Source organism: Zea mays, chromosome 3, assembly GCF_902167145.1.
Source record: "Zea mays cultivar B73 chromosome 3, Zm-B73-REFERENCE-NAM-5.0, whole genome shotgun sequence".
Classification (NCBI taxonomy): Eukaryota; Viridiplantae; Streptophyta; class Magnoliopsida; order Poales; family Poaceae; genus Zea; species Zea mays.
In genome coordinates, this window is record NC_050098.1 from 208,757,495 (window position 1) to 208,901,673 (window position 144,179).

Consider the following 144,179-nt stretch of genomic DNA (forward strand, 5'->3'; position numbering starts at 1 on the left):
CCCTCTCCTCCCTCTGCCCGGCTGGTCCCACCTACCGGTGGCTCGACCGTGCACCCGCTTCATAGGAGTAGCAAGCGTGCCCCGTGGGCCCACCCGTCATTCCCCCCTCTGCCCAGCAGGTCCCACCTATCATCTCCCTCAACCCCGCGTAATCGACCTGCCCCGCTCCTCCTGCACGCATGCCGAGGGGAGCGCGCACGACGCGCATGGCTTGCCAACCACCCCGCCCACCCTTTGAAAAACCCCTCATGTCGCACTCGCCTGCCCCCCCAACCCTGACACCCACGTAGCCGAGCTGAACTCGCACAACTGCCACCCACCGACATGCAGTCGGCGAGCTCGTCGTCGCCGCTCGCGCGTCCGCCGTGCCCCGGAGGACTGCCTCGATCCAGAACTTGGTGTCGCTCGCTCGCACGCCCACCGCATCCCAAAGCACCATCGAAGTGTCCTCGGTCGAGCTCCACCATGGGTGAGAAACCATCGCCCCCTCCTCCTCTCTTCTCTCATCTGCCTCCCCCTCTCCCTCTCCGGCCTTGCCGGTGGACGCCCATGGCAGTACCACGATGAAGGGACGAGCCCATTGAGCAACTATCGCCCGCCCAACGTCCCCCTTCCCAGGAACACCGTCGTCCACGGCCATGGCGCCCCGCGCCATGCACGGGCGGGAAGGAGACGAGGACCCTAACACCCGGGGGCTCCCTGTTAGCCTCCCCCGCGTCGACCCCCTCTCCCCTCCACTCTGGGTCGCCAACCGATGGGCCCCACCCACCAGCACGGCCCCGTGCTTCACCACACCCACATCCACCCTGTACCGCTGACCGGTGGGCCCGGCCGCGCCAAGGCTCCCTGTCAGCCACCACCCGCTCATCGCCTGCCCGAGCCGCTGGCCCGTGGGCCCCGCGCGCCAACCGTCGCGTGCGCCGCGTCACTGTCCTGGTTGGGCCACATGTCGAGCGTCGTGGAGTGTCCCCACGCACGCCCGCACGCGCTTTGGGTCATATAGGATCGTCCCCCGGTCACACTGGATCTTGCGGATCCCGTGCGCCCCACTTCCCGTGTCCACCGTTTGGCCGGCCTCGGCCGATGGCCAGCCGCCACATGTCCCAGACGCGTCGGCACCCACACATTTTTGTGCTAAGGCCCCTGATCTTATTTAAAATTGCATGCATGTAGCCTGAGTCTAGGAAAAATAATTTGCTAGCCCTGGGATCTATAGTTAATTGCATAATAGCCCCTAGAACTTATAAACCTTATAACTTTTGCATAAGAATTCTGATTTAAGTGATTCAAATTGCATATTGTTCATGGTAATGTTGCCTACCTGTTAATAGTGTGTTCTTTCACTATCTTAAAGTTTCATTTAAATAAATAATCCATGGTTTGAATTAGAGAGACTAGGTTCTTAATTAATAAAATTTGAGAATAAGAAGGACCTAACACATGCTCTAATCTTGGGACCTAGCAACACCTAGAGACTAATACCATCACTAAGTTAACCCTAATTGAACAATGTTACAATAATATAGATTTGGTTAGTGAATAGTGCACCGATTTGTATAGTGATCTACCCTAGGCTTAGGGAACACCTCACTGCCTATCCCTTTTTGTTCAACCTATTATTACTCTGCTACATATGTTTGGTGTATTATTCCTTTGTTATTCCCCAAGTGTGTTGAATGGATGATTGCTTTGCGTAGAAAACGATCAATATGTGTTTCTCGAGGGAGTTGCAGGAGAAGTCCCTGAGTAGCAGCTTGGCGAAGGCAAGTGTCCTCTGACCCATTATGTCCTACTTACTTTATAATTCATTGTTCCACATACCATGATCAACCGAAGGATTGACTAGTTTTCCGTTTATCCTGTTCTTGATTACCCTTTTTGGGATTTAGCTATTATGATTAATATCATGCTAGTGTTTTGCCTTAATCAATGAACATGATGAGAATACTTTGTGATACGATGATGTTATTCTGGATATGATGATGAACTTGTGGTAGTAAAGGAAACTCGGGATGTTTCCCAAGTACCTCTCCATAAGGACCTGTTCATTGGATAACCATAGGTGAAAAACAATACAACATTGATGGTGGTATGGAACGCCCTTAGCTAATTAATTAGAAGAACTTGAGGTGTAGTCGGCTTCGTCGTTGTGCCATCAATAGGGTCCGGGCAGAGTATTTGCTCTGCTGAGGCTGGGTGTTGAGGTTCGTTCGTTTTGCTTTTGTTAGTGACCCCTCTTGCGGGGAGAGGTACCGTGTTTATCAAACTGGAGAAACCTAACGGGCGGCTATGACCTCTGGGGAATCTTTGTAAAGGCTACATAGTGAAACCTTGCCAACTCACCTTGGGAGTGTTTAAGGGTCTGTACAACCCGAGGCAAAAAGGGATCATGGCTCATGGGTAAAGTGTGTGACCTCTGCAGAGGGTTAGAAACTGGTATATCAGTCGTGCTCAAGGTTATGAGCAGCCTTGGGAGCTCCTTTGATTATAGATACTCTAGATTCATTTAATATGGTAGTTTAATGATGATAATTATAATTATGGATCCTTTTGCATTTCCTCTCTGAGGGAGTACTCTTTTGGGATAATAACTTAGGGTTATTGCTAAAACATGGCTTCTACTAATAATAAATACCTGACGAACTAAAAGCAACTAATTGAGCTTCACCCCACATACAGCTAGTCCACTTTAGCCAAACATGACATTTGCTGAGTATGTTGATGTGTAGTCACCCTTGCTTAAACACCAAACACTTGGTTGTCCCCATTGCAACCATTGCTTAGGAGAAGATAAATCCAACGTGGAGGACTTTCAGGAGTTTTAGGACTTCGAGGAGTTCTAAACTAGATTAGCGGCAAACCCTCAGTCAACTGCCTGTGAAGGCCTTATCTTACTACGTTTCGTTTATCACTTTGATTTCTGTTTAAGTTAATGACTATATGGATGTTTCAGACATCATGATGTAATAAAGTACTAGTTCTTTATGCTATTATTCGAGCACTGTGCGATGATGTTTAGTTATGTAATCGCTGTGTACGTTTTTTTTCTGATCCTAACACATACGTGGTTCGCATTCGGTTTGCCTTCCAAAACCGGGTGTGACACCTGAACATAATTGATTGCATAATAATCTATACATAATTGATGCAAAAGCTTACCTGGTTGGAACTCAAAGTGTTCACAATTCATTGTCATCTTCTTTGAGAAGGATCCCTTGTCTATTTTGGAACTTATCCAAGTCCTCATTAACATCCCTATATTCCTTATCATCATTACCATGATAAAAGGTCTCCACACATTGCATGAATTTTTCCACTACATTTGAATCAGAGAAGATTGATGGATTGCTTTAACTATAGTATGGATTCAACATATATGCAGCCACACACAATGGAGAATCAAGTCTATCTTTCATCTTCTTGTCAACAACAACCATCACTTTTCTGTATTGCTTTTGTGAGAATCTCTTTGATAAAAATTGTCCAAAAATCAATGTAAACACACATCATGTTTTGTTTGGCTTTAATCCGTACTGGCTTCTATTGCTTCTATAGTGTTTTGTCTCTCTGAATTGCACCTGCAATAGTCTAAACAACTGGCTTTAATCTGAAGCGAACAACCTAACAAAATCGATCGAGTCACCACGAAAGTAGGAATCTGTCGGTTTCTAGATCCTAAATGCTATAGACCCCTTTATCTTTCTGTCCATGTAATTCCCATAACTAGATTCTCCTTAGTGGGTTCGATATAGGAGTATAGCCATAGCAGCATCGATTTTCTAATTTGTCACGCTCGTCTCCTCTGTTGAAGGGGCATTCGATTTTTGCCACTTTATTGTAGAAGTCATTTAATATGTGTCACTGATACAAGAGTAACTGACACTACAAATTATTTGCCACTCGCGTCTAAATAGTGGCAATTAGTTAATTTTTCTCTATGGAAAGACAATTTTTCTATAGACCCATCCAAAATGATGACACACAGCCTAACTGTCAGCTAGTTGGCCCCAGTGACCACGACTAGTCCATCCACCTCGCTGCTGTCCCACTGTCCAATCGGCCACTCTATCACACTTTACACCTTAATCTACATGTTTTGTGGTGGAATGAGGTGTAGATTTGGACACTATCGTATTCACTTCACCTCAATTCATATATACTAAGGTGGACTGAGATGTAAATTAATTCTCGAACAATAAAAACTTTTGAAAGTTAATATCGCGACGCATGGGCAATCAACTAATCTTTAACTAAAAAATCATCTAAGAACACGACATTCCCTCGCTCCCAGTTCCAAACCCATCACTGCCTTTTTTCCTTTTCCCCATCATCGTCGCACTCACCTTAGATCCCCTCCATGTTTCTACCGGATCGCCACCCCCATAGCCCCACCCCCATTCCCCAACTTTCTCCGTGCCCTTTGCTTTTGGAGGAGTCGCGTACGTGCAGCTGCGCCACGGAGATTTTTGGTATTATGGAAAGGCACACGCTGGGTTTCATCAAAATGAAAGGGAAGGCGAGGCAATTGTCAAAAGAGAAAGGAATTGTGTCTCCTCGTCGTCGGAATAAAAAACTTCCATCAATTGTCGCCATTAGCCTTCGTTAAGGACATCCAGTCCTTGTCCATGGATGGAAAACACTACGACATCATTCTGTTGCCTCCTCGACGTCGAGAGCATGCTCCTTTCCCCTCCTGCCCTCCCCTCACTGTTGAAACCTAGCTGTTGTCGTCTCCATACCGGATCCCGCGCCCGAGCTTGCCCTCACCGTCGTCGACGCAACAATCGAGCCTGCACCCGTCGACGTCGTCGTTGTGGTGGGGGTGCACCCACCGGTCTTGCTGCTTAGGGATTCCAGGTAAACACACATGGTGTCACAGGACTCGATGCATCGCCATGTCAGGTATTCTAGAGTAACCTTATCCAATCCAGTAGCATTAGGACGAGATCTCCATTAGGACTGCTTGAATAGCTTGTGGTAAATAGATCTCCTCTCTAGCTTTTGTGGGAGTAAAGGAATGGGTATCCAATGTGCTGTCATTTATTGTAGACCAGTAAATAACATAATTGCCATTGCATTTTGTTGCAACATAGCGTGGATTACCCTACTCATGTGAACATTAGGAATTCTCTGTGGTATGTCATACAATAGATGAGGCGTTAGAAATCACTCTTACAAAGTGTGTCAAGATTGTGCTCCATGCCTGATAAAGTGAATGGTCCAAAGGCGAAAAATGTTGTGGATCATCTTGACCATGTCTTTGAAATGCTTGAGAAAAACTGCTTTAGTTTGTCAACAAGATTTAGACACAAGCACTTCTTTGGTGAACTTCGATTCAACAGATCCTCGCACCGTAGTAGGTTACACAAAAGATGGTTACACTCTGGATGACTGCACCGAAGATGATTACAATGATGATAATGATGAATTTGAGTTGAAGATTTTGTGGGAAATGGTTTTTGAAGAATTTAAATATTGGGAGAACCCAGGGGCGGCCCTAGGGTCATTTAAGGCCCAACACAAACGTTGAAACACATAGAGCACAACCTAGACAGCCCAGCCGCTAGTCCACCATGCGAATATACGATCACCGATCTAGGCACCAGACGCTAGGCACCTAGGTGTTCTACTGTTTGCAATGTCGGTGCCTGAGATTTTGAAGTTTGTTATGGATGCAGATTGCTATTTGTCGAACTCTCTTAATTGTACTTGTGACTGTAGCTTCGGCTGAAAGAAGTTTCTCAAAATTGAAGTTGTTAAAGAACTATCTAAGATCAACTATATCTTGGATAGTACAGATTTCAGTACCATCTTAATGATTTTGTATCAATAAATGGCAAAAAATGTATGTTTTCATGAGAAGCAATGAATGTGATGGGGTTCTATTCTTCATTAAGATAATCATATTAGCTTCAATATACAAATATATTGTTCTTTTGATCGATTTTATTCCTCAATAATTATTTGACATGTTAAATTTAATATATCAATGTGTTTGTTTTTGTTTTGCAAGTAAAATTAATGCATATATATATCATAAAGTTTTTTATATAGTCTAGAGGGCCCATCGCTATGAGTTCGCTTAGGCCCCTCAAAATCATAGGACGGGACTTGGAGAACCGTGAAGCTATTAGCATGGCACAACATTGTGAGGATATGGGTTGGTGTAAGAATATGAAAGTGACTGATTGTATTGCATAGAGTGGGGTACATATATATAGAGAATCAACCCTAACCCTAATGGGCCGGCAGCCCAACAGTGGTGCCGGCCCACACACACTCACACACACACAGTCTAACATCCCCCTGCAGTCGCAACGGGGGCACCACACACGATGAGACTAGAGTAGAGGCCGAAGGTAGGAGCCGATGGGTTGAAATCTCCCCGCAGTAGCAGTGTCGTGATGGTGCCAATGTTGTGGCTGGAATAGAGACCAGTCTGTGCTCCAAGAAGACGATAGCCCCTAGATGTCGAGGTAGCCAAAGTCGAGGTGGTCGCGGTCGGGAGCTGCGCAGCAGAAGCCTGATCTTTGGGAGGGGTCGACGTTCGAGCGTCAACGATCGGCAGGGCGACACTGGAACATACAATCTCTGCGTCCCCTTAGGAACAATCAGAACCTCTTTGCCGTTTATTTTTCGGCTTCACCGCTTATTTTTCGGTGTAAGTTCTGCATCCCCTTAGGAACGTCTTTTGAACTTCTTCGCCTTCTATTTCGGCGGTATCACCGTTGACTTTTCGGTGTAAGTTCTGAATTCCCTTAGGAACGTCTTTTGAACTTCTTCGCCTTATATTTCAGTGGTATTTGGCTCTGCATTCCCTTTGGAACGACTTTTGAGCAGAAAACTTACACTGCGCTCCTTTAGGAACGACTTTTTTGTAGCTTCGTCAAAACTTACGCTGCGCTCCCTTAGGAACGTCTTTTTTTATAGCTTCGGTATTTATCTAGCTCTGTATTCCCTTAGGAACGACTTTTGAGCTTCGACAATTTTTAGCTTCGTAAATCTGTGAAGAAGATATATTTCATTTTAATAGAAACGAAACTATTACAAGGAATTAAAACTAAATTTACATTACTTGTTCCTTATTGAAAAACAAAATGACATAGAATGTAATTTTTTTCAGAGGTAGGATATCTCTCAATAAATGTGCTTTGATTCCGGCACAGTACTGTTGACTGTGCGAGCTTCGGATTCCTCCCTGAATTCCCGTTGCTGCTGGGAGTGCTGGTGCCCTTCTAGCTACTGGCTTCGGGAATAGGTTGGTTGTAGTGGTGGTGGGGGTGGGAGTTGTGGCCAGGAAGCCTGTGAATGGCTAGCCGAAGCAACAGAAGCTGCAGGATGATTGCCCACATACTCTGGTATGTAGGGAGAATGACACGAAGCAGTGTGCAAGACCTGCTTCGGCTGATTCTGCCGAGCTTCGGCTTCTGCTATCTCCTTTTGCTTCTGAATGGTGATTTGGCACATTCTTGTAGTATGGCCCTTGTCCTCACCATAGAATAACAGTATATCTTTCTAGGCTAATCCCCAAATCTTCCCCCGAAGCCCCTGGCGCCTCTGCCTCTTGGAGCTGGTGGCCTGAAAGAGCTTTGCTGTTGCCCCGAAGATTGTGAGGTGTATTGCGACCTCTGAGGCTGACTTCCTTTGTCGTCACTCCGAGTGGAATTATGGATTGACCTGACATGCCTCGGGTGGATTCTTCCTCCGAAGCCCCTGGTCATTTTCGAGAATCTGTAAGCTTCCTCCCTTCTTTGGCGGAAGTCGTTGTAAGCCCGGATGTACTCGTCCATCTTCTGAAGCAGCTTCTCTAGAGTTTGTGGGGGCTTCCTGGTGAAGTACTGAGCCGTAGGTCCTAGCCGAAGGCCCTTAGTCATGGCATCAATGACAATTTCATTGGGCACTGTGGGCGCTTGTGCCCTCAATTGCAGGAACCTTCGGACATACGCCTGGAGATATTCCTCATGGTCTTGCGTGCATTGGAACATGCCCGAGCTGTGACTGGCTTCGTCTGAAAGCCTTGGAAACTGGTCACCAGCATGTCCTTAAGCTTCTGCCACGACGTGATAGTCCCTGGCCGAAGAGAAGAATACCATGTTTGGGCTACATTCCGGACTGCCATGACGAAGGACTTTGCCATAACTACAGTATTGCCCCCATATGAAGATATAGTTGCTTCGTAGCTCATCGGAAACTGCTTTGGGTCCAACTGCCCATCATACATGGGAAGCTGAGGTGGCTTGTATGACGGGGGCCATGGGGTAGCCTGCAGTTCTGCTGCCAAGGGAGAAGCATCATCAAAAGTAAAGGTATCATGATTAAAATCATCATACCATCTATCTTCGTTGAATAAGCCTTCTTGACGAAGCTCCCTGTGTTCGGGCCTTCGGTCTTGTTCATCTTGAGCAAGATGGCGCACTTCTTCAGTAGCTTCGTCGATCTTCCTTTGAAGATCAGCCAGCCGCACCATCTTCTCCTTCTTCCTTTGTACTTGCTGATGGATGATTTCCATGTCCCTGATCTCTTGGTCCAATTCCTCCTCCTAGAGTGTTGGACTGGTGGCCTTCCTCTTCTGGCTTCGAGCTTCTCGGAGGGAAAGAGTTTCCTGGTTTGGGTCCAGTGGCTGCAATGCAGCAGTCCCTGGCGTTGAAGCTTTCTTTGGCGGCATGACGAAGGTCAGTGCTTGCCGAAGGTGGTTGAAAGAGTTCATCGGAGGTGGGCGCCAATGTTGGGGACTTGTTCTCAAATGCTATGAGTTAAGAACAAGGCAACACAAAATGTTAAATGTTAATGCCCTTCGTCCTTCGAAGCATTATTTCCTTTAGGATATAATGATCTTCAGACGAAGGTTATGAAGAACATGCCTTCACAAACGTGATATATGTTAATGAAAGAGGAAGCATATGAAATATAAGAGACATCATAAATAATCATATAACATTATTAATTCATTCTCATCATATTATCCTGGAAAGACATAAACAATATTGAATTACAAATGTACCTTCGACTTGATAGAAGGTAAAAGTACAAGCGTGACGCACAGGCGAATACAAGTCAGCGTGAACAGTACGGGGTTACTGTTCACCTATTTATAGGCACAGGACGCAGTCTGTGAGAAATTACATTCATGCCCTTTATATTTACTATTGATTTATAGACAAATCTATGAGGACTAGATAGCCTTTTCCCCTTAAAGTCGGTTCCTTTTTTTCGCTATTTAGCCGAAGCTCCCTTGCGCGTAGCTTCGGAGCAACTCCAACCTTCGTCACGATCATGCTTTTTACATCGTACATGCTTTTAACCCGAGTCCGAAGGTACCTGTTCATATGTCACACTTAGAAGATATTGTTAAATCACGTTTTTGAGGACCTTCGGAGGACGAAGGCCCCCAACATAACCCACAACCTTCTTCAACTAAGTCAGAAACCACTTCCAATTGTCAACTGTCTCAAATTGGAAAAAAATCAAATGCAATAGGAAACACCCAATTATGGCCATCAACACAAGTGGTTGAAGCTAGACGGTTGTTCCATCGATCGTTGAGTGTTGTTGAGTCAACACTAAGATACGATCTGCATCCTTCACGGAACCCTGAGATGCAGGAGCCTATGTCACAAAAACCGACTAAAATAGTACTTTCCATCCTTTAGGATCACATCAATCTCCAACGCTACCAGGACATTTTGCTAGGATGGCCTCACGCCAAGAGAACCATAGCTGGAAACTCTCTTCCCAAGAGCCAAACAGGTCCTTGAGAGCCTTCTCTTTTCCCTTCCAAACAACGTCATGTGATATTGTCACATTATGAGTGTCTTGTAGTGTAACTTGTAGCTCTTTAGCTTCCATGTGAGGTTTCTTCATAAGAAGAGGTAGTGCGTGGAAAGCAACCCAACCACTAGTAGGTGTGGTAGTCTTTCTTCGACCACTAGAAGTGCAAGTATGCTTATCATCCAATACAACCACCTACACGAATATGTACACCAATACATCAACATTAACCATACTAGTAACACAAAATTATGAAAGAAAAATTAACATAAAGCAAAGTAATGTACCACAATAGTAGGCAACCCTTCTTTTTCTCTCTTGCATATATCCTCCAAGGGTAGTCACTAGGGATGAAAACGGGACGGATACAACTGGATATAGGGTCATCTCGTATCCTATTCTAATGTATATTTCTCTCGGATACGAGATCAGATACGGGTAGTTAAGATTCGGAACAGATACAAGACGAGGCCGGGTAATAATCCGGGCAGCTAAGAATCGGATAACAGATACTACTCGGGTAGGTACCAGATAATTGTCGGGTAGTTCGTACCGATGATATTAATTTCCCAACCATCTAACAAACACATAAATTAAGCAACACATAATCATGTATATGATAGATCAAATTTAGGAAAAGGAAACCGATAAAATTGGTATCATGCAGTTCAAAGTAACTAATCATATGGACATTGTAGAACCAACACCACAATATTAAAAATTCATAAAATAATCTAGTTTCACTCAAAAATTACAAATAAGTTATAAAACTAATAAACATTTTATACAAAGATAACTCAAGTCCTCATATGAAAATGATAAAATAAAGTACTGATTATGTTGAAACTTGGATACTTACAGTGATTTGACATGTAACCCATACAAATAAGTGAAAGTGGAATGGAAGAAACACGAGCATCTTTTAGATCTTATAATGCAAACATTTTTTATGGTTATATATCGACATATGTTGTGCCTCCGTAAAAGTTCACATTTTTTTGATGCTATTTATGTATTATTAATTTCTTGTCGTAGAAAATCATCAAAATACAATTAAATCCATAAAATATTGTAGCCTCGACCGAAAATTACAAATAAGTTACCAATACTAATAAATAATCTATAAAAAGATAACCGTAATTTTCCACATGGAGATAAGCTTAAGCCCCCCACATAAAAATGATAAAGTATATTAATTTGATATAAATTTGGACATTATTTCAATGATTTTGGCCTAAAGATGCGTTTAAACAAAAAATTGATGTACTACAAAGTTATAGATCTCTTCGAGCTCTACAATTTTCAAATAAACTTTATCTTCATCCGATTTTATATGTAAAAGTTATGATTTTATAACTATTTTATGCAGAAAAAGAAAAAACGGGTACCCGAATATCCGGGTATTTACCGGGTAGTACTCGTTCCGTATCCGACTCGAATCCGAAGCTGCAGTATCCGGGTATTACCCGTATCCATCCCGAATATAAAAATACCCAAATCCGTATCCGAAAAAACGGGTATTTGCACTATCCGTATCCGATACCCGACGGTTATACCCGACCCGTTTTCACCCCTAGTAGTCACCACCTTTTCAGTAACCAATGTATCTAGTTGTAGAGTAATCTCAGTTCCTAGCTCGAACTCATGCATTATAAATTCCCTAACATTAGGAAACAAACTGCCTGGCTTCATTGAAGGATTCAATTTATCATACACTCTCTTCCTCTCATCTGGTAGATAGTCTTCACAAGGCTGGTCTGCAATGTGATCACTATTGTCATTTCCACATTGTCTTCAACACTGATAAAGCCACCTCTACAAGCTTCCTCCCTTCTATTTCTCTCAACCTCGTCCTCATTCAACAATCCGAGTTGGCAATACATTTCATTTTCACATGGCACTTCATGCCTTCCTTCATTGTCCCACCCATCCGAGATAATCATGGTGTCCCAATCAACTCGTGGCGTTGGTTGTACTAAATCAATGTCCTACAATAACAAATCAATACACAATCTTGTGAACTATGTCCATCTCTGCATTCCTGAATAACTGGACTTGGAACAAACTAGTACAAGCCGAAATGGAACAAAATGGCACAAGCTAAAAAAAAATTCTCACCACCATTGAATGCAAGCTGTTTAAAGGTACTAAGCCCAAGGAAGACCGTGTTGCCGGTGCCTGCACGTTGTCCAGTACGTCGCCATTGGCGGGTGTAGGCTCCAGCATGTCGCCATCGCCGTTTACCTGGAAGCCCTGAGAAGCAACGACGACGCCGGTGGGTACAGGCTCGGTTGCTGCGTCGGCGCTGGTAGGCTCGGGCGCGGGATCCGGCATGGAGACCACGGCAGCTAGGGTTCAACAGCAAGTGGAGGGTGCGAGGGAAAAGGAGCGCGCTCTCGACGCCGAGGAGGCAACGTAATGACATCGTGGTATTCTCCGTGGACAGAGACTGAATGTCCTTAACGAAGGCTAATGACGATAATTGATGAAAGTTTTCTATTCTAACGACGAGGAGACACAATTCTTTTTTCTTTGACAATTGTCTCGTCTTCTATTTCATTTTGATGAAACCCATAGTGTGTCTTTTCATAATAGTTCTTAAATATTTATCACCGGCTAGTTTTTATTTTTAAACTAAGATACGATAATAAAAGAGAAACGGAGTAGCGACTAGCGAAAATCTCCGCGCCGCGCTGGTGCGCTCGTGGTGAGAACCCGATCGCACGTTGGCGCGAGCGGGCGGCGCAGATTATTCCCCATTTTTTTCTAATTGCGTTACATGACAGTCGCGCCCGGCTGGCTTCGCCTGGCCGTGGCACCCCTCACCTCTCTCTCTCTCTCTCTCTCTCTCTCTCCCCTGTCCGCGGTCGCGTCGCCTTCCACCACCACCCCACCAGCCCACCCGCATCCGCGTCGCTGCTGCTGCTGCCACCGTCGTGCGTCTCCGCGCCACGCGTGCGCGTACCCGTGGCGGATCGCGCTGCAGCAGAGGCGATCGGCGAGCGATCCAGGGGAGGAGATCGCTTGTCGGCGCCGCCGCTGCCGCCGCCGATCGAGCCGCGACTCCTCCCGTTCGGTCCCCTCGCAGCTCCCGTCCGGGCCCGTCCCTCGAGGCAGGGCGGGGTGGCTCGATCGCCCGCAGATGAAACATGGTGCGTCGCTGGCCCTCATGTTTCTGTTTGTTTGTTGTGATGCTGATGTGTCTGAGTGCGAGTTTGTCTTCTTCCGTTGGCGTCTGTTTTTGGCTGGGCTTGGAGGAGTATTCTGTGGTTTTGCAACTCGTGTTTGGGGGAAAGTGAAGTGAGATTGGAGTTGGCTTTTTTCGGAATTTGAAGCTTTCAATTCAATTTATTGAAGCCACGAACTGGTTCGATTTCTCTGGTACATATCTTGGATAAGCTGAATTCTAGTTTCCCGTGCAAAAGCAGAACCTAGCCACCACAAGTAGCTCATTTGTGCAGGTAGTTCGGATCATGTCAGAATAATTGAGTTTTGAACGGAGTAGCATGCTATGTCACTAGCTCAACTTACTGGGTATATATAGGAGCTGAATGGAGTAACGTTAACTCTGGGGGATTGGATGAACTGTATAAGGCCCTAATTTGCTCCTGGTTTAGTTTCAGGATAGAAATGGACATTGCTGTATCAGCTATACAATTACATGTGACAATTATATAAGAAACCTGAAGAGTAGTCGATATGCATGTTGTGCTCTGTGAAACCCACTTACCTTTTGCAGTCCATTGAGGTGCAATAATTTGATACTCATGTATACTAATCTGTTGATCCACCTAAAATGCAATTTCACATGTTAAATTGTTGCTGCTCACATTTTGCAGGCTTCGACGTTAAACATTGTAATAGGTTCTCATGTATGGGTGGAAGATAAAGATTTGTCCTGGGTTGATGGCGAGGTATCCCGGATTGATGGTAAAAAAGCCCATGTTCGCACAACCAAGGGGAAGACGGTATGTGTTGTCCTGCTGCTGAATTCTGTCACATCCCTATTTAGTTTGCTTTTGAGTTCTTCATAATTTCAGAATTTAGTTTCTAGCCCAGAGTTTTTACAATGTACTTTACTGTATAGTAGTGACCTATGTTGGAAAAAAAAACCAGTAGCACCCTATGTATTGCCAGTGATTTTTTGAAAATATTGATGAATAATCTAAACTGTCGATACTTCTGACTATTTTTTTTGTCTAACTAGCTAGCAATTCCTGCTTACGGCTGCGTAACAACATAAAGTCTTGAACAACATTAACTGATACCTCTCCGATTTAGGTTGTGCTGCACCCACCTTTTAGGAAGAAAAGAGGGGTGAAGCTGTGATGGGGTTGGGGGCAGGGTTGTCAGGTCTTTGTCCATTGAGCCCCAAATGATGAGCATTCCAATATTCCATTATGAATGCTTCTGGGAAAAGATGCCAGGTTTTCTGGAGGTAGTGACTGCTTCCTGGACTCAGCCACTTCAGGCTGTGTGTCCTTTGGAAAGGCTGTCCCTAAAGCTAAAAAGATTGGCCAGAAAGTTGCAATCTTTGGGGCACAAGAAGGTCGGCAATATCAGAACCTAGTTGAGTTTGGCTAGAGAGATTTGCATAGGCTGGAAATGGCTCAGGACAGCAGATTGTTATCTTGGGAAGAGTCTTGGTTAGTGCGAAAACTGAAACAACACTGCCTGGTTCTCGCTTATTTGGAAAGAACTAATGCACGGTTGAGATCCCGGGTCCATTATTTGAAGGAGGGTGATGCCTACACTTCTTTCTTTCATATGCAAGCTCGTTATCGAAGTAAGAGGAAATTCATCTCTAACCTGTTGGATGGTGAACGGTTGGTATCCTCTCACGAGCAGATGGAGGAGGTGTTACATGGGTATTTCTCTAATCTTCTGGGGACGGATCTCCAAAGGCAAATGGTGGACCTGGGTGAGAGCCGGAACAAACTGACTCAAGATATGCGCAACATACGAAATGTCAGGATGAGTGACATAGAGATAAACAAGACTCCCTCCAATACGGCGATAACGAGTAGGGTCATCAAGAGACACCATCATTGACACTAAGATGAAAATTAAGCTCATGGGAGTCTCAGTAGTCTGGTGATCAATAATAGAAGCTCGATGAATAATAGAACCTTGGCATCCAGGGGCTATCATCTACATGGAGTGCACACCGGTCTCTATTTCAGCCGCAACATTCGTACCCTCACGACGCTGCGACTGCGGGGGGATTTCAACTCGTTGGCTCCTACCTTCGGCTTCCGCTTCAGTCTTATCGTGTGCGGTGCCCCCGTTGCGATTCCGGTGGATGTTAGAGTGTGTGTTCCTATATGTAGGTGGGCTGGCACCACTGTTGGGCTACCGGTCCATTAGGGTTAGCGTTTCCTGTGTCTCTATATATTGTAAACCTCCTCTATGCAATACAAGCAAGGCGTTCCATTTTTCTACATCTCTGCGCAGAGAGGAAGATTAGGCTAGAGGCGTGCTCGTGGAAGATCGCGCAGCCGCCCTTTCGCGCAAGAGGAAGGTCGTTTGATCCTCACAAACAAAGGAAAGGAACACCCGTACGGGGAAGAAAAACTAACCACACGCCCACTCGCCCGCGCGCGCCCATGCTCGCGGCCATGAAGAGTACAAATATATAGAAAGCCCCTTATAAAAGGTTAAAATACAAGTGAGACCCCTATATATCTAACATATCCTTGCCCACCACCTACTTTGTTCTTTTATGTGTCATTATTGAAACTTCTTTTTCCCTATGTAGAATGAGAAACCCCACACAGTTAGACATCCATGTGACCTATCCTTAGGTGTAAACAAAATTCTTGAAAGCGGTTAGTCTCTACTGCACTGCATACCTTGGCTCCTCTTCCAGAACAGTGAACACTGATTATTGTTGTATATATTGTCTTTGTCTGGGCGACAGGGCGAGACATGTTAAAAAATTTAGTAACTTCAGTTCATTGCTAAGAAAAAAAACATAAAAGAGAATAAGAACACTACCATATGTACACTGGGGCATTTCAATGTGTTACACCCTCCATTTCTTTTTACAAGGAATATTAGGATTTGAGAAGTGTTTCAAGGTATATTTTGTTTATTAATCTCTTACAATATATCATCAATTACAAACCAATGTCTTGCTAAACACATGTGAATGTTTGACTTCTTAAAGTTCTAGTATGCCCTACAATTTAAAATGGAACTAGTATTCAGTTTATGAGTTAATACTACATTGATACCAATGACATGCCAGTTTCCTTATACCATTGCTGCTATACTGAAATTCTTTTCTTTTGTCTCATGAAGCTGGTTATGCATTTGCTTGTGTAATTAGGTCATTGCAAATATATCGGATATCCACCCTAAAGACACAGAAGCACCGCCTGATGGGGTGGATGACATGACAAGGTTATCATACTTGCATGAGCCTGGTGTTTTAGATAACCTGGCTGTCAGATATGCGAAAAATATCATTTATGTGAGTGATGCTTTATTCCTATATGGGAAGCACAACTATTATGTGAGTCAGTTTTCTCTAATGCTCTTCTCTTGACTTCCCAGACCTATACTGGTAACATTCTGATTGCAATAAATCCATTCCAAAGGCTACCTAATCTGGTTGATGCCCGTACTATGGAAAAATACAAAGGTGCAAATCTTGGTGACCTAGATCCTCATGTATTTGCAATAGCTGACGTCTCTTACAGGTGAATGTTTATACTACTACCATTTAATGTACTGATCAACTGCCAAGTTGGGGTGCCCCTATATTGATGGTACCATTTTGCGTTCATTTGAATAAGGAAACAGGCAAATGATAAATGAAGGAAAGAGTAACTCCATTTTGGTCAGTGGTGAAAGTGGTGCTGGTAAGACTGAAACTACGAAGTTGTTGATGGGATATCTTGCATATCTGGGTGGGCGATCTGGAACAGGAGAGAGGACAGTTGAACAGCAAGTATTAGAAGTAAGTTAAAAATTGTCTCAACATCTCTTGCTGATGAAAGCAAATGATCCATTTGTCAAGACAATATGAAGGTCTTGTAAACTAGTAATTCCATTTGTAGATATTGTTTCCACTACTTACTTATCTTTTGGATCCAGTCTAATCCAGTTCTTGAAGCCTTTGGGAATGCGAAAACTGTTCGGAACAACAACTCAAGGTAATTTCTCTTTCATGGATATCACAAATGGAACATGTTTGGTTGTCGACTTAAAGTGCAAAACCTTAGTGGTAATACCAATAAGATAAAAATACTAAACCCTGGTGGTACCTATTGTCTTGCATAACTGAGATTTTAATGAGATCACAATTTGTGTAGTAACTTAATCTTACGGGTGAGTTTTCTTGGGTGCATGAAACTAGATGTTATCCGAACCAAAGATCTTATGCTAGAGACAGTTCTAATGAAACCAAGATCTTATGCTAGAGACAGTTCTAATGAAACCAATTTGCGGTCCCTTTGTTTGTTGAAGACATGGTGTATTATACAACGAAAATTATGACAAGGTGGCATTATTTCAATGTTAGACCTCAATTTGAAAGCTTGAAGTTTGTAGCAACTGTTTAGTTTGGTGGCTGACATGATATCTAACTCAGAGCAATTGCAGCAAGTCGACATTTGATCGAAAATGCTCATGTTGAATTATTGATAGCATTTCAGGAAATCTTATAGCAGCTCTGGTGAAAGTTATGTGGCATACTTAACCCTTTTTTGGTCACCATAGTCACTAGTTAAACAAGCCCGTTGATTGAAGTAACTGTGGTAATTTTAGACAACTCCATTCGAAATTATAAGTCACTCTACTTTTGTCCTAAGTGAAACTTTTCTAGCTTTGATCAAGTTTTTAGAGAAGTACATTAACTTAATGAAACTAATTTGACGTTGTAGATGTTGAATTTTTCCATAGACTTGGTCATGTTGGAGGGTAAAACCCTAACCCTAATTGGGGGCTGGGGATATATTAATATACAAGTATGGATCACACAGAAATACATAATACGCTACCCCTCCCGTCGCAACTCTATCCTATACAGATGTTGAGACTGGATCGGAACTCTGAGAATACCATGGAAGGGAGCAGGGGTGAAGACAGTGTCACTTTCACCATGGTGCACACATTAAAGAATATACACAAGATCTTAGAAATACGTGGTCAAAAAATATTTAGCTAATGGAAAATATTATTTTACCCTAGTGCCAGTGCACCAGCAAAGTGTATGTGGTGTCGCCCCTGGAAGGGAGCCCCTTGATGAAGATGTTGTCGAATTGCGAAGTGGTCGGGACGCGGAGAACACATACATTGCTGACAGCGACATGCTTCGTGTGCTGATGCTACACGAAATTGGTGGAGAGGTAGGCTATACTGACGTTGTTGCAGTAGACGAGGATGGCACACGCGAGGGGCTGTGAAAGTCATGGAGAAGCTAACAGAGCCAGGATGCCTCGGTAACGCTATTGGCCACAGTGCGATACTCGGCCTTAGCGCTGGAGCGTGAGACGACATGCTGCTGCTTCGAGGACAAGCAGACGAGGTTGGCACCCAGGAACATGGCGTAGCCAGAGGTGGATCGCGTGTGTTGGGGCAGCCAACCCAATCAACATCGGTGTAGACGACCAGCTCAGAAGTTGCAGAGGAACAAAGAAGGCCTTAGTCGAGGTGCCGCGGAGGAAGCGAAGAATTTTCTTGGCAGCGACGAGGTGGGGCTCACGCGGGGTGTGCATGTGAAGGCGCACCTGCTGGACCGCGTAGGTGATGTCGAGCCGGTGAAGGTGAGGTACTGGAGAGCCCTAGCGAGGCTTTGATAGGCCATCAATGTCGTTGACCGGGGCACCGTTGTCGTCGGAGACCTTAGCCTGAGTGTCAACAGGCGTAGAGCAAGGGTGTAGTCAGACATGCCAGCCTGCTCCAGAATGTCGATGGTGTAGTGGCGCTGGTGAAGGAAGAGGCTCTAGGCGCCATGCTTCACGCCACGGTGACCTCGATAAAGTGGTGAAGAGGGTCCAAGTCCTTCATCGCTAACTTGCGTTGCAGGGCCGCGATCCTGCGGTGAAGGAGTACGACACTGGAGGCTGTGAGCACAACGTTGTCGACGTAGAGAAGGTAGACGGTGTCGTCGCCGCACCAAAGGATAAACATGGACACGTTAGAGTTGGCCTTGACGAAGCCGAGGGAGACAAATTAGGTGGCGAAGGGATTGTACCAGGCTCGCAGAGCCTGCTTGAGGCCATACAAAGAGCGCTTAAGTTTACACACCATACCCGGCGAGTGGAGTCGACGAAGCTGGCGGGTTGGCTGTAGTATAGTGTTTTGGCCAGAGTGTCATGAATGAAGGCATTCTTGACGTCTAGCTGGTGGACCAGAGGGCGAGGCAGAGGACGGTCCGAATAGTGGCTGGCTTGACGGCGGGGCTGAGGTCTCATCGTAGTCCACTCCGGGATGCAGCGGATGCTGAGTGAAGCCTCGAAGGACACAATAGGCCCTGTACTGATCCAGAGTACCATCTGCCTTGAGCTTGTGACGAAAGATCCACTTGCCGGTGATCATGTTGGTGTCAGGAGGACACTGCACCAAGTCCCAGGTGTGGTTGGCCAGCAGGGCCGCATACTCCTTCATAGCATGGTGCTAGTGGGGATCGGTTAGCGTGGTACAGACGGAGGAGGGTACAGACGAGGGAGCCGTAGTAGTGGTGATCATGAGCACCAGCTGGTCAACATGTTGGATAACACTGACGGATTGGCTTGTGACCATCGGGTGGACGTGGCGGGGGTCATGATGGATGGTGACATGATGGTGAACCGACGGCTCTCACGAGATTGGGTTGGGGCACGAGGTGACGCGTCAGAGGAGGGGACCGGTGGACTGCGCGGGCGGGATCATCGCAGCGAACTGAAGGTGGCTAGGGCGATGGGGCCACTCATGGAGCAGGTAGAGACGACGGGGCCACGCACGGTGCAGAAGAGGTCGCCGAGACTGAGGTTTGGGGAAGAGGAGGGATGTCGACTGTATTGGCATAAAGGAGGGATGATGATGCGGTGGGTGAGTACCCCTCAATGATTTCAAGTTGCGCGACTTGCTAGTCGATACACCTGGGCGACCAGGCGACTAATCACGATTAGGACGACGACTAGGTTGACTAATCGGGTCCTAGTCGACCTGGTCGTCCCTACAGCGCTCCTGCATATTTGCAGGACCTATGTGTATAATATTGATATATATAACAATATAGCATATAGAAGGCAACACCAAACATAAGTACATAACAAATATGAATACTGGAACTGGACAATTCAGATTTCAGAACATGAACATCAGTCACTAACTCAATTATATAGCAATATAGCATATAGGAAGCAATACCAATTACCAAACATAGCAAATATGAATACTGGAAGACAGAATTCAGATTGCAGGTTTCAGAACATGAACAATTGAACATCCGTTACTACTCAGTGGTCACTAACTCACTAATTCATATGATGCAGAGTTAATAGTTACTACATAAATGCCAAGTACAGACTTACTATTGACCTAAACTAGGAGTCCAGGGCAACTAATCGCCCCCACCCAAATTGGACGACTAATCGCATTTAGTCGACGACTAATCAGAAGACCGGACGATTAGTCGAGCAAATCGGGTCGGCCTCCCTAGTCGTGCTAACAGAACCGACTAGCTCGACTAATCGCGATTAGTCGGACGACTTGAAATCACTGGTACTGATAGTCGCCTAGAGGGGGGGGGTGAATAGGGCGAAACTGAAATTTACAAAAATAATCACAACTACAAGCCGGGGTTAGCGTTAGTAATAATAAATGAGTCCGCAAGAGAGGGCGCAAAACAAATCGCAAGCAAATAAGGAGAGTGACACGTGGATTTGTTTTACCGAGGTTCGGTTCTTGCAAACCTACTCCCCGTTGAGGAGGCCACAAAGGCCGGGTCTCTTTCAACCCTTCCCTCTCTCAAACGGTCCCTCGGACCGAGTGAGCTTTCCTTCTTCTCAATCAACCGGGAACAAAACTTCCCCGCAAGGGCCACCACACAATCGGTGCCTCTTGCCTTGGTTACAATTGAGTGTTGATCACAAGAGCAAAAGAGAAAGAAAGAATGCGATCCAAGCGCAAGAGCTCAAAAGAACACGGCAAATCACTCTCTCTAGTCACTAGGGTTTTGTGTGGAATTGGAGAGGATTTGATCTCTTTGAATGTGTCTAGAATTGAATGCCTAGCTCTTGTAAGTGGTTGAGAAGTGGAAAACTTGGATGGCAATGAATGTGGGGTGGTTGGGGTATTTATAGCCCCAACCACCAAATGTGGCCGTTGGGGAGCCAGTCTGCTCGATGGCGCACCGGACAGTCCGGTGCACACCGGACATGTCCGGTGCCCCTGCCACGTCATCAGTGCCGTTGGAATCTGACCGTTGGAGTTCTGACTTGTGGGCCACCCTTGATGTCCGGTGGCGCACCGGACAGCTCCTGTTCATTGTCCGGTGCGCCAGTATGGGCAAACCTGACGTCTGCGCGCGCTGCGGCGCATTTAATGCCTCTGCAGGTAGCCGTTGGCGCGGGATAGCCGTTGCGCTGGAGTCACACCGGACAGTCCGGTGCACACCGGACATGTCCGGTGAATTATAGCGGACGAGCCGTTGGCTTTTCCCGAAGCGGAAGAGTTCCTGAGGCCGCTTCTCCATGGCGCACCGGACACTGTCCGGTGTACACCGGACAGTCCGGTGAATTATAGCGCGAGAGCCCCTGGAAATTCCCGAAGGTGGCGAGTTCGAGCTGGAGTCCCCTGGTGTACCGGACACTGTCCGGTGGTGCACCGGACACTGTCCGGTGGCACACCGGACAGTCCGGTGCGCCCAGACCAGAGGGCCTACGGTTGGCTCTTTGCCCTTTTGTTGAACCCAACACTTGGTCATTTTATTGGCTATGTTGTGAACCTTTGACACCTGTATAACTTAGACACTAGAACAAACTAGTTAGTCCAAAGATTTGTGTTGGGCAATTCAACCACCAAAATTATATAGGAACTAGGTGTAAGCCTAATTCCCTTTCAATCTCCCCCTTTTTGGTGATTGATGCCAACACAAACCAAAGCAAATATAGAAGTGCATAATTGAACTAGTTTGCACAAAATAAGTGCAAAGGTTGCTTGGAATTTAGCCAATGTAACTACTTACAAGATATGCAAGGAATGTTTCTTTCTTATATAACATTTTGGACCACGTTTGCACCACATGTTTTGTTTTTGCAAATTCTTTTTGTAAATCCATTTCAAAAGATCTTTTGCAAATAGTCAAAGGTACATAAATAAGAGTTTGCAAAAGCATTTTCAAGATTTGAAATTTTTCTCCCCCTGTTTCAAATGCTTTTCCTTTGACTAAACAAAACTCCCCCTAAAAGAGATCCACCTCTTAGTGTTCAAGAGGGTTTTGATATACCATTTTTGAAATACTACTTTCTCCCCCTTTTGAACACAATAGGATACCAAATGATAAAGACTTTTGGAAAGCACTAAGTTTTTGAATTTGGTGGTGGTGGTGCGGTCCTTTTGCTTTGGGCTCATTTCTCCCCCTTTTTGGCATAAATCGCCAAAAACGGAGTCATTAGAGCCCTCGGTGTGCAATCTTCCCCTTTGGTCATAAATAAGTGAGTTAAGATTATACCAAAGACGAAGTCCTTTTGCGTTTGAGCTTTTACTCTCTCCCCCAAGGATGAAGTCCTTTTCCTTGATGCTCATTTCTCCCCTGAAGAAGAGAGAGTTGCTCGGAGTGATGGCGAAGCATGAGTTACGGAGTGGAAGCCTTTGTCTTCGCCGAAGACTCCAATTCCCTTTCAATATACCTATGACTTGGTTTGAAATCGACTTGAAAACATATTAGTCATAGCATATAAAAGAGATATGATCAAAGGTATTTAAATGAGCTATGTGTGCAAGCTAGCAAAAGAAATTTCTAGAATCAAGAATATTGAGCTCATGCCTAAGTCTGGTAAAAGATTGTTCATCAAGTGGCTTGGTAAAGATATCGGCTAATTGATCTTTAGTATTAATGTAAGAAATCTCGATATCCCCCTTTTGTTGGTGATCCCTAAGAAAATGATACCGAATGGCTATGTGCTTAGTGCGGCTATGCTCGACGGGATTGTCGGCCATTTTAATTGCACTCTCATTATCACATAGCAAAGGGACTTTGGTTAATTTGTAACCGTAGTCCCGCAGGGTTTGTCTCATCCAAAGCAATTGCGCGCAACAATGTCCTGCGGCAATGTACTCGGCTTCGGCGGTGGAAAGAGCGACCGAATTTTGCTTCTTTGAAGCCCAAGACACCAAGGATCTTCCCAAGAACTGGCAAGTCCCCGATGTGCTCTTCCTATTGATTTTGCACCCCGCCCAATCGGCATCCGAATAACCAATTAAATCAAATGTGGATCCCCGAGGGTACCAAAGCCCAAACTTAGGTGTATAAGCCAAATATCTCAAGATTCGTTTTACGGCCGTAAGGTGGGATTCCTTAGGGTCGGATTGGAATCTTGCACACATGCAAACGGAAAGCATAATGTCCGGTCGAGATGCACATAAATAAAGCAATGAACCAATCATCGACCGGTATACCTTTTAATCCACGGACTTACCTCCCGTGTCGAGGTCGAGATGCCCATTAGTTCCCATGGGTGTCTTGATGGGTTTGGCATCCTTCATCCCAAACTTAGCAAGAATGTCTTGAGTGTACTTCGTTTGGCTAATGAAGGTGCCCTCTTGGAGTTGCTTGACTTGGAATCCTAGAAAATACTTCAACTCCCCCATCATTGACATCTCGAATTTCTGTGTCATGATCCTACTAAACTCTTCACATGTAGACTCGTTAGTAGACCCAAATATAATATCATCAACATAAATTTGGCATACAAACAAGTCATTTTCAAGAGTTTTAGTAAAGAGTGTAGGATCGGCCTTGCCAACTTTGAAGCCATTAGCAATAAGGAAATCTCTAAGGCATTCATACCATGCTCTTGGGGCTTGCTTGAGCCCATAAAGCGCCTTAGAGAGCCTATAGACATGGTTAGGATACTCACTGTCTTCAAAGCCGGGAGGTTGCTCAACATAGACCTCTTCCTTGATTGGTCCATTGAGGAAGGCACTTTTCACGTCCATTTGATAGAGCTTAAAGCCATGGTAAGTAGCATAGGCCAATAATATGCGAATTGACTCAAGCCTAGCTACGGGTGCATAGGTTTCACCAAAATCCAAACCTTCGACTTGTGAATACCCTTTGGCCACGAGTCGAGCTTTGTTCCTTGTCACCACACCATGCTCATCTTGCTTGTTGCGGAAGACCCATTTGGTTCCTACAACATTTTGGTTAGGACGTGGAACTAAATGCCATACCTCGTTCCTCGTGAAATTGTTGAGCTCCTCTTGCATCGCCACCACCCAATCCGAATCTTGGAGAGCTTCCTCTACCCTGTGTGGCTCAATAGAGGAAACAAACGAGTAATGTTCACAAAAATGTGCAACCCGAGATCGAGTAGTTACCCCCTTATGAATGTCGCCGAGGATGGTGTCGACGGGGTGATCTCGTTGGATTGCTTGGTGGACTCTTGGGTGTGGCGGTCTTGGTTCTTCCTCATCCTCCTTTTCTTGATCATTTGCATCTCCCCCTTGATCATTGCCGTCATCTTGAGGTGGCTCATTTTCTTGACTTTGCCCTTCATCAACTTGAGCCTCATCCTCATTTTGAGTTGGTGGAGATGCTTGCGTGGAGGAGGATGGTTGATCTTGTGCATTTGGAGGCTCTTCGGATTCCCTAGGACACACATCCCCAATGGACATGTTCCTAAGCGCTATGCATGGAGCCTGTTCTTCACCTACTTCATCATGATCAACTTGCTCTACTTGAGAGCCGTTAGTTTCATCAAACACAACGTCACATGAGACTTCAACTAGTCCAGTGGACTTGTTAAAGACCCTATATGCCCTTGTGTTTGAGTCATAACCAAGTAAAAAGCCTTCTACAGTTTTAGGAGCAAATTTTGATTTTCTACCTCTTTTAATAAGAATGAAGCATTTGCTACCAAAAACTCTAAAATATGAAATATTGGGCTTTTTACCGGTTAGGAGTTCATATGATGTCTTCTTGAGGATTCGGTGAAGATATAACCGGTTGATGGCGTAGCAGGCGGTGTTGACCGCTTCGGCCCAAAACCGGTCCGGTGTCTTGTACTCATCAAGCATGGTTCTTGCCATGTCCAATAGAGTTCGATTCTTCCTCTCCACTACACCGTTTTGTTGTGGCGTGTAGGGAGAAGAGAACTCATGCTTGATGCCCTCCTCCTCAAGGAAGCTTTCAATTTGAGAGTTCTTGAACTCCGTCCCGTTGTCGCTTCTTATTTTCTTGATCCTTAAGCCGAACTCATTTTGAGCCCGTCTCAAGAATCCTTTTAAAGTCTCTTGGGTTTGAGATTTTTCCTGTAAAAAGAATACCCAAGTGAAGCGAGAATAATCATCCACAATAACTAGACAGTACTTACTCCCGCCGATGCTTATGTAAGCGATCGGGCCGAATAGATCCATGTGTAGGAGCTCCAGTGGCCTGTCAGTCGTCATTATGTTCTTGTGTGGATGATGAGTGCCAACTTGCTTCCCTGCTTGGCATGCGCTACAAATCCTGTCTTTCTCAAAATGAACATTGGTTAGTCCTAAAATGTGCTCTCCCTTTAGAAGCTTATGAAGATTCTTCATCCCAACATGGGCTAGTCGGCGGTGCCAGAGCCAACCCATGTTAGTCTTAGCAATTAAACATGTGTCGAGCTCAGCTCTATCAAAATCTACTAAGTATAGCTGACCCTCTAACACACCCTTAAATGCTATTGAATCATCACTTCTTCTAAAGACAGTGACACCTATATCAGTAAAAAGACAGTTGTAGCCCATTTGACATAATTGGGAAACAGAAAGCAAGTTGTAATCTAAAGAATCTACAAGAAAAACATTGGAAATAGTATGGTCAGGTGATATAGCAATTTTACCCAAACCTTTGACCAAACCTTGATTTCCATCCCCGAATGTGATAGCTCGTTGGGGATCTTGGTTTTTCTCATATGAGGAGAACATCTTTTTCTCCCCTGTCATATGGTTTGTGCACCCGCTGTCGAGTATCCAACTTGAGCCCCCGGATGCATAAACCTACAAAACAAATTTAGTTCTTGACTTTAGGTACCCAAACTGTTTTGGGTCCTTTGGCATTAGATACAAGAACTTTGGGTACCCAAACACAAGTCTTGGAGCCCTTGTGTTTGCCCCCAACAAATTTGGCAACTACTTTGCCGGATTTGCTAGTAAGCACATAAGATGCATCAAAAGTTTTAAATGAAATGGCATGATCATTTGATGCATTAGGAATTTTCTTCTTAGGCAACTTGGCACGGGTTGGTTGCCTAGAACTAGATGTCTCACCCTTATACATGAAAGCATGGTTAGGGCCAGAGTGAGACTTCCTAGAATGAATCTTCCTAATTTTGCTCTCAGGATAGCCTGCAGGGTATAAAATGTAACCCTCGTTATCCTGAGGCATGAGAGCTTTGCCCTTAACAAAGTTAGACAAGTTCTTAGGAGGGGCATTAAGTTTGACATTGTCTCCCCTTTGGAAGCCAATGCCATCCTTGATGCCAGGGCGTCTCCCATTATAAAGCATGCTACGAGCAAATTTAAATTTCTCATTTTCTAAGTTGTGCTCGGCAATTTTAGCATCTAGTTTAGCTATATGATCATTTTGTTTTTTAATTAAGGCTAGGTGATCATGGATAGCATCAACATTAATATCTCTACATCTAGTGCAAATAGAAACATGCTCAACATTAGATGTAGAGGGTTTGCAAGATTTAAGTTCTACAACCTTAGCATGCAACATTTCATTCTTAGTTCTAAGGTCGGAAATAGTAGCATTGCAAACATTAAAATCTTTAGCCTTAGCAATTAAATTTTCATTCTCTAATCTAAGGCTAGCAAGAGATGCATTCAATTCATCAATCTTAGCAAGCAAGTCAACGTTATCATCTCTAAGATTGGTAATTGAAACATTACAAACATGTGAATCAACCTTAGCATTTAAAGTAGCATTTTCATTTCTAAGGTTGTCAATCACCTCACGGCAAGTGCTTAGCTCACTAGACAGTTTTTCACATTTTTCAACTTGTAGAGCGTAAGCATTTTTAACCTTAACATGTTTCTTATTCTCCTTGATTAGGAAGTCCTCTTGGGAGTCCAAGAGATCATCCTTTTCATGGATGGCACTAATTAGTTCATTTAATTTTTCCTTTTGTTCCATGTTAAGGTTAGCAAAAAGAATGCGCAAGTTATCCTCCTCATTTTTATCATCATCCTCATCACTAGATGTTTCATATTTAGTGGAGGACCTTGATTTTACCTTCTTTTTGCCGTCCTTGGCCATGAGACACTTGTGGCCGACGTTGGGGAAGAGAAGGCCTTTGGTGACGGCGATGTTGGCGGCATCCTCGTCGTCGGAGGAGTCGCTTGAGCTTTCGTCGGAGTCCCACTCCCGACAAACATGGGCATCGCCGCCCTTCTTCTTGTAATACTTCTTCTTCTCCTTTCTTCTTCCCTTCTTGTCGTCGCCCCTGTCACTGTCACTAGACATAGGACATTTTGCAATAAAGTGACCGGGCTTACCACACTTGTAGCAAACCTTCTTGGAACGGGGTTTGTAGTCCTTCCCCTTCCGTTGCTTGAGAATTTGCCGAAAGCTTTTGATGATTAGGGCCATCTCCTCGTTGTCGAGCTTGGAGGCGTCAATTGGTTGTCTACTTGTAGACTCCTCCTTCTTCTCCTCCGTTGCCTTGAAGGCCACCGGTTGCGCCTCGGAGGTGGAAGGCTCGTCAAGCTCGTTGATCTTCTTGGAGCCCTTAATCATGCATTCAAAACTCACAAAATTCCCGATGACTTCCTCGGGGGTCATTAGTGGATATCTAGGATTCCCACGAATTAATTGTACTTGAGTGGGGTTAAGGAAAATAAGAGCTCTTAGAATAACCTTAACCACTTCGTGGTCATCCCATTTTGTGCTCCCGAGGTTGCGCACTTGGTTCACCAAGGTCTTGAGCCGGTTGTACATGTCTTGTGGCTCCTCCCCTTGGCGAAGACGGAAGCGACCGAGCTCCCCCTCGATTGTTTCCCGCTTGGTGATCTTGGTGAGTTCATCACCCTCGTGCGCCGTCTTGAGTAGGTCCCAAATCTCCTTGGCGTTCTTCAATCCTTGTACTTTGTTGTATTCCTCCTTGCTTAGGGAGGCAAGGAGGATAGTTGCGGCTTGGGAGTTGAAGTGCTCGATTTGGGCCACTTCGTCCGTGTCATAGTCCTCATCCCCTATTGATGGTACCTGTACACCATACTCAACAACATCCCATATTCTTTTGTGGAGAGAGGTTAGATGAAAACGCATCAAATTACTCCACATAGCATAATCTTCACCATTAAAAGTTGGTGGTTTGCCTAATGGGACGGAAAGTAAAGGTGTATGTTTTGGAATGCGAGGGTAGCGTAGGGGGATCTTACTATACTTCTTGCGCTCTTGGCGCTTAGAAGTGACGGAGGGCGCATCGGAGTCGGAGGTCGATGTTGATGAAGTGTCGGTCTCGTAGTAGACCACCTTCCTCATCCTTTTATGCTTGTCGCCTTTCCGATGCGGCTTGTGGGAAGAAGATTTTTCCTTCTTCTCTTTGTGGTGAGAGGAAGATTTCTTCTCCTTCCCTTTGTTGGAGGAGCTTTTCTTCTTCTCCCCCCTTTTGGTGCGGGACTCTTCCGATGAAGTGCTCCCGTAGCTTGTAGTGGGCTTTTCGCCGGTCTCCATCTCCTTCTTGGCGTGATCTCCCGACATCACTTCGAGCGGTTAGGCTCTAATGAAGCACCGGGCTCCGATACCAATTGATAGTCGCCTAGAGGGGGGGGGTGAATAGGGCGAAACTGAAATTTACAAAAATAATCACAACTACAAGCCGGGGTTAGCGTTAGTAATAATAAATGAGTCCGCAAGAGAGGGCGCAAAACAAATCGCAAGCAAATAAGGAGAGTGACACGTGGATTTGTTTTACCGAGGTTCGGTTCTTGCAAACCTACTCCCCGTTGAGGAGGCCACAAAGGCCGGGTCTCTTTCAACCCTTCCCTCTCTCAAACGGTCCCTCGGACCGAGTGAGCTTTCCTTCTTCTCAATCAACCGGGAACAAAACTTCCCCGCAAGGGCCACCACACAATCGGTGCCTCTTGCCTTGGTTACAATTGAGTGTTGATCACAAGAGCAAAAGAGAAAGAAAGAATGCGATCCAAGCGCAAGAGCTCAAAAGAACACGGCAAATCACTCTCTCTAGTCACTAGGGTTTTGTGTGGAATTGGAGAGGATTTGATCTCTTTGAATGTGTCTAGAATTGAATGCCTAGCTCTTGTAAGTGGTTGAGAAGTGGAAAACTTGGATGGCAATGAATGTGGGGTGGTTGGGGTATTTATAGCCCCAACCACCAAATGTGGCCGTTGGGGAGCCAGTCTGCTCGATGGCGCACCGGACAGTCCGGTGCACACCGGACATGTCCGGTGCCCCTGCCACGTCATCAGTGCCGTTGGAATCTGACCGTTGGAGTTCTGACTTGTGGGCCACCCTTGATGTCCGGTGGCGCACCGGACAGCTCCTGTTCATTGTCCGGTGCGCCAGTATGGGCAAACCTGACGTCTGCGCGCGCTGCGGCGCATTTAATGCCTCTGCAGGTAGCCGTTGGCGCGGGATAGCCGTTGCGCTGGAGTCACACCGGACAGTCCGGTGCACACCGGACATGTCCGGTGAATTATAGCGGACGAGCCGTTGGCTTTTCCCGAAGCGGAAGAGTTCCTGAGGCCGCTTCTCCATGGCGCACCGGACACTGTCCGGTGTACACCGGACAGTCCGGTGAATTATAGCGCGAGAGCCCCTGGAAATTCCCGAAGGTGGCGAGTTCGAGCTGGAGTCCCCTGGTGTACCGGACACTGTCCGGTGGTGCACCGGACACTGTCCGGTGGCACACCGGACAGTCCGGTGCGCCCAGACCAGAGGGCCTACGGTTGGCTCTTTGCCCTTTTGTTGAACCCAACACTTGGTCATTTTATTGGCTATGTTGTGAACCTTTGACACCTGTATAACTTAGACACTAGAACAAACTAGTTAGTCCAAAGATTTGTGTTGGGCAATTCAACCACCAAAATTATATAGGAACTAGGTGTAAGCCTAATTCCCTTTCAGGTACCCCTTATGATTTGAGGAGTAACTGAGGAAAAGACAACGAGTGAAGTGGGGCGCAAGTTTGTGGGAAGCAGTGGTGGGAGTGTTGGGATAGCAGGCACAATCAAACACTTGAAGGTGTGTATAGGATAGTGTGGTGCCAAAGAGGGCAAATAAGGGAGTGGGATGATTGACCGCCTTAGAGGGGAGGAAGTTGAGATGGGTATCAGTATTCAGCTTCACCCTATAGTTGGCGGGAAGAGACGCCTGAAAAAGAAGGCAACATAGCATGTTAGTGGGGGTGCGAATCATGTGTTTGGCCCGACCGTTCTGAGGGGAGGTGTAGGGGTACGACGTGCGAGAGCCGTAGTTGAACCCCGTGAGAAAGGAAGAAAGAGCAGGAGACAGAGTGGTTGAACTTGTGACCATTGTCACACTAGAGAGCACGAATCGAGTTGCTGAACTGGGTGGAGACCCAAGCAAAGAAGTGCGAAAGAGTAGTGGAAGTATCAAACTTCAATCATAAAGTTGAAGTCGATGGATGTTGTTGAGGCGGGGATCCCCCGGAGCGGGAGAGGCAAAGCCAGCGATGGATGTGGACGATGTCCTGAAGCTCGATAGTGAGCGTGCCAAGGAGCCACGAGAGGACCACACTGTCCATCCGGTGCTAGGATGGGAGCAACTAGGAGATGGCATCGACGAGGATGTGGTCGTCGAGGGCGTAGGGCTGAAGGGTGAGGAACGCCTGGTCGTGCCAGCAAGCGTAGTGGGTGGACGTAGGGTTGAGGACAACGAAGACGAGCAACCGGATTCTCTGGATACCAACCACTTAAGTGTGGAGGTTAGCGATGACCGCGACCTCGTACTCCGTGGGAGGGGTAGCACTGGGGCCACCGGAGAGGGTTCAGCGGCGGAGTAGCCTTGGAGGAGGTGTTCGGCCTTAGCCAGGTGTGGGACGAGAGCATCCGCCGCGGTGGCCGCCCATGTGGTGGCCGCATGGCGGAAGACGGCGCATCCGCGACACAGGCTATGGTGGCGCAGACGCGCCCAACGGGGCCGTGCAACGGCGAGGGCTGCCCAGGTGGTGCTGTCCATGGTGGGGAAGGGGGGAGGAGGTGACGGGCGCCGACAGTGAGCAGGGAGAGCCGGAGAGGCTTGATACCCTGTTGGAGGATAAAACCCTAACTCTAATTGGGGATAGGGGATATATTAAAATACTAGTACATGGGCCAAGGCCTGTTACAGATATGGAACACATAAATACATAATACGCTAACAGTCAAAGTTAGAGGCTTTGACTAAGGAGAAAACTAAAGTAACATATAATTTGGAAAGAGTGAGTACAGCTGTTACATATTCTGTGTGAGGTCAAAATATTCCTAGATCATCTGTTCTGTATTTTATATAGAAGGATTTATATATAAACTATCAGTTTTTCGTCCGGTACTTTCACACACGATTTTACTGACTTGTTAACCTTTTCTGTCCATGTGGTGAAGTCGATTTGGTAAATTTGTTGAAATCCAATTTGACAAGAGCGGTAAGATATCTGGTGCTGCCATTAGAACTTACTTGCTCGAGAGATCTCGAGTTTGCCAAATTAATAGTCCAGAGAGGAACTACCATTGCTTTTACTTCCTATGTGCAGCACCATCAGAGGTATATTTTTTCCCGACCTTGGTGTAATTATTTGTTTCAAATCTTCTACCCAAGCTTGTTACATGTGTCATTTTTCTATGGAAAATGTGTGTCTGCAGGATCTCAAGAAGTATAAGCTCGGGGACCCATCGTTGTTTCACTATCTCAACCAGTCAGCTTGTATTAAAGTTGATGGAATCAATGATGCTGAAGAATACCTTGCAACAAGAAAAGCAATGGATACTGTTGGCATTACTGATCAAGAACAGGTTTAAAAATTCCTTCTATTTCAGTTCAGTAAGGAATTCCTTCTATTTCAATTCAGTAATTCATTTTTCTTAAATGACATGACTGTTTACAGGAAGCTATATTCCGGGTTGTTGCTGCTGTGCTTCATCTTGGAAACATAAATTTTACAAAAGGGAGAGAAGCAGATTCATCCATAATAAAGGATGACAAATCTAGATTCCATCTTAATACAGCAGGAGAGCTCTTAATGTATGACTAGTATTTCCCGTCCTCCACTTCTCTTCACAACTTTGATGTTATAGTACAAATCTATAATCCATGTTACACTTGAATGTCGATTACAGGTGTGATTGTGAGAAGTTGGAGAATGCCTTGATAAAGAGGGAAATTAATACACCAGAAGGAGTGATTACCACAACAGTTGGTCCGAATTCTGCTACTATTAGCCGGGATGGTTTAGCAAAGCAGATATACTCTCGATTGTTTGACTGGTAATAGATTTAGCAATGTATTCCTTACTAATTATGTAATTGTTTTCTAAGTACATACACGTATACTATCGCAGGCTTGTAAACAGAATAAATGCATCGATAGGACAAGACCCAAACTCTAACAAACTGATTGGGGTACTTGATATATATGGTTTTGAAAGTTTTAAAACCAACAGGTAATTGATTAGTTCTAAAAAGAGAAGCAAATCTATAATATTAAAGACCTTTCTGAGGGAGTGCTTACTCTTACTCTTATATGACTGTAACGACAGTTTTGAACAACTGTGCATCAATTTTACCAATGAAAAACTCCAGCAACATTTTAATCAGGTATTGTGGAACTCATATTTTTGGTGGAACCTTTCTTTTCATTGCTTGCATGAGTCAATTAACACCTGGTGCTTGTTATGTAGAATGTCTTCAAAATGGAACAAGAGGAATACACAAGGGAGCAAATTAATTGGAGTTACATAGAGTTTGTTGACAATCAAGATGTACTTGACCTGATTGAAAGGGTATGATTTTGTTACTATATAAAACACATTGCATTGAACCTCATCTATCCCAGCCTAGCTGTATTGCATAGGGCTACAATGCCCTACACATGACAGTGATCAACACACTGGTTTTCTTGACTTCTTGCTTTTCATTCTTATCTATTTCCACCTATTATCTTTTATATTCTCATGTTCAGTTATCGTTTTCTGTGTCCAGAAACCAGGTGGCATTATTGCGCTTCTTGATGAAGCCTGGTGAGTTTACATGTTTCATGTTTTCATCTGACCAAGCTATTGCTATGCTTATGTATGCCTGGTGGTGAGAACTGAAATTGTTTAGAACTTTAGATGCTTCCAGTAGGACTGTTTGTAGCTGGTGCATTTCCAGACCCTCCTTTCCGAATTTTACTGAATTGAACATCCAGTGTTCACTTCCAAATTAATTGTTTCACATATCAGTCAAGGATTTTCATTCTTGCATCAGTTTTGTGAATACAAGCATCTAACAACAGCTACCTTCTTTTTGTGCTGAAATACGTCCATCAGCATGTTTCCAAAGTCCACACACGAGACATTGTCTCAGAAGCTGTACGAAAAGTTCAAGAACCACAAAAGATTTACCAAACCAAAGCTTTCTCGTACTGCATTTACAATTCAACATTATGCTGGAGATGTAAGTGTTTCCCCCTCGTGTTTGAGAAAAACATATTTCCCACTATAATACAAGACTTTTCTTGTTGTTTAGTGCTCATGTTTTTGCCTGAGTCCGATCATTTTACTTCTTTATTCCCTAGGTAACATATCAATCTGATCAATTCCTGGACAAGAACAAGGACTATGTGGTAGCAGAGCATCAGGAATTACTTAATGCTTCTAAGTGCTCTTTTGTATCAGGGTTATTTCCACAAGCAACAGAAGAGAACACAAAATCATCAAAATCCTCAATTGCAACTCGCTTTAAGGTAACATTTCTACAATATTTAGTTTGTGCTGTATAAACCATTGCCATCTTCATACTATTGATAATCTTTTTCTAATATCTATAATTTGGGAACAGTAGACTTTTTTGCATTAAGCCTCATGTGCTGATTATATACAGTACATAGGACTAACACCCTACATTGGTAGGCAATATATGGTACTACAACTCAATCTACAGATGTGGTGGGCTGGTTGGCTGTGCAGCCCAACTCATGCCCACATACATATATACGTCTAACATTCTATGATCTTTTTAACACAAAAAATTGTAGAACAATGAAGTCCTTGATGTATTGCATAGAGGAGGACTACAATATATAGAGACACAAGAAACCCTAACCCTAATGGGCCGGCAACCCAACAGTGGTGCCGGCCCACACACACTCACACACACATAGTCTAACATCCCCCCGCAGTCGCAACGGGGGCACCACACACGATGAGACTGGAGTAGAGTCCGAAGGTACGAGCCGACGGGTTGAAATCCCCCCGCAGTCGCAACGTCGTGATGGTGCGAATGTTGCGGCTGGAGTAGAGACCGGTGTGTGCTCCAAGAAGACGATAGCCTGTAGACGCCGAGGTAGCCGAAGTCGAGGTGGTCGCGGTCGGGAGACATGTAGCAGAAGCTTGTTCTTCGGGAGGGGTCGACGTTCGAGCGTCAACGATCGGCAAGGCGACACAACAAAAGGACACCGGCAGGCCGACCTTCCTGCTTCTTCGATCGTCCAGACGTCAAGGAGCCCCGCCAGAGAGGCCGACGGCAACGCACGCGTCTGCGCCGGTCATGGTGTCCGCGCCCGCGGCAGAATAGAAGGGGAAACGACAGATCCGGCCGGGAAGGCCACGGCAACGACGGATCCAGCCGGGAAGACGCGATCCAGCCAAAAGGACGACAGATCGAGCCGGAAAGGTCGCAGCAACGTGGATCCGGCCGGGAAGGCCGCGACAGCGACGGATCCAACGAAGGAGATGAAGGGGGTGGGCGGTGGGGCGGGTCCAGCCGGGCAGGGGCCTGCGCCGGACCAGGCAAGGGATGATGACGGCGCTGGCGACGGGAGAAGCTCGAAAGTTTGGCGCTACTTGGTGTCAGCGCGGTCAGTTAGGTGGCCAGCACGATGAGGAGAGCGGCGCGCGCAGGGCGCACGGGAAGGCCGGGGGCATTGCGCATGGGGGGCAGCGGCGCGCAGGATGCGTAGGAAGGCTGGGGGGCACTGCGCGTGGCGGCGGCGCGCAGGAAAGCAGGGGGCGCTGCGCGTGGGGTGCGCAGACGCCGAGGAGGGGCCATCGGGCGTGCCCGAGAGTAGAGGGGAGGGGCTTGTGGCGGGGAAGAGCTCGGCCTGCCTCGGCGGTGGAGCGCTGCGGCGCTGGAGCGCGGACGAGGGCCGTAGGCAGGCGAGGGGCCGCCGGTGCCTGATCCGGTGGGGCAGCGCCGGTGGGGAGGAAGGCAGCAGTCGCGAGGAGGGGCAGAGGCCCGGCGCGGCGGCGTGTGGATCCCACGACTGTGGCGGCCGCGCCCGCGCCCTGGACGCCGACGAGGAGGGGCAGAGGCCCTGCGCGGCGACGTGCAGGGAGGCCTGGGGCGACGGATGGAGAGAGACGGAGGAAGGGAGAACAGGAAGGAGAAGGCCAGCACCGGCTCACCGGCATCCGCGCCGGCCATGGTGCCGGGCGTGACGTCTGGTGGGGCCTCGGGTTCCTGCGCGGGCGTTGGTCTTGGAGTCGCGGCGCGCGCTCCTGGCGCGGGTAGGGTGGCCGACTCGGTCCGGCGCCTGCTCGGGGCTTCGTCCTGGCGGCGCGGTCGGCAGCTGGAGCGGGCGGTTGGGCGCGGGCGCTGCGTGCCTGGGCGCCGTTGGCTTCGGGTGCTCCTGGCGGCGCCTGGGAGAGAGGGAAGGAGAGGTGCCCGTGCACAGCCGCGCCAGTGGAAGGGGCCGCCCCGGGAGGGAGGAGGAGCCTCCCGGGGTCGGCGGCGGCTCAGGTGGGAGGCGACTGCTGGGTGGGAGAGAGCCGCCGGCGGCTGCAGTGGGAAGGGAGGAGGAAAAACCCTAAACCTAGGCTGATACCATGTAGAACAATGAAGTCCTTGATGTATTGCATAGAGGAGGACTACAATATATAGAGACACAGGAAACCCTAACCCTAATGGCCGGCAGCCCAACAGTGGTGCAGGCCCACACACACTCACACACACATAGTCTAACAAAAATAAATCTGTTTGGTGGACTTATTAACATGTACTTTGGACTCTGTTGCTTTGATACTTAATTGAACTTTAGGAGACTATTTGACCAAATCAAAACAACAGGCACATTGTATGCTTTGTGTTCTTTTTTAATGCGATGATATACAGCTCTCCTGCATATTTGAGAAAAAAATGGGGACCTCATGACATTTGCTTTGCTATATTCTTATGAAATCTTCGGTGTGGTGTCATTGTTTCGGTGTATTTGATTCTGGTTATTGAATGTAATTTGCAGATACAACTTCATGAACTCATGGAGACTTTGAGCTCTACAGAGCCACATTACATAAGATGTATAAAACCAAATAGTGTCCTTAAGCCTGGCATTTTTGAGAATACCAATGTTCTGCAGCAGCTTCGATGTTCTGTAAGGAAAATATCCCATACATCTTTGCCAAATTTCTAGATGCTTGTTTTATGATGCAGTTCACTAATGATGCCATCCTAATAGGGTGTTCTTGAAGCCATTAGAATCAGCTGTGCTGGTTATCCCACAAGGAAACTATTTCATGATTTTCTACATCGTTTTCGTGTTCTTGCTCCTGAAATTTTGAAAGAGAAGTAAGCATCATTGTTCTACAACGGAATGCTTGCCCCCTCTCTTTCTGTTCTGTAATTAAGACCATGTTCTTTTCTGATAGAAATGATGAAAAAGTCTCCTGTCAAAAGGTTTTGGACAAAATGGGACTACAGGGTTATCAGGTGAAAAACACTTTACTTACCAATCTCTTCAGCATGTACCAACATGGACAGGTTTCTCCTCTTCACAACTTTTAAAAAATGACAACTTAACTATGTTTTATAACAGGGCGAGTAAACCCTTATCTGAAATGGGTGTAACCATGTTTCCATGAGAATAAATGACCATATCATGAGGTGGACTGGCCTATACTGAAAATTTGGTGGCCTTGTTTTGGGGTGGGGTGGGGCGTGGGTTTGTGTGTGTTTTTTTTTTTCTCGAAAGCGCAGGAGAACTGCGCCTCATAATATATTAAGAAGAGGTAAAAAGGGGGCCAAGAAAGGCCAGTACAAAACAAAACCACCTCCTTACGGAGGCCAGTAAGAAGCATACAAAAAAGAATCCATTAGACTCTACTTATCTCTCAGCTAACGGAACAGCTAGCTGGTAGAGCCCCTTGGCACAAGCAATCTCCCATTGCATCCTTTCCTCATTAGCAGCTCTAAGACTCATGACAACACTCGGGCTGCAGCCATCAAAAACACATTTGTTTCTGTGCTTCCACAAGGTCCAGGCTCCCAGAATTATAAGGGAATCAAGCCCTTTTCTAGTGAGCCCAGCAGCAATATTCCCCACCGACTCCCACTAGCCTAGATATGAGCCAACATCAGGTTGAGGAGCCAAAGAATGCAGGCCAAAATTCCGTAACAACCGGTACCAGAAATCCCTGGAGAAGGAACAAGTAACAAGGAGATGATCAATAGTTTCATCTTCTTGATCACAAAAGGGGCACTTCTTAGGATGACTCAGCCCTCTTTTAGCAAGTCTATCCGCTGTCCAGAGACGATTTTGTGCAACCAGCCAAATGAAGAAACGACATTTTGGCAAGGCCCAAGTTTTCCAAATTTTCTTGTAATGAGGGAAAATTACAGACCCCAAAAAGAAGCCCTCGTAAGCAATCTTTGCTGAGTAGATGCCATTAGGGGCAATACTGAAAACATGTTTATCCTCAACCTCAGGCTGCAGCTGCCAATCTGAAATCATGTCCCATAACTGAAGATACTCTGTTAAGACTCCCACTGTCAGAGGACCTTTAATATCAGAGATCCATTTTCTGTCTGTAATTGCCTCATAGACTGTCCTGCTATTGATAATCCTCTTGGATATAATATTATATAAACTTGGAGTAAGATATTTAATTCGCTTACCATATAACCACTTATCCTTCCAAAACTTTGTATTTGTGCCATCCCCCACCTCAGTAATGACCACCTCCATGAAGAAAGCTCTAGCTTTTCCAGGTACTTTTATGTGGAGATCAGACCAAGGTCGAGTAGGATTAGTCTTCTGCAGCCAGAGCCAACGCATTCGAAGGGCCCAACATAATTCTTGAAAACTAGATATGCCAAGACTTCCAAGCTGCAGTGGTCGGCAAACACGACCCCAGTCTACAAGACAATGACCTCCTCGTAAAGAAAGAGAACTGAAGGAATATTCTATAGATTAATGATTAACTAGGATACAAGCTATATAGGTCATTTGTAGGGTTTCCTCTAACTCTAGTGGGCTAATACATGGCTGGGCTGTAGAGCCCAATACACACATAGGAGCCACAATGTGCCATAATAAAGTAAAAAAGTTTTGAGATGGACGCCTCGGCTCCCTGCCCTGGCAGGTCGTCTCCCTCCTCGGTCCCCCACCCCGCCCGGACGCTTCCCCTCCCCACTCCCCTCTCCACCAGCCCCTCGCCGGTCACCACCCCGGTACCGGCGACCACCTCCTCGTCTTCCACCCCCTCGGCGACTGGGTCCAGTCTGTCACGACGGCTGCTCTCCTAGGATGGGCGGTCCAAGGCCCAGAGATGGTGCAGCGACTCCTCGGCTGGAGGCTCCTCTTCATCTCCACGTTCCTTTAAAGATGCTGTCCTCTCCAGCTCGGTTTGCGCCGCCAGCCCTTCTCCCTCGGCAAGTCTCTGCGCCGTCAGCCCCTCTCCTGTGGCCCCCCCGGTGGATGAGGAAGGCTGGCAGGTGGTTGGTCGTAGGCAGAGGCCTCGGGGTGTGCATCTCCCTCGTCGAGGGTCCCGTGTGGACCTCCGAGGTCGGTGCTACAACTGCCTCTCTACCTCCCACCTCGTTGCTTCCTGTCGGCGGCCTACTCGGTGCCTGCGGTGCTTCAGTTTTGGACACTGGGCGGCAAAGTGCTCATCCCTTCCGGTTGAAGCACAGAAGCTGACAGTGCGGCAGCGTCTGGGCTGCGTCAAGACGCGTCTTCGGGTGCGACAGGAAACCTCCCAGAGGGCTCCGGTGTGGTCGAGGTTTCTTGTGCGACCTCCGGTGTGGCAGAGGCTCTCCAACATGGACTTGGTTCCTTCTCCGGAGGGTAATTTTCAGGAACCGTCTCGCAGAAAGCGCCTCACTTCATCACAGGATCATGCAACGTCAAAGGCATTCGCTGTGGCAGACAACAAGAAGATGTGTTCTCAGCTCATGAGGAAAAAAAGACGGTCCAAACATGGAAAAGGTACAACTGCGCAGGATTTGGGTCCCACTCAGGCATGCCCACCTCCCGCTCCCCTCAGCTGGATTGTTTCAGATCTGAGGTGGCTTGGCCACCCTCTGCCTCCTCCTGTGTTCTGGATTTTTCTGAAGACCTTGCTAGGGAGGAAATTGCCCTTCGTCGTGCTCTGTTCGTCTCTGTGGCTGGTTCACGTCCTGGGGTTTCTGGTTCCGACGAGTTGAAGGAGGTGAGGCATTGTTTTGGTGTCAAGTTGGAGGACATGCGGATTCATCAGACCTACCCTGAAGATTTCCTGTTGTTTCTACCGGATGAAGACACGACAACCAAGGTTCTCAACGAAGGAAGACCTCTGAGGGGACCCCGTTTCAGTTTGCTGCTCAAAAGATGGTCCAGATTTGCTCATGCGTCCTCATCGTCGATGGCTGAGTTGGTTGATGTTAGATTAACAGGCATTCCCCAACATGCTTGGTGTAGATCTACAACTGAACAGTTGCTCAGGGACTCATGTTGGGTTGAAGCATTACATTCAGAAGCTATGGAAATGAGGGATTTTTCAGCCTTGATGGTGAAAACATGGTGTTTTGATCCTGAAAAACTGGTTAGGAAAATGGATTTACACATCTTGGAGGCTGGGATAGATGATCAGGAAAAGAGATTCTTAACCTATAAGATCTCCATTGATATCCTTCCACCTAAGACCCTACAGATGACATCGGCTACCCCACCACCTCCTCCTCCACCTCCGTCGGGAAGGGAACCTGATGATGATGGCCCTGACGATCAAGATCCCCAGAATCGGCGGCGGCCGGTCCCTATTGATCTACGGTGGCCTGTTCAGATGCGTCTGGGCCCACGACTTCCTTTGGGCCGCGCGCATGTGGTAATTATGCCTGGGGGTGACCCGGGAGTTGAGGAGACTGCCCCAGGAGTTGAGGTGACAGCTGGGAGGTACGAGGATCAGTTAGTAATGCACACGGGAGCAGAGGAGTTTTTGTCTCAGCCACCGGTTCGGGTGGAAGTCGAGGAGGATCTTGGGGAGAGTGTGCGTGTTTTGATTCTTCCCGCTGCTGGGATAACTTATGCCCCTGACATTCAGTTGGGAGGGACGCTAGGTCAGGCCACTTCTCCGCACCTGGGAACCTTTGTCTCAGGGCCGCTGGAGAACTTGTGCCATGACTCGCCCCACCAGGACCCATATGATGAAGCTATAACCCTTGATGGGCCGCTGGGATCGTTTGGTCCATCTTCGCCCCACCACAGTCCCTTGGATGGGCCGCTGGAGATGACCAACCTGAACTCGCCTCATCAGCTATCTCCAATATTTAAGGACACTGTGATAGGGATGCTGGGCCTGAATAAATTCTCTTCGCCCCCTCATGTCCAGCCTGAGGAGACGCTGGAGAGAATTGTTTCTGGCTCGCCCCATAAATTCACAGCGGACAGTGAAGGCCCACCAAGTGTTTCTTACTCCTCCGCGACCTTTGGGAAGAAGCAGACTACCACTTCCCTGAAGGTATATACCAGAAAAATGTCAAGAGACAAGGTGTGCCAGGATACTGAGGTTGTTCAGGTGATTGTTGATGGAAGAGGAGATGTTGAGCAGGTCCTGGATAACTTGGCTGAAATGGAGGATGTTAGCTCGGATGTGGAAAAACAGATCAGTTGGTCAAGCTCTGAGTATTTCCTGAACAGAGTTGCTATCAGGCCGGCTGCTCTTTTGCCAAACCCATGCATCAAAGTACACAAGAAGACATCTTCTCCACTCTCATCGCTGGCTGTTCCCCGAAGAAGTCGTAGAGTGGCTGGGGTTGGAGTTGAATTTATCATGCAGGACCTAGGAAGAAGATCAATGAAAAAAGCTTTGGCAACCCTGCACATTATTTCAGAAACTGAGGGCATAAATCAGGAGGCTATGGATGCATACGCCAAACTGTTTTCCCAACCCCTGTCTCAGTGTCATGTCGAAGCCCTTGCAGCCTTGTTTGGCTGGAGTGCTCCTTCTGTTTTGGAGCCTTGAGTAGGTTCTTGTGCTGGTTGCTCCCTTGCTGTAATTCTTTAATGGACCCTTCAAAAATCCTTGTTTGGAATGTTAGAGGCTTGAACTCATCTGTAAGACAAGACTCTGTGAGGGATTTTGTTGAAACTGTTAGGGTGGATGTTGTTTATCTACAGGAGACTAAAATGCAGAATATCTCCTACCATACCATTCTTTCCATGCTGGGTTCTAATTTCAGTGAATACATTTTCCTCCCTGCTGTTGGAGTTAGTGGGGGCATTTTGGTTGCATGGAGACACAATCTTAAATCGACTGGGCAGAGCAGAATTGATAACCATAGTGTGTCGGTTCAGTTTTGTAAAGAGAATGGGACTGCATGGTGGCTAACCTGTGTGTATGGGCCGCAAGGGGATGCTGAGAAGCTGCTATTTATGCAGGAATTAAGAGATATCAGGACCACTTGTTTAGGGCCTTGGATGTTGGCTGGGGACTTCAATCTCATCTACAGTACCTCTGACAAGAATACCAATCATTTCAACAGAGCTATAATGAATAGGTTCAAAAGATTAATTGAAGACTTAGCCCTGAAAGAAATTCCCTTGCATGGGAGACGATATACTTGGTCCAACCAGCAAGTAAATCCAGTTCTTGTCAAGCTGGATAGGGTGTTCTGCTCAGTGGACTGGGAAATACTATTTCCAAATGTCCTCCTTCAAAGTACTGCCTACCAAGATTCTGACCACTGCCCTCTCATCCCGGGACTTACAGATAACAGAATTGGAAGAAGGCGTTTCCATTTTGAGGCCTTCTGGACAAAACTTGATGATTTTCAGGATACTGTTGCGGAAGTTTGGAACTCAGTTCAGGCTACTACTTGCCCCTTCAATACCTTGGACCGAAAGCTGAAAGAAACGGCTAAAAAATTGCAGACATGGAGTGATAGAAAAGTTGGACATGTGAGATCCCAGCTTGCTCTAGCCAAGGAAATTCTGCACAAGTTAGAGATGGCCCAAGATGGACGTATTCTCAGCCCAGCTGAATTCTGGCTTAAGAACAAGCTTAAAAAGTAGTCCCTACTGCTTTCCTCCTTTAAACGTACTATGGCACGTTTGAGGGCTAGGATTTCTTGGTTAAGAGATGGAGATGCAAATACGAAGTTGTTCCATTTACATGCTCGTCGTCGCAAAAGAAAAAATTTTGTGGCTAGATTGGTCGACGGAAATCAGATCCTAACTAGTCATATTGGAAAACTGAGTGTATCGATTCTTTCTACACCAATCTCTTGTGGACCAGTGAAAACAGGGAGAGAAGTATTAATCTAGAGAATTTGGGAATGCCGTCCTATGATTTGTCTGAGTTGGAAGCCCCTTTTTCAGAGCAGGAAGTTTGGGAGGTCATCAAACTGCTTCCTTCAGATAAGGCACCTGGGCCTGACGGCTTCACTGGGAGGTTCTATAGGGCATGTTGGGACATAATCAAAGCTGATGTCATGGCTGCCATTTCTGCTGTTTGGGGAAGAAAGTTTGAGAATTTTGGTTGGCTAAACTCAGCATATATCACATTGATCCCTAAAATGGATGGGGCTGAAAATGTTAAAGATTTCAGGCCCATTAGCTTGGTTCATAGTTTTGGGAAATTAATCACCAAAATCCTTGCATCTAGACTGTCCAAGAGGCTTCATGAGATGATATTACCAAATCAGAGTGCTTTTATTAAAGGAAGGTTCATCCAGGACAACTTTATGCTTGTTCAACAAACCACAGTTTCTTCATCAACAGCACAAAGCATGTATGCTGCTGAAACTGGACATTACCAAAGTCTTTGATTCAGTGTCCTGGCCATTCTTGATTGAAGTAATGCGACACCTGGGCTTTGGTCAAATTTGGTGAGATCTCATTAGTGGGTTATTAGTCACCTCCTCTACTCAAGTTTTGTTGAATGGTGTTCCAGGTTGTCGTATTATACATAGGAGGGGCCTTCGTCAGGGTGATCCTCTCTCACCCATGCTGTTTATTTTAGTAATGGATGTTCTAGGATTCCTGTTCTTGAAGGCTGAAGAAGAGGGGCTGCTGCAGCAGCTTTCATGTAGAAAGAAACTTCACAGGGTCTCCATGTATGCAGATGACGTTGCTCTCTTCTTGCACCCATCTACAACTGATATGGTCCTCTCTCTTGATATTTTAAAACTGTTTGGGGATGCATCTGGGTTACATAATAATGCACAGAAGTCAAAGGTCTATCCTATAAGGTGCTCTGAACAAGACTTGGCAGCTGCCCAGAACATGCTTCCAGGGGATATTTCTGCATTCCCCTGCACTTATTTGGGGCTGCCTCTTTCCTTGCACAAGTTGTCCAAGCAGCAGTTCCAACCAATTGTTGAGAAGATTGCTGATCAGCTCCCCAATTGGAAGGCAGATCTCATGACTCGAGCTGGGAGGAGAGTGCAGGTTCAGCATGTTCTAACAAGTATGTTGGTCTACCTTGCTATGGCAGTTGACATTCCAAAATGGGGTCTGGATGCAATTGATAAAATACGCAGGGGCTTTCTTTGGAGGGGCCGGAAGGAGGCGAGAGGAGGTCATTGTCTTGTCGCCTGGGGTCGTGTTTGCCGACCACTGCAGCTTGGAGGTCTTGGCATATCTAGTTTTCCAGAATTATGTTGGGCCCTTCGAATGCGTTGGCTCTGGCTGCAGAAGACTGATCCTACTTGCCCTTAGTCTGATCTCCACATAAAAGTACCTAGAAAAGCTAGAGCTTTCTTCATGGAGGCGGTCATTACTGAGGTGGGGGATGGCACAAATACAAAGTTTTGGAAGGATAAGTGGTTATATGGTAAGCGAATTAAAGATCTTACTCCAAGTTTATATAATATTATACCCAAGAGGATTATCAATAGCAGGACAATTTATGAGGCAATTACAGACAGAAAATGGATCTCTGATATTAAAGGTCCTCTGACAGTGGGAGTCTTAACAAATTATCTTCAGTTGTGGGTAGGGATGGCAACGGGTCGGATTTTGTTTGGGTATAATAATACCCGACCCGAAATTGTACCTGAGACTTCTACAAATATCCATACCCACCAACCCAATCGGGCGAGAAACTGTACCTGTACCCGTGTATCCACCGGGTATCGAGTATCCAGTGGATATGTTACTGTAGACTAAATAACATTCAATTAGTGTTATAATAAATACATAAAATATTTTAGTTTCCATCTAAGCACTAGTACAACACGAGAATGACTATATTTGGCTACACGTCGATACAATATCTAAACTCATAATTATCGCATCCAATATATTTAAATTCGAGTATAGAGAATAAAAGCTTAATGAGTTCATGACAGTTGAGAGTCACAATATAACATTGTCAATGTCTCATTGATCTCTAGTACATTACAGTTGACTGTTAGCACAAATTAATATTTATTAATCAACAACACACGCGCCATGATAAATTGATAAATAAAAACAGCATGCAACAACCAGCTCCAGCAGCCCGTGACATGGTTTATAGTAGCAGCAGCCTGCCGCCAGCAACAGCAGCCCCTGGTCGTGTCTGTGTCCATGGTGAAGTAGCAGCAACCAGCACGCAACAAAACCAGGATTGATGTGTATTTTTTTTTGGCTCCATTCTATTATGGTCCTTAATTTTTAGTGGATGTAGCACTTTTAAAGAGGTATATTGATATCTCGGATATCCACTGGATACCCGCGGGTAAAGTATTTTACCCATACCTGACCCGATATATTTCGGGTATCCTACCCGGTAGGACCCGTGGGTATCCATACCCACGGGTCCAACTGCCATCCCTAGTTGTGGGACATGACTTCAGGTTGGCAGCTGCAGCCTGAGGTTGATGATAAACATGTTTTCAGTATTGCTCCTAATAGCATCTATTCAGCAAAGATTGCTTACGAGGGCTTCTTTTTGGGGTCTGTATTTTTCCCTCATTACCAGAAAATTTGGAAAACTTGGGCCTTGCCAAAATGCCGTTTCTTCATCTGGCTGGTTGCACAAAATCGTCTCTGGACAACGGATAGACTTGCTAAAAGAGAGCTGAGTCATCCTGAGAAGTGCCCCTTTTGTGATCAAGAAGATGAAACTATTGATCATCTCCTTGTTACCTGTTCCTTCTCCAGGGAATTCTGGTACCTGTTGTTACGGAATTTTGGTCTGCATTCTTTGGCTTCTCAACCTGATGTTGGCTCATATCTAGGCTGGTGGGAATCAGTGGGGAATATTGCTGCTGGGCTCACTAGAAAAGGGCTTGATTCCCTTATCATTCTGGGAGCCTGGACCTTGTGGAAACATAGAAACAAATGCGTTTTTGATGGCTGCAACTCCAGTGTTGCCATGAGTCTTAGAGCTGCTAATGAGGAAATGATGCAATGGGAGATTGCTGGTGCCAAGGGGCTCTGCCATCTAGCTGTACCTTTAGCTGAGAGCTAAGGAGAGTCTAATGGATTCTTTTATGTATGCTTCTTACTGGCCTCCGTAAGGAGGCTGTTTTATACTGCCTTTCTTGGCCCCCTTTTTATCTCTTCTTAATATATTATGAGGCGTAGTTCTCCTGCGCTTTCGAGAAAAAAAAAATGTGCCATAATAAACAGTCTAACAGTTAGGAGAACGAATGGGCAGGTCATATGACAGATCGGCATAATTTTTGGGTTTCAGTAGGGCTCTAGGGTATGTTATGTTCTAAGCTGGCAAGTTCAATTGATTCGAGTTAAAAGCCATTTTATTTTAGTTGTATGTAGACCACATGAATTACCAAAAAGGTTCAAAGAATAAGGCAGTGAGTTCACTGGAACGGGTGGAACTTAAAATCCTGGTTAATCACTTTTTGTTTAAGATTATTTCTTCATACATTTGAGTCACAAAAGATTTTATCTTAGTTTCATATAAAATTGTATGTTAATTTTATATACTCATTGCTCTCATTCCGTAAAATATGTTCTGAGCAACAGATAGGAAGAACTAAGGTATTCCTGAGGGCTGGTCAAATGGCTGATCTGGATGCCAGAAGAACAGAGATGCGAAACAATGCAGCAAAAGGCGTTCAGAGTCAATTCCGTACTCATGTTGCTCGTGAGCAGTTCCTAGTACTACGGGACACATCTATTTATTTGCAATCTTTCGTTAGAGGTAAACTCTTTCCGTATAGCCCTGGGTGTAAAATGCATGCTTATGGAGTCATAGTGGAGCCTTGTACATATACTAAGATCTTTATTTTCAATTACAGCCAGATTGGCATGTAAGCAACATGAATTCCTGAGACAACAAGCAGCAGCTTTGAGAATTCAGAAAAATGCACGATGGTATTTTGCCTGGAAAACTTATTACCAACTACGATTGTCAGCCATTACATTGCAGGCCGGGCTAAGGTCCATGGCAGCTCGTAATGAGTTCACCTTTAGAAAGAAAAATAAAGCTTCAGTCCATATCCAGGTAGGTTAGCACTTATAGCAATTCACTGCTATTTTCACTTATTATACTGCAGATGGATATTAATCTCCTGTCAGAAGTCGCTATTATGTGTTCTCAATTTTTTTTATTCTGTTTGAACCATCAATATGAGATTCCTTTCCTGCAGTCCCAGTGGCGATGCCACCGAGATTACTCAAATTATATGAATTTGAAGAGAGCCGCACTAACATATCAGTGTGCTTGGCGAAGAAGGGTTGCTAGGAAGGAGCTGAGGAAGCTCAAACTGGTACTTGACCAACTATTATAGTATTCATTCTGTAAAATTTCTTCTAAGTTTGTTATGGGATGCATGCTTTTTAGGCTGCAAGAGATACACAGGCTCTAAAGGTGGCCAAAGAGAAACTTGAGGAACGTGTGGAAGAGCTAACAAGTCGCCTGGACCGCGAAAAGAAACTAAGGGTCAATACTTGGTCTTGAACAATATTTAAATACTTGTTATGTGTGCCTATTCTTTTAACCCAGAAGTACATCATGTTGCATCCTGTATTGGCACATGGTGCAACTGCAGTTTTCATGCTTATAGACATAGCATCTATGGATCATACTTGTGTGTATTCAATTTACAGGCTGATTTGGAGAAGTCTAAAGCAGATGAAGTTTCCAAATTGAAAGAAGCTCTTCATGAGATGGAGCAGCGAGTAGAAGAAGTGAAAGCGATGCAGGAACAAGAATCAGCAAAAAAGGCTGTTGAAGAAGCTCTAGCTCAAGAAAGAGAAAAGATCAGTTTATTGACTACTGAAATTGAGGGCCTAAAGGCATGTTCTTCATCTATAATATTCTGCTTTGTTGCAACTGATCTACAAGCAGAAGGATTCAAACAAGGACCAATCTTTTCTGTTTTATCAAATGGATAATCTTAAGTTCATACACTTAATAGTATGCGAACATAACATTTCTCTTAGAATTTAATTAAGTTGTACCCTAAACTTAGCATGTTAGGCATTGCTAAGAATGATTGACAATGTGTGCATGCTATTATTACAGGTTCTGCTAGTAGCTGAACGAGAGGAGAATGATAAAATGAAGAAAGCGCATGCTAATGCTCTGGAAACAAATGAAGAGTTAAATAAGGAAGTCAGTGATGCAGATGAAAAGATCAAACAATTTAGTGATACTGTAAGAAGGTTTGTTGCTTAAATTCCTGAACTTCATGACATTGTTTCTTGACTCTTATACAGAGCTGGTCCACATGCATTTAGTATTCAGGTTCTTTTTTTTTGAAACATAATTTAGTGTTCAGGTTCTAGCAGTGATGGAATAGAAATCATTATTGCAGCGGCATTATCAGACAAACATATCCACTATCCTAGTGGAGTTTTTTTTTCCAGCATGCATGAGAGATGTGTATCATTATATTAAGAAGAGAAGAAAAAAACCATACAACAAAGGAGGTTTATAGAAACTCCGACAACTCCACATGACCCCCTCTAAGCTTTTAGACCAAGGACATAGGCCTGCCCAAAGAGGGGAAACTAGCCCCTTGATTGACCAGAAAAAAACAGGATTCACCCATTGGTTGGCTGGAGGGCTAGGATGCTAGAAAGTTCCCGGGCTCCAGCCAAACTCCAACGGTTGATCTCATCCTTGACCCAACTGAAGACCTCACTAATGTTAGGCTGAATTCCATCGAAGACACATTGATTACGGTGGTTCCAAATGCCCAGGCTCCCAGAATGATAATGGAACCGAAGCCTTTTTGCACTGGTACAGTAATTGCCCTGTTTGCTCCTTCCCACCATTCGTCAAAGCAAGAACTGCCATGTTGAGGAGAAAGTTTCTCGAGATCAACTGCCTTAAGGATGTTGTACCAAACCTGCCGGGAGAAGACACAAGAAACAAGCAGATGGTTCATTATCTCCTCTTCTTGATCACATAGCAAGCATCTATGTGGGTGGGGCAAACCTCTTTTAGCAAGCCGGTTTGCAGTCCAACACCTGTCAAGTGCCACAAGCCACATGAAGAATTTGCACTTCCCTGGTGCCCAACTTTTCCATATCCTCTCCCATGGCCTAATTGTGTTGATGCAATAAATAATCCCTCATAAGCTGATTTGACAGAATATATTCCTGAAATAGAGAGCTGCCAAATATGTTTGTCCTCCACTTCTGGTTGTAGAGTCCAATCTGCAAGGACGTCCCACAACATTAGGTATTCTGCCAAAATTGCTACTATAAGTGGTCCTTTTATGTCTTGCACCCACCCACTTGTCAGTACTGAGGTGGAGGCGTGAGGATGCGTGGGCGCGGGCAAGGTGCGCGGGAAAAGTAAATCAATCGTTTGAATTTGTTGTGTCGTGTGGGCCGTATGGGCAGTGTAAGTGAGTTTGGAGGCCGTATTGGCCTGCTAAGGGAAGTACTTAAACATTGTAATAAGGTGACTTGAGGATTAAGAAAGAAGAGAAAGTGAGAAACAGAAACCAACCACATACTTGCGTCTCTCGGCCTAGCGCCGACCGTGATTGCTCACGCCAGCGGCGACGCACCGTCTACCACGGGCATCACACCACTTTATTCCTGTTTGAGGATCATAGACACTCCTTTTTTGGCCCTTGCAGAGATCAACTCAGCTAAATGAGGTGTTAGTTGATGAATACTTTGACCATGTATCCATTTATCTGTCCAGAACAATGTAGTCTTTCCATTGCCTATCTCTGAAGTCTGAACTAATTGCCATTGAAAAGAAAGCTTGAACAGAGGGATGCACTTGTATTTGAAAAGATGCCCATGACCGGTTTGGTTGTCTTTTGAAGCCGTAGCCAATGCATTCTAAGATCCCAGCTCATCAGTTGTAAATGAGAGATACCCAGCCCTCCAAATTATGTTGCCCGAGTGACCTTGAGTTCAAAATTAGTTTGCTGCCATAATGAGATTTGAACTTACAACTGTCTTGAATTTGGAAAAAAAGAACTTAAATATGTTGAAGGGGTGTTCCCTTGTCATTGTTGTTTAAGGAGCCATGATTAGAAATCCATATATAATTCAATGCAGAATGCACATGCTCATGCATAGAATGGTAGAAGCACATAAATTTCCACGTTCGTATATTGTTTCATGTGACAATTGGATTTTATTTGCATGATACACACCTATTCATTTGGGACAAGGAATTGAACCACTCTGACTGTTGCAGATCTAGAATCTTATTTCCAGGGGTACTACATAATGTATGTTGTTATTTGAAACAATTAGGGTCTTGTTAATTTAAACATTTGACTATTTGAGAGGTTGTATTTTCTTATCTAGATTCACTCCATAGGTTCCAATTGCTCCAGAAATTGTCATGTGTTTCTGAATCTGATAGGTGGTAAAGTTCTGCATTTTGAGCATTACTCTGAGTCTCTGATAATTCAAAGTTTTTTTTTCTGTATTGGCACAGACTAGAAGGGACTGTAAGCGAACATGAGGGCCTTTTGCTAACTGAAAGGCAACAAAATGAAGCAGCTAATGCTGCACTTGCTGAATCTCAAGCGAGAAATGAAGCACTGGTAAGCAAGCTTGAAGATGCTGTGAAACAAAATGATCTCCTCCATGAAGCTGACCAAAGGTTAGTGTTTATTCCAGAAAGTAATGTGGCCAACTCTGCAAACTGTAGCATCATCAATAATCCCTAATTTGCATATCTATAAGGTCATAGCTATTCTTTAAGAACAAAAAATAGCCCAATAACACAGTGGCATTAATTATTGTTAGCTGTACAGATTAATCTTTTTTCTTTTCATCCTTCTATATGTGTTCCATATAGTTTGCATCTTGTTGAATGCAGATTTCAAGAAGCTACAAAAAATTTGGAATCTTCACTGACATTTGAGAAGCAACGACATGAGGCAAATTTGATAGAATTAGCTGAAGCACGAGAAAAGATTGAAGAACTTCAAAGAGAAGTTGGGGACACTGATGAAAAATTCACCCTGCTTCAGACTAGTATACAAAGGTTTTTCTTTTATTCCCTTTTGCAAGAGTTCTAACCTCCTGTGATAATGCATTGAGTTTTTTAGATAACTTTTAATTATAAATATACAATGTCTAGATTAATTTGCATGAAAAAGGGGAAAGGATTAACCCCTCACAAGACTAATAATTATTTCTTTCTTTGATGGGTGGACATAGCGTTGAAGAAAGGTTAAGAGAGAAGGATGCTCTATTGACAACAGAAAGACTAGAAAGTGAAGCAACTAAGAAATCACTAAATGAATCTGAGGATAGAAACCAGGACTTACTACTGAAAATTGAAATTGCTCAGAAAGACATTGCTCACTTCCAAGAAACCGTCCGAAGGTATGTTGCTTAATGGTTAACTTGCCCTATTTTGTGCTTGAGGGCGGTTCATTTCTGATTTGTTTCCTGATTATGCAGTCATGATCTTGTTAATAAATCAATCTACATGTCGCTATTCTCTTAGCTTATATTTTGTTCCCATTGGTTTAGACATGAAGAAAATATGGCAGCACTGGAAACTTCGTTGAGATCTGAAAGGCAGCAAAATGATGCAATCATGAAACAACTAGCTGAATCTCAGGGGGAAATAGGAGAGCTGCAAAGGAAGCTTGAAGATGCTGATGCCAGAAATGGGCTTCTTCAAGATTCTTTACAGAGGTTCCATTATTACCTTGTATCGATATCAAGTGTTATCGCTATTCTCTTAGCTTATATTTTGTTCCCATTGGTTTAGACATGAAGAAAATATGGCAGCACTGGAAACTTCGTTGAGATCTGAAAGGCAGCAAAATGATGCAATCATGAAACAACTAGCTGAATCTCAGGGGGAAATAGGAGAGCTGCAAAGGAAGCTTGAAGATGCTGATGCCAGAAATGGGCTTCTTCAAGATTCTTTACAGAGGTTCCATTATTACCTTGTATCGATATCCAGTGTTTGTCGCTATTCTCTTAGCTTATATTTTGTTCCCATTGGTTTAGACATGAAGAAAATATGGCAGCACTGGAAACTTCGTTGAGATCTGAAAGGCAGCAAAATGATGCAATCATGAAACAACTAGCTGAATCTCAGGGGGAAATAGGAGAGCTGCAAAGGAAGCTTGAAGATGCTGATGCCAGAAATGGGCTTCTTCAAGATTCTTTACAGAGGTTCCATTATTACCTTGTACCGATATCCAGTGTGATGTTCCAGTTGCCCTGTTATCCTTCTGTCAAAATCACACATCATGTTAGTGAACTCATATGGGTAAACTATTGCCCTGTAAGTCTGTAGTCTATTTCTTTTTCAAGAAAAACAGTTTGCTAAATAAATTTAAGAAAAATCAAGAAATAAGTAAAGAAGTTACAAAAACATTACTCTCCCATTTCATTTTATAGGTCGTTTTGGCTTTTCTAGATATACAACTTTTATTATGTATCAACTATTTAGACATATAGTATATCTAGGTGCATAGCAAAAGCTATGTACCTAGAAAAGTCAAAATGACCTATAATTTGGAACAGCAAATGGTATGAGTTAGATAGAAAGATGAATAACTTAAAAAGGGAAGATGTTGAACATGGTTAAATTTGCTCAGTTGCATGCTCGATTAGATTATCACAAAGGACATGATTACCTTAGGGGGTGTTTGGTCTCCCTAACTAAAATTTACTCTGTGTCACTTCAGATATTTGAATGCCAATTACGAGTATTAAATACAGTCTAATTGCAAAACTAATTACACAGACGAGGACTGAACGGCAAGACGAAACTAGTAAGCCTAATTAGTCTGAGAATGAACTAAACTTTAGTCTGAGAGACCAAAACTTCCACTGTTTTTTAAGTAGAAGTTTTGTGTTTACATCGTCTCACATATGTGTTAGCATCAACATTCCTTTAAAATTAGCCCAAAGCTATCTCTGAACCAGAGGGTACAGCTTATCCTGTTGTTTTTTCCATCCTTTCTTCTTGTCCCTATCCCTATGGAGTAAAGGTTGAAACACCAGCAAAGTTCGAGCAGAAGTGAAGAATTCGAAAAAAGCACTTACCAGGTCTGAAAGAGAAAATTTTAAGTTGATTATGGAAGCCGAAGGCACTGCCAAAAAATTTCAGCTATTTGATTCCATAATAGATGGTCATCTAGTGGCATCTTTTTTGTTGTTGAAGAATTGCAGCATCATGAAAATTTGATATACATGTTACCAACTGCAAAATGACAAAAATATGTGGTAAGGAGAATCGTAGATCCTGGTAAGAAAACAAAGTTGTGAGTGATAATTGGTTTACCAGCTACTGTAAGCTTGTCAAGTATACACTACTCATTCTTGATGATCTAGTACTGCTTTTAGCTTTCAGAGGAGAATCAAGTTTTCTTTTTTTTTTCTTAGAGATCCCAATGTTGTTTTTAGTAATCTATTTTCTGTGAGGCTTTTTGAGTAGTCACATTGTATTTTTTCTCAATACACCTCAGACTTGAAGACGATGCTACTACAAGAGAAGCTTTAATGGAAACTGAAAGGAAAGAAACTGAAATGACAAAAAAGACACTGACTGAAGCTCTGGATCAAATCGAGGAATTAGTCAAAGAAGTTGAGTGTGCTAACCACAGTGTGCATCAGCTTCAAGATAGTATGCAGAGGTACTGCAACATAGCAGTCGTTTATGGTACCTAATTTTATTTCTTAGTTTTTTTACCATTTTTATCCATGAACGCAGAATGGAGCAAACCGCAGTTGCAAGGGAAGCAACTTTACTAGCAGAACATCAGGAAAAAGATGCGACATCAAAAGCATTAGCAGAGGCACAAGGGAGGATTGAAGGTTTACTGAAGGAAATTTATTCTGCTAATAGAAAAAATGATCAACTTCAAAGTACTATAGAAAGGTTTGTTGTTTTTATTACCAGAAAATCACTTATGTACCCTGTGTTTACCCCCATTTGCAAACATCTTGTTGAATGTGGGGGCTCATTACAACTATTGAGTGCTCGTGTGCTCTCGTAATCTTCCTCTCAACTTTGATAGTGTTGTCAGTGGCTGTGCCTAATATGGACTAGATGTTGCAGCTATTAGCTCATGCCTGCACAGAATAGTTGGAGTGGAAGAGAACTCTGTGAATGGGATGATGATGTTGATATTGTTGGAAGAGTTGAAACCCGGACCCATTGAGTAGGCTGTGTTACATATATTAGAGTTTCATGGACTGAGCTCAAGGCCCATAACACTTACAAAGAATACTAGTGAGGGGCCCATAACATATAGATGGCGCTGACGTTGTCACAGTAGACTAGTGTGCTGTTGGTGAGGAGGCTATGAAGCTCCTGGAGAAGCTGGCGCAACCAGCTCGCCTCAGCCACCCCATTTGCAACAGCTCGCCCCAATCGCAGCACTAGAGCGGGATACCACAGGCTGACACTTTGAGGACCAAGACATGAGGTTGGCCACAGGAAACACCACATAGCCAGAAGCAGACCGCCAGATGTTCGAGTACCTGGTTCAGTCGATGTCTGTGTAGATGATAAGCTCATGGGTGGAGTGCCAAGATTGAGCCTGTAGTCGATAGTATCCTCTAGGTACTGAAGGATCCGCTTGACCGCGCTCAAGTGCAGCTCACGAGGATCATGCATGTAGAGACAGACCTACTGAACAACATACGTGATCTCGGGTCTGGTAAAAGTGAGGTACCGAAGAGCGTTGGCAAGACTGTGGTAGGCAGTGGGGTTGCTAACAGGGACACTGTCACCGGAGATCTTGGCATGCGTGTCCACTGCGGTCACATGGCTTGCAGTCCTGTATGCTATCGCACTCGAGGATATCCATGGTGTACCGTCGCTGCTAAAGAAACAGGTCATCTGGGCGGCACTCAACGACAATCCTCGGAAAGTGGTCATACACCGTCGGCTTGGGCGGGAACGGGGTGGTGTAACCACTTGGGCACGTCACTGATAGACATGCACAGGTTGGGCGTAGCGGTGAGGGCACTGGTGAGGTCCCAGAGGTGCGAGTGAGGGCAAAGGCATGACCACTAGGGGCAAAGGGGGCCTGGAAAGGGTCGACGGGGAGGCACACGAGTTGATCGCAGGCGGCAGGGCAGCTTGAAGGGAGTCCGAGCGCACAGGTGCCGCGCGGGGGGGGGGGGGGGGGCTCCTCGTTACTGTAGCAGGAGCGACAGGGGTGAACGTGTAGGGGAAAAACTAAATAAAGTGTGGTTGTCCAGAGGGATCCCCAGGGCCAAGAAGAAAGTCCAACTCGGAAAGGGAGTCGACGGTGGAGCTAGAGGGGGTCAAGAAAGGAAAGACCATTTTGGCGAAGACATCGTGATGTGAGATCAAGAGACGATCAGTGGTGAGATCAAGACATCAGTACCATTTGTGATTAGGAGAGTAACTGAGGAAGACACAATGGGTGTAGCAGGGGGCAAGCTTATGTGGAGTGGTGGCAGAAAGGTTGGGGTAGCACGCACACCCAAAAATGTGAAGATGGTCATAGGATGTAGTGGTGCCAAAAAGAGCAAAGCGGGGTATGGAGGTACGAATCATTGTTGTAGGAAGACGATTAAAGAGGTGGGTGGCGTTGTGGAGGCTCTCAACCCAGTAGCGAGCAGGAACAGATGCCTAAAATAGCAAGGAGCGCGTGATGATGTTGGTAGTGCGAGCCTTGTGCTCAGCCTCTTCATTCTGAGAAGTGTATGAGTAGGACATCTAGAGCTATACACCATGGGAGGAGAAGGACCAAGAGGAGTTATCAAACTCACGGCCATTGTTACACTGGACATACTTAATGGTGCGACCAAACTGAGTGGAAACCTAAGCGAACAAGTGCAGAAGAGTGGAAAAGGTATCAGACTACGAACGTAAGGGAAGAGTTCTCGAAGAATGAGCCAATCATCAAGAACCACCAGATAATATTTGTAACTCAAAACACTGATAACAAGAGAGGTCCACAAATCATAGTGTATGGGATCAAAAATTATCACAGCCTGAGAGGAGGAGCTAGTGAAGGGAGTCGAACATGACGATTGAGCTGACAGGCATGGCATAGATGCTTAGATGTACCCCTAGTTCAAGAAGTGACTGAAATATACATAAGTTGGACAGCATGGCAGCCGGCAGGGCTAGGATGACTGAGCCGGCGATGCCATGTGCTAGAGGTAGTGGAAGTAATCGGTGCGTGTGGTTGCGGCGATGACGAAGGCGATGATAAAGCAGAAGTAGTAGATGGAGAAGTAGACACATGCAACCGTAGTGTGTACAGGGGCTAGAGCTATCACATTGGGTGAGATGGCTCTAGGTAGCGAGAACCTTCACGGATAAGCCAAAAGGATCAAACTCAATAGCGCATGAGTTATCGGTGGTAAATTGATGAACGGATAAAAGGTTTTGAATGATATGGGGGGAGACGAGAACTTTGCAAAGATGAAAGGGCTCGGGAAGGAAAGGGCTCGAGAAGCACTTGATCACCTATAAAGGTGATCGGGAGAATCTTCCTGTTGTCGATAATCTATATCTATACTAATCTATTAAGAACCTAATGTGAGCACCTGGTGATATCATGGCTTCACCCTCTGCTGTACCACACTGTGCAAAAATAGTGCAAAGCGAACACTCGAACCCACACCCCCTTGCTCCAAACATTTGGGGGTAACCACTAGACCACACATACCTTAGTGTTTATAAATATCTCAATACCTATTTATATATACTACTCTATTAAGAACCTAATGTGGGCACCTGGTGCTACCACAACTTTACCCTCCACGCTAACATTCTAGGCCCGCCCCACGCGCTGCCAGCTATTGTGTCTGCTCAGCACCCGACTCCACCCACACAGCTACCACACCGCGTAAAAAAGTGCAGAGTGAGCACTTGAACCCACACCCCTAGCTCCGGAAATTTGGGGCTAACCACCAGACCACACATACTTTAGTGTTTAGAAATAAACAATAATTATATTTGAATAAATATCATAATATCTATTTATATGATATATAAAAACCGTAGCAAAGCACGGGCAACTGGCTAGTGATAGATGAAGGATGAAACGAGAGAGGTGGGCATGAAGAAGAAAGTATACCAACATCCGAAGTGGTGTGGTAAGAAGCACCAGAATCGACAACCCTTGGTCGAGCAGTGTCAGGTGAGCCAGCTGGGCGTAGGTCCACCCAACGATGGTTCGGGCCACATGGAGATGCAGTCGGTCTACGAGTTGTAGAGAGAGGGCTAATGAGCGTCGCCCTGGCCACCCCAACTTGCGCGACCACCCCCAGACCTCGCAACCCCTTGGGGTGGGAGCATGGTGCTGGATATCGGGGGGGGGGGGGCAGACGAGCGCGACGATGAGCCCTCCAATGTAGGAGTGGAGGTGTTAGAATACCCGTTTATGGTTTGGGGTTTTCCCCGTGTAATTACTCTCTCAACCCTGTGTAATGGGCAGGCTTAGTTAACTCAAGTCTATTAATACATCACCCAACCCCAACACAAGGTTATGGTTTCCCATTCCAACTGGACGGAGGGCGTGAGGACTAGCCCCGGGAGGATCTATATAGAGCAGTAGCGACATTGGAGTGAGGAGGCGCTCCCTTGGCCATTGGTGAGCTCCTGGAGGATGAGGTCATCCTAGACCTTGTGGAAGACGGGAACGGGACCGAACGAGCGATCTAAGTGTAGAGGTGATCATAGCGCTCGTTGAGGTTGTAAAGAAGGTTGAGGATGAACGTGCGGTTGGAGATAGGCTCCCCGAGATCATAGAGGGCGACCACCATGCCTTTCATCTGGTGGCAGTACTCGGTGACAGATATCTTCCCCCCCTGGACGAAGGTTCGAAAGGCGGTGTACATGCTTGCGAATGGCGTCCTATAGCTCAATTGTGATCGTCCTGAGGATCCAGGAGAGTACCACACTATCCATCTGCTGCCACGATGGGATAGTGAGGCACACAATATTGGTGAGGAAATTGTCGTCCAGGGCGTAGCGGTGCAGCATGAGGGCGAGGTCGTGATAGCGGTCGTAGGTAGAGGAAATTGGGTCGAGGATGATGGGGACTATAGAGGACGTTTTGAACACCCGCTGCCTAGGCATGAAGGTTGGCAACTATGACGACCTCGTAGCCTGAGGGGAGGGTTGACGACTGGGGGCTCCGGGGAGGATCCATGTAGGGAGAGCCAAGCAGATGCCACTTAGCCTTAGCCAACTGCTTGGCGAGGGCATTCGTCGTGGTGTGTTCGTGCTCCCAGGTGAGGGCGCAACATGATTGCGCTCTTGGGCTACAGCCACAATCGCGTTAGCAGCTATGAGGGTCGTGTCGCCGTGACCAAGGTGGAGTGAGCCGCCACAACATCGGTGGGTGGGAGAGGGCTCGAGGATGACACCCCAGGAGAGCGACAACAGGAGGTAGGCCCTAGCCTTGGCCGGCGGCGCGTAGGCCAAGGGCAGCGTGGCTAGGGCCGGCCAAACCCCCACATGCGGAGGGGGAGGCGGGCATGCCAGTGAGAAGCAGCCAAGCAGAGCCCGTGTTGGCGGCGACGGCTTGCAGGGTGGGTGGCAGCCCACGCCAAGAAGTGCTAGACGCGACGGCTGGAGAGGAGGGGGTGCGGCGAGAAAGGGGCGAGGGGGGGTGAGGAGGGGAAGAGGATGGAGGTGGAGGTGGAGGTCAGTCGGCCATGGCGCCCACACTAGCGGCTGGAAGGTTGGGCGGCGATGGTGGCAGGAGGCGGCGGTGGCTGCTAAGGGAAGGAGAGACTGGATACCATATTGGTCGAGTTGAAACCCTAACCCATTGAGTGGGATGAGTGTTACATGTATTAGAGCTACATGGGCTGGTCTCAAGGCCCATAACACTTGGATAGAATAAAATAGTCTAACAGATATCATTGTTCTGTGCCTAATGGATGACCTGACCCTTTTGTACAATGACTCAGGACTGGTTGAGATTAAGTGGAACAGTAAATTAAGGAAGCCATGCTCACGAATTCTGTAGAACCCAATTTTATGTGTTGACACAGGATATGTTAAGTAACTGCTCACTTGTTAAATGGGTGTACTTGAAAATTACTTAGCGTATGATAACACCTGCCTTGATTGTCTATTTGATCGTCAAATTTATGAATCGTAGCTGTTGTAATCTGATCCTGAACGTAGGTTAGAAGAGGGTGCAACAACGACAGATGCTCTTTACTTAGCAGAAAGAAAAGGGCATGATCAAACGAAGAAATCACTTTCTGAAGCTCAAGAAACAAACAAGGAGTTACTAAAAAAAATTGAGAAAGCTGAGAAAAACATAGATCAGCTTCTGGAGAATGTGGAAAGGTCCGTTTTTGTTTTGCTAACTCTATTTGGTAGTTTGGCATAACTAGCAGCTAAACTGAATTATTGTGCACTAAACAGTACTATAAAGATCCACTCTTATCTTTTTTAACTTTCTGAGCTAACACTGGTTTCCTAAATTTCACTCATTAATATAGACTTGAAAAAGATGCAATTACAAGAGAGTCTTTACTGCTTACAACAAAGCAAAGCTATGGTGACACCGCAAAATTGCTGCTTGAATCTCAAGAGAAAAACCAAGAGTTAGTGCACAAAGTAGAGGACTCAGATAGCAAAATTGTTCTGCTTGAAGATTCAGTAAAAAGGTTTAACCACTTTTCTTACAGGTACTGTTAAATTCAAACCAACTTTACACTAAGTTTAATACCTGTTGTTTACACATAGACTCGAAGAAAGTACTGCAGATAAAGATTCTTTATTGGCTATAGAAAGACATGAAAACAGTGAAACCAAGAAAGAATTAGTTGGTTCTCAGAAAAAGATTGCGGAATTGCTAACTGAAGTGCAAGATACTCGTGCAAATGTTGCAGAACTTGAGGACTTGATTAGGAGGTCTGTAACTTCTCCTTATAAGGACGAGTCATCCTTCTCTATTCAGACTTCAGTTCACTAACTTTATTTTATTTTCAATCGCATAACATGTCGGTGTGTTCCAATCCATGTGCATAGACTCGAAGGAAAATTGGCAATAACTGAAGCTTTATTGCTAACTGAAAAGGAACAGAATGCTTCCACCTTAAAATTACTTGCAGAAGCACAATTGAGAATCGAAGAATTAATAAAAAAACTTGAAGGTTCAGATAGAAAATCTGATAGCCTTCAGGATACAATAACAAGGTCAGATTACTTTCTTTCTTTCCCCTGTTTTCTTGGGTGGTTTGAAGATTTTCACTTTGTTCATGCATCAGTAAGATCACAGAATGGAAAATCTTCAAATGATCTTCATAAGAGTGGAAAAACCAACAATTTCTCTTTTTTCTAACTGTAATGGTTGGGAATCTTTACTACATGCATTGTTTTTCTTGGGTCATCCTCGTATTTATTTTGTATAGTTGAGATCATATAGCCCAACTAAACATCGATCTTTGTCAATTTATGGCTTAGTAGTGATTTTTCCCCTTTCCCATTCAGACTTGAACAAGATGTCACTGCCAAAGAGGCCTTATTGCTTACAGAAAAGGAGGCACACGACGCAACAAGGAAGACTCTGACTGAAGCTCAGGAAGAGAGTGGAGAACTTCTGAAGAAAATTCATGATAATGATAAACATATTCTTCAGCTTCAGTTTACTATACAAAGGTACATTATTGTTGCTAGGTTTACTTGTTCCAACATATGAATGTTAGAGAATCTGATATATATGGAAGGGCCTGAGTCTGGCAATCTTGTACCGGCCGGCTATGGTATAGATGGATAGAGGGAATTAGGGAGAGGAGTCCGGATCCTATGGATCCTGTGTATTATTAACTTCCATAGACATAGGGGTTTCCTTTTGCCTCTCATCCTCCTCTCATATATATGTACACAGTCTGTCCCTCAATGAATATACCAATCATTACTCCACAATCTCATTCACTTACAAGTTACAATGAACTTATGCTAGCTTGCAGGTAGTCAAATTTGCACCTGATTTTTTTGTCTAGGGTACTAATTATTTGCAGAACAGTTCCCATCCCTCAAATACTTGACATATAAAGTCTTATTTTTCTTTCCCAAAAACAGGCTTGAGGAAACTACAGTTGCAAATGAGAATTTGCTGTTGAGGGAGAGGGAGCAGAATGACATAACAACAAAAGCGCACAATGAAAGTCAAGAAAAATATGAAGAATTACTAAGCAAATTTGTTGATGTTGACAGGAAAATCGACCTTCTTCAAGGTACCATAGAAAGGTATGTGATCTGCCTTTTCTTATTGGGGTCTAGTTGGTGCTTGTATGTCATGACAATACATATAGTTATGAGATTCTAACACTTCATTCCATTCCTTCAATTCAGGCTTGGAGAAAATACAACAAAGGATTCTCTGTTGCTATCAGAGAGACATGAAAAGGATGCTATTAAGAAAGCACTTACTGAGGCTCAAGAGAAAAATGAAGAGTTACTGATGAAAGTTGAAGATGCTAATGAAAAAATAGAACAACTTCAAACTACGATAGATATGTGTGTACCCTTTCCGATGCTTGGTCAATGGTTTATCCTTTTATACATATTCACGCATCCCATCATGTGTGCATGCGTGTCCATAAGTCCATTATTTGCTATATCGGATTATAAAGTTGTCCTCAATAAAACAGGCTTGAAGATAATGTAGCTGCAAAAGATGTTTCTTTAGAAGCTGCAATGAAGGAAAATGATGCAATTAGGAGATCTCTTACTGAAGCTCAAGAGAGAAATGATGAATTACTCAAGAAAATTAGTGACAGTGAATACAGGATCCATTTACTTCAAGACACGATACAAAAGTAAGTATTACCATTCTCTACTTATATTTCTGAAATTGCCATATGCTTTTTTTTCTCGAACACGCAGGATATCATTCCATTAATAGGTAGAAGAAGGTACAACACATAACAACACAACACACACGACACACACATGCCATATGCTAATGTTATTGTTTTGAAATATAATACTTTCTTCTCTGAAATAAGGCTTCAAGTAGATGCAATATCAAGATTGTCGTCTTTTGTAATGGAAAAACAAGAAAGTGATGCTTCAAAGAGAGCTGTTACTGAAGCTCATGAAAGAAATGAAGATTTACTGAAGAGAAATGAGGACCTCCTCAAGAGGAATGATGATCTGATTAAGAAAATTGAAGACTCTAGTAAAATTGTCACTCAACTTCAGGAAGCTCTACAAAGGTGTGCACGTGCATACTTCATTTTTGATTGTCTCAAATAGATGTATCAGGTATTTCTGTTTGTCACTATGAATTCCAGCCAAATAATTCTTACCCATCCTTCCACGAACAGGCTTGAAGGAAAAGCATGCAACTTAGAGGCTGAGAACCAAGTTCTTCGTCAACAAGCAACTTCAACTCCACCAACTTCAGCTAAATCTCCAGCTTCACGTGCAAAGATCTCAAGGATCCATGTATAGTCTCCCTTACCTTATTTAAATATACTTTGCATAGTCATTGAACACTCAAAATTGGAATGATGCTGTTTTTACAGAGAAGTCCAGAGAATGGCCATAATTTGAATGGTGACATTAGGCAAACTGAAATGAAGCCCTCCACTGGCACATCAGAAGCAATAACCTCAGCAGTGAGTTTAACCATGTATATAGCTGCATAACACAAATCTGAAGAATATCTCAAAAAATGAGCTGTTAAACTATGCGTTTGAAATATGTTTATAGGCTAATGTTCCTGACTTGGGCGACCAAAAAGATTTTGAACATGGAGAAAAACTGCAAAGAATACCAAAACAGAAATATCAGGTAGGTAAATACTGTTTGTTGAGTTTAACTCTTAATTTTATTGTTGTATTGATAGTTTGTTTTTATTATTTTTGAAGCCTTCTCATCACCAGCAGCCCCAGGACGATCAGCAGTGGCTACTCGCTTGTATTCCACAACATCTTGGATTTTCTGGGAGCAAACCAGTTGCAGCTCTCCTTATATACCAATGCCTTCTCCATTGGAAATCATTTGAAGCCATGAAGACAGGTGTCTTCGACAGCATTTTGCATGCTATAAACTCAGCCACAGAGGTTCCCGTCACTTAGTTTGATTCTTTATTTTTTAACTATTTCATCATAATTCTTTTTAAGAACCATTGTTACGGAGCGCTACTTCTACTTTTGTGAAAAGAACTACATAGTTTTTTATCGAATATTTCAGTAATCTGAACATAGACCTACGTCCATTGAACATATAAATGAAGTAAAGATGGGTAATGTTAGAGCCCACATATGCAACACTGAAAAGGGAAAATAAGTTGCATGCAAACTTTTGCATTCCCTTTTTTTCTTCATTTATTTTTATATTTCATACAAGACTGCATCGTGCTATTGTACTAGAATCTGGCTAATTATCCTTTTTATTTTCTTCCCGTAAAGGCTCAAAATGACATGAGAACATTGGCATATTGGTTGTCCAACTTATCTACATTAACAGTTCTCCTTCAACGATCATTCAAAACTACTAGGACGGCAATCTCAACTCCACAAAGGAGAAGATTTTCATCGGAGAGGATCTTTCATGGAAATCAAACTTCAAATGCTGGGCTTGCTTATCTCAGTGGTCAATCAGTTGTTGGGTCTGCTGGACTGCCCCAAGTTGAAGCAAAATATCCTGCTTTGCTATTCAAACAGCAGCTCGTGGATCTAATTGAAAAGGTTTATGGCATGATAAGTGACAGCGTGAAGAAGGAGCTAAACCCTTTGCTTGAATTGTGTATACAGGTACTGCTACCAGAAATGAATGCTGGTTCAAAAAAAAATTTATCATCATTGAACGATGTCTAAACACAAAACTTGTCAGGATCCACGAACTTCTCACTCGAGTATCGCAAAAGGCAATCTTAATGGCATGGGTCAACAGAACCAACTCACATATTGGCTGGGCATAGTGAAAATTCTCACTAGCTACTTGGATGTACTGAGGGTAAATCACGTAAGTGCTAAACTATTATTGATCTATCCCCTGTGGCATCCATTAGTTAAAAGTTTTGAATGTACATGTCTTTATCAAAATTGCAGGTTCCATCAATTCTGGTGCATAAACTCTTCACTCAGATATTCTCATTGATTGATGTTCAACTATTTAACCGGTAAACATTTTGTCTTTTTATGATGTTATTTTGTCTTGATATATGTAATGTTTCTCTAAGATATTTGCTTTGAAACTAGGTTACTTTTGCGGCGTGAGTGCTGTTCTTTTAGTAACGGGGAATATGTCAGAGCTGGACTAACTGAACTAAAACATTGGTCCGACAATGCTACAAGAGAGGTTGATTAGATACCACCTGTTTTGTGATGGTTTTCCCCAAATGTCATTGGCTTATATGTTATATGTTTCACACAGTTTGCAGGTTCAGCGTGGGAGGCATTGAGGCATATTAGACAAGCTGTCGATTTCCTGGTGCGGCAACACTTACTTTAGTACTACCTTGAGTCACTAAATTATGCCATTTCAGACACAGAAATAGGTGAATATGACGTTTCAGACACAAAATAGGTAGAAAACAAGTCATTTCTGGGCGGATCGGTAGGTACGTCTCCCGGTGCTTGCTCGGCTGGGCCCACAGGCCGATTCACATCCCATCGTGGCTCCATTTTCCAAGACGCGTGCGCCCGTTCGACAGCCCGAGGATATCCTTTCCAAGGTGATTTCAGCGGCGCAAGGATCACCTCTTTTGACTATGCAGGCACTACGGGGTCCACAAGATCTCTCGCATCCGCCTAATGAGTCTGGTTCCATCAAACCTGCGCCTGCTATATCTCCCGAGAAACCTAGGCGTATCTGCTCCGAGGAAATTACCTCAGGCTTTTCAACGGTTGGAGCTGGGCCTGAGGAGCCCAGGTGTGATTGCTCCTGTCCTCTAGGCACAGGCAACTGCAAAGATTGGGCCTCCCAATCTGGGGAATGTTTTGAGGAGGCAGGACACCCCCAGGCGTCGACAGTTGAGCAACCTCTCCTGGCTGCTCCCATTGACGTGCCTACTCTCTCTGATCAGCAGGGCATTGGTTTGGTGGCAAATGAATTCAACAACAGTACAACACACAATATGAGTACACTGAAGATCATGGGCTCAATTTGTTTGATGATCAGAGTATTGAGCAGATCCCAGAACAGCACATTGAAGATCAGGGGATTTATTTAAATGACGATCAGAGTACTGAACAGAACCCAGAACAACACATTGAAGATCAGGGGCTCATTTTATATGATGATCAGAGTACTGAACAGAATTCTGAACAGAACATTGAACAACAGACATCCTTGATCCCTAGTGGACTTAATCTCTTGAATTCACAACCTGTTACTACTCAACTCAATGTGCAGGATGACCGGAGGCTCTTACAGGCCTACCCCTTGGTTTATTCTAGAAGGCGACGACACTCTAGAAGCCCACCGCCATTGACCAAAACTCCACAAGAAACCCCTGAAGTTGCAGCTGTTAGGAAACTCATGAAGGCTTCTAAGGCTATTGAAGCGCTGCTGCCTCAACCAGTCATCCATAAGCAAAAACCAAAGCTCCAAGCACCTTAGGCCTTGTTACTTTCTTCCAAGCAACAAGACAATCCCCTCCTTTAGCATTCTTTCTGCCTCTCCATAAGAATCCTCGCCTGATTTTATCAATGGCATGAATTATTCCCTGAGGAAGATCCAGAGCCATAGCATGATAAATTATAGTTGCAGTGAGCACAGACTGAACCAGAACAGCTCTCCCAGCTGTAGCCATTAGATCAGCCTTCCAGCCAGGTAGAAGGTCGGCTACCTTGACTACAAGAAATTGCAGTTGTGCCTTGGACAACTTCTTCAAAGATAGGGGCAACCCGAGATATTTGAAGGGGAAGCCATCCACCTTACAAGGGAGCTGATTCTGAATGGATTCAATTAGTTCTGGCGCACAATGAATAGGAAGCACACTACTTTTCTGAATGTTTGTCTTCAATCCAGAGGCCTCCCCAAAAGGTTGTAAGATCTTTAGTATCAGCTCAATCTCTGCATGTGTAGGTCTCAGGAATAGGACCACATCGTCAGCGTACAAAGAAAGCCTATGTAGAATGGATCTCGAGAGAGGGGATGGAGAAGACCAGCTTCAGCTGCTCTAGAAATCAGCAGGTTAAGAGTATCCATAACTATGATGAAAAGCATCGGAGAGAGGGAATCTCCTTGCCTCAACCCTCGATGATGAGAGATGTAGTCACCTGGGACACCATTCAACAAAATCTTTGTGGAGGAAGTAGAAAGATGCCACTAATAATATCTCTCCACACATATCAAAACCCCAATTTTTTCAACACCTCCAAAAGAAAGGGCCAAGATATGGTGTCAAAGGTCTTAGAAATGTCCAATTTAAGGAGAATTCTAGGCTGTTTCTGAGCATGAAGATATCTAGCAGTTTGCTGCACCATCATAAAGTTATCTTGTATAAATCTGCCCTTAATGAAAGCACTTTGGGTTTTTGAAATTAAGCAATCCAATTTTGCACCAAGCCTATTGGCCAAGTTCTTTGTCATGAGCTTAGCAAAACTGTGAATCAGGCTTATGGGGCGATAATCAGCAGCCCCATCAGCGCCCTCCATTTTTGGCAACATCGTGATAAAGGCAGAGTTGAGGAGGCGAAGGTTTCTGAAGTCCCTCCACACAGCACCATTGGCTTGCATCAAGTCATCTTTGATTACAGGCCAGCATATCTTGTAAAACTTTCCAGTGAAGCCATCCGGTCCTGGGGCTTGGTAACCAAGAGAAGTTCAGTATCGAAGATCAAGACCGTTACTGTATACTCTTTGGTGCCATGCTTTCAGACCCACATTTTCAGCCCTTGCAGCAATCTTTGGTTGGGCAGTGGATGAAGAAGACGAGGTGCGATCAGCAGGCCTCCTAGCTGATTGTTAGACACCTGTCTGTATTTTTATTTGGTCGCCTTCTCATTTATTGGTAATAATGAATCCTTCGTCATTCTTGATTTGGAATGCTCGTGGCCTCAACAGTAAGGCCGGCGTGATGTGGTTCGAGATGTAATTCTTTTCAGCCAAACTGAGATAGTGTGTATCCAGGAAACTAAAGTGGCTAATATGAGCCAGACTTTATTCCTTTCTGTGTTTGGCTCAGCTTTTGATAAATTTGTGGATCTTCCAGCGCAGGGCACTAGAGGGGGTGTGCTCATAGCTTGGAAAAGCAGCATATGTCAAGAAATTGCTACAAGGGTCGATAGGTTTTCTGTCTCTGTTCACATTGCAGAACAGGAAGGCCGAAATTGGTGGTTTACAAGGGTTTATGGTCCACAAGCTGAGGAAGAAAAGATTAAGTTTTTACAGGAATTGAAAGATATCAGGATGTTATATTGTTATGTAATGGGCCATGGCTGTTAGCTGGAGACTTCAACATGATTTATCAAGCTTCAGACAAAAATAATGATAATCTGGACAGGGCCATGATGGGAAGGTTTAGGAGATTTTTAAATGAAGTTGATTTGAAAGAAATCCCTCTCCTGGGCCATAAGTACACTTGGTCCAATGAGAGGAGTTCACCTACTTTGGTGAGGCTGGATAGGGCCTTTTGCTGTTTGGAATGGGAGAATATATTCCCTGATTTGGTCCTCCAATGTTCGGCGTCTAATGTATCTGATTCTTGGTTTAAAACTCCAAACTAAAGGTAAGAGGAAATTTCATTTTGAAAGCTTTTGGGCAAAAGTACCGGGATTCCTTGAGGCTGTTCAACAGAACTGGGAAGCTCCTGTACAGTCCATATGTGCAGTAGAGCGCCTTTTTCTCAAGTTGCAACGGCTCAGTAAAGATTTACAGAAGTGGGGGCAAAGAAAGGTTGGTAACATTAAACTACAAATTGAGATGGCCAAGGAAATAATACATAGACTGGAGATTGCAAGAGATTCCAGGGACCTTTCAAACAGGGAAGAGTGGCTAAGAAAGAAGCTTAAACTACATCTGCTTGGTCTTGCTTCTCTGGAACGCACCATTTTTTTCTCGAACACGCAGGAGAACTGTATATCATTATATTAAAAAAAGGAAGAAGGGTCCAAAAATAGACCAAACACAATACAAAGGAAAGGCGTTCTATGGTGGCCGCATTTTAGAATACATGAAAGCATCCATGATAGAACACCTAATAAGGGCACCACCTACACAAACCTGACGCACCATCTCTGTACTAGACAACAACTTTATTTTTGTTGATATCACAAACTCCCCCTACCAGATCCCTGCAAGATACCTGGAATAGGAGCTGTAAGAAGAGCCAGATGTTTGGCTCCAGCGAACTTCCATAGATCCATATCTTCTTCAGCTCCTCTGATATCTCCCTCCAAGTTGGGTTTAATTCTGTCAAAAACACATCCGTTCCTGTGATTCTAGAGAGTCCACAACCCGAGGGTAATTAAAGAAACAGAAGTGCTGAATTTTTATGAAAAGGCCTTGGGAACAGCTGAAAATCGCCCCCTATCTTTAAATCTTAATGAGATTGGTATGCAGCAGCATGATTTGGCCAGCCTAGACAACCCATTCACAGAAGAGGAATTATGGGCAGCAGTTAAAGACTTACCTCCTTGACAAAGCACCCGGCCCGGATGGTTTCACAGGTCGGTTTTACAATTATGTTGGAGCATTATAAAAAATGATTTGGTGGAGGCTTTTGCTGCCTGTGCTAGGGGACATATTTTCAAATTCAGGCTTCTCAACACAGCCTTCATCACCCTTATCCCCAAAAAAATTGATGCCATGCAAGTGAAAGACTATAGACCAATCAGCCTAATACATAACTTTGCCAAGCTTGTGGGAAAAGTCTTGGCAAACAGATTGGCACCCTTACTGCCCTCCATTGTCTCCACAAATCAGAGTGCCTTTGTTAGGGGCAGAAACATCCATGACAACTTCATCTTTGTTCAACAGATGGTGAAGGCCTTACATAAGAAAAAAGAAGCACATGTTATGCTGAAATTGAATATATCAAAGGCGTTTGATTCGGTTTCCTGGTCCTTTCTCCTTGAAGTCATGGAATATGTGGGATTCGGTAGGCGGTGGTGTGATCTTATAAGCTTATTGCTTTCAACCTCCTCAACCAGAATCCTTGTCAATGGGGAACCTGGGTTGCCTATTATCCATAAACGAGGCCTACAACAAGGTGATCCACTCTCCCATGCTCTTCATCCTTGTTATGGATGCTCTGAACTACTTGGTCAAGTATGCCACTTCCAACCAACTGCTGCAACCCCTTGCGGTCCAACATGCCAGGCATAGGATCTCCTTTTACGCAGATGACGCAGTAATATTTTTGAGACCCTTAATGACAGATCTGATGGTTGCAAAGTCCATCCTCAACCTGTTTGGGCAAGCTTCTGGTTTACAATGTAATTTATCCAAGAGTTCTGTGGCCCCTATTCAATGTTTAGAACCTGAAAGACTTTTAACAATGGAAATTCTGTTCTGTAGTGCAAAAAATTTCCCCTGTACATATCTTGGGCTGCCTCTATCCATCCATAAACCCCCTAAGGAGGCTCTACAACTTTTGGTGGATAAAGTTTCAGACTACTTGCCGGGATGGAAAGCTTCTCTAATGAACCGGTCTGGTCGATTAATTATGGTACGAGCAGTCTTGACAGCCTCTCCTATATATTCTATGCTAGCAATTGATCTCCCAAAATGGGCCATTAAGGCTGCGGACAAAATAAGGAGAGGGTTTGGTAGAAACACCTCGGCTGCACAGATTATAGGAGTGAGTATCGAGTTGGCTGGACGAGCGGGAGCGAAGGGGCGTCGTGCTGCCGCTCGGCTGGGAACTCAGGTGAGGTGCGGAACACAAGTGAGGCAGGGAACAATCACTTCTTAGATTGATCAATGCTTGCCAATTGATTACAGACGCCTGGACTTTATAGTCCAACTCTAAACAGACTCCTTAATCTTAGGAACTCTAACAGACTCTCCTTAAAAACAGACTCCTTAATATTAGGATCTCTAAACAGATTCTCCTTATCTAAGGATCCTCCTAATCCTTATCTATATGTCCCTCTATAATGGGCTGACTAGAGGGCTGTTTAGGCCACCTACTATAAACCATAACATTTCTCCCTCCCTCGACGAATAGCTCGTCCTCGAGCTGAAACTGCGGATATGAAGCCTTGAACTGTTGTAGAGGTTCCCATGTTGCATCTACTGGCTGAGTACCATTCCAGTGCACCAACACCTGCCATTGTCCGTGCTGCATCCTTGCTTTTATTATCTTCTCTGGCGATGGCAGAAGTCGGCCATTTTGCATAGGTGGGAGGTCTAGGGGCAGGACAGGAGGGGTACCCCGGAAAGGCTTAAGGAGTCCCACGTGAAAGACATCATGAATTCGTGCCCCTTCTGGTAACTCCAGACGATATGCTACTGTGCCCACGTGCTCAAGAATACGAAATGGTCCCGCATATCGCGGTCCCAATTTCCCTTTGGGTCGTTCGACCAGTGACTGAGCTTGTCGATTGAGGAGACGGAGCCAGACCCAGTCATCCACATCGAACTCGAGATCTCGGTGTCAGCCATCATAAAACTTTTTGGCATGCTCTTGAGCTTGCAGCAGCCTATCTCTGACTTCCCCTAGAAATATATCTCTTTCCCGTAACATATCATCCACAACTTGAGTGTCTGCTGTCCCCTGCTTATATGGAATGAGAGGTGGTGGATCCCTGCCATATACTACACGAAAAGGAGTTGTCTTCAATGCTGAGTGGTATGATGTATTGTAACAGTATTCCGCCCATGCAAGCCAGTCCACCCAAGCTCTTGGCCTGTCTCCTGTGATGCACCTCAAATACATGGCAATAGTTTTGTTGACTGCTTCCGACTGACCATCAGTTTGGGGGTGAAAAGCAGTACTCATTCTTAACTTCACACCTGTTAGCTTGAACAGATCCCTCCAGATATGTCCGGTGAAAACTGTATCTCTATCGCTGACTATGGAACTTGGGAACCCATGCAACCGCACTATGTCAATAAAAAATGCTCGTGCCACTGTTGCAGCTGTGTAAAGATGACTGAGGGCAATAAAGTGGGCATATTTAGAGAACCGATCAACCACTGTTAATATGACAGACTTACCATGGACCTTCAGTAAACCCTCAATGAAATCCATTGAGATGTCTGTCCATATTTGTATTGGGACTTCCAGCGGTTGGAGGAGCCCTGCGGGATGCAGCGACTCTGTTTTGTTCCTCTGACAGGTTGCACATGATTTGACCCAATCCTGTACCAGTGTCCTATCCTTGTTAATGAAGAAATCAGCTCTTAATCGATGCAACGTCTTTTGTACTCCACCATGTCCTGCTGAGTGTGCGGCCTCCAGTATTGAGGGAATGAGTTTGGATGATGTTGGGATAAACACCCTGCGGCCGTGCAGCATCAAGCCTTCTCGTATCTGCCATGGGGCCTCTAGGGATCCCTCTGTAATCTGAGTCTGGAGGAGTTTCCACTCGTCATTATTAGCACATTCTGCCCGCAAGTCTTGGTACAGCTGGAATGTTGGGGTTGATATGGTATGGACTGAACTTTCAGTTGTGTCCCTGCGAGATAAAGAATCAGCCACTGTGTTGAGTCGTCCTGCCCGATATTCCACTGTGAAGTCAAAGCCAAACAACTTACTAATCCACTGATGTTGTGGTACCGTGGATAGTCGTTGATCTAGTATGAACTTGAGACTGAAATGGTCAGTTCGTACCACAAATCGTCTGCCCCATAAATAAGAACGCCAGTGACGTATTGCCTGTACCAACCCAATGAGCTCGCGCTCATATGCTACCAATTTTATGTGTCGGGCTGCAAATGGCCGGCTAAAAAAAGCACCAAACCCCGAGCCCGAGGCATCACAATCCACAGTGAAAGTCCGTTCAAAGTCAGGAAACTGCAGGACTGGTGCTGATGAGAGTGCCCGTTTGAGCGCTTGGAAGGCAGAGTCGGCTTCTGGGGACCACTGAAAGCCTTCTTTCTTTAGGAGTTTGGTTAACGGTGCAGCGATTAACCCAAATTCCTTGATAAATTTCCGGTAGTAGCCTACCAATCCCAGAAATCCCCGCAGTCCTCGTGGTGCCTTTGGGATCGGCCAAGAAATAACTGCTTCCACCTTGCTGCTGTCCATAGCCACTCCTTTAGCTGAGATGATGTGCCCTAAATAAGCAACGGATGTCGCGCCGAATTCGCATTTGGACTGTTTGACAAACAAATTGTTGGTCAGCAGGGTCTGTAGGACAGCCTTGACATGTATGAGGTGGTCTGACCATGTGGCACTATAGATGAAGATGTCATCAAAGAATACTAGGACGAACCGGCGAAGGAACTGACCCAGTACTTCATTCATCAACGCCTGAAATGTCGCTAGGGCATTTGAGAGACCAAATGGCATAACCAGAAACTCAAAGTGCCCATGGTGCGTCCTGAAGGCTGTTTTGTGTACGTCTTCTGGATGAACACAGACTTGATGGTAGCCGGATCAGAGGTCCAATTTAGTGAAGAAATGTGCCCCTTGCAGTTCATCTAGCAGCTCATCAACCACGGGTATAGGGAATTTGTCTTTGACTTTTTTCTCATTCAGTGCCCTATAATCAATGCAGAAGCGCCATGATTTGTCCCTCTTTTTCACTAGGAGTACTGGAGCTGAAAAAGCTGATGTGCTGTAGCGGATAATCCCCTGTTGTAACATGACTGTGCATTGTGCCTCCAATTCATCTTTTTGAAGCTGTGGGTACCTATATGGCCTAACTGCAACGGGTGTTGTTCCTGGCAAAAGGTGGATCCTGTGATCACACCTTCTTGCTGGAGGAAGGTCACTTGGCGTAGCAAACACCTTCTGAAATTGCAGGAGCAGACGATCCATCATCGGTTTGATGGTTGCGATATTTGTGCTAATTGTTCTCACTGCTGGGTACACATTAATGGCCTTCCGGTCTGATCCCAGTCCTTTCCACACAATCCGTTGTCCCCTTCTCCAGAAAGCTAGGCACAGGTTCTCGAGGTCCCAAAGTGAAGCTGATGTCGAAAGAATCAATTGGGATGGCGTAAGCATCCATCAGAAAGTCTTCCTGCCCGATAGTGAAGCTGATGATGTTGGAGAGCTTACAACACATGATTTTATCCCCATTGGCCACAGATGCCTGGAGGGCCGGGCTTGGCTGGTAGTCCAGTTTCAGAGCGCGTGCCGTGTCTTGGTTGATGAAGTTGTGAGTAGATCCTGTGTCCAATAGGGCTGTAAGAGCTTTCCCCATGATATGTACTTCTAGCTGCAAGGTACTCTCAGAATGGATACCCGTGAGGGCATGTAAGGAGATCACTGGTGTTGGGTCCCCTGGAACTGAATCAGCCTCTATAGATTCATCTTCCTCATAGTCCGTGACCTGAAGATAGAACAATTTAGGGCAGCGATGTCCACGGACATACTGTTCATCACAATTAAAACAAAGTCCCTGGCGACGCCGCTCAGCCATCTCGGCAGGCGTCAACTTCTTAAATGTTCGCTGCTGTCCTGTACTGGGAGCTGCAGGAATCACTGGTTGAGGTGCTGGTACTGGTACAGACGGGCGCTGGGGTTGACGCATGGTCTTGTTGGTGGTTGATGTCGGCTGGTGATCGAGCGCTTGTGACCTCCGTTCATATGCGCGCGCCAAACTCAAGGCGTGATTGGTATCACGTGGTGCCATGAGTTCCATGTCGATCTTGATACGCTCCGGAAGTCCAGCCGTAAACAGATGTACCTTCTGCTCCTGTGACAGTGGAGCTGTTTGGGCTAGCAGGTCCCAAAACCTCTCCTGGTAGTCATCCACTGTCGTGCGGAATGGAAGGCGTGCCAGTTCGCCAAGAGGATTGCTGCGTAATGGGGGCCCAAAGCGGAGTTGGCAATGCTGCTTGAAGAGTTCCCATGACATGGAAGGTTCGTCGCACTGAAGCTGGGTGTACCACGTCCGGGCAATTCCTGTCATGTGATAGGATGCGAGCCAGACTTTCTCATCCTCCAGCGTGCGCGGACCTTCAAAGAATTGTCCGCATCGATTGAGCCACTGGAGGGGGTCTTCCTTGCTGTCAAATAGGGCAAATTCGAGGCGATGGAAGCGAGGAACTCCTGCAGTAGGAGTATGGGGAATGGCGTTGAGAGATGGCAGTGTAGGTGGTGGATAATGTGGGATGGGCGAAGGGGAATGTGGCAATGGTAGAAGATGGATTGGGAGCTGGGTGGTGGTGGGTGGTGGCACATCATCAGTTGGCGTCGTGGTGGGAGGTATGCCTCCATACCCGGGCAAGCCATAGGGGCAGCTTGCTGGAAGGGACAACGCCGATGATGCAGGCGGAGTCTCCACTGCTGCAATGCGCGAGGACATGGAGGACATCTGCGTTGCGAAGGCCCCCAGTTGGCGCTGGACTTCGGCAAGGGCGGTGGCGATCGCTGCCAACTCCGACGCCTGGGTGCCGGACGCTGCACTGTCGTCGGTGTTGGATCCCGGCATCTCCGATACCAAATTGGTAGAAACACCTCGGCTGCGCAGATTATAGGAGTGAGTATCGAGTTGGCTGGACGAGCGGGAGCGACCGCTCGGCTGGGAACTCAGGTGAGGTGCGGAACACAAGTGAGGCAGAGAACAATCACTTTTTAGATTTATCAATGCTTGCCAATTGATTACAGACGCCTGGACTTTATAGTCCAACTCTAAACAGACTCCTTAATCTTAGGAACTCTAACAGACTCTCCTTAAAAACAGACTCCTTAATATTAGGATCTCTAAACAGATTCTCCTTATCTAAGGATCCTCCTAATCCTTATCTATATGTCCCTCTATAATGGGCTGACTAGAGGGCTGTTTAGGCCGCCTACTATAAACCATAACAGGGTTTCTCTGGAAAGGGCGAGAAAGGGCCAATGGAGGGAATTGCCTAGTGTCATGGGTTAAGGTTCAACGTCCCTTAAGCTATGGAGGATTAGGGATATTAAATCTGGAAAAATTAGGTTGGGCACTGAAAATAAGATGGTTATATGGATCGGTCACGTCCTTGGGATGGTTTTCAAGTGGAGGTCCCACGAAATGTCAAAGCTCTCTTCAACATGGCTGTGATTCCCATCATTGGTAGTGGGGAAAAAATATTATTCTGGAAGGACAGGTGGTTAGAAGGGAAATGCATTGCTGAACTAGCACCCCATCTAATCACATCTATTGGTAAAACTATAAACAAGAGAACAGTTGCTGAGGCACTGAACAACAGGAGATGGATATCAGATATAAAAGGGGCCTTAACTGTCCAAGTCCTACAGGAGTATCTTTTTTTTTCTCGAACGCGCAGGAGAGCTGCGCATCATTATATTAAGAGAGGAAAGGTCCAAAGTGGACCGAAATACAACACCCAGAAGGCAGAAAAGAAAAAACAAGAAAAACAGACCAAGACCAAACCCTCAAGCATCCACTCCAGCACCCCCACAAGGGGGGAGCCTGACGGGCCCTACAGGAGTATCTTATGATATGGGACCAGGTGGAAGGAGTTATTTTACAGCCTAAGAACCCTGACACTTTCAGGTGGGACCAGGTGGAAGGAGTTATAGCAGCAAGTCAGCCTATATGGCCTTCTTCATGGGATCAATTCATTATTTTCCATGGAAAAAGATTTGAAAAAGTTGGGCTCCCCTTCGCTGCAGATTCTTCATCTGGTTGGTGTTTAAAAAACGATGTTGGACTGCAGACAATTTGGCTAAAAGAGGGCTGTCCCATCCCAATGCCTGTCCCCTTTGTGATCAAGAGGAAGAGAATATTCAGCACCTGTTAGTAGGCTGTGTTTTCTCCAGTCAACTTTGGTTTTATATTTTTCAGGCTATAAAGATGCCAGAGCTGGTACCCAACATTGCTGAAACTTCCTTCCCTAAGTGATGGAGGGAGGTGGTCAAGTTAGTACCAAAAGAAAGGAGGCAAGGGCTGAATTCTCTTATCATTTTAACAGCCTGAGAGATATGGAAGCATAGGAATTCTTGTGTCTTTGAGAATTCAGAGCCTAACACACTTACTTTGATCACAAGGATTGTTGAGGAATGTCAGCTTTGGAGGTGAGCTGGAGCCTCCAAACTGCAAGACTTCCTGGTCTGGGCACGAGCTAGGAATGTGTAGCCTATCCCTATGTGGTTTTGTATTCAAGTGGTCTAGGTGTCTTCGATGTAACAGCCTGAGCTTTTACTTGCTCAGTCCCTGGCTGTAGGGGTACAGGTCTTGTGGTCTTTGTTGTTTTCGGGCATTTTTTGCTCTCTTTGATGTATGTGGTACTTCTCTTTCTTCTTAATGAAATGACACGCAGATCTCCTGCGTTGTTCGAGAAAAAAATTACTGTCTGAAATGTCATACTTAATTGACTGGCAGTAGTACTAGATAAAGTTTTCTAATATTATTTCAGTTGATAATTTTCTCATCAAAACTACATTGACCCCTGCTACTCTTTTATTAGGTGATTTCTCTTAAACCAATGAGGACATTAAGAGAGATACACACTGATGTGTGCCCTGTAAGTAGTTCTCTTGACCAAGTTTCTTCTGCTGCTTTCTTTTCTCTTATGGTTGTACTCGTATTTTTATTGTATCTTTAGGCCCTCAGCATACAACAGCTAGAGCGAATAGTTAGTATGTACTGGGATGATGTGAATGGAACAAACACTATTTCAGCAGAGGTAAGTTGATTAATTTCCCCAATATAGTTTATGATCTTTTGCCAATTGCTACATTTGGTTTGTGTTCTTTTCCCAATGGCATCAGCTGACAATTCCAACCTATCTATCTATAGTTTACATCAAGCTTGAAATCTGCGGTGCGTGATGAATCGAATATGGCCACAAGTTTTTCTATATTGCTAGATGATGATTCCAGGTGTGTTACCTGTGAAAAATGTTATCCACATTTAAAAAAAAACTTTTACCACCGATATTTAATGGTTTCCCTCATTCATTCCTTTATGCAGTATACCTTTTTCACTTGATGATATTACAAAGACACTGCCAGTCATTGAGGTGGCTGATGACGACTTTGTGCCTTTTGTCCATGAAAACCCAAGCTTTGCGTTTTTATTGCAAAGAGGGGAGTAGTCCATTTTTCCTCACCATGGTGACTTCACCCACCTGTGGATAAGTCAGGATTCCTGCCTAGGATGTACAGTACGCGTGATTCTTTTTGTACCAGGTAGCAAGGCATTAAAGATTAGATGCTAGGTGAGCTTATAGGATTCTGGTTTTATTGATTTGTGTGTTGATTGTCCATTTGTATTCAGGTTTTCCTTGCCATTTTTTTTCTGTTTGTAGTTATTTTTTTGGGCTTGTATACTAGGGGCTAAGGGCAGAAGGCCCTGTCCTGTAAGCAAAGTAGCACAAGGTTTTGCTGTAGGTGGGAAAGCTGTACATGTGTTGTAGGAGGGGGAGTAGCGGTTATCCTGCTGGTCAGGGCTAAGAACGACAGTTGTTGAGAAGGCAACGGTTATGCCGTTTTTCCTGGATGAGCAGAATATCTTGTCCTGGACTGCTGGACAGCAGAGCAGTGCCCACGGAGGTCTCTGCGCGCTCGATCGCGACGATGCGGCCACTATGGTAGTAGATGCACTCATTACCTGTTATACTAGTAATTTGCTCGCGCCTCGCGCAAGTCGTTAACCGATGAGTTTATACAATTAAAAGAGTGTTGCTTTAGCCATATAAATACAGAAGTAGTAATATATGTGGATACATAAACATAGAAGTGACAAAATTATATAAACATACAATTGTTTGCGTTGGTAGATAAGTTCAGTAGCATCGTGAGCAGCCTAGATGTCAAAATTTTGAAGACAACAAAATACTGGTCTTGAAGGCCACAAAATGCAGAGCAACATTACAATGCACGGATCCTTTTCATGATCGTGCTCACTTTTTATGAAATTCATTGCTTGTTGTATTGAATGTATATGTATACATTAAGGTACAATTATTAGAATTGTCTCAATATGTAACGAAGTAACATGAATAGATAGCTTTGCTTAGCACAGAATGTCATGTGAATGTAGCAAAAAATAAGTCAGTTTTATAATTATTATCGATTTTTATTGTGCTATCGTTTGTCATGTAATATACTTTAAGTATGATTTAGATTTTTTTCGCAAAAAAAATGAATAAGACCATCTAGTCAAACTTGGGGCAAAACAATCCAACTAAGGACTTGTTCGGTTAGCTCTCAATCCATGTGGATTGAGTGGGATTGGATGGGTTTGAATCCCAAACAAGTCAAACTCCTTCTCATTTTTTTCTAATCCCATCCAATCCATGTGTTTTGGGAATAACCGAACAAACCCTAATTATAACTTGTAACGGTGGAAGTACACTTTAAGGCTTAGTGTCTTCCAGCGTTGTCGATTATTTATTATTGAAGTGGATTGATTGATAACTGGTCTTAAGGTAGATTTTGTTGGAATATCATCTAAATTTTAACGTAAGTCTTGCGGGGATTTGATTCTATATTGGATTGTAGTTTATTTGCTCTATACGTACATCTTTAAGTCACACGGGAAGACAAGCGACTCATTATGTTCTTTGTATTATGTAAATTCTTCTTATATAGTGAAGATTGATTGCCACATGTGTTTTCCCCGCAAGAATTTTCTTCATAAAATTTTGTATCCCTTGTTTGATTTGTATGTGTATTATTTGCCAACATAGTATAAGGTACAGACTTCAGACTTGGAAAAAGGCCATAAAATTTTCATAGTCAGTAGTATAGAGGCTCAGAGTGGCAGCTTGTCGTCGGCGGCAGCATGCCAGTCATTTATCTCAGGAGAAAGAGATGCAGATTAGCTCCAAGAATTTTGAAATTTTCATGTATGTTGTTAGATGATAGCAGAGAAATTGTGATTCAGTAATGGAAAGCAAGAAGGTAATTGTAGCATTCTGGAGTCCTAGTGTTTGCACACAACAGCAAACAAAAGTGCCAAACCAACAACAGATTTTCAGTACTTGGCATGGGCACTGTGATCACTCAAAATAGGTTCTGCAGAGGTTGATTCCCGAGAGCTGCAGTTTTAAAGCACTTTTGATTGCTTGTGACTTAAGAAGAATAGTACGTGAGTTAGTATATAGACTAAGCAGATGTTTGCCCGGTGATTGTGATCAAAGGATGCTAGCTAGCTGATCAGTGCAATAGGCACATGGTGAAATTGAAACTTGAGTGCATTGCCAGAGCTAGCTGCAGCCCCGGTCCTATGATTTTGAGGGCCCCAGGCGAACTGATCATGGTGGGCCCTCTAGACTATATCAAAAATTCTATGATATGCAGCGGAGTAGATTAGTACTTCGTATGTAAATAATGATATGCATTGAAATTGGTTTTTAAAATATCTAAGACGCTAGATAATATACATCGGTGCAGATTAGCACTTCACAAGTTGAGAAATAAGAACGACGACTACAGAATAACATGAATCATGATTGTTCGACCGTGCGTGCCTGGAGGCTGGAACAGTGGCGTCCAGTGCCCTGTAATCCTGGAGGGCTGGATTGGCGAGATGGCGAACAATGATCACGTGGAGGGTATGGTCGCACAGACGTGTGACGACGTGAGCGTGATGACTGGGCAGTGGGCAACACGTGTCGTGTGGTCCGTGTGCGTCGGGCGTCCGTGTGCTCAGCCTTACCGGCTTGTTAGCTACTTATACTATTTTACTACTAGTATATAGCATGTGCTAACACTACGTTTCTAAGAAGCGAAAAAGTGGGGTGAACGACGACGGTGGTGGTGCGAGGGGAGGGGTTGACGGCGGTGTGGACGTGAGGAGGGGAGGGCTGAAGGATGATCCAAATAATATTGTCCAATAGATTTGAGTGAGCAAGAGAGATGATGTTATTCAACGATCTAAACCGTTGATTTTGATATTGTGTTAAGTATGAGTGCAATTTGTTTGTTGGATTTAATAAAGATTATGGGTGTATGGATTATTTGATTGGATGAGTTTTGTAAAATGTAAACTAGTATATTATACTGTGATATAGATATTAAATATTGAACCCCTATTACTTTTAGGCCTCCGACCGTCGCCTCTGTTGTATGGGCTCAGGCCGGCCCTGGCTAGCTGATATCATGGCACATTGGTCTAAAACCAGGCTTTAGCTTATATAATAATGTTCGGAAGCTATCAATATTAGCATATGCCCATTAATTTTTCGTGGCAATGTGGACTTGCCCTATACCTAATGATTTGTTTTGATTGAGTTAAATTCTCTATCGAATTTCCAAGAAGCATACGTGCATGCTTTGTAGAAGTGTCATTATGTAAATGAGCATGGGAGACCCTCCAAAAATCAGTAGAAGCAAGTGGTACTTAAATAGAATTGATAGCTAAAAGCAGGATACTGATTACTCCTTAGCACCAACCATGATACGAATTTGTGTTACTTACCAGGTGTACCTACTTGATGTGGTGCATGCAGGCTAATCCAGATATAACATACAAACACTATACTGTCAGATAAACATACGAAATCAAATATATGAGTAGTGCTATTTTCCAAGAGATTCAGCCACATAGTCTTTTTGAGGAACACAGGCCTCAGCCTTCTAGGTTCCCTAAAAGTGTTAGGGGGTGTTTGGTTTCTAGGGACTAATTTTTAGTCCCTACGCATTTTTCCATTTTAGTTACAAAATTGTTAAATATAGAAACTAAAACTTTATTTTAGTTTCTATATTTGGCAATTTATAAACTAAAATGGAATAAAATAAAGGGACTAAACATTAGTCCCTAAAAACCAAACACCCCCTTAGTCCATTTAACACACCAAATGGCATCTGAACAATTAATCCGGGCACTTGTATAGTAAATCCAGTGAACATTAAGTCTAGAGATGCTATTTTTTAGCTTTTAGTCCTCTAGTTCATCTTGAAGAATCACTCACAAAATTAGTATAGAATTTAAATTTTGTTTTTGCAAATGTACCGAATTTAGTTTGGAAGATGCTCTAGAAGATCCGCCGAAAAGGCCCTAATGAAAACATGTTACGCTTACTTGAAGGGAAAAAGAACATTGTTACCATGTTTACGTCTGATTCCATGGAGTAGTGAAATCAACCACAAAGTTGTAAAATCTTTCAAAAATTCACGCTCGGCAGCATCTGTAGAGCTGCAAAACATCCGTGGACAGGAATAGCAGCGGCGACGGTGAAACACTTCTGCGGTTCTCTCCGTGGTAGATAGGGTGTGTTTGGTTGGACGTACAAGTAAGAAAATGGGGCGGTTATATTTTATATAGTGTTTAGATAAGAGTCACGTAGATGCAAGATGAACACCGAAATAATTTTTAATGACAGTGTGATCCTAGAAAATTGAGGCAATAGTGTCGTCCCCGTATTATCCTACTTTTTGATCTTAAACAAACACATCCTACACTTACGTGCTCGCCGCCGACTCGTCTGCACTGCAAGCACGCGACGGACGGGTGCTGGTCGCGAGGCTGCGAGGCTGCATATCCGGCACGCCAAGGACAGCAGTCGGGCTGTTGGTTGCGCCAGCGGAGTCCAGCAGAGGAGAAGAGATAATTGAGGGATGTGACGTGCTGTGAACGTGCAAAGAGCCTAAGAGGCGTTTGGAAGTCACGCAACGGAGAAGAAGCTTGGAAAAGGAAAGTGTACCAGTTCAAGCGTGGGCAAATGGGTCGGGTGCGACATCACCGATCTTTTCCGCCGGGATGGCATCGCCTAGTGTTGGGAACTGGGTCGGGCCGGATCCGACCAAGCTCATCGTGCTTCATGCCAAATATGGTTAAAGCCAGTAAAGCGTAAAAAACTTTTGGACCGTGTCATACCAGCTCGAAGTATAAAAACAGTGGCTTAGTCCGACACTAAACACGGTGTGTCTTCGTTTGGTCGTCCCAGCCCAAGTCCAGCCCATATATTTGACCACATAAAATCAAAAAATTACAACCACATAAAATCTATAACTTAATAAATTAAAGATATTAAACAATTCTAACATCATTTCACCAAATAAACTCCAAATATAACAACAATATAAAGTCAGTAGCTTACTAAATTAAAGTAATTAAATAGTTTGGGCTTCATTGGGCCGTGTCGGTCCATGCCCGGCCCATCTGTGTGGGCCGTGTCGGGAGCCCGATGAGTCGGAATTTGAGGCCCGACTCAGGCCTGCCTTCGGGGCGTACTAGCCCGGCTCATATTATTTCGTGTCGGGCCGTGCTTTGAGCTCATGTTTTCGTGTTGTGCTCGTGCTGGCCCAAAAAGTCCAGCCCATATTCCCAGCACTAGTCATCCAGCACACCGTCTAGAAACATTGTGATGGTACGAAGCACTCATGTACGTTCTTTGCCAATCCAATGGTTATGAAAAGAAAGAGTGACGTGGACAAACCTAGAGCAGATTTGCTCTCACTCTTAATATTTGCTCCCACGCTTAATATATAGAAAACTAGTAGCTTGTGCGCACCCTTGGGCGCGCTATGTTATGTGTTTGTTCTAGTTTAAATGTGTTGTTAAAACCGATAATGTGTAAATTATGTAAATATTGTAGAGAAAAGTTTTTAGATGATAATAGATATACTTATTATAGAAGAGAGTATAGTAGTATCTAAATGTTGAACAGAAAATGAAGTAGAATATGCACATAGTAGTTGATACTTAGGTTACTTCATATTCAGGAGAGATCTAGCAAAGAAAGTTGTTCAATAGTTGTTACGCTAATTATATAAGTGAATTGACATTAACACCCCGTTTAGATTATTGGAATTGAATTTCATTCTAATAATAGTAACTTAGACATATATCAATTAAGCTAATTCGATTTTGTATAAAATATATTTGTATACTATTATTAGGAAGATGTCGAAAATATTTATGTGTTATATTTTTACTATAGAGGAGTAAGATGAAGAGTGTCACGTAAGTTACTATATAAAATAAGTTACTTGATTGAGTGAATTCCAATTCCTGTAAAATGAAGGGATCCAAACGCCCCGTAAGGATGGTTCATGGTTGGTACAACAATATACACGTTAATGTAGAGATACAGTAAAGTTGGTAAACAGTAATCAAGGCTAATTATATTAGTGCATTATATCGTCGGTGGTTAGTATGACAAAAATAAGCGTTGACGTTCACAAGTATCGTTCTGGTTGTTCCAAGGAACCTATTCCAAAATAAAAAGAAAATGTATGGTAAACATATATTTTTGAGGTATAAAAATCAAAACATGTGATGCTCTCACATGGGTTTAGATTTTCAGGATGGGAACGTCCTTTTTGTTGATTTTGGATCTTCATGCCTAGTTTTAGTTACTTGGAAAGCTAACCTGAGAACATAAATAGAAAATATGTATTAAGCATGAGGTTATATGCTGAAAAGAGTGATATATATTTTTTTTAAATGCATGCAAAGTGAAACTAAAGTAGTCTTTACTTGTATGATAGGTTAATGCTCTAGAAACCTGTTTTACAGAGTATGCCATATTTCTTTTCATATAACAATGTCGTATTAGTCAGAAAAAAGGTCATCTGTTTAAAGTATTTACAAATGGTTATGTAGTTATATTTGAACCAATAACAAATTTTCTTTGGCATTCTCATATGGAAATAAGTATCTGTTCTAAGCATCTCTGGAAGACGGGAACATTGGTAGCTGCTTACGTATGGAAACCATTACAAACCTCAATTATCCTTTCGTTATTATCAGTTTGGCTTCTTGGAGAACATTTTCAAAGCAAAAAAAGTTACTTTGTAACTTCTATAAGCATGCTTTGTACCCATCTTAAAAGAAATACAATCGTACATCAACTAATCTCAAACAAATACACAGAGTATAGGAAGAATGAGTGTGCACCTTGCACTTTGGAAAGTTGTGAACCACTCACCAAGCTAAACATCATTTTCTACGGGCCAAAAGCCCATGAAAAAATGTGAGAGTTAGTAAGTGGTGAATAAAAAACAAGTGATTATAGTAAAGAACAGTTCTAGAAAGAATGTACTGTCGACTGTCTTAGAAGATCTTAAAACGAAAGAACACAATTTTACATCTTTTTTCAGGAAAAAGGCCATAAAATATTGTAAACGTATTAACATGAAACCACAATATAAATGGCCAAGTAAATAATGTAAGGAAAAAGGTAAATTTGTGATAAAAAAAGATTGTGGATCTAAGAAACGAAGAACGTGGAATTTTATTGCAAATTTTGGTAAGCATCTAAATTTTATATCTATGTTTCATTTTGTTACCTTTTCCACTTTCATCTAAATTTCTATAATTCTTGCTCCTTCAGGCTTGTCCTCTCCATAACAGCTGGTGGCCAATGCTAACAGGTTATTATTTTTTGTATAACTGGCAAACTAAGCTTATATCACCCTAATAATTGTTTGTAGTTAAATTGTGAGTAATCCTTGACATTTTGTGCAGTTTTAATGTATGTTATCCTATGAATGCCCCTCATATTTTCCCTGGGTTCTGATACTGCTTCGTCCGATGGGGGAGATAGGGGTAAGTGATCGTGTCTAGTCCATGGTGCTGCGTTTTTTCTTAATCACCCTTGCCACCTGGTTTAACAGTTAGCACTGTTTGTTGCCCCAAAGATATACATTGCCTTGCTGATTTTCATTTTAGTAGAGGTTCACCTGTGAAACCTGAACATTGGCTTGAGCGTGCTTTGCTACTTGCTTGGCAGTTCCTATGCCTGCTTGCTAACCACTGATTATATTCCCTAGGTTCTCTTTGACATTTTCTAACTATGTTTTTTTTACATGGAAAAGTTAATCGGTGTTACCTTTCCTGCCACTGTAGGGCTTGTTCGGTTAGCTCTCAATCCATGTGGATTGAGTGGGATTGGATAGGTTTGAAACCCAAACAAGTCAAACCTCTTCTCATTTTTTTCCAATCCCATCCAATCCATGTGTTCTGGGAATAACCGAACAAGCCCGTAGTTGGGTGAACTTCACGCGCATCAATAGTGGGGAGCATTGCCATTCCATCGATCCTGAAGCATGTTGGCAGCAGATGGGGAGTCCTGACAATGGAGCTGTCATCCTTTGTGAGTAGCCAACGTAGTAACGCGATTATCGCAGAGTGCAAGAAGCTAACAAAAAACGTAGCACACATGAACTTTCAGAGCGAAAGAACATTTTTGTAGGTATGTTGAAGCGTCACAATACTCTGGCACTCAAATGTGATTCAATTACTAGTCCTATGAGTTAGTAAACACATTTATACATCAAATGGTTCTAGATCTATTTAAACGAGACAAACCTATAAAGGTGGCGATCATCTTTGAGAGTTGGTCCACAACTCGAGATATATATCAAAGTGGGGCTAAAGCAGCCCGATATACGCAGCGAAGAAAATCAGCGGTCCAACAGCCACAGACATGGTTGGGAACATGCGTAACTCTTACTCGATTAGCGATCTCCTTCTCTGAAAAATAACAATAAACAAGAGTGGGTACTTACGTACCCAGCAGCCCACATTCACCCACAGAATGGGGAAATCAGATATAATGCATGGAGTATGTGGAGCTCAGAATATTTCTGCAGAAAAACAATTTTTGATGCAGGGCTATTTTGTAAAACATTTTAACTTTTTCAAAACACATCCTCTATCAAAGGAGCAGGAAGTTTTTCAATATAGAACAAAATTCCCTGGACTAAACCATCCAGGAATCTTGGTAGTTTCCCATCGGTTTTCATTTTCAAAAACAGCTACTGGACTTTCCGTCCACCATAGCTCATGGCTCAATCGCAGGACCTTTCAAAACCACTTTTCAAAAATATTTTGGAAATCAGAACACTAATTGTCAAATCTATGTTTGACTCATCCATATCCATGGACGCGGACTATTCGAATAGGTTTTTAACACTGCGCAGAGGTGTACACTTTACCCACTAGTCCGGTTTCTGCAATCTTACCGTCGTGAGATCCAAATGCCGAAACTCTCTATTCCCCTGCACGCTTTACCTTAGCGGTTATACCGAAAAGAACAAGGCCACCTCCATGCCCAAACCAGGACAAAACATTCCCTCTTCTTGTCCTCTTGGTGCTCCCCAGCCACCATAACCCTAGGGCACAGATCGTGCAAGTTCGGATCAAGCGACTGCTCATACAGTCTCGAGTGGTTGTACTTGATAAGAGTATAGGTAAGGAGTGATGAAAAACCGGTCCTTAAGCGAGAGGGACAATCCTTCATGCTCCCACCTAACCTGGCTGAGTCATCGCCTTAAGGCCCTCCCAAACTAGGGAGTCCCTGATCATCTCTCTCAAAGGTGATAAATGTGAAAACCCTTCATCATACCCGTTTAGAAAAACATTTTCTTTGAAAACTCACACCTTTTCTCAAATCATTTGGTAACAAAAATGTCAAGGAGTGTAAAGATGAATTGTGGCAAAGTTTTAAGGCTGGGTGACCATATTAACATGTCTCTTAGCAGAAAAATCATATAATGCATAAAATAACATGCTAAGGGTTGTGTTTGAAAACATAGGTAATTTATGCATCAAAGGGATCCAATGAGTTTGTCGTGCTTTAACCGTTAAAAGGGTGAGAACTTGCAGAACTGGCTTCTGGCTCCATCGTTTGGCGTAGACTTGCAGAACTGGCCTTCACGAAATGGCACGAACGCTCCGATAAGTATGCAACATGAATGTCGCTCCGATAAGTGCGAAAACGAAGCATAGCTAAACACGGCCTTCATAGGCAGTCAACTGGGGGTTTACCGCTAACCCACGCCTAGAACTCATCATACTCTTGGAACTCCTGGAAATCCTCCACCACGACTTCATCTTCTCTCGAGCAGTGGTTGCAATGTGGACAACCTAGGGGTTTGGTGTGTAAAGCAAGGGTGAGTACACATCAACATACTCAGCAATTGTCCCGTTTGGCTGTAGTGGACCAGCTTTATGTGGGGTTAAGATCAAGCAGTTGCTTTTAGTTGGTCAGGTAATTATTGCTAGTAGAGAGCCAGGTTTTAACATTAAACCCAAGTTGTTAGCCCAAAAGTACTCCTTCCAAACGGAAAGAATACCAGAAACCATAATCATAATCATCAAAACCATAATTATCCTCATCATCATCTGTAACATAGTATCTCTAATCAATGTGCCTCTAATCAATTGAGCTCCCAAGGCTGCTCATAGTTGTGCTCCCAAGGCCACTCATAACTGTGAGCACGGTTGATATATCAGTTTCATAACACTCTACAGAGGTTGCACACTTTACCCACGAGTCGTGATTCCTTTTTGCCTCGGGCCGATCAAACCCTTAAACACTACCAACGTGAATAGGCAAGGTTTCACTACGTAGCCTTTAAAAAGATTCCCCGAGGCTGTAGCCGCCCGTTAGGTTTCCTAAATGTACCGCACTCCTCCCAAGGGGCAAACCACCCTCAGCAGAGCGAGCCGCATACACCGAGCCCCATTGACGGCACGATGACGAAGCAAACTACACCTCAGTTCCTCTAATTATTTGGCTCAGGGCGTCTGAAAGTTGCCTAGAGGGGGGTGAATAGGCAAGTTAAACCTTTTTCAACAAAAACTAGAAGCAAACTGGGTAAAACTGAATTGATCTCGAAATTCACCCAGTTAACTTTGGAAATGAGATGTTCTAAATGATCCACAAGGTTCAAAGTAGTAGATCTGAGAAGGGCACTTTTCAAAATTCACACACCAAAAAGATATAAACAAATCTTTCATGGAATGGTGAGAGAACGACGAACACAAACAAACACAATGAGCAAGAACACAAGAGACACAAGATTTATCCCGAGGTTCGGTCACACCACCAAGGTGCCCTACTTTCTCGTTGAGGCGCCCACAAAGAGTCGGGTCTCTTTCAACCCTAATCCTCCCTTTGCCGACCACAAAGGTCAAGCCCACACACTAATCTTTGCTCAAACGAGCGGGTAATACAAACTTTCTTGTGGTCTTCCACAAGATTTGGAGACTCACAAGCAACACCTAGTCGTCTAGGAGCTAGAAGCTCCAAGAGTAATGAATCCACAAAGAACTCGATGTAGTACCAAAGCTCGAATGAAGAAGAGCAATAGAGGTTTGGAGATGAAGCACAAAAACCGCAGCTCTCAAACTCACTCAAAGATTTCTCTCCAAAGATTTGAAATGGGAGAGGCAAGAGGTGTGTGAGAGAGAGTGGGAGGTGTTTCTCAGGTTAGAAATGGAGTTTTGTGCGTGCTCTGCTATGGGGAAGAGTGTGGAAGGTGTATATAAAGGTGTCCCCAAAAGCTGGTGGCCGTTGGGGAAATTTGACTGAAAAACGGTTGAACCGGTTCTAAAACCGGTTGAACCGGTTCTAAAACCGATTGAACCAGATTCCACCAGGGGGTTTTCGGTTCACTAGCAGACTCAGCCGAAGACTGGACCGGTCCCAAATTCGGTTGAGCCGGACCAAATTCGGTTGGACCAGTTGCAAAACCGGTTCAACCGGTTGCGAATCCGGTTGAGCCGGGCCAAAATTCGGTTGAGCCGGTTGCAAATCCGGTTGAGCCGGGCCAAAATTCGGTTGAACCAGTTTTCCAAAAATCTGCACATAACTTTTTCCGATAGGACTGACTAGCAGACTGGCAAGTTAGACAGTGACAGAGGGGAACAGTGCAGAAACCGGTTGAACCGGTTTTAATTCCGGTTGAACCGATTTTTGAAACGGTTGCATAGATTTTGAGAAAACTGAAGTGAAACAAGGGTAAAATGGAAGTTTTAGATCAAGGATTTTGAGCTTTAGTACCAACACTAACCTTCTTTATGGATCCCCCTTGATAGTACGACGATTCCTATACTCAAGTTAGATAAAATATAATTAAGTAAACTCCTTGAGTCATTGGTGTCTCAAGTGTGATTTCTCCATGGTGTTGCTTCATAAGGATCACAAACATCTTTGTCTCACCTTTTGAAGCAAACACAAATCGAGCCTCTGACTTGTGCCATTTCACCATATATGAGTTCAAATCATGGCTTCAAGTCACCTTACTGATGCATCAACATGTTGTGACTCTTCATAGCTGATTAGTTCATCGATTTAGTGCAAGTACTCTCTTCTTCACCTTATCAATGGCACCTCGGTCTACAAGCCGTCACTTGGCCTTCACCTTCGCTTAGTTCCTCGAAGCCCTTTCCTTGCTATCTTCACCCTATCAAGCCATTCTTGAGTCACATCCTATTGAGCATCCATTGAGAGAATCATTTCTTCAATATTGTGAACCTTGCTTGGATGTCATCTAGATATAACTGCTAAGATCAATCAAGCTCTAGTTTGATTCTCATATATTCATATATGGACTAATACTAATATGGTCAAGCCAATTCACGATTCCTCATATCTTATTTCACTTTGGCTTGACCAATCCTCTTAATCACTTCAACCTCTATTATGATCATATTTATGCATAGTGATTTCTCAGGACTTGTCCATATATTCAAACCAATATAGAGACCATATTATATCAATTTGCATTGTCTAGTTATTTGACCTTGTGTTGAACCTTGTTCACTGATCATTATACACTATTCAAATATGTTCATCATACTGAATTTCCTGTTCAACACTTAGCAAACTTGTTAGACCTTTAAATGTGTTGTTATCCAAATCACCAAAACTCACAAAAGGGATGAATGCACTTTCAATCTCCCTCTTTTTGGTGATTGATGACAACACATTTAAAGCTTACATAAGATTTGATAAATAAGATTTTGAATCCTATGATATAGTTTCCTCCCCCTAAATATGTGCATTTCAGAAAATTCCAATTTTGTACTCAAATGCCAAAAGCACATATTTGGGTCAAAGAGTGAAGACAACTTATATCATACTATTCATAGGGTGCTTTGTGTCATAAATAAACATGATGCTCATGACATATTATGGACTCATCAATTTCCTTCATCTTATGTTTTACTTATGATTCAACCCCCTTTTGTCAATTATTTATCCCCCTTTTCAAAGGTCTTCTTACACTTAGTTACATAAGACTAAAGGTAAGCTTTAATGCACAGTTTCTCCCCCTTTGTCATAAATCTCCAAAAAAAAAGATATAAAGAATATAAAGGGTAGAAATTATGATTAATCAAGATTTGAACACACTATCATGAAAAGGGTCCTTATATGGCACAAAGGTAATGGAGAAGTGTCATAAGTGATGTACCTTTGCATTTTACCTTTTCAAAGGGGTGTTCCACACTTGTGTTGTATTTAGAGTTCATTTTGCAATCTCTTGTTGGCATAATTGTGACATAGGTCCAAAATATCAAATGAACATTGTCATACTAATTGAAAGATAAATCTTGATACCTGGAGTCTAGATGTCACCTAGCATTTTTTATCATAACAAGAGGCAGCATGAAAATTGCATAAGTATGAATTATACAACTAGTGATCATGTATGAAAAATATCAATTGAAAACCACCAATTGATACAATTTGATAGATAATCAGATCACTAATTGCATATTACACTAAGTTCTCCTCAAGTTTTAGTGCACACATATATATGAATTCAATTGATACCTGTTGAGAGTACTTATTTGCAACTTAAAGTACCATTAGCATACAAGGAGTATCAATTGAACATAATCATGCAATATAAGGAACATGTGCACTATTTATTCAATTAAGTTCTAGACAAGAGAATTTATAAGCTATGCTACTTCAGACATTTGCAATCCAAAAGGATGTGATACATATTTACCAATTTTAAATGACGTTGGAGTAGCATATACAAGAGAAACTCATTCTCTTATGAAATGTATAGAAGATACATTTATTGGAGCAAAGAATCTTTGATACCCATCAAATTTTGCAGTGGACTTGAAGATTCCTTTCTAATTTGAGACTACACACATAATAGACTTGAAAATGAAGTTAGTCTCAAAGATTCAAATTATAGACCATTCTCCCCCTAAATGTATGCATACAAGTGATGAATACTTGTTTAGCTTATGCACTTGGACTTGTGAGGCCAGGGGATTAAGTTCTACAATTTGAACCTTGGTACAAATGAAGTATAAAAATATGAAATTGCACCAATTTAAGGAATTACTCATAATCAAAAGGTATACTAATAGACATGATATTCAATATTTTAAGCCAAGATTCAAGTGCAACCTTATGATGTGACTTAAGATATTGTATATACATGCATACACTAACTTGTAAGAGCCTAGATACACAAATGTAATACAATAGTTCATGGAGTGACACACCTTTGTTCCATGCCATATGGTATTCATTATAATCATGAATTTCTATCTTAGCCTTTGATAGGCTTGACATTTCAAAGAGAAACTTATCCTCTTTAAACGATCAAGAGAAACTCATTCTCTTCAAAGAACTACACAAATTCACTAAAAGAAAATGTTAGTCTTTAAGGACACACGATATAGAATGAGCTCCCCCTAAATGTATGCATCAAGTACTCGAATTACTTGTAACATGCACTTGATTCAATTAAGATTCTTAGAGGAGTTCATCATATATCTTGGTCAAGGCATAATATATTTGAAACAATTGAATTTATGCTAGAGAACACATATCGTTCCCCTCCATGGGATGACATGTGGTAAATATTTGATCATTTCCTTAGAACCACTCATCCTCATTTGATGTTCTCCAAGGTGTGAGACTACAAAACATGAACTTGAAGAAATCATTAGCCTCACAAGATATAGGCTAAACTCTTCCTCAATTTGTGCATGCAAGAGTACACAAAGTACACTTATGCATATCAACAATACGAGGTTAAAGGTGAAGTTTGCGCTATATCTTGGTTTAACATAACATGCTTTACATAGATGATGAAAATCAAACCAATTGAAAGTTTAAAAACTGAAAGTATATCAATTGAAATCCTAAAGGGTAAAGCATGCTAATATGAACCTCAAACCTCATAATGAAGGATATCATATAAATATGTCACTACATCTTCATTATTTGGTTGACAAAAAGTGTAACTCCCTTCTTGAATGACTGTGCTTTCTTTTCTTTTATGATTTCATCCAACCAAGTGATCTTGAACTTTATTCATCTTTGCTTGGTTCGATCATACTTGATATGAGACCCATTGAAACTCAATGATTGAAAGAACCTAGACTCTTATATCCGTAGATTTTCAATCCATCTTGAAAGCACTTGGAAGGACCTTGTTGAAACACTTAGAAAAGAGAGCATTAAAAACACAATGGAGGGTTTCACAAATGATTATCCTTATATGTGGATGACAAATGAATCATCAATATTGAAACCCAAAAGGATAGACTAAATTCCTTTAAATTAGTGCACACATATAGTTGATGTCAAAATTATATGCACTATTGAACATTTTATATTGCAAGGAAATTAACCTATACTATGGTACATCCCACTAAGGATATAATACTAAAGCAACTAAATGAGAGTAAGTTTTCATACCTTGGCCTCTTATCAACTTCATCTTACTTTAGTTGAATAGTATCCTTTAAGCTTGTGATTTATCCAATTTAAAACAAGCACCATCTCTTAACATAGATTTTCTATGGATAAACTCAACACAAGAGATGGCATTAGTAGCACAAGCACTAGTTTCTTATTTTGCAACCCTTTATATGTGGAAGGCAAGCGAGTTGCTAAAATAGAGAAACCTCATAATATGGACTAAATTTCCCTTGAGCCCTCATGCACAATATATTTTGAATGACATGGATAATATGCATGGTTATTCAATGAAGTCTAAAGGGTTGACTTAATCCATATTATGGTGAGTGTCTAATATAGAAGAATCAAATCCAAATTAACTAGATAGAGAATACGTCACATAATTTTGGATTGTTCACCATATGATAATATTCATTCAACTTCCAATTAGACCTTTATTTCATAATCAACAACTGATGTATATCCTCAAGTGCTTCTTTTCCCTTAGTGGCTACACAAGTCACAAAAGAGATATGATTTAAAAATAATATGCACTTGAGATTCAGTTGTACCACCCTTGCTACTATCTCCAAATATGATTTATACATTCATTATCGAGCACCCAACTTGATCCATTGAAGGAGTGATCCTGCAAAACAAGTTTGAGCTTCATATCTTGGTACCCAATTTGAATTGGGTCCTTTGAGATTAGTAGTAAGAGCCTTAAGAACCCACACAATCCTTATTGTGGCCTTTTTCTCTTTGTGTAGGCACCGACATATACTTGACAACCATCTTATATGGTTTCAAGTCAATATTTAATCACACAGATAAAACTAGAGTTAAGAATAGGAGCCTTTTCTCCTTTTCTTGATACATCATTGTGTTGCCTTCTTGATGATGAACCTAGCTTGACCTTGGGTGCACCTAGCTTATAAAGGTTAGTCGCACAAGCATTCATATCATAAAGACAACTTATGCATGAAATTTACAACTTAGTGATCCAATTCAATGTGAAGCATATGGATACCGATTGAAGTAGATTTCTAAGATATCAATTTGTAAGTTTCCAAAATTTTAGAGAGTATGAATCACTAATTTCACCTTTTATAGTTCAAAAATCATATCCATGTTAGTGCATATGCATATGATGAATATCAACAAAAAGGATTATTATGCACTTGATACAAGATAAAGGAAATTTTAAACTACATCAATAGTAGCTATTTGGAAAATGAAGATTACAATCCATATGAATGAGATACAAATTTACCACTATGGATTATCTTAGTATAGCTTACTCAAGGGAAACTTATTCTCTATGACACAAGATATATATAATGTGCTCCCACTAGATATGTGCATCAAGTATTTGAATGACTTGCCAAATGCACTTTCAATTCAGTTAAGAGTATCATGAGGAGTACATTACATATATTGGTCAAGGCATGACAAATTTGCAATGAATTAACTTATGCCTAAGAATACTTACCACCATATAGAATGTACCATTTGTTATATCAATTGAAAGATCTTACTACATGAGATGGTGTCATCTAATTATTCTTCTTTTCTTCAATTGTGGAGACTTCCTTCTTTAGCTTGTTATCTCTTTTCCTTTTAAAACTAGTCGAAAAAGCACTTTGAAAAGAGATATTAGTGGTACAATGAAGTATTTAATGAATGACGATATTTATATATGAATGGCAAACAAATCATCATTTATGAGGCATAAAGGCATATATTAAATTCCTTTTAAGTTAATGCGCATGGAGGAGTGAATTAACAATATACACCAATTTACAAATTTAAGCCAAAAGGAATTTAACCTTCATATTGACATTTCTTTCCATAGAATAGAATATTACCAATTGAAAGAATGTCACTTGAAAGGAACTACCATTGATCAACAACCAATTGAAGCAATTAGTTCCATACCTTTGCCTTGAGCATTCCTAATCTTTCTTTTTGTTGAAGATTAACCTTTAATGCTTGTGTTTTTACCAATTTAAAGAGCACAATTTCTACTTATGAATTTCCATGAAATAGCTTAAAAGAGATTGCATTAGAAACACAAACAATAGTTTCCTATTTAGCAACCTCTATTATGAATGACAAGAAGGTTACTAAAATAAGGAAACCTCGTGATATGAACTAAATTACCCTTACAAACATCATGCATAACACTGATTTAAACAAGGTGAAAATAGCATGATTATTTAATTAAGTTTACATGGCAAGTTTAATTCATAGCATGTTGAGTGATTAATTTAGAAGACTCAAAACCAATTTAAACAAGAACGAATACATCCTATAGTATTGGATTGATCTTGTTTGTATGTTGAATGACACATTCCATTTGAGAAACACATTCTCATGTTGTGAGACTACATAAACACTTAGATAGAAACATTAGTCTCACAACTCTAGTCATATAGAGAATTCCCCTTTTGGTAAGTGCTTTAAGATTTTGAATTTCTTACTTAGCACTCTATTCATTTAAGAACATGGGATAATACTCTTTATGTCTAGGTCATGGCAATAATATGATGATTAACTTGAAATATGCCACAAGATACATACAATCAATTTAAAGCATGTAGATTGTCACAATATAAAAATATGAACTTGCAATCTACCATATAATTAGATCCTTTCCAAAACAAGGTAAAAAATTTTAAGTTCATTCTCAAGTGCTTCATTTTTCCTATGTGGCTACAAAAGACACAAAGGAATATACAAATTAAAAAGCAATGTGCACTTAAGAATTAATTGTTAACATCCTTTGGATATCACTTGGTTGTAGGCCTTTTGCTTGATTTCCACGAAGATTAATCCTTATTCCCTACAACACAAGTTCTTGCTAGAGATGAATATGAAGTTAGTGATATAACAACTCAATTCATCTTTGGGTCAATCTTAAAGGATAGACAACGTAAGATTGATTGCTTGAGATAAGAATTGAGTTAAACCGCTCAAGCACCCCAAAGCTTCATATCGTCTCTGGGTACCTGCAAAACTTATTAATTACATTTTGGTACCCATTTTTGGATGGGTTCACCAAGGTTAGCTAATAAATACTTAGGCACCCAAATGGCCTTTGTGCTAGTTTTAGGTGAACTACTTACCTTTCTAGCACAAGTATCATTTTTGGGTCTCCTAAGTGAATATGAATGAATTGACATGGTAGGCTTAGGATACTCACTCATGGGACAATCCTTGCATAGGTGTCCCTTTCTTCGGCAAGTGTATCAAATCTGATTTTTAATTTTGCAAGACTCCTTGTCTTGCTTCTAGTTTGCTACATGGTTAGTGAGCCTCTTTCTTTCTAAAGTTAAGCCACTATCCTTTGTGTAGGGACATGACTTAATCTCATGTCCCTTCTCATGACATTGACAACACTTTCTAGCGCATCTTCTCTTATTTGGAAGAGTGACTTGTTTGTTACCTTGTGTGGAGCATGTGGAGGCGTGGTTGAGGCACTTATCATGAGCTTTGGCTTTCTTCTCTTGATGTTTGTGAAAGTCGCCTAGAGGGGGGTGAATAGGGTGAATCTGAAATTTACAAACTTTAAGCACAACTACAAGCCGGGGTTAGCGTTAGAATTATAAACGAGTCCGAAAGAGAGGGCGAAAACAAATCACAAGCAAATAAGGCGGATGACATGACGATTTGTTTTACCGAGGTTCGGTTCTTGCAAACCTACTCCCCGTTGAGGTGGTCACAAAGACCGGGTCTCTTTCAACCCTTTCCCTCTCTCAAACGGTCACTTAGACCGAGTGAGCTTCTCTTCTCAATCAAACGGGACACTAAGTCCCCACAAGGACCACCACACAATTGGTGTCTCTTGCCTTGGTTACAATTGAGTTGAACACAAGAAAGAATGAAGAAGAAAAGCAATCCAAGCGCAAGAGCTCAAATGAACACAAGTCTCTCTCTCACGAGTCACTATTTGATTGGAATGATCTTTGGACTTGGGAGAGGATTTGATCTATTTGGTTGTGTCTTTGTATTGAATGCTATAGCTCTTGTAAGGTGTTTGAAGGCTGAAAACTTGGATGCATTGAAGTGTGGTGGTTGGGGGTATTTATAGCCCCAACCACCAAAAGAACTGTTGGTGAGGGCTTCTGTCGCATGGCGCACCGGACAGTCCGGTGCGCCAGCCACGTCACCCGACCGTTGGATTCTGACTGTTGGAGCTTCTGACATCTGGGTCACTGGACAGTCCGGTGGTGCACCGGACAGGTCCTAGACTGTCCGGTGCGCCTTCTGGCTCTGCTCTGACTTCTGCACGCACTGTAGCGCATTAACTGCCGTTGCAGACGACCGTTGGCGCTGTAGTAGTCGTTACTCCGCTGGCACACCGGACAGTCCGGTGCTACACTGGACAGTCCGGTGAATTATAGCAGAGCGGCTCCCAAAATTCCCGAAGGTGAGTAGTTTGGAGTTGGGTTCCCTGGTGCACCGGACACTGTCCTGTGGCACACCGGACAGTCCGGTGCGCCAGACTAGGGCATACTTCGGTTGTCTTTTGCTATCTTTGTTTGAACCCTTTCTTGGTCTTTTTATTGGTTTATTGTGAACCTTTGGCACCTGTAAAACTTATAGTCTAGAACAAACTAGTTAGTCCAATTATTTGTGTTGGGCAATTCAACCACCAAAATCAATTAGGAAAAGGTGTAAGCCTATTTCCCTTTCAATCTCCCCCTTTTTGGTGATTGATGCCAACACAAACCAAAGCAAATATAGAAGTGCAGAATTGAACTAGTTTGTATAATGTAAGTGCAAAGGTTGCTTGGAATGAAACCAATACTCATTTCTACTAGATATGCATGGATGGCTTTCTTCTAATTTAAAATTTTGGACCACGCTTGCACCACTTGTTTTGTTTTGCAAATGTTTTGGAAATTCTTTTCAAAGTCTTTTGCCAAATAGTCAAAGGTAAATGAGTAAGATTTTGAGAAGCATTTTCAAGATTTGAAATTTTCTCCTCCTGTTTCAAATGTTTTTCCTTTGACTAAACAAAACTCCCCCTTAATGAAATCCTCCTCTTAGTGTTCAAGAGGGTTTTAGATATAGATTTTGAAGAGGGTATTCCAATTTAAAATTATATCAATAATAAGATACCAATTTGAAAACACTACTTTAAAAACAAATTGAGAGACTAAAAATTTTGAAATTGGTGGTGGTGCGGTCCTTTTGCTTTGGGCTAATACTCTCTCCCCCTTTGGCATGAATCGCCAAAAACGGAGTCATTAGAGCCCTTTTAACTACTTTCTCCCCTTATGGTAAATAGCATATGAGTGAAGATTATACCAAATTGGAGAGCGTGTGTGGAGCGACGGCGAAGGATGAATAATTCGATGGAGCGGAGTGGAAGCCTTGTCTTCGCCGAAGACTCCATTTCCCTTTCAATTTATGACTTAGCTTGAAATACACTTGAAAACCACATTAGTCATAGAAAAGAAAGAGATATGATCAAAGGTATATAAATGAGCTATGTGTGCAAAGTATCAATCTATGTTTTCTGGTCGCTCGACCAGCTAGTCGAACTGGGAGACCGACCAGCGACTAATCTCGATTAGTCGTCGACTAGGTCCGACTAATCGAGCTCTGGTCGACCTGGTCGTTTACTGGTCGTCCTGTTCATCCAGGAGACCAGGACCTATGTATATACTATATAATATATACTATTATACTATATAGTAAATATATAGTATATATGAACTTCATATACTATATTATGAAGGATAGGGTAAACATGACATGAATTCAGCAATACTAAAAAGTGAAAACAGCAGAGAAACACTTACTAGTTATTAATACTACAAGTCCCAGATACCAGTATCACACAACACACATTACCACCCAGTTACCTAAAGAAGATCTTCATCCAACTGAAATTCATCACCTGCAGCTCCCCTTCCACCTGATTCTTGTTCGCCTTCATCTTCATCATCATTCATTTGTCTTGCTGTCTCTTGTTCTTGTTCATCTTCAGCAGGAGAATTGTCATCTTCTTCATGTATGTCTTGAGCTGTAGCTGCTGCATTTCTGGGTCTTTTTCTGGTTCTAACATAGGTTTGTGTCTGGGTTTGAGAGGAGGAACCAGCAGTAGCAGTCCTAGGCAAATTTCGGCCTCGGAGACCCTGACTTGCACCTAGAGCTTCATCCACGGCATCCCAAATGTTATCACCATCAGATTCTTCTTCAACCCATTCATTTTGCCATGTAAACTCTTCAAGCAACAGTGGATTGCTTCTCTTTCCCTTGGAACCTAGCTCTCTTATATTTGTGAACCTATTATCCATCTTCCTGTTGTAGCTTACATAGGCCAATTTATTTAGCCTCTTGTGCTCTAGTCTGTTTCTCTTTTTTGTATGGATCTGCACATGGACATAGTTTATTACTCAATCTGAAATTCTCAACTCTGAAGTATGAAGTATGCACAAACAAAAAAACAGTACTTACTGCTGCAAAATCACTCTAGTTTCTTTCACAACCAGATGCTGAGCAACATAGGCTTATAATTCTTTTTGCAAGGCTTTGGAGTTCATATGCCAATCCTCCATAGGCACCCCACCATAAGACTGTCATATAAATTTGAGATTGTTAGATACTTAGATCAGTAGAAAGTAGAAACTAGAAAGTACATTAGCAGACAGAAACTTGATACTTAGATCACTTACTAGGATTTTTTCTCTCTCTGTCTCTTATAGCTCCAGGTTTTGAGAATGCCTCCCCTTCGGACCTCTCGTAGTCATCTGCTTGATTACTTATTTTAGTTTGTTCTTCCTCATCACTGATCATTTTCCACATCACATCATTGAACATAGATCTCAGAATATCAGCTTGCTTCTTGTCTTTCTCCCTAATGGAGAAGAATTTCCCTGGATTCAAAAACAGTGCTGCTCCATACAATGGTTGCTTCATTTGTTGATCCCATCTTTTATCAAAATGTGCCAATACTTCTTTAAGTAGTCTAGGCTTCCCTTTCAGTGCTTCCTGGATGGTGTCTCGTGCTTTACCCATTGCTGCCATGATCTCTGGAGCTGCTGGTGTCTCATCACCATCAGCAATCCGTAAAGCAATGAGAAGGGGTTGTGAAGCCCTTAGGCAATTCTCCAAGTTTTGCCAAAACCCTACAGAGAGGACAATGTTCTCAGCTTGCGTACCTTCTTGACTGGTAGAGAATTTAGAATGCTGCCACTCATCACAAATAAACAAACTGCGCAGACCATTCTTATGTTTTTGCATGCTTGCCAAAGTGAGGAATGATGTTGCAAACCGAGTAATACCTGGCCTAACAAGGTCTCCACCTAGCTTCTCCCTCATTAGGCTATGAAGTCGTCCATGCTTGTAGAGGAACCTCGACACCCTCTTTGCCATAGTAATACAGTCATTGAATTCCTTGATTTTTCCGATGTCCTCTAACAATAAATCCAAACAGTGAGCAGCACAAGGCGTCCAAAATAGGTGTGGAATTCTTTTCACAAGAGCCCTTCCTGCTGCTTTAAAATTAGATCCATTATCAGTTACTATCTGGACGACATGTTCTCTACCAACACTGTCAATTTGCTTCTCTAGTAGATCTGCCAACAATTCAGCACTAGCTATCTCAGTCGATGCATCAACAGAAGCTAAAAAGAATGTCCCTGCAGGACTATTAGCAAGAAAGTTGATCAAATGCCGTTGTCTTGTATCGGTCCATGCATCTGACATAATTGAGCAGCCATATTCCTTCCAAGCTTGTTCATGCTTCGACCTTAATGTTGTTGTCCTATCGACAGCCCTATCAAGCCAAGGCACCCTAACATCATGGTACGATGGACCACGGTATCCAGGACCAAATTGCCCAATTGACTCCAACATAACCTCCCAGCTCCTTGAATTGACGACGTGCAATGGTATTTTGTTCTCATATAGAAAATCTGCGACATGGTCGTTAACAATTTGCTTGGCTTCCTTTCCTTTCTTTGTGCAAGCTTCAAGAGTTGACTGAGTGGTTTTATTTTTATGCCTGTCAGCAACAACTTCTTCTGGCGTCTTGCAAAACATTGCAGCCACTGACTTGCCAGACTTTTGGTTTTGGGTGGGATGAGCTGAAACAACAAAAGAGCTGATGGCGGCTTGAGTTGCTTTCTTCTTCGCTTGCTTGTGCTTTGTCCCTGAACTTGGTTCAGGTTCAGTAGCATCACCATGTTCCTGTCCTCCTTCCTCACTTTCAACAGAAAGCACAAGCCTTGTGTTCCTTTTCAAATAAGCATACATGTCCTTCGAAACTACTTCTGGAACCATTGAACATTTTGTCGTATCAGAAAATCCACCGGCAAGGTGCTGTTTGAACCTTTTAATCCCAGAAGGAACAACTTTCAAACAGAAAATACATCGGATGAAATCTTTCTTGGTAGGATCTGGCCACCATCCAAACTTCCAACCAGGATCTTGTGATTTGGCCTTTCTCTTTGAATCAGTTGCGTGTGCACGAACATCAGCAGGCAACTTTGCAATAGCCTTATCAACGAGAGCTGCAGAATCTGCAGCGGCTGAGGCTGATGATGCTGAAGCAAGAATTGTGTTATCCGCAACAGAAGATGGATTGCCGCTGCCCACAACTTGTGATTCTGGGAATATCACCTCAACATTATCCTGACGACGACGACCAAACTCTGTACAAGAATAAGGAATAAGGATGGACTGATCTGATGGACTGATGGAGTACAAGAATGAAAATTCAGAAGTCCAGTCCAGATTACAGAATGACACAGCAGACAGCACATACAAGGATGAATGATTGAAGGATGAAGGATGAAGATTGAAGAACAGAACTATACAAAAGAATACCTCCAGAAGATGAACTCATGCCGACGAAAAAAACTGGATTCGCGCGTGCTGGAGATTGAAGGATGAAGGATGAAGTCTGGAGTCCGTCGGTGAACTGGATTCGCGCGTGCTGGAAGCCTGGAACTCGAGATTGGATTCCCACGTGCTGGATTGGAAGTCTGGAGGGGAGCGTGGACTCAAGAACAGCCGCCGAGCAGGTAGGGAATTAGGGTTTAGGGAAATAAAGAGAAGATCAGAAGACAAAATAGGCAGGCGGCTGGCTTTCCATGTTCAATAGAGGCGGCTAGCGTGTGGCGTTTCAACTGCCTGTAGTCGGGCCGCCCGCCAAAAAAGCCCACGAAGCCAGGAAATCAAAAAACCTAGGTCCTAAACCTAGTCGCCCAGAACTGGCTAATCGAGCGACTAATCGGCCGACCAGGGCGACTAGTCGGACGACCAGAGCGACCAGGGACTCTAGTCGAGTCGGCTGCCTAATCGAGCTCTGCTAACCGACTAGCCCGACTAATCGTGACTAATCGCGATTAGTCGGACGACTTGAAAACTCTGGTATCAATCAAAATTCCTAGAATCAAGAATATTTAGCTCATGTCTAAGTTTGGTAAATGTTTGCTCATCTAATGGCTTGGTAAAGATATCGGCTAATTGTTCTTTGGTATTAACATATGCAATCTCGATATCCCCCTTTTGTTGGTGATCCCTTAAGAAATGATACCAAATGGCTATGTGTTTAGTGCGGCTATGCTCAACGGGATTATCCGCCATGCGGATTGCACTCTCATTATCACATAGAAGAGGAACTTTGGTTAATTTGTAACCATAGTCCCTAAGGGTTTGCCTCATCCAAAGCAATTGCGCGCAACAATGGTCTGCGGCAATATACTCGGCTTCGGCGGTAGAAAGAGCGACAGAATTTTGCTTCTTTGAAGCCCAAGACACCAGAGATCTTCCCAAGAACTGGCAAGTCCCTGATGTGCTCTTTCTATTAATTTTACACCCTGCCCAGTCAGCATCGGAATAACCAATTAAATCAAATGTGGATCCCTTGGGGTACCAAAGGCCAAACTTAGGAGTATAAACTAAATATCTCAAGATTCGTTTCACGGCCCTAAGGTGAACTTCCTTAGGATCGGCTTGGAATCATGCACACATGCATACGGAAAGCATAATATCCGGTCGTGAAGCACATAAATAGAGTAAAGAACCTATCATCGACCGGTATACCTTTTGATCTACGGATTTACCTCCCGTGTCGAGATCGAGATGACCATTAGTTCCCATGGGTGTCTTGATGGGCTTGGCATTTTTCATCCCAAACTTGGTGAGTATGTCTTGAATGTACTTTGTTTGGCTAATGAAGGTGCCCTCTTGGAGTTGCTTCACTTGAAATCCTAAGAAATACTTCAACTCCCCCATCATAGACATCTCGAATTTTTGAGTCATGATCCTACTAAACTCTTCACATGTAGATTCGTTAGTAGACCCAAATATGATATCATCAACATAAATTTGGCATACAAACAAATCATTTGCAAGTGTTTTAGTAAAGAGAGTAGGATCGACTTTTCCAACTTTGAAGCCATTAGCGATAAGAAAATCTCTTAGGCATTCATACCATGCTCTTGGGGCTTGCTTGAGCCCATAAAGCGCCTTAGAGAGTTTATAAACATGGTTAGGGTACTCACTATCTTCAAAGCCGGGAGGTTGCTCAACATAGACCTCCTCCTTGATTGGTCCATTAAGGAAGGCACTTTTCACGTCCATTTGGTAAACCTTAAAGCCATGGTAAGTAGCATAGGCAAGTAATATACGAATTGACTCAAGCCTAGCTATGGGTGCATAGGTTTCACCGAAATCCAAACCTTCGACTTGTGAATACCCCTTGGCCACAATTCGGGCTTTGTTCCTTGTCACCACACCATGCTCATCTTGTTTGTTGCGGAAGACCCACTTGGTTCCTACAACATTTTGGTTAGGACGTGGAACTAAATGCCATACCTCATTCCTTGTGAAGTTGTTGAGCTCCTCTTGCATCGCCATCACCCAATCCGAATCTTGAAGTGCTTCCTCTACCCTATGTGGCTCAATAGAGGAAACAAAAGAGTAATGTTCACAAAAATGAGCAACACGAGATCTAGTGGTTACCCCTTATGAATGTCACCGAGGATGGTGTTGACGGGGCGATCTCGTTGGATTGCTTGGTGGACTCTTGGGTGTGGCGCTCTTGGACCCTCATCATCTTCCTTGTCTTGATCATTAGCATCTCCCCCTTGATCATTGTCCTCCTCTTGAGGTGGCTTCTCTTGATCTTCATTGTCATCACCTTGAGCTTGATCCTCATCTTGAGTTGGTGGAGATGCTTGCATTGAGGAAGATGGTTGATCTTGTGCATGTGGAGGCTCTTCGGATTCCTTAGGGCACACATCCCTAATGGACATGTTCCTTAGCGCGACACACGAAGCCTCTTCATCATCTAGCTCATCAAGATCAACTTGCTCTACTTGAGAGCCGTTAGTCTCATCAAACACAATGTCACAAGAAACTTCAACTAGTCCAGAGGACTTGTTAAAGACTCTATATGCCCTTGTGTTTGAATCGTATCCTAGTAAAAAGCCTTCTACAGCCTTAGGAGCAAATTTAGATTTTCTACCTCTTTTAACAAGTATAAAGCATTTGCTACCAAAGACTCTAAAATATGAAACATTGGGCTTTTTACCGGTGAGGAGTTCATACGATGTCTTCTTGAGGATTCGGTGTAGATATAACCGGTTGATGGCGTAGCAAGCAGTGTTAACCGCCTCGGCCCAAAACCGATCCGAAGTCTTGTATTCATCAAGCATGGTTCTTGCCATGTCCAATAGAGTTTTATTCTTCCTCTCCACTACACCATTTTGTTGTGGTGTGTAGGGAGAAGAGAACTCATGCTTGATGCCCTCCTCCTCAAGAAAGCTTTCGATTTGTGAGTTCTTGAACTCCGTCCCGTTGTCGCTTCTTATCTTCTTGATCCTTAAGCCGAACTCATTTTGAGCTCGTCTCAAGAATCCCTTTAAAGTCTCTTGGGTTTATGATTTTTCCTGTAAAAAGAACACCCAAGTGAAGCGAGAATAATCTTCCACAATTACAAGACAATACTTACTCCCGCCGATGCTTATGTAAGCTATCGGGCCGAATAGATCCATGTGGAGTAGCTCAAGCGGCATGTCGGTCGTCATGATGTTCTTGTGTGGATGATGAACGCCAACTTGCTTCCCTGCTTAACATGCGCTACAAACCCTGTCTTTCTCAAAATGAACATTGGTTTGTCCAAAATGTGCTCTCCCTTTAGAAGCTTATGAAGATTCTTCATCCCAACATGAGCTAGTCGGCGGTGCCAGGGCCAACCCATGTTAGTCTTAGCAATTAAGCAAGTGTCGAGTTCAGCTCTATCAAAATCTACTAAGTATAGCTTACCCTCTAACACTCCCTTAAATGCTACTGAATCATCACTTCTTCTAAAGACAGTAACACCTATATCCGTAAAAAGACATTTGTAGCCCATTTTGCATAATTGAGAAATAGAAAGCAAATTGTAATCTAAAGAATCTACAAGAAAAACATTGGAAATAGAATGGTCAGGAGATATAGCAATTTTACCCAATCCTTTGACCAGACCTTGATTTCCATCCCCGAATGTGATCGCTCTTTGGGGATCTTGGTTTTCCTCATAGGAGGAGAACATCTTCTTCTCCCCTGTCATGTGGTTTGTGCACCAGCTATCGATGATCCAACTTGAGCCCCCGGATGCATAAACCTACAAAACAATTTTAGGCCTTGTTCTTAGGTACCCAAACGGTCTTGGGTCCTTTGACACTAGAAACAAGCACCTTGGGTACCCAAACACATGTCTTTGACCCTTTGTATTTGCCCCCAACATATTTGGCAACTACTTTGCCTGATTTGTTAGTAAGCACATATGATGCATCAAAAGTATTAAATGAAATGTTAGGTTCATTTGATGCAATAGGAGTTTTCTTCTTAGGCAATTTAGCACGGGTTGATTGCTTAGAACTAGTAGATGCCTCACTCTTATACATAAAAGAATGATTAGAGCCAGAGTGAGACTTCCTAGAGTGAATTCTCCTAATTTTGTGCTCGGGATAACCGACAGGGTATAAAATGTAACCCTCATTATCCTGAGGCAAGGGAGCTTTGCCCTTAACAAAGTTTGACAATCTTTTAGGAGGGGCATTGAGTTTGACATTGCCTCCCTGTTGGAAGCCAATGCCATCCTTAATGCCACGGCGTCTCCCACTATAGAGCATGCTTCTAGCAAATTTAAAATTTTCATTTTCTAAGTCATGCTCGTTAATCTTAGCATTCAGTTGAGCCATGTGTTCATTTTGTTTCTTAATTAAAGCTAGGTGATCATGAATAGCATCAACATTAATGTCCCTACATCTAGTGCAAATGGTAACATGCTCAACGGTAGATGTAGAGGGTTTGCAAGAATTTAGTTCAACAATCTTAGCATGTAAAATAGCATTCTCATCTCTAAGATTGGAAATGGAAACATTGCAAACATTTAATTCCTTAGCCTTAGCAACTAATTTTTCATTTTCATTTCTAAGGCTAGCAAGAGAGGCATTCAGTTTTTCAATCTTAGCAATTGAACTAGCATTATCATTTCTAAGATTGTCAATTGAATTATCACAAACATTTGATTTCTCAACCTTAGCAATTAATTTGGCATTTTCATTCCTAAGGTTGGAAATAACATCATGGCAAGTGCTTAGCTCACTAGATAATTTTTCACATTTTTCTACCTCTAGTGCATAAGCATTTTTAACTTTAACATGCTTTTTGTTTTCTTTAATTAGGAAATTCTCTTGGCTATCCAAGAGTTCATCCTTCTCATGAATAGCACTAATCAATTCATTTAATTTTTCCTTTTGTTGCATGTTTAAGTTGGCAAAAAGGGTGAGCAAATTATCCTCATCATCACTAGAATTATCCTCATCACTAGAAGTTGCATACTTAGTGGAGGATTTTGATTTTACCTTCTTCCTTTTGTCGTCCTTTGCCATGAGGCATTTGTGGCCGATGTTGGGGAAGAGAAGGCCCTTGGTGACGGCGATGTTTGCGGCGTCCTCGTCGGAGGAGGAGTCGGTGGAGCTCTCGTCGGAGTCCCATTCCCGGCAAACATGGGCATCGCCGCCCTTCTTCCTGTAGTACTTCTTCTTTTCTCTTCTCTTTCCCTTCTTGTCGTCGCCCCTGTCACTATCATTTGATAATGGACATTTTGCAATAAAATGACCGGGATTACCACACTTGTAGCAAACTTTCTTGGAGCGGGGCTTGTAGTCCTTCCCCCTCCTTTGCTTGAGGATTTGGCGGAAGCTCTTGATGATGAGTGTCATCTCCTCATTGTCGAGCTTGGAGGCGTCGATGGGGACTCTACTCGGTGTAGAGTTTTCTTTCTTCTCCTCCGTTGCCTTAAATGCCACGAGTTGCACATCGGGTGTGGAGGAGGCGCCTTGCTCGATGATTTTCTTGGAGCCTTTGATCATCAACTCAAAGCTCACAAATTTTCCTATTACTTCCTCGGGAGACATTAGTGTGTATCTAGGATCACCACGAATTAATTGAACTTGCGTAGGGTTAAGGAAAATGAGTGATCTAAGAATAACCTTGACCATTTCATGGTCATCCCATTTGGTGCTCCCGAGGTTGCGCACTTGGTTCACCAAGGTCTTGAGTCGGTTGTACATCGCTTGTGGCTCCTCCCTTTGGTGAAGCATGAAGCGACCGAGCTCCCCCTCGATCGTCTCTCGCTTGGTGATCTTGGTCACCTCGTCTCCTTCGTGCGCGGTCTTGAGCACGTCCCAAATTTCCTTTGCGCTCTTCAACCCTTGCACCTTATTATACTCCTCTCGACTTAGAGAGGCGAGGAGTATAGTAGTGGCTTGGGAGTTGAAGTGTTGGATTTGTTCGACCTCCTCCAAGTCGTAATCCTTGTCTCCCTTCTTTGGTACCAGCGCTCCATACTCAACAATATCCCATATGCTTTTGTGGAGTGAGGTTAGGTGATGCCTCATTTTATCACTCCACATAGAATAATCTTCACCTTCAAGCATAGGTGGTTTGCCTAATGGGACGGAAAGTAATGGAGTGTGTTTTGAAATACGAGGATAGCGAAGGGGCATCTTACTATACTTTTTGCGCTCATGGCGCTTAGACGTGACGGATGCTGATTCCGAGCCGGAGGTAGAGGGTGACGAAGAGTCGGTCTCGTAGTAGACCACCTTCTTCATTTTCTTCTTCTTGTCACCCTTCCGTTGGGACTTGATGGAGGAAGAGGATTCCTCCTTATGCTTGTGGGCGGACTCCCTTGAGTGCGTTCTCCCCGAGCTTGCGGACTTGTCACCGGTCCCGATCTCCCTCTTGGCGGATGCTCCCTGAAAGCATCTAGGCCCCTGGTTGGTTTTAGTGATTAATGACAACGTAATATTATATGTGACTAATGTGTGTTTTGCAGAGACAAATGGTAAGTTAGGTCGCATGATAGGTAGAAGTATTACAACGGTGAAAACAATCCCGGAAATAAGAACTCGAAGCGACGGCTAAAACAACGGAACAAAAGGTGAAGGTCTACGGAGTCCGAGTGTCAAGGAGATGTGGACACTCGCGATTTAGTTAGGTCTTTTATTCTCTTTTAGCCGTACTATAAAGAGGGGTTGTCGATGAGTAGTTTGACCAAGAGAGTTCTAGTGTAGTGTTGGCGCACAATCACACTCATATACAGTGCTAGGTGTCACTCTAGAACTCACACACAAGTTAGAGCGAAAACCGATTTGAAAATCAGCTGAAAAACAAGAGATAGGGTTTCTGGCTTAGGGGCACCGGACTGTCCGGTGTGCACCGGACTGTCCGGTGCACCCTCTGCCAGGTGGGGCCAGGCTGGTCCACGGCAGTGTTTTCCCTTCGCAGAAACCCGAGAGCGCAGCGTTCGGAGTTGAATTTTAGTGGCACACCGGACACCGCACCGGACTGTCCAGTGTGCACCGGACAGTGGACTGTTCACTGTCCGGTGCGCCATGAGCCCAACGGCTCTCTGTCAGAACTAGCCGTTGGAAGTGACCGTTGGCGCACCGTTGGCGCACCGGACTGTCCGGTGCGCCATCGCGCAGTGAATTGCCTGTAACGACTAGTTGGTGGGTGAGGGCTATTTATACCCCCTCCACCCACCATATTCAATGTCTTGCACTCCACATTTATTCCAGCACATTGGTAGAGCATTGCAAGCACCAAAAGGCTAGTGAAGAGATTAGAGAATCATAATCCACGCTTGTTCCTCATTAGCGCTAGTGAGAGCCACCTAGAGCACACACCACTTGCATTAGGCTTCTCTTGGTCAAGCGAAAGTCTACGGCTTGTTACTCTTGGTGATCGGCATCACCTAGACGGCTTGGTGGCGTTGGGAGCTCGGTGATCACCGTGAAGATCTTGTTGGTGACCCGACTCAAGTTTGTAAGCGGTCTCGAGGGATCCACCGCGCCGGAGTGGCAAAGGATCATCTCGTAGTGAGCACTTGGTTCTTGCGAGGACCAAGGGGGAGCGATACCCTTGCGCGGGTGCTCCAACGAGGACTAGTGGAGAGTGCCGACTCTTCGATACCTCGGGAAAAATTGGAGGAGTCTTCTAAACTTTGCTTTACATTCCGCACTTAATTCAAGCACTTTACATTGTGTATTTGTTTAGCAAGTATTTGAAGTATTATCTTAGCTTTGTTACATTTCTAGTATTATATTCTTAGTGCTAGTTGTTGGGGTGAAGTTGGGCTCTTGTTTAGCTCTTGCTTAGGTTTTAATTAGTGTTGATTTTTAGAAAAGCCCAATTCACCCCCCCCCCCTCTTGGGCATCGTGATCCTTTCAATTGGTATCAGAGCCTTGTTGCTCATAGATTAGCTTAACCGCTAGAGTTACGATGTCCGGTGGGGATGGACCTCCTCCCATTTTTGATGGTGACGATTTTCCTTATTGGAAAATTCGTATGGAAGCATACTTAGAGGCTATAGACATTGGTGTCTATAAAGCCGCCACACAAGGGTTCCCCGAACCTAGAGATCCCACAAATCTTGTAGGTGATGAGTTCAATTATGAGAAATGGAATGCTAAGGCCAAAAACACCCTTTTTAGAGGCCTTTGCAAAGATGTGTTCAATAGAGTAAGGAATCATAAAAATGCTCATGATTTGTGGATGGACATTTGTGCTCTACATGAAGGAACTAGAAGTGAACGTGAGGAAAGATATCACATAGCCATGCGAAAGTTAAATTCCTTTGAAATGCTTACTAATGAAAATGCAAATGCTATGTACTCACGACTTAATATTCTTGTAGAGGAAGTCAATGGATTGGGGCTTACTCAAATCTCACAACCGGATGTTGTGAGGAAGATTCTCAGTGTCCTCCCAATAGACAAATATGGACACATTGTCACTGTGCTACATCAAATAGATCTTTCAGTTACCACACCTACACAAATTTTGGGAAAGATCAATGCCCATGAAATGTACATGCACATCAACGACAAAGAAGAATCATCTTCCAAAAGAAAGGATTTGGCTCTCAAAGCAAATCATGAAAGAAAAGGAAAAGCAAAAATACAAGTTGAGGAAGAATCCTCAAGTGATGATGACCTTGATGCAAACATTGCCTTGATGGTAAGGAAGACCACCAAGATGTTGAAGAAGCTAAATAGAGAAGGCATCAAATTTGATTCAAGAAAGAAGAAGTTCTTTTCCAACAAAAGAAAGCCCATTTCTGAGATGGACTGCTACAACTGTGGTGAGCTTGGTCATCTTGCTCATCAATGCAACAAGCCCAAGAAGAACAAGTTCAAGGGCAAGAAGGAAGATGACAGCGATGATGAAAAGAAGGAAAAGAAATTCTTCAAGAGGAAGGATGGGAAGCAAAAGAGGTTCCACAAGAAGAAGAATGGAAAGGCATATATTGTTGGCGACTGGCTCACCGACATCGAATCATCAAGTGGGTCTTCTTCAAGTGAAGAAGAGAATGATGAAAAAGTTGCGGCCATCGCCGGGGACTTCTCTTCACCACCACCATCGCCATCATCCACTTCTCACCTATGCCTCATGGCTAGGGGTGAACGAAAGGTACAAAATGATATTAATATTGATGATGATAGTGATAGTGATAGTGATGAAGAATTTGCTTCACCTTCATATGATGAGTTAGCTGACTTACTTAAAGAATATACTCAAATCATTAGAAAGTCAAAAGCTAAATGTGATAGGTTGAAAAATGAAAATGAATCTTTAAATGACAAGTATGACATAGTTATAAAGGCTAGTGATGAAATAAAAGAAGAAAATAAAACTATGTCATCAACTGTAAATGAGCTCACAAACTCCCTAAAAGATGCTAAGGAAAAATATGACAAATTAAATGAAACTAATAGGGAGTTGCAAACTAGACTAGTAAAGATCAAGGAAGACTATACTCAAATTAAATTTGATCATGACAATCTTCTTGTTGAAAATGAACTTTTATCTTGCAAAACACATGAGGCTATTAACCCTGTTGTTAAGCTTGATGTAGCAACCTCATGTGATGATTTGATTCAAGAAGAGCAAACTAGTCTACATGCTGAATTGACTGAAAAAGTTGAAGTCCTGACTTTAGACAACCAAAAATTGAAGAATTACTTGACTGATGCAACTACTAGAGGAAAAGTTGCTATTGAGAACAATGATTTCAACAATGAGTTGGCAGTGGATAACCAAAGGCTTAAGAATGAGGTCAAGAAACTAAAAAGTGAAAATGAACATCTTGCAACAAGTGTGCAAAAGTTCAACAAGGGTCAATACCTCCAAAATGAGCTGCTTATGAACACTGTTATGAAAAATAACAAGAGTGGTATTGGATACAATGCTTTTGTGCAAAAGAAAGCTATCACTCAATACAAGCCAAAGCAGACTCACAAGCCTATCAAATGCTTTGAGTGTGGAAATGAAGGTCATTTTGCCCACAACTGCAAAGCTAAACCACCAACTCCCTTGCCTAAGCACTCAAGACCATTTGCTTTCAATGCTCACTATGTTCTAAGAAAGGTGGCAAATGGAAAGATTAAGGTTACATTCCTAGGTCCACCAAATAAGAGTAGACCTAGACAAATCTGGGTGGCAAAGTCCTTAATTGAGAGAGTCACTGGTCCTATGCAATATAGGGCCCTCAAAACTCAAGCTTGAATTGTCTGTGAATGTAGGTGAACTACAAGACCGGTGGGAGCCATTGGGTTATTGACAGTGGATGCACACAACATATGACAGGCAACCCACGGATGTTCACCTCACTAGATGAGAATGTTGATGGTCAAGATAAGATCACATTTGGAGACAACTCAAAAGGAAAAGTGCAAGGACTTGGCAAGGTGGCAATCTCAAATGACTTGTCAATATCAAATGTTCTCTTAGTTGCACCCTTGAGCTTCAATTTATTATCAGTGGGACAACTCTGTGATCTTGGACTTCAATGCTTATTCACTCCATCAGAGGTTATTGTAACAAAAATAGATGATGAATCAATGGTATTCAAGGGATTTAGATACAACAACCTCTACTTAGTGGATTTCACTTCAGAAGATGCTGACTTAAGAACTTGCCTCTTCACCAAAGCTTCTCTTGGATGGCTTTGGCATAGGAGGCTTGCACATGTTGGAATGAGCACTCTCAAGAAAGTATTAAAGAAAGATATGGTTAGAGGATTAAAGGATGTGGTATTTGAAAAAGACAAGCCATGCAGTGCATGTCAAGCTGGAAAGCAGGTTGCTAATACACATCCCACTAAAGCTTTCATGTCAACATCAAGGCCACTGAAACTACTTCATATGGATTTATTTGGACCTACAAATTATGTCAGTGCCGGTGGCAACCTCTACTGTCTAGTGATTGTTGATGACTTCTCAAGATACACTTGGGTGTTCTTTCTCCATGACAAATCTGAAGTTGCATCTATATTTAAGAAGTTTGCCAAGAAAGCACAAAATGAATTTGATTGCAAGATTAAGAAGATTAGAAGTGACAATGGCAAAGAATTTGACAACACCAACATTCATGAGTACTGTGATGAAATTGGGATCAAGCATGAAGTATCTGCCACATATACACCTCAACAAAATGGAGTTGTTGAAAGGAAAAATAGGACCTTGATCACCCTTGCAAGAACAATGATTGATGAGTATAACACACCGGAGAGGTTTTGGGCCGAAGTTGTCAACACTGCTTGTTATGCATCAAACAGGCTATTTCCTCACCGGCTACTTGCGAAGACTCCTTATGAACTGCTAAATGGGAAAAAGCCAGACGTCTCTTTCTTCCGGGTATTTGGGTGCAAATGCTACATCTACAAGAAACGCCATCACCTAGGGAAGTTTCAAAGACGTTGTGATATTGGTTTTCTTTTGGGTTATTCATTAAAGTCCAAAGCATATCGAGTATTCAACCATGCCACTGGCGTGGTAGAAGAAACATATGATGTGGAATTTGATGAGACTAATGGCTCCCAAGGAGCACTTGAAAATCTTGATGATGTAGGTGATGAGCCACTTAGGGAAGCAATGAAGAACATGCCTATTGGAGCTATCAAACCAAAAGAAGATGAAGAAGAGGTGCAAATCATTGACAGGCCTTCTTCATCAAATGTACCACAAGATGATGAAAAAGATGAGAGGCATGCAAATGAAGATACATTTGTCTCTCATGAACAAGCAAGGGTACAAGCCGAAGATGTTGATGCTCCAGGATCTTCTTCCCAAGTGGTTGACAGGAGAAACTCATCACTACTTCAAGCTCATCCTCAAAACCAAATCATCGGGAGTCCTTCACAAGGGGTTATTACTCGATCACATAGACATGCTAATTTTATTGAACATCACTCTTTTGTTTCTTGTGTTGAGCCTACTTGTATAGATGATGCGCTACAGGATCCGGACTGGGTGAATGCCATGCATGAAGAACTTAACAACTTCACCCGTAACGAAGTTTGGACCCTGGAGAAGCCCCCACAAGATGCAAGAATTATTGGAACAAAGTGGGTGTTTAGAAACAAACAAGATGATCAAGGTGTGATTGTAAGAAACAAGGCAAGACTTGTCGCAAAGGGATTCTCTCAAGTTGAAGGCTTGGATTTTGGAGAGACCTTTGCACCGGTTGCTCGACTGGAAGCCATCCGTATCCTACTTGCATATGCATCATGCTATGATATAAAACTTTATCAAATGGATGTAAAAAGTGCATTTTTAAATGGCTTCATAAATGAACTTGTATATGTTGAGCAACCGCCTGGATTTGAAGACCCTAGATATCCTAACCATGCTTACAGGTTGTCCAAGGCGCTATATGGGCTAAAGCAAGCTCCAAGGGCTTGGTATGAGCGTCTTCGCGACTTCCTCATCGAAAAGGGCTTCAAAATCGGGACCGTCGACACAACTCTCTTCACAAAGAAACATAACGGTGATATTTTCATTTGTCAAGTATATGTTGATGATATAATCTTTGGCTCGACAAATGACTATCATTGCAAGGAATTTGGTGAGTTGATGTCGAAGGAGTTCGAGATGTCAATGATTGGTGAGCTAACATACTTCCTCGGCTTTCAAGTCAAGCAAATGAAAGATGGTAACTTTCTCTCACAAGAGAAGTATACCAAAGACTTGTTGAAAAGGTTCAACATGGAGAAGTGCAAACCAATCAAGACCCCCATGCCTACAAATGGACATCTCGACTTAGATGAGGGAGGTAACCCGGTTAATCAAACTCTCTACCGTTCTATGATTGGTAGTTTATTGTACCTTACCGCATCTAGGCCCGATATTATGTTCAGTGTTTGCATGTGTGCTAGATTCCAATCTAATCCTAAGAAAGCTCATCTTCGCGCTGTTAAGAGAATTCTTAGGTATCTCAGGCACACCGCAAGCGTTGGTCTGTGGTAGCCCAAAGGAGCTACTTTTGATTTAATTGGCTATTCCGATTCGGATTATGCCGGTTGCAAAATTGATAGGAAAAGTACTTCTGGGGGATGCCATCTGCTTGGTAGATCACTAGTTTCATGGACATCCAAAAAGCAAAATAGTGTTGCCTTGTCAACTGCCGAAGCGGAATACATTGCCGCAGGTGCTTGTTGCACACAGATTTTATATATGAAACAAACTCTTCTAGACTATGGCGTAGTTCTAGAAAAGGTACCTTTGTTGTGTGATAATGAGAGTGCTGTTAAAATTGCTAATAATCCTGTACAACACTCTCGCACCAAGCACATTGATATCCGCCATCACTTCCTTAGAGATCATGTTGCTAAAGGAGATATCATTTTAGAAGGAGTGAGGTCGGAAGATCAATTAGCGGATATTTTCACTAAGCCACTTGATAAGACCCGCTTTTGCATGTTGAGAAATGAACTAAACATTCTTGATCTCAGAAATTTTATGTAAAATGTCAAATGGTGTTGTCACTTGCATTGCATATTTATATTCCTTGTATTGCATCTAGGACTTGTCTAACCTAGTTGAGATAACCGCCAACAAAGCGAGTGAAAAAGCTTAACTCGGGTCAAACGTGACAAGTCTTAGGTTTTAAGCTTTTAGCACTTAAATTCTTACTTTTCATGCAATTATTGGTTCTTGAAATATGCATGAGGTACTGCACTTAGGGGGAGTATTCAAAACTCAAATCCCTCTTGATAACCCCTAGTGCAAACCAAAATGCAAATTTCACCATTTGCCTATTTTCTCTAAAAATTATCTAGCCTATGGCAAAATATTTTGAAAAGTATATGAGGGTGCCAATACCTGTCCCAACAAGTGTTATTTTGTGTGATTATAAGTTGGGATTTGGTTTGGTTAGGAGTTAGATAGAAAAATTCAAAATTTTCCAAACTCCCCTCTGTCTGGGCTCACCGGACAGTCCGGTGTGCACCGGACACTGCACTGTGCAATGTCCGGTGCACCGGCAGCCGCGCGCTAAAATTCCTTTTCCTGTGCGCTGTCCGGTGGTTCATCGGACAGCTACTGTGCGCTGTCCGGTGTGCACCGGACAGGCACTGTAGACTGTCCGGTGCGCCCATCTCGCGTTTTAAAAAACGGCCTCCAGCCCGACCGAGCCAGAGACCTCTGTTTTATTTCCCAGCCAGCGCCCGCTGCTCTCTCTCTGGCGATTTCCCCCCGCCGGCGATCTCCACCGGCGGCCACCATCTCCGGCGGTGCTCCGGTGACTTTGGGCTCTCTTCTTCTTCCCCCTCGGTGAGCAGATCTGTTTCCCCTGCCTCTCTTTCTCTCTGTCTCTTGGCAGTGAACCACCCCTTTGCAAATTCTTCCAATTTCTGTGAAATCCAATGAATCCAGTTGGTGGAATGTGTCCTTTTGTCCCAATTATGTATCCCTGCAGGATCCTAGCTCCTTCGGGAGGGTTTTCATACCTCAAATGGCCATTTCCCTAAAACCCTAACTCCCCGCACACCATGTGCTCGGTGAAATGCCCAAACCAGCCAAACATGCTCCGATTGAACCCAAATTTTTCAGGCACCTCCACAACACTTCCAGCAACATCCTTGCCAAATTTCACGCCAATCCGAGATCCCAGGCTTAAATTTCACCAAAATTCCCGTTTTGAGCGATCGTTTCCGAGCCGAGTGCCCAAATCCCTATTTCCTCGCCTAAATTCAAACCAAGCACACACTTCACTCATATTGACCTATATAAACCTATTCGTGAAGTATCGGCTCAATTCCATATCATTTCGTGCCTCATTTCGAATTCCAAACCTCCTATGTCACTATTTATCTGTCAAACGTCGCTTTTACGTCTTTTGACCTCTTGAACGTCCCGTCTCGTGCCATATCTCTCTGTGTATGTATTTATTCACATTTCATATGCTTATGACTATGTGACTAATACGTGCTCACCTCTTCTGTCATTTCAGTGACCTTGTGTGACCGTGTGCCGTTTCCCGTCCTGCCTGGATCGTCACCTCTCGTGTGAGCTTTCCAGGTAGACCTCTCACTCTTTGCTAAATCTTTCGGTCACTTTTGCTCTGTGCTTAGTCTCTCTATCTCATTTGCAGACATTAGTTCAGGATGCCGCGCACGAAGAATGCGTCGGCGTCAGGGGGTGGCGATGATGAGGACCCTCGTCGTCCCTTCAGGCAGGTGAAGGGCAAGACTGTCTATTTGGAGCAGCAAGAAGGCCGCAAGAAGCGGCGTACGGACAGAGAGGCTCGTGCAGCGGCAGCAGCTGCAGCAGCCGCTGCGCAGGCCGCACTTGGAGATCAGTCGCATGTTCCATCCGATCAGATTGCATTCCGTGCTCGTCGTCTCACCTCCCGGTCTCGCTCCTCCACTCACACCTCCGCGTCCACTCCGCCACCCACCCTGCCTGCTCCCGTTACTCCTATTGCTCCATCCACCTCCACAGCCATACCCACTACCTCCACTACGCCAGCTTCCACTGCTTCCCCTGCTCCCGCTCCCGCTTCAGCTCCTCCTGTCCCTCCTCCTCGCTTTCGGGAGCGTGATGAGACTGAGGTCCGTCCTCTGGTTTCGGATCCTCGTCTGTTTGATCTTCAGCGTGCTACTGCAGCACGGGTACGTCGGTTCAGGTACGTACCCGTGGAGTCTTGGCTGCCAGCTCAGAGAGACCCAGCAGCAGGTGTTCTTTTCAGCACACGGATTTAGGAGTCATTCTTCAGAGCTCAGATGTCTGCTCAGATAGCGCTGCGAGTGCACCGCCTATTGGATCTTCCAGCTTTTTTTGCTAGCAGCCGGTGCTGAGTCTGAGGCGCATCTCACCTATCTGCCTGGCCTCCTGACCCTTCTGTCTATCAGCGGCAGATATGTTGAGGAGTGGGTCCGCGTCTCCTACGCCTCTGTTTGGATTGACTCGGATCATCACTGGATGAGGTTCCGCTTTGAGCGCGAGGATGTCACGATCACTGCCAGTCAGATCCGACAGTTATTTGGATTCCCTGAGTCAACGACTCGCCTTCACAGCCTCTGCTACGGTACTTCTGATCCTCCTCGTCGCCCTCACGGCGGTGTGGCTCCAGGGACAGCTCACGTCGCGGCCCTGTTCCGCCCGCCTTTCACAGATGGGTCGCGACGTTCCCCAGCAGACTTTACTACAGCCGCGAATTACTTATATGAGCTCGTCAGACGGACACTCCTGCCGAGGATGGGGTACAGGGAGGCTACCACTCATATTCAGCTTTGGCTCCTTGGTGCCCTGGTATCCCACTCTGAGTTTGATGTTGTGGACTTCCTGATCTGTGAGATCGAGGACACTGTTCTAGATGGGATTCGTGCTCGTCGGCAGTTACCTTATGCTCACTACTTGTGCCACATCTTTGCGCAGCTGATTCAGCCACCTCGATTTCAGAGCACCCTTGAGGCCTCACGCCTTGTTTTTGGATCTTACCGTCCTGCTCCTGAGATTCCAGTGCCAGCTTCTGCTTCTGTGTTTGACTCTCAGGCCGAGGATGCAGCTCTTCGACAGTTTGACACTCAGGGTACAGCAGCTGATGATGATGATGATGATGATGATTTTGGGGTTCCTCCTCCGCCTCCGCCTCCTATGCCTCCACGCTCACATGATCATGAGGCTGGGAGTTCTAGTGCTGCCCCTGCTACTCCTCAGGCTATGGACCCTGCTCTTGCTTCGATTCTCCAGACTCTCACTCAGCAGCAGGCTCACCTGGCAGCCGAGCAGGCCCGTTTATCCGACAGGATGCTCTCGATGTTTCAGAGCATGCAGGACAGGCAGGATGCACTTCAGCAGCAGCTCATTCAGGATAGGGCAGAGAATAGGGCATTCATGGCTCTCATGCTTCAGCATTCTGGTATCTCAGCACCTCCGGTTCAGTCTGCTCCGCCTCCTCCGCTTCACGCTCCAGTGGTGCCTTCGATTTTGTCTGGACCCCCTGTTGGTACCTCTCCGCTCCGGCCGGTCACTTTGGCGTTCACCTCTCCGGTTCTCAGCTCTGTCTGTCCGCAACCGTCAGTGCCACCAGCATCTGTTGTTACCACTACCGCTGTGGCAGTATCTGTGACCGCCTCTGTTCCGGTAGCTCCTGCTGCGCGGCCGCAGTCCGAGTCAGTACCAGCTCCAGCTTCTACCGCAGATCCTGGATCCGAGACTGACTCTGACCCTCCGTCGGCGTTTGCTCTGCTACCTCGACCTCGACCGGATGCGCCTCCGCCGCCTCCTCCTGCTTCAGGTGTTTAGGTTCAGGTCCCTTTTGGTGTTTGACGCCAAAAGGGGAGAGATATGAGTTGTGAGAGCTAGGGGGAGTTAGAGAGTTAGTAGAGAGTCAGAGTCATTTTGATGTAATATATGTGCTTGCTACTCTCTGTACTAGCTTGATGTTTTTGGCTCACAAACTCGTCATATACTCTCGTTGCGTATGATTGACTGTGTGTACTATGTTTTCACCTTATATTATATCACCAGTCTTCTAGCTCTTGTTTCATTAATTTAACTTCACTTTTACATGAACAAGAATCTTATGATGTGTATGCGCTCACTCTTATTATTATGGTACACATTCTTTCTGTCAAAGATTACTGAGTATAACTAACCATTCTTTCTATTGACAGAATCTTCAAAACAAACTACTCTCACAAAACTTGTAGGGTTGTCATCAATCACCAAAAAGGGGGAGATTGAAAGCATCTAGGCCCCTGGTTGGTTTTAGTGATTAATGACAACGTAATATTATATGTGACTAACGTGTGTTTTGCAGAGACAAATGGTAAGTTAGGTCGCATGACAGGTAGAAGTATTACAACGGTGAAAACAATCCCGGAAATAAGAACTCGAAGCGACGGCTAAAACAACGGAACAAAAGGTGAAGGTCTACGGAGTCCGAGTGTCAAGGAGATGTGGACACTCGCGATTTAGTTAGGTCTTTTAATCTCTTTTAGCCGTACTATAAAGAGGGGTTGTCGATGAGTAGTTTGACCAAGAGAGTTCTAGTGTAGTGTTGGTGCACAATCACACTCATATACAGTGCTAGGTGTCACTCTAGAACTCACACACAAGTTAGAGCGAAAACCGATTTGAAAATTAGCTGAAAAACAAGAGATAGGGTTTCTGGCTTAGGGGCACCGGACTGTCCGGTGTGCACCGGACTGTCCGGTGCACCCTCTGCCAGGTGGGGCCAGGCTGGTCCACGGCAGTGTTTTCCCTTCGCAGAAACCCGAGAGCGCAGCGTTCGGAGTTGAATTTTAGTGGCACACCGGACACCGCACCGGACTGTCCGGTGTGCACCGGACAGTGGACTGTTCACTGTCCGGTGCGCCATGAGCCCAACGGCTCTCTGTCAGAACTAGCCGTTGGAAGTGACCGTTGGCGCACCGGTGGCGCACCGTTGGCGCACCGGTGGCGCACCGGACTGTCTGGTGCGCCATCGCGCAGTGAATTGCCTGTAACGGCTAGTTGGTGGGTGAGGGCTATTTATACCCCCTCCACCCACCATATTCAATGTCTTGCACTCCACATTTATTCCAGCACATTGGTAGAGCATTGCAAGCACCAAAAGGCTAGTGAGGAGATTAGAGAATCATAATCCACGCTTGTTCCTCATTAGCGCTAGTGAGAGCCACCTAGAGCACACACCACTTGCATTAGGCTTCTCTTGGTCAAGCGAAAGTCTACGGCTTGTTACTCTTGGTGATCGGCATCACCTAGACGGCTTGGTGGCGTTGGGAGCTCGGTGATCACCGTGAAGATCTTGTTGGTGACCCGACTCAAGTTTGTAAGCGGTCTCGAGGGATCCACCGCACCGGAGTGGCAAAGGATCATCTCGTAGTGAGCACTTGGTTCTTGCGAGGACCAAGGGGGAGCGATACCCTTGCGCGGGTGCTCCAACGAGGACTAGTGGAGAGTGCCGACTCTTCGATACCTCGGGAAAAATTGGAGGAGTCTTCTAAACTTTGCTTTACATTCCGCACTTAATTCAAGCACTTTACATTGTGTATTTGTTTAGCAAGTATTTGAAGTATTATCTTAGCTTTGTTACATTTCTAGTATTATATTCTTAGTGCTAGTTGTTGGGGTGAAGTTGGGCTCTTGTTTAGCTCTTGCTTAGGTTTTAATTAGTGTTGATTTTTAGAAAAGCCCAATTCACCCCCCCTCTTGGGCATCGTGATCCTTTCACTCCCGACATCACTTCGAGCGGTTAGGCTCTAATGAAGTACCGGGCTTTGATACCAATTGAAAGTCGCATAGACGGGGGGTGAATAGGGGGAATCTGAAATTTACAAACTTTAAGCACAACTACAAGTCGGGGTTAGCGTTAGAATTATAAACGAGTCCGAAAGAGAGGGCAAAAACAAATCACAAGCAAATAAGGCGGATGACACGGTGATTTGTTTTACCGAGGTTCGGTTCTTGCAAACCTACTCCCCGTTGAGGTGGTCACAAAGACCGGGTCTCTTTCAACCCTTTCCCTCTCTCAAACGGTCACTTAGACCGAGTGAGTTTCTCTTCTCAATCAAACGGAACACTAAGTCCCCACAAGGACCACCACACAATTGGTGTCTCTTGCCTTGGTTACAATTGAGTTGAACACAAGAAAGAATGAAGAAGAAAAGCACTCCAAGCGCAAGAGCTCAAATGAACACAAGTCTCTCTCTCACGAGTCACTATTTGATTGGAATGATCTTTGGACTTGGGAGAGGATTTGATCTCTTTGGTTGTGTCTTTGTATTGAATGCTATAGCTCTTGTAAGGTGTTTGAAGGCTGAAAACTTGGATGCATTGAAGTGTGGTGGTTGGGGGTATTTATAGCCCCAACCACCAAAAGAACCGTTGGTGAGGGCTTCTGTCGCATGGCACCGGACAGTCCGGTGCGCCAGCCACGTCACCCGGATGTTGGATTCTGACCGTTGGAGCTTCTGACATCTGGGTCACCGGACAGTCTGGTGGTGCACCAGACAGGTCCTGTAGACTGTCCGGTGCGCCTTCTGGCTCTGCTCTGACTTCTGCGCGCACTGTAGCGCATTAACTGTCGTTGCAGACGACCGTTGGCGTTGTAGTAGCCGTTACTCCGCTGGCACACCGGACAGTCCGGTGCTACACCGGACAGTCCGGTGAATTATAGCGGAGCGGCTCCCAGAATTCCTGAAGGTGAGTAGTTTGGAGTTGGGTTCCCTGGTGCATCGGACACTGTCTGGTGGCACACCGGACAGTCCGGTGCGCCAGACTAGGGCATACTTCGGTTGTCTTTTGCTCTCTTTGTTTGAACCCTTTCTTGGTCTTTTTATTGGTTTATTGTGAACCTTTGGCACCTGTAAAACTTATAGTCTAGAACAAACTAGTTAGTCCAATTATTTGTGTTGGACAATTCAACCACCAAAATCAATTAGGAAAAGGTGTAAGCCTATTTCCCTTTCAGTTTGCTCATGTCCTTCTTGGAAAGCTTGATATTCTTTTGAAGGGGTTTTGTGCATGCTACTATTGTCCCCTTCTCAAGCTTTTTCACCATATTATCACGGTTATCTTGAGAAGGTTGAGCATGACACTTTCCCTTCAATTGAATCAAGCTCCTTTTTAGCCTCTCATTTTCTTCCTTGAGCTCATTGTTTTCTTTTGCATAGGAAACATTACTTGTTCCTGAAAGTTTTAGCTCAATGGAAGATTGGCTTTCTTGAGAGCAACATTTGTTAGCACATGATAATATAGTTTCTGTTTGAGTACATGTGCATAAGTGAGGTTGGTATGATTTCAAATTAGTTAACACAACCTCATGAGCCATTTCTAACATGATATGTGAATCCATAAATTTATTATGAGAGCACACAAGCATATCATGTTTTTTTTTGCAAAGCTAGATTTTCAATATTTAGCCTTTCTATTGTGTTCTTGAACATAGCATTTTTATTTTCTAATTGAGCAATATATGATGAATGATTAACAACTTTAATTTGCTCAATTGAAATGTCTTCATACCTTTGGACCAAATCATCATGAGAGCACTTTAGCTTCTCATGCTCTTTGGTCAATTTCTCTAAGTCTTTGATTTTTCTGATGAGGAAGTCTTCTTGCTTATGAAGCATTTCTTTTTGTTCTTCCGCTCTTTTCATGAGTTTGAGCAAGCTCATCCGATGTTTCTTGCTTAGCTGAGCGAAGAATTGTTGAAGATCATCCTCATCTTCACTATCACTTTCTTGCTCCTCCTCATCCTCACTTTCGCTTTCACTGTCACTCCCATTAGCAATAAAGCACATATGAGAAGTGGATTTGAAAGACGAACCTTGTGAAGAGGTGGATTCGTCGTTTGGTCTCCATCGATCATTTTCTTCTTCAATTTTGTTCTTCGCCTCATCTTCCTTCATTTTGAGGAACATCCTTTCGGCGATTCTCATGGCAAGATCTATTGCCCTAGGATCAACATCTGCACCAAAAGATGAAGTTGAGACAATCTCAACTTTTTCAAGCTTAGAAGCACTTTCGTTTCTTAGTCCCCCCGACATGATCTTTTCCTCATGTGGTTAAGCGTTAGAACGAGGATTAGGCTCTGATACCAATTGAAAGTTGCCTAGAGGGGGGTTAATAGGCAAGTTAAACCTTTTCAACAAAAACTAGAAGCAAACTGGGTAAAACTGAATTGATCTCGAAATTCACCCAGTTGAGTTTGGAAATGAGATGTTCTAAATGATCCACAGGGTTCAAAGTAGTAGATCTGAGAAGGGCACTTCTCAAAATCCACACAACAAAAAGATATAAACAAATCTTTCACGGAATGGTGAGAGAACGACGAACACAAACAAACACAATGAGCAAGAACACAAGAGACACAAGATTTATCCCGAGGTTCGGTCACACCACCAAGGTGCCCTACTTCCTCGTTGAGGCGCCCACAAAGAGCCGGGTCTCTTTCAACCCTAATCCTCCCTTTGCCAACCACAAAGGTCAAGCCCACACACTAATCTTTGCTCAAACGAGTGGGTAATACAAACTTTCTTGTGGTCTTCCACAAGATTTGGAGACTCACAAGCAACACCTAGTCGTCTAGGAGCTAGAAGCTCCAAGAGTAATGAATCCACAAAGAACTCGATGTAGTACCAAAGCTCGAATGAAGAAGAGCAAGAGAGATTTGGAGATGAAGCACAAAAATCGCAGCTCTCAAACTCACTCAAAGATTTCTCTCCAAAGATTTGAAATGGGAGAGGCAAGAGGTGTGTGAGAGAGAGTGGGAGGTGTTTCTCAGGTTAGAAATGGAGTTTTGTGCGTGCTCTGCTATGGGGAAGAGTGTGGGAGGTGTATATAAAGGTGTCCCCAAAAGCTGGTGGCCGTTGGGGAAATCTGACTGAAAAACGGTTGAACCGGTTCTAAAACCGGTTGAACCGGATTCCACCAGGGGGTTTTCGGTTCACTGGCAGACTCAGCCGAAGACTGGACCGGTCCCAAATTCGGTTGAGCCGGACCAAATTCGGTTGAACCGGTTGCAAATCCGGTTGATCCGGGCCAAAATTCGGTTGAACCGGTTGCAAATCCGGTTGAGCCGGGCCAAAATTCGGTTGAACCGGTTTTCCAAAAATCTGCACATAACCTTTTCCGACATGACTGACTGGCAGACTGGCAGGTCAGACGGTGACAGAGGGGAACAGTGCAGAAACCGGTTGAACCGGTTTTAATTCCGGTTGAACCAATTTTTGAAACTATTGCACAGATTTTGAGAAAACTGAAGTGAAACAAGGGTAAAATGGAAGTTTTAGATCAAGGATTTTGAGCTTTAGTACCAACACCAACCTTCTTTATGGATCCCCCTTGATAGTACGACGATTCCTATACTCAAGTTAGATAAAATATAATTAAGTAAACTCCTTGAGTCATTGGTGTCTCAAGTGTGATTTCTGAAAGTCGCCTAGAGGGGGGTGAATAGGGCGAATCTGAAATTTATAAACTTAAGCACAACTATAAGCCGGGTTAGCGTTAGAAATATAAATGGGTCCGAGAGAGAGGGCGCAAAACAAATTGTGAGCAAATAGAGAGTAAGACACGATCAAACCTACTCCCCGTTGAGGTGGTCACGAAGACCGGGTCTCTTTCAACCCTTTCCCTCTCTCAAACGGTCACCTAGACCGAGTGAGCTTCTCTTCTCAATCAAACGGAACACGAAGTTCCCGCAAGGACCACCACACAATTGGTGTCTCTTGCCTTGGTTACAATTGAGTTTGATCACAAGAAGAATGAGGAAGAAAAGAAGCAATCCAAGCGCAAGAGCTCAAATGAACACAACAAATCTCTCTCTCTAATCACTAAAGGTTTGTGTGGAGTCAGGAGAGGATTTGATCTCTTTGTTGTGTCTTGTATTGAATGATATAGCTCTTGTAAGGTGTAGAAGTGTAGAAACTTGGATGCCATTGAATGTGGGGTGGTTGGGGTATTTATAGCCTCAACCACCAAAAATGGTCGTTGGAAGTGTGTTGTCGCATGGCGCACCGGACAGTCCGGTGCGCCACCGGACACTATCCGGTGCGCCAGCCACGTCAGCCAGCCGTTGGGGTTCGACCGTTGGAGCTCTGACTTGTGGGGCCTCTGGGCTGTCCGGTGCGCCAACTGCGCGTGCTCTGACTCTGGCGCGCACTGTAGCGCATTGAATGCGGTTGCAGACGACTGTTGTGCGCGAAGTAGTCGTTGCTCCGCTGTCACACCGGACAGTCCGGTGTGCACCGGACAGTCCGGTGAATTATAGCGGAGCGCCCTCTGAATTTCCCGAAGGTAGCGAGTTCAGCTTCAAGTGCCCTGGTGCACCGGACACCGTCCGGTGGTGCACCGGACAGTCCGATGCGCCAGACCAGGGTGCCTTTGGGTTGTCTTTTTCTCTCTTTGTTTGAACCCTTTCTTGGTCTTTTTATTGGCTTATTGTGAACCTTTGGCACCTGTAGAACTTATAGACTAGAGCAAACTAGTTAGTCCAATTATTTGTGTTGGGCAATTCAACCACCAAAATCAATTAGGAAATAGGTGTAAGCCTAATTCCCTTTCAATCTCCCCCTTTTTGGTGATTGATGCCAACACAAACCAAAGCAAGTATAGAAGTGCATAATTGAACTAGTTTGCATAATTGTAAGTGCAAAGGTTACTTAGAATTGAGCCAATATAAATTCTCATAAGATATGCATGGATTGTTTCTTTATATTTAACATTTTGGACCATGCTTGCACCACATGTTTTGTTTTTGCAAGTTCTTTTGTAAATTCTTTTCAAAGTCCTTTTGCAAATAGTCAAAGGTAAATGAATAAGATTTTGAGAAGCATTTTCAAGATTTGAAATTTTCTCCCCCTGTTTCAAATGCTTTTCCTTTGACTAAACAAAACTCCCCCTCAATAAAATCCTCCTCTTAGTGTTCAAGAGGGTTTTAAGATACTAATTTAGAAAATACTACTTTCTCCCCCTTTTGAACACAATAAGATACCAATTTGAAAATCGTTATTTAAAAATTAGGTGTTGGTGCGGTCCCTTTTGCTTTGGGCTAATACATTCTCCCCCTTTGGCATGAATCGCCAAAAATGGATACTTAAGTGAAATATAAGCCCTTGTGGGACTATTTGCTCCTCCTTTGGCAAACAATATATGAGTGAAGATTATACCAAAGTTGGAGAGTTGCTCGATGCGACGGCGAAGGGTGAATACTTGATGGAGTGGAGTGGAAGCCTTTGTCTTCGCCGAAGACTCCAATTCCCTTTCAATACACCTATGACTTGGTTTGAAATTCACTTGAAAACACATTAGTCATAGTATATAAAAGAGATATGAACAAAGGTATATTCATGAGCTATGTGTGCAAGCCATCAAAAGAAATTCCTAGAATCAAGAATATTTAGCTCATGCCTAAGTTTGTTAAAGGTTTGTTCATCTAGTGGCTTGGTAAAGATATCGGCTAATTGTTCCTTAGTGTTAATATATGCAATCTCGATATCTCCCTTTTGTTGGTGATCCCTTAGAAAATGATGCCGAATGGCTATGTGTTTAGTGCGGCTATGTTCAACGGGATTATCCGCCATGCGGATTGCACTCTCATTATCACATAGAAGAGGTACTTTGGTTAATTTGTAACCATAGTCCCTAAGGGTTTGCCTCATCCAAAGTAGTTGCGCGCAACAATGACCTGCGGCAATATACTCGGCTTCGGTGGTAGAAAGAGCTACGGAATTTTGCTTCTTTGAAGCCCAAGACACCAAGGATCTTCCCAAGAACTGGCAAGTCCCCGATGTGCTCTTTCTATTAATTTTACACCCCGCCCAATCGGCATCCGAATAACCAATCAAATCAAATGTGGATCCCCTAGGATACCAAAGCCCAAACTTAGGAGTATAAACTAAATATCTCAAGATTCGTTTTATGGCCGTAAGGTGAGCTTCCTTAGGGTCGGCTTGGAATCTTGCACACATGCATACGGAAAGCATAATATCCGGTCGAGATGCACATAAATAGAGTAAAGAGCCTATCATCGACCGGTATACCTTTTGATCGACGGATTTACCTCCCGTGTCGAGGTCGAGATGCCCATTGGTTCCCATGGATGTCTTGATGGGCTTGGCATCCTTCATTCCAAACTTGTTGAGAATGTCTTGAATATACTTTGTTTGGCTAATGAAGGTGCCCTCTTGGAGTTGCTTCACTTGAAATCCCAAGAAGTACTTCAACTCCCCCATCATCGACATCTCGAATTTCTGTGTCATGATCCTACTAAATTCCTCACATGTAGATTCATTAGTAGACCCAAATATAATATCATCAACATAAATTTGGCATACAAACAAATCATTGTCAAGAGTTTTAGTAAATAAAGTAGGATCGGCCTTTCCTACTTTGAATCCATTAGTGATAAGAAAATCTCTTAGGCATTCATACCATGCTCTTGGGGCTTGCTTGAGCCCATAAAACGCCTTAGAGAGTTTATACACATGGTTAGGATACTCACTATCTTCAAAGCCGGGAGGTTGCTCAACATAGACCTCCTCCTTGATTGGTCCGTTGAGGAAGGCACTTTTCATATCCATTTGATAGAGCTTAAAGCCATGGTAAGTAGCATAGGCAAGTAAAATGCGAATTGATTCTAGCCTAGCTACGGGTGCATAGGTTTCACCGAAATCCAAACCTTCGACTTGTGAATATCCCTTGGCCACAAGTCAGGCTTTGTTCCTTGTCACCACACCATGCTCATCTTGCTTGTTGCGGAAGACCCACTTGGTTCCTACAACATTTTGATTAGGACGTGGAACCAGATGCCATACCTCATTCCTAGTGAAGTTGTTGAGCTCCTCTTGCATCGCCACCACCCAATCTGAATCTTGAAGTGCTTCCTCTACCCTGTGTGGCTCAATAGAGGAAACAAAAGAGTAATGCTCACAAAAATGTGCAACACGAGATCTAGTGGTTACCCCCTTATGAATGTCGCTGAGGATGGTGTCGACGGGGTGATCTCGTTGGATTGCTTGGTGGACTCTTGGGTGTGGTGGTCTTGGTTCTTCATCCTCCTTGTCTTGATCATTTGCATCTCCCCCTTGATCATTGCCTTCATCTTGAGGTGGCTCATCTCCTTGATTTTCTCCTTCATCATCTTGAGCCTTATCCTCATTTAGAGTTGGTGGAGATGCTTGCGTGGAGGAGGATGGTTGATCTTGTGCTTGTGGTGGCTCTTCGGATTCCTTAGGACACACATCCCCAAAGGACATGTTCCTTAGCGCGACGCACGGAGCCTCTTCATCACCTAGCCCATCAAGATCAACTTGCTCTACTTGAGAGCCGTTAGTCTCATCAAACACAATGTCACAAGAAACTTCAACTAGTCCAGAGGACTTGTTAAAGACTCTATATGCCCTTGTGTTTGAATCATATCCTAGTAAAAAACCTTCTACAGCCTTAGGAGCAAATTTGGATTTTCTACCTCTTTTAACAAGAACAAAGCATTTGCTACCAAAGACTCTAAAATATGAAACATTTGGCTTTTTACCGGTTAGGAGTTTGTATGATGTCTTCTTGAGGTTTTGGTGTAGATACAACCGGTTGATGGCGTAGCAAGCGGTGTTAACCGCCTCGGCCCAAAACTGATCCGAAATCTTGTACTCATCAAGCATGGTTCTTGCCATGCCTAATAGAGTTCGATTCTTCCTCTCCACTACACCATTTTGTTGTGGCGTGTAGGGAGAAGAGAACTCATGCTTGATGCCCTCCTCCTCAAGGAAGCCTTCAATTTGAGAGTTCTTGAACTCCGTCCCGTTGTCGCTTCTTATTTTCTTGATCCTTAAGCCGAACTCGTTTTGAGCCCGTCTCAAGAATCCCTTTAAGGTTTCTTGGGTATGAGATTTTTCCTGCAAAAAGAACACCCAAATGAAGCGAGAATAGTCATCCACAATAACTAGACAGTACTTACTCCCGCCGATGCTTATGTAAGCTATTGGGCCGAATAGGTCCATATGTAGGAGCTCGAGTGGCCTGTCAGTCGTCATGATGTTCTTGCGTGGATGATGAATACCAACTTGCTTCCCTGCCTGACATACGCTACAAATCCTGTCTTTCTCAAAATGAACATTTGTTAGTCCCAAAATGTGTTCTCCCTTTAGAAGCTTGTGAAGATTCTTCATTCCAACATGTGCTAGTCGGCGATGCCAGAGCCAGCCCATGTTAGTCTTAGCAATTAAGCAAGTGTCGAGTTCAGCTCTATCAAAATCTACTAAGTATAGCTGACCCTCTAACACTCCCTTAAATGCTACCGAATCATCACTTCTTCTAAAGACAGTAACACCTGTATCCGTAAAAAGACAGTTGTAACCCATTTTAAATAATTGAGAAACGGAAAGCAAATTATAATCTAAAGAATCTACAAGAAAAACATTGGAAATGGAATGGTTAGGTGATATAGCTATTTTACCCAATCCTTTGACCAAACCTTGATTTCCATCCCCGAATGTGATAGCTCGTTGGGGATCTTGGTTTTTCTCGTAGGAGGAGAACATCTTCTTCTCCCCTGTCATATGGTTTGTGCACCCGCTATCGATGATCCAACTTGAGCCCCCGGATGCATAAACCTACAAAACAAGTTTAGTTCTTGATTTTAGGTACCCAAACGGTTTTGGGTTCTTTGACATTAGATACAAGAACTTTGGGTACCCAAACACAAGTCTTGGAGCCCTTGTGTTTGTCCCCAACATATTTGGTAACTACCTTGCCGGATTTGTTGGTTAGCACATAAGATGCATCAAAGGTTTTAAATGAAATGTTATGATCATTTGATGCAGTAGGAGTTTTTCTTTTAGGCAATTTTGCACGGGTTGATTGCCTAGAACTAGATGTCTCACCCTTATACATAAAAGCATGATTAGGGCCAGAGTGAGACTTCCTAGAATGAATTCTCCTAATTTTGCTCTCGGGATAACCGGCAGGGTACAAAATGTAACCCTCGTTATCCTGAGGCATGGGAGCCTTGCCCTTAACAAAGTTAGACAATCTTTTAGGAGGGGCATTAAGTTTGACATTGTTTCCCTTTTGGAAGCCAATGCCATCATTGATGCCAGGGCGTCTCCCACTATAGAGCATGCTTCTAGCAAATTTAAATTTCTCATCTTCTAAGTCATGCTCATTAATTTTAGCATTAAGTTGAGCTATGTGATCATTTTGTTTTTTAATTAAAGCTAGGTGATCATGAATAGCATCAACATTAACGTCTCTACATCTAGTGCAAATGGAAACATGTTCAACGGTAGATGTAGAGGGTTTGCAAGATTTTAGTTCAACAATCTTAGCATGTAAAATGTCATTTTCACTTCTAAGATTGGAAATTGTAACATTGCAAACATCTAAGTCTTTAGCCTTAGCCATTAATTTTTCATTATCATTTCTAAGGCTAGCAAGAGAAACATTCAATTCTTCAATCTTAGCAAGTAATTCAACATTATTATCTCTAAGATTGGGAATTGAAGCATCACAAACATTTGAATCAACCTTAGCAATTAAACTAGCATTTTCATTTCTAAGGTTGGTGATAACATCATGGCATGTGCTTAGCTCACTAGATAATTTTTCACACTTTTCTACTTCTAGAGCATAAGCATTTTTAACCTTAACATGCTTCTTATTTTCCTTAATTAGGAAGTCCTCTTGGGTGTCCAAGAGTTCATCCTTCTCATGAATAGCACTAATTAATTCATTTAGTTTTTCTTTTTGTTGCATGCTAAGGTTGGCAAAAAGGGTGCGCAAGTTATCTTCCTCATCACTAGCATTATCTTCATCACTAGAGGATGCATATTTAGAGGATTTAGATTTCACCTTCTTCTTTTTGCCGTCCTTTGCCATGAGGCACTTGTGGCCGACGTTGGGGAAGAGGAGTCCCTTGGTGACGGCGATGTTGGCGGCGTCCTCGTCGGAGGAGGAGTCGGAGGAGCTCTCCTCGGAGTCCCACTCGCGGCACACATGGGCATCGCCGCCCCTCTTCTTATGGTACCTCTTCTTTTCTCTCCTCTTGCCCTTCTTGTCGTCGCCCCTGTCACTATCACTGGATAACGGACATTTAGCAATGAAATGACCGGGCTTACCACATTTATAGCACACCTTCTTGGAACGGGGCTTGTAATCCTTCCCCCTCCTTTGCTTGAGGATTTGGCGGAAGCTCTTGATGATGAGTGCCATCTCCTCATTATTGAGCTTGGAGGCGTCGATGGGTTGTCTACTTGATGTAGACTCCTCTTTCTTCTCCTCCGTCGCCTTGAATGCAATCGGTTGTGCTTCGGGCGTGGAGGGGCCATCTAGCTCAATGATCTTCTTTGAGCCTTTGATCATCAACTCAAAGCTCACAAAATTACCTATTACTTCCTCGGGAGACATTAGTGTATATCTAGGATTACCATGAATTAATTGAACTTGTGTAGGGTTAAGGAAAACAAGTGATCTAAGAATAACCTTAACCATCTCATGGTCATCCCATTTCTTACTCCCGAGGTTGCGCACTTGGTTCACCAAGGTCTTGAGCCGGTTGTACATTTCTTGTGGCTCTTCACCTTGGCGAAGCCGGAAGCGACCGAGCTCCCCCTCGATCGTCTCCCGCTTGGTGATTTTGGTCACCTTGTCTCCTTCGTGCGCGGTCTTGAGCACGTCCCAAAATTCGGTTGAACCGGTTACAAATCCGGTTGAGCCGGGCCAAAATCCGGTTGAACCGGTTTTCCAAAAATCTGCACATAACTTTTTCCGATAGGACTGACTGGCAGGACAGACAGTGACAGAGGGGAACAGTGCAGAAACCGGTTGAACCGATTTTAATTCCGGTTGAACCGATTTTTGAAACTGTTGCATAGATTTTGAGAAAACTGAAGTGAAACAAGGGTAAAATGGAAGTTTTAGATCAAGGATTTTGAGCTTTAGTACCAACACCAACCTTCTTTATGGATCCCCCTTGATAGTACGACGATTCCTATACTCAAGTTAGATAAAATATAATTAAGTAAACTCCTTGAGTCATTGGTGTCTCAAGTGTGATTTCTGAAAGTCGCCTAGAGGGGGTGAATAGGGCGAATCTGAAATTTATAAACTTAAGCACAACTACAAGCCGGGTTAGCGTTAGAAATATAAACGAGTCCGAGAGAGAGGGCGCAAAACAAATCGTGAGCAAATAGAGAGTAAGACACGATGATTTGTTTTACCGAGGTTCGGTTCTTGCAAACCTACTCCCCGTTGAGGTGGTCACGAAGACCGGGTCTCTTTCAACCCTTTCCCTCTCTCAAACGGTCACCTAGACCAAGTGAGCTTCTCTTCTCAATCAAACGGAACACGAAGTTCCCGTAAGGACCACCACACAATTGGTGTCTCTTGCCTTGGTTACAATTGAGTTTGATCACAAGAAGAATGAGAAAGAAAAGAAACAATCCAAGCGCAAGAGCTCAAATGAACACAACAAATCTCTCTCTCTAATCACTAAAGCTTTGTGTGGAGTCGGGAGAGGATTTGATCTCTTTGGTGTGTCTTGTATTGAATGATATAGCTCTTGTAAGGTGTAGAAGTGTAGAAACTTGGATGCCATTGAATGTGGGGTGGTTGGGGTATTTATAGCCTCAACCACCAAAAATGGTCGTTGGAAGTGTGCTGTCGCATGGCGCAGTCCGGTGCGCCACCGGACACTGGCCGGTGCGCCAGCCACGTCAGCCAGCCGTTGGGGTTCGACCTTTGGAGCTCTGACTTGTGGGGCCTCTGGGCTGTCCGGTGGTGCACCGGACAGGTCCTGTAGACTGTCCGGTGCGCCAACTGCGCGTGCTCTGACTCTGGCGCGCACTGTAGCGCATTGAATGCGGTTGCAGACGACCGTTGTGCGTGAAGTAGATGTTGCTCCGCTATCACACCGGACAGTCCGGTGAATTATAGCGGAGCGCCCTCTGAATTTCCCGGAGGTAGCGAGTTCAGCTTCAAGTGCCCTCGTGCACCGGACAGTCCGGTGCGGCAGACCAGGGTGCCTTTGGGTTGTCTTTTGCTCTCTTTGTTTGAACCCTTTCTTAGTCTTTTTATTGGCTTATTGTGAACCTTTGGCACCTGTAGAACTTATAGACTAGAGCAAACTAGTTAATCCAATTATTTGTGTTGGGCAATTCAACCACCAAAATCAATTAGGAAATAGGTGTAAGCCTAATTCCCTTTCAATTTATCCATGATGTTGCTTCATAAGGATCACAAACATATTTGTCTCACCTTTTGAAGCAAACACAAATCGAGCCTGTGACTTGTGCCATTTCACCATATATGAGTTTAAATCATGGCTTCAAGTCACCTTACTGATGCATCAACATGTTGTAACTCTTCATAGCTGATTAGTTCATCAACTTAGTGCAAGTACTCTCTTCTTCACCTTAGCCATGGTACCTCGGTCTACAAGTCGTCGCTTGACCTTCACCTTCGCTTAGTTCCTCGAAGCCCTTTCCTTGCTATCTTCACCCTATCAAGCCATTCTTGAGTCACATCCTATTGAGCATCCATTGAGAGAATCATTTCTTCAATATTGTGAACCTTGCTTGGATGTCATCTAGATATAACTGCTAAGATCAATCAAGCTCTAGTTTGATTCTCATATATTCATATATGGACTAATAGTAATAAGGTCAAGCCAATTCACGATTCCTCATATCTTATTCACTTTGGCTTGACCAATCCTCTTAATCACTTCAACCTCTATTATGATCATATTTATGCATAGTGATTTCTCAGGACTTGTCCATATATTCAAACCAATATAGAGACCATATTATATCTATTTGCATTGTCTCACTGGTTATTTGATCTTGTGTTGAACCTTGTTCACTTATCATTATACACTATTCAAGTATGTTCATCATACTGAATTTCCTGTTCAACACTTAGCAAACTTGTTAGACCTTTAAATTTGTTGTTATCCAAATCACCAAAACTCACAAAAGGGATGAATGCACTTTCAGTGTCTCATTCCACCCTCATGGTTGTACTGTTTTCGCGGGTGGTCATCCAACGAACCAGTCCTTACGGAGAGGCACTCGAGAAACCGCTCGAGTCCCCATAAATGTCACAATACCATCATCATAATCAAAAGGTAAACATCGTGTCATAAATAATCTCATCATGTTTATTGATTAAGTAATGCGCTAGCAAAGAGCTAACCCAAAAATGATCCAACCAAAATAGGTGAACAAGAACAGGATAAACAAAGTTAGTCAATCCTTAGGTATAAATTATGTAAATGTGGGGGAGGTAAATTATAAAATATATAGGACATAGATAGGTCAGAGGACACTTGCCTTCACCAACCAGCTACTGCTCAGGTTCTGTGCCTGCAACTTCGTCGGACTCCGCCAACGGATCGTTATCTATACGAGTTCAGACATACATTCCACAATCTTAACATAGAAAGAAACAATACACCATACAACAAAATATAACAAATAAATAGATGTGTGACACAGGGCTCGCATCCACGACTATGCGAGAAAGAAAATACAACGGTAGAGGTTACGGTCGGAAGATAATTACGTTAAGGAGTTATGGATTAAAATACTTGTCTAAACATAATTATATTACTTTAACAATCACACAATGCATAAATAAATTACGCTATACATCTTAATTAATATTAACAACTTTAGGTAAATTTAAAAGATCGTCGCGCGACGAAGCGCGCAACACAATGCATAATTAAAACGGATCATCGCGCGACGCAACGTGACCCAAACTAAAATTAAATTGGATTGTCGCGTGACGAAGCTCGCGACAGCACACATGGATTAAACTGAAATTAAAACGAATCGTCGTGCGACGCTACGCGTGAATTAAATATGAATTTAAACGAATCGTCGTGCGGCGAAGCGCGCGATGGCACACGCTAATTAAACTGAATTTAAAATCCAACGTCGTGCGGTGAAACGCGTGACGCAACACCCTACCTAAACTGGAATTAAAACGAATCGTCGCGCGATGCAACGCACTAATTAAACTAAATTTAAAACGAATCGTCGCGCGACGCAACACATGAATTAAACTGAATTTTAAAATTGAATTTAAACTAAATTTAAACATTACTACACGCGCTAGGGCTGCGTGCATGAGGCAGGGCTGCACGCGCCGAGGGCAGGGCCGCAGGCCGCGCGCCCATGCCAGGGCCACGAGCACCCGCGCCGGGGAGGGGGTTGCCAGGGAGGGGTTGCGCGGAGAGAGAGGGAGGGAGAAAAGGGAGAGAAGATAGGAGAGGGGAATCTCACCTCGGGGCTCGACGAACGGTAGCAACCGCTCATTGGGATCCAACCTAGGGAAAGGGGAGAGGTGGAGAGAGGTGGAAGATAGGGAGAGGGAGGTTGCTGCGCGGGAAAGAGAGAGAGAGGGGTGCATAGGGGAGGGGGTGAGGCCTGGGCGCGCGCCCAGAGCTGGGTTAGGTCGCGCCACGGGCCAGACTGAGCCGCGGGCTGGGCCGACTGCCCTCCACTCGCTCTCGCCTGCTTCTAATCGAGATTAATCCATGAATCGAAAACAGAAACTAGACGAACGTGCGATTAGGCACAACATCAGACAAAATAAATATGCTTCGGCATGATGCAACAACATTATCGACTTAGGTTTTGTTTACACGCAATACGGACACTAGTATCTATATTGCTTTGAAAATAGGAAGAAGGAGCATAACAGGAAGAGAAAAGAGAATACTGGTAGTATGGGCTGAAAAGAGATGTAGTTGCACAGATATTGATTATGACTGATGAATAGTGATTATGAATGAATGATGAATAGTTCGTATGCACGAACGATGAACAATGAATAGTGGTTATGAACGAATGATGAATGATGAATAGTGATTATGAACGAATGATGAATAGTGATTATGAATGAACGATGAATGATAAATAGTTGAACGATGAATAGTGATTATGAATGAACAATGAATAGTCTGTATGAACGAATGATGAACGATAAATAATGATTATGAACGAACGTACCAACAATAAATGATCGAACGAACGATCGGAATTTCGACATCATGACGGATGAACAATAATTTAATATGGACGAATGAATGGACGAACGATCGGATGAACGAACGAACTAAGAACAGTTGGACGAATGATCCTTTTGCTTGTAGTGTGCTCGGGTTGGAGTGGGAGTGAGTTGGTGGATTGCCATAAAATGGTTTGGGATGGCATGAGGGAGCCACTTGCCCCTCTATTTATAGGCAAGGTGAGGGATTAGGGGGAGAAGGCGAGGATTAGTGGGAGGAGTCGAGGATTAGTGGGATACAAGCATGTGATTAGACGTGGATAAGTGATATTAGCTTGTAGAGCTCATTGTATGACACTGGAGGCGTATGTATACGTGGGAAATTACTAATAAAGTATTTGTAGAGATTTTAAAAATGATTTCAAGGGTATTTCTCAAGAGAAAAATATTTGAATAATTAACGGTGATATATTTAGGCAGTACTTATGGAATGAATTTGAGGGGATTATTGGGGAAATATTTGTAGGATATTTTGAGGAGAGTTTTGGAGAGAATATAGACACTATATTTTCTTTGTTGAGATCAACTTGCATACAAACTTTTTGAAATGCATTTTTAAATTTTATTTTGAATTTAGAACCAGTTCAAAAAAATCTATATTTAAATTTTTGGGTGCTACATTTGGCTACGTTTGTGCTTCTATAATCCAAGGATTTAGACTCAGTAGAACAAAAAGAGAATATATGAGATGTGATTTCAGCACTACACATAAGGAAGGTGTTAGATTATCTCAGCAGTTTACCCATCCCCATACTCATATTTAAACTCCACTCTGTGAACAGTGCAAACAGAGTGTTTTGGGTAAACTACGATTAATCTGCTGGAGACGGTCTTAGTTTGGAAGGTATTTTAGGATCAATGCTACAGACAAACAGGAATATTGATGAAGATGTTAACCATAGAATGAAAGTGGGATGGATGTTGTGGCGTCAAACATCTAGAATTTTATATGACAAGAGGGTAGCATAAAAGCTAAAAGGCAAGTTTTATATCTTAGTGATCAGACCTGCTATGTTATATAGTGTAGAATGTTGGCCTGTAAAAAGATGACATATTCAGCAAATAAATGTTGTAATACATATGTTGTGTTGAATTTATGACCATACAAGAAAAGATCGAATTTGATATATGTGATCCTAATGGGGTCCTAAGACGCAATATTAATGAGAAAAGAGAAAGAAGTCTGAAGTTGATATGGGAAGATATGATATAAAGAATCCTAAATAATAATGGATAGAAAATAACTAGGTTCCGGAATCATGTCTTGTGAGCTTTATTGAGTTTTTAACTTTGATGTACCCAGACTTACTTAGAATAAAAAAGCTTTGTTGTTGTTGTATGTAAGTGTCCCTATGTGACTTCATTTGTTAGAATCATTATTTGTTGCCTTTATTTCTTTTCCTGATTGATGCATATTCAGATATCGTTTTTTTATTGTGAATAAATTAGATATAAGAATTTGCTATACAAATTTGTATTCTTTTTTTAAATATCGAGCTTGTAAAGATCAAAGATCATAAAATTGAGATGTGATTCAATTGCATCTTCGAATATTTTATTTTTTTGTTGTATGAAGCAAATAATACATAAAACAATTTATATAAAATTTTATTCTTATTTATAATAATAAGTTTGATAACACAAGAAAAGATCAAGATTAAATTTAATATACATCTATTTAAAATACTGAATTTATTCTAACAATTTCGATATGCACTCTCACCCTTGCTTGGATATTCTTTTATGAAAATATGTTGAGCTTTTTTTAACAGTAAATTCGACTAACATTTTGCCAAAACCAAAACTCTGCAGCTTGACCGATTCTACCAAATGCCGAGGCCTGCATATAACGTACTATGATACAACAGGCCTAGACCAGCCAGGCTCTACCAACCAACACAACCTATAGGATGAAAATATATATCTTTGGAGAATGATAAGCTTGAGGGCTCTTTCTGTTCCTTGGTTATCATGGCAGTTACCCATTAAAAACCTATTGCATATGAACTGTTGCAACAACAGACCAGCGGAAGGTTCGAATTTTGTTTCATCATCTAATACGATCACAGCATGAATGACATAATTATAGGGATGGCTCATGCAATCCTTCTCAATTGCCAGTGTCATTATGCATGAGGATTAGGGCTACTTGGACTTAGTTGATTTCTTTTTCTTTTTTTGCCGCAATTCATCATTACTTGCGATATATGATTCAGCTATGACACTCTCCTGGGCCTCGTTCTTTCTAAATTCCTTCGCCTTTCTCTGCAAATAGGTAATATTTTTAGGATGATAAGTGAACATATTAATTGAAAATTCCCAATACTTCTGAACAAGTTAATAATAAAGCCATTGGTAAAATAAAGCACAAAACAACTGCAAGTTACCTTTAATGACTTCGCTATATCGGCTATCTCACTGTTGTCACTGGCATTCTTGTCAGATTTGGATGGACCTGCAGTGTTCTCCTGCAACAAATAACAAAACATGTTTTAATCATGAATGCGGGGAGAATCACAACAATACAGACTAGTTTGGGAGTCATAAAACTGGGGGGGATTGGAGTGGCTAGATTCCCCTTCTTATTCAATTTTGAATAAGAAGGAGAATCTAGCCCCTCCATTTCCCTCAGGTTTTATCGTTCCCAAACTAGTCCTACTAAGGGGAAGGTATTCTAACCTTTGGAGGAACAAATGCAGCCTCTCTTTTTCTTTTATTTTCTTCAGCTCTCCCAGATTGCTTGTCCAGCTTCTCTTGCCATTTCTTTGCTGATTTCTTTTTGTCACTCATGAAATACTCACCGTTCTCAAGTTCAAGATCAATCTACAAAATACAGAATGATACACCAAACCAGAGCACAGTATGTAAAATAACATCAAACAATATAGGCACCTTCAACTACTACACTCGTGCAAACAAAGACAGTTAAGTGGCTGACACCAAATTCAAGTAGCATACCAGACAGAGCACTGCTCTTATATAAAGAAAAAATATGGATGGATTATTTGTGTGCATGAACAGCTAAACATAAGCTTAAGCTACAGGTGGATTTATAATTTTAACCTTACCTTGCTAGGCTGTTGAGGCGGTGGAAAGGGTGTGTACGGTTTCTTCTCCTTAGTTTGAGGCTTCTTCTGCTTGACATTCTTCCTGGAAAATAAAAAAGGTGTTAATCAGATAAACACAATGTACAAGATGCTAAAACTCTAATAGAAATATGATGTGCGCCCTTACTTCTTGAACTTCGGGAGAAATCTGTCCCAATTTTCATTGGCTAGAGCAGGATTTTTTGCTAGCTCACGTTTGATTAGTAGTTCCTATATAGTTAAACAGTAACCAATAAACACCCAATAATCCATTTCTTGTAAACATCCCCTCAAAATAACATCAATGAAGGGTGAAACCAATCACCTTGATGTGGTACACTGGATGCTTTACATTCTTCATGCAATCCTCTACAATCCTTCTCACTTGTTTCAGTCCCCTTCCCCTATAGTTGCCCATGGCTGCAACAGTATTTCCCTTTCATTGGGAAAGACAACAGCAATAATAAATATTGTCAAAAGGGAGGAAATTTAAAATGTAGGTATAAAGGTAAAAAATTATGAAAACCTGCACTAAGATGTAGCAGCCAGTCAAAATCTCAATAGCCTGTAGAACATGAATAATGTATAAGCAACAAAGGGGTCTATGATTATTCTGAGTTTACGGCACTAAAGGAGGCAACCATAGTGATGACAACAATTTTTACCTTGAGTGTAGACAAGTTAGGGCCTAAAAGCCGTTCCCTCCTTTTAACAAACCGCTCCTACAGATAGCATTATAGTTTCATAAGGATGAGTAAAGTTCAAACAGTGAGGAAGGGCACTAAATCTCTAATTACATTCAGCATATTTTCATATGATCAGTTGGTAAGTCCTGTTACAAACTTTGATATATTAACAGCACAATAACTAAGAACAAAGAATATAGAATAATGAATAATACCAACAAAAAAACATGGAATGTAGGTTGCCAAATAAATGTCTACAGACATATGAAGGCAACAGCCAACGGAGTATCGTACAGATAACTATATATTACAGAAAGGTTTGTGACTATATGTTTACCTAGAACTACAAAATCCAGCTGAGTGTGGGATAAAAAACCCTGGGCCTAGGAAACAGAGAAAATATAGAACTATATAGCATAACCAAACATCTCAGCAGTCAGGAGAAAAAATTAATCAAAATATTACCAACTTAGTACTATCATTACAAAATGAAATGACAAAAATAACATTTCAAATTTGAACAGCGCCTTGGAAAATAACAAATAATGGCCTAAAACTTTTTCAGGTCCGTTATTTTACCTATCGGACTATACAAATTACAAGAATGGTCTTTGCACAAAAGAATATATCATAGCACAGAGAGAAGCACCTCATGACAAGTCTAATCTTCAAAAGAGATCTGAAATCAAACTTGAGCAATGAAAAGGTGTCCTTACCTTATTTCTCACAAGACCACCAATCTTAATAATATCGCAGTTCATCTCATCATCAAGAATTTTGATTGCCTGCAAAAATAAGCACTAGTAAGCCCTCGACAAACTGTAGACTAAATCTCAATCCACTCGGAACGCGAAGCCGCCACCTCAAAGTGCAAAAACATGATCCACGCAGTACCTTGATACCTGAATACACAAAGGGTCATACGTAATACCTGAGGTGCAGGGACGCTCCTGGACAAAAGCTTAATTAGTTCCCTGGCCTTGATAATAGCGAAGGGATCCCTTGTCTTTCTGGTCGTCGACACAGTCATGGATCCCTCCACCTACACACACCGAGAGAGAGGCTTCAGAGCATTTGTTTACCACATAACAATATCGCCAGTCAATAGCAATAAGAAAAGGTTAATCACTCATCAAGTACCAAATTGAGCTCGCACGAGATCCCGTACTCCTTCAATGCGCCCTTCACGACCGGCCACGCCTCCTGTAGGTACTTCTCTGCACTCAAACCAACAAGTAATGCATCACGAATTCGGCTCGAATAAAGTCAAATCGCATGCGTTCCATCGCCAAAGTCACGGCAGGCAGGACGAGCTCAGGAAAAGATGCTTGCCTCGGTACTGGGGAAAGAGGGTGGAGAAGGAGCTGACTTCGAGCATGCCGCCCTCGTTCCAGGCAGGGTCGAACTTGTCGATCTTCCAGCGGTCGATGTTGGGGTCCTCGTCCCACGGCTTGGGCTTGTCGTGCTTCCCCTTCCGCCGCCAGTTCTTTCCCTCTGCCGGCGCAGCAGCAGCGTTCGCTTCGTCCTCCGACATGGCTGAGAAGAAAGAGGGGCTGTTGTCTGCTGGGCCTTCGAGGAACTGGAGAAGGAAGAGGAGGCGATGAGATTAGGGTTAAGGCTGCCGCCGGCAGGGAGAATAGGTGGGTGGGGCCATGGGGCGACTCCGACTGGGAGATGCCTTTGGGTTTGGGGTTTTCGAGTGCGCTGCGCTGCGCTGCGTGCGCATCATTATGTTTTGGGCTTGGTGGGCTTTGGCGGCGCTTTTACGATGAGGCCGCCACTGCGAAGCCCGATGGTGAATCGGACAGGCACCCCACAGCCCAGCGTATGGACAAGGATCTGTCATGGAGATTTTTGATTAGTTATGAGTTGAAATAAATTGCTTTGATAAAATAACGTGGTTAATATTGCATTCGTCAAAACGACGCAAATAACGGTGTGTTCTTTGATTTTTTTAGATTTGACCTGTTTGAAACTTCAATTTCATTGTTTTCTACAAATTCGAAGAGACTAAAATGCCTCTGTTATACGAAGGTCGTCTGTCCCCTCGTTCAGTCCAATTTAATATAAATTGAACAGATTCTATTACATATACAAGAGGCGAAGAGTACTTCAACTCGTATTGAAGACAAGGTCTCGGTTAGAGAACTGACGAATGCTTGGAGGCGAAAGGACGTGTCGCTTAAAACGGGGGCTCCTCAAGACTCCGCTCGCCATCATGACCTGCTTGGACAGCTGAGTACAAGTTTTGGTAAGGTTCGAAGACCCCTTAATTCCCACTAATTCTCCTCACTCTACCTAAATCGAACAACCCCCAGGCCCTGTTCGAAGAGCTGGAACGAATCCATGTTTATTCCTGTGGAAGCGAACGGGCCCCAAATGGGAATGAAGGCGCGTACCAGAAACCTAGTTGATGTCTGTGCGTTAAAGGTGAGTTCGGCGATATACGCGTTCATGATACGCATGTCCAAGACGGCTATGATTTGATGGTAAAAAATCGTTTTCTCTATCATTTTGTATAATAAGCCCAGGAGTGATAAAAAAAAACCATTGACCCAAAATTATACCTCACAACATTATTCACATTCCGTGCTCAATCTCAATCTTCCAAGTCATGATAGGTATGTGTAGAGGTAACATATCAAATTGTTAGAATTATAGGTATTTTCCATATCATTTTAATTCCATAAATTAACATTATTGTGATGACATATAAAAGATGATTAATCATAGAAATCATGATATCAAATATATCTATAACAATATGGATCATGAGAATATAAAGCATATGAATCATATAAAAATAATAAGTATATAAACATGGTACATGTATTATTACGGAATAACTGAAAATAAACAGATAGCAACATAAACAACATGGCTGTAAAATTAAAACAAACAGATGTAACATATTATAATATGACAGAACAGATGAAATAAATTCATGGTTACATATGAAACAGCAGAGATGAACATATAAAACATATATAATTTGCAGAACGTAAAACATAGTGAGGAGATGAAACGGTCATACCCTCTCATGCTCTCCGATGATCCAGATCCTTGTCCAGCTTCTCTTGTCATGCCGCGTCGCCAGGAAGAAGAAGATGTTTACCAGAACGATGTTCGGGCAGTCGCGTAGACGCTCCCCAAAAACCTAATTGTCGATCCCACGTGCAAGGTCTCGAACGGCAAGGGCTTCGGAGGCACCTGCCCTCTCGCCTCTCTGTGCGCGCAGAGCTACGAGATGAAAATACCCACACTTGCGGCTAGACTGTGGTTCTGAAAGTGTTCTGCTCACGTACCAAATGACAAGGGTTTTCCCCTACTTAACCTTTCGCGGAAGGAAGCTGAAGGAGAAGGGTCGCATGCGGCACGCCAAGAGACGGGCAACTGAAGGATAAGGGTCTCGCATGCGTCACGCCAAGAGACGGGCAAGAGTTAAAACTCTCGTGGTTAATGAGTGCTAAAAATTAACACAACCACACCACGCACGCTCGCTGCCTGCCTGCCTCGCCTCGCCTCGCCACGCCACGCCACGCCCGGCCCGGCCCGATCGGCGGCGGCGGCGCACGCGCGTGTGGCACGCCCTTGTATGTTTCTTGACTTCTCAAATTAAGTGGAATATTTCCCACCATATAAGTCAAGCCAACGACCCTTAGACTTCCAATATGGTATTATTGGTGTTCTCCACCATTACACACCATAGAGTTTATTGAATAAATGGGCCAAGCCCATAAAAGATCCAACAATCCCCACCAAACTCTAGGGTTTGTAATGATGAAGTATCAGAATCACAATCCTTTGATATACCAGTGTTTCGATGGAGACTGTTAAGTTGAACATCCATCTAGAATAAGAGTTTCACCCATTCACAACTGAACAATGGACTAAGCCTTGAATTGACAGTTTTGTGCGAAGTGAGATTCGCTCAAATCCTTTACTGATACTAGGCTGCAAAAGGGCATTCCCGCTTTTTAGAAGCATATAAGTCACACTTCAGTGCCTTTCATGAGTATTTAGGGATTACCCAAGTCCCATAGACTGTGACTAACAGTCTGACTCATATAGGTGTATTACTTAGAAGATGTTCTGTAGGACAACATCTCACCTTTATAAGACTCTTGGAATACATTAAGGTAAATACCATCCTGCCTTACAGATAGGAAAGATGTGCATCAGAAATGAGTTAAGGAAGGGATCTTTCCTCACAATCTACTCCTAGCTTGTTTCTCCACTCTACTTCACGGGATCTTCGATCACATAGAGCAGGTTACCACTAGAGTAAATTTCACATGGGTCTCATATCCATTTCTCTCGATGCACTTTCTATCACATTGCGTGACAGACCCTTAGTGAATTGATCTGCCAGATTCTTCGATGTGTGGACATAATCCACCGTTATAACTCCGAAGTTTTTCAGCTTTCTGACAGATTTCAATCTACTCTTGACATGCCTTGTAGACTTCATGTTATTCCTAGAACTGTTAACCTTTGTAATCATAGTTTGGTTGTCACAGTTCATGAAAATAGCCGGTATCGGTTTTTCAACTACCGGTAAATCCAATAGGAAATCACGAAGCCACTCGGCCTCAGCCCCAGCAGTGTCTAATGCTGCGAGTTCTGCTTCCATTGTAGACTTCGTTAAGATAGTCTGCTTGCAAGACTTCCAGGAAACAGTGCCACCTCCAAACAGAAACACATATCTGCTTGTGGCATAAAGCTCATCAGCATCAGAAATCCAGTTAGCATAGCCTTCCAGCACTTTTGGGTTTCCAGTATAATGAATACCGTATGTCATAGTACCTTTCAAATACTGCAACACTCTCTCAAGAGCACGCCAGTGATCATCTCCTGGTTTTGACACAAACCGACTCAGCTTACTCACAACATATGAGATGTCCGGACTTGTTGCACTTGCAAGGTACATGA

The 144,179-nt window shown here is 43.4% G+C and overlaps 2 protein-coding genes across 13 annotated transcripts; one reads left to right on the plus strand and one right to left on the minus strand.

Moving 5' to 3' along the window:
• The first annotated feature begins 12,304 nt into the window (after window positions 1-12,304).
• Window positions 12,305-77,193, plus strand: LOC100216838 (myosin-17). Of its 12 annotated transcripts, none has more exons than XM_008676890.4 (55): window positions 12,305-12,920; window positions 13,608-13,736; window positions 16,100-16,243; window positions 16,327-16,472; window positions 16,569-16,732; window positions 16,870-16,928; window positions 31,522-31,681; window positions 31,780-31,929; window positions 32,022-32,158; window positions 32,254-32,400; window positions 32,475-32,576; window positions 32,673-32,730; window positions 32,814-32,915; window positions 33,115-33,152; window positions 33,444-33,570; window positions 33,692-33,859; window positions 36,353-36,484; window positions 36,569-36,678; window positions 36,759-36,819; window positions 46,283-46,460; window positions 46,558-46,763; window positions 46,909-47,028; window positions 47,103-47,201; window positions 47,369-47,557; window positions 47,787-47,926; window positions 50,178-50,345; window positions 50,565-50,732; window positions 50,909-51,076; window positions 51,227-51,394; window positions 51,471-51,638; window positions 51,716-51,883; window positions 53,185-53,352; window positions 53,430-53,597; window positions 58,848-59,015; window positions 59,171-59,338; window positions 59,418-59,585; window positions 59,703-59,870; window positions 60,165-60,332; window positions 60,756-60,923; window positions 61,029-61,193; window positions 61,328-61,495; window positions 61,685-61,894; window positions 62,006-62,126; window positions 62,207-62,299; window positions 62,394-62,474; window positions 62,552-62,746; window positions 63,095-63,439; window positions 63,519-63,650; window positions 63,737-63,807; window positions 63,887-63,986; window positions 64,062-64,118; window positions 76,157-76,213; window positions 76,295-76,375; window positions 76,489-76,571; window positions 76,663-77,193. In XM_008676890.4, exons 5-55 carry the CDS (start codon window positions 16,580-16,582, stop codon window positions 76,784-76,786), a joined length of 7,071 nt encoding a protein of 2,356 aa, XP_008675112.1. In that variant the 5' UTR covers window positions 12,305-12,920; window positions 13,608-13,736; window positions 16,100-16,243; window positions 16,327-16,472; window positions 16,569-16,579; the 3' UTR covers window positions 76,787-77,193. The 12 variants fall into 12 exon arrangements, 11 of the variants coding, with proteins under 11 accessions (XP_008675112.1, XP_035821582.1, XP_020405109.1 ...); XR_002267797.3 differs by having other exon boundaries at window positions 12,446-12,920; window positions 16,576-16,732; window positions 62,207-62,313; XM_020549521.2 differs by having other exon boundaries at window positions 12,581-12,920; window positions 16,072-16,243; window positions 16,576-16,732.
• A 60,311-nt stretch (window positions 77,194-137,504) lies between these two features.
• LOC107521945 (RNA-binding KH domain-containing protein) lies at window positions 137,505-140,948 on the minus strand. The gene is made up of 12 exons (NM_001321684.1): window positions 140,580-140,948; window positions 140,388-140,464; window positions 140,179-140,289; window positions 139,964-140,032; window positions 139,227-139,283; window positions 139,088-139,126; window positions 138,887-138,997; window positions 138,710-138,792; window positions 138,544-138,625; window positions 138,155-138,298; window positions 137,863-137,943; window positions 137,505-137,740 (listed from the first exon to the last, which is right to left on the minus strand). Exons 1-12 carry the CDS (start codon window positions 140,779-140,781, stop codon window positions 137,621-137,623), a joined length of 1,176 nt encoding a protein of 391 aa, NP_001308613.1. The 5' UTR covers window positions 140,782-140,948; the 3' UTR covers window positions 137,505-137,620.
• Between the last annotated feature and the right edge of the window lie 3,231 nt (window positions 140,949-144,179).

What these genes read in the sequence shown, in the direction of transcription:
- LOC100216838 (NM_001309906.1), top strand. An exon ending in TTGAACAGCAAGTATTAGAA is followed by an intron (nt 16,733 to 16,869) that starts GTAAGTTAAAAA and finishes TTTTGGATCCAG; the next exon opens with TCTAATCCAGTTCTTGAAGC. An exon ending in TACACACTGATGTGTGCCCT is followed by an intron (nt 76,214 to 76,294) that starts GTAAGTAGTTCT and finishes TTGTATCTTTAG; the next exon opens with GCCCTCAGCATACAACAGCT.
- LOC107521945 (NM_001321684.1), bottom strand. Translation starts at nt 140,781, where the DNA reads ATGTCGGAGGACGAAGCGAACGCTGCTGCTGCGCCGGCAGAGGGAAAG. An exon ending in TCTCGTGCGAGCTCAATTTG is followed by an intron (nt 140,290 to 140,387) that starts GTACTTGATGAG and finishes CGGTGTGTGTAG; the next exon opens with GTGGAGGGATCCATGACTGT. An exon ending in GCTGCTACATCTTAGTGCAG is followed by an intron (nt 138,998 to 139,087) that starts GTTTTCATAATT and finishes TCCCAATGAAAG; the next exon opens with GGAAATACTGTTGCAGCCAT.